This window comes from Taudactylus pleione, unplaced genomic scaffold (genome assembly GCF_031769625.1).
Source record: "Taudactylus pleione unplaced genomic scaffold, aTauple2 ptg001250l, whole genome shotgun sequence".
Taxonomy (NCBI): Eukaryota; Metazoa; Chordata; class Amphibia; order Anura; family Myobatrachidae; genus Taudactylus; species Taudactylus pleione.
This window is the reverse complement of record NW_028285650.1, coordinates 127,524-271,702: the sequence shown is the minus strand read 5'-3', so window position 1 is coordinate 271,702 and position 144,179 is coordinate 127,524. Positions and strand designations below refer to the sequence as shown.

The 144,179-nt window shown below is 44.0% G+C and overlaps 1 protein-coding gene across 1 annotated transcript; it reads right to left on the bottom strand.

Moving 5' to 3' along the window:
- Positions 1-65,726: 65,726 nt before the first annotated feature.
- Positions 65,727-135,060, bottom strand: LOC148450939 (alpha-tectorin-like). Its single transcript, XM_088462490.1, has 8 exons — positions 134,977-135,060; positions 133,245-133,309; positions 133,117-133,155; positions 127,733-127,863; positions 120,641-120,922; positions 118,025-118,162; positions 67,616-67,775; positions 65,727-66,427 (listed from the first exon to the last, which is right to left on the bottom strand). Exons 2-8 carry the CDS (start codon positions 133,285-133,287, stop codon positions 66,255-66,257), a joined length of 966 nt encoding a protein of 321 aa, XP_088318616.1. The 5' UTR covers positions 133,288-133,309; positions 134,977-135,060; the 3' UTR covers positions 65,727-66,254.
- Positions 135,061-144,179: the final 9,119 nt, after the last annotated feature.

The window sequence follows — 144,179 nt, the reverse complement described above, 5'->3', positions numbered from 1 at the left end:
TCCTCCCCTTACAGCACAGACCCCACTCCTCCCTCACAGCACAGACCCCCTCCTCCCCACACAGCACAGATCTCACTCCTCCCGTCACAGCACAGACCCCCTCCTCCCCTCACAGCACAGACCACCTAATTCCCTCACAGCACAGACTCCCCTCCACCCCTTACAGCATGGACCCCACTCCTCCCCTCACAGCACAGAACCTCTCCTCCCCTCACAGCACAGACCACACTCCTCCCCTCACAGCACAGACCCCCTCCTCCCCTTACAGCACAGACCCCACTCCTCCCCTCTCAGCACAGACCCCCTCCCCTCACAGCACAGACCCCCCTCCTCCCCTTACAGCACAGACCCCACTCCTCCCCTCACAGCACAGACCCCCTCCTCCCCTCATAGCACAGACCCCCTCCTCCCCTCACAACACAGACCCCACTCCTCCCCTCACAGCACAGACTCCCCTCCTCCCCTCACAGCACAGACCACCTAATTCCCTCACAGCACAGACCACCTCCTCCCCTTACAGCACAGTCCCGACTCCTCCCCTCACAGCACAGACCCCCTTCCTTCCCTCACAGCACAGACCCCATTCCTCCCCTCACAGCACAGACCCCCCTCGTCCCCTCACAGCACAGACCCCCCTCCTCCCCTTACAGCACAGACCACCTAATTCCGTCAGAGCACAGAACCCTCTCCTCCCCTTACAGCACAGACCACCTCCTCCCCTTACAGCACAGACCCCACTCCTCCCTCCCAGCACAGACCCCCTCCTCCCCACACAGCACAGACCTCACTCCTCCTGTCACAGCACAGACCCCCTCCTCCCCTCACAGCAAAGACCACCTAATTCCCTCACAGCACAGACTCCCCTCCACCCCTTACAGCACAGACCCCACTCCTCCCCTCACAGCACAGAACCTCTCCTCCCCTCACAGCACATACCTCACTCCTCCCCTCACAGCACAGAACCCCTCCTCTCCTCACAGCACAGACCACCTAATTCCCTCACAGCATAGACTCCCCTCCTCCCCTTACAGCACAGACCACCACCTCCCTTTACAGCACAGACCACACTCCTCCCTTCACAGCACAGACCCCCTCCTACCCTCACAGCACAGACCTCACTCCTCCCCTCACAGCACAGACCCATTCCTCCCCTCACAGCACAGACCCCCTCCTCCCCTTACAGCACAGACCCCCCTCCTCCCCTCACAGCACAGACCCCCCTCCTCCCCTCACAGCACAGAGCCCCTCCGCCCCTTACAGCACATACCCCACTCCTCCCCTCACAGCACAGACCCCCCTCCTCCCCTCACAGCACACACCCCCACCTCCCCTCACAGCAAAGACCCCCCTCCTCCCCTCACAGCACAGACCCCCCTCCTCCCCTCACAGCACAGACCCCCCTCCTCCCTTATAGCACAGACCCCCTCCTCCCCTCACAGCACAGACCACCTCCTTCCCTCACAGCACAGACCCCCTAATCCCCTCACAGCACAGACCCCCCTCCTCCCCTCACAGCACAGACTCCCCTCCTCCCCTCACAGCTCAGACCCCCCTCCTCCCCTTGCAGCACAGACCACCCACCTCCCCTCACAGCACAGAACCCCCTCCTCCCCTTACAGCACAGACTCCCCTCCTCCCCTCACAGCACAGACCACCTAATCCCCTCACAGCACAGACCCGCACAGACCCCCCTCCTCCCCTCACAGCACAGACCCCCCTCCTCCCCTCACAGCACAGACCCACCTCCCCTCACAGCACAGACCCCCCTCCTCCCTCCTCACAGCACAGACCCCCCTCCTTCCATCTCAGCACAGACTCCCCTCCTCACCTCACAGCACAGACTCCCCTCACAGCACAGACCCCCCCATTTCCCCTCACAGCACAAACACCCTCCTCCCCTCAAAGCACAGACCCGTTCTTTTCTTACATCACTGACCCCTTTCCTGTCTCAGCACAGACCCCATTCCCCTCATGCAATGCGCCCTGTAGCAGTGCCCCTTATGCAATGTTCCCTGTAGCAGTGCCCCTTATGCAATGCCCCCTATAGTTGTGCCCTTAGGCAATGCCGCCTGTAGCAGTGGCCCTTATGCAATGCCCCCTGTAGTTGTGCCCTTATGCAATGCCCCCTGTAGTATTGCCCATATGCAGTGCCCCCTGTAGTGGTGCCCATATGCAGTGCCCCCTGTAGTGGTGCCCATATGCAGTGCCCCATGTAGTGGTGCCCATATGCAGTGCCCCCTGTAGTTGTGCCCCTTAAAGTAGTGCCCCTGTAGTTGTACCCCTTAAAGTAGTTCCCCTGTAGTGGTGCCCCCCCAATCCCCTCCTCCCCCAGTACTTACCTGACTCCACGTGGCCGTTGTCCGGGCTGATCCAGCAGGCATAGCCACACAAGCTCCTCACGTCCAGTGCATCACTGGGAACGCTGGCCTCTGAAGTGATCGAAGGCTTCCTAATCCTTCAGAGGCCAGCGTTCACTTGCCGTGTCCTGAAACTCCACCTCCCCCCACCTGGACGTGCTGCTGCTGTTGGCACCGGCCGGCGAGAGGAGACACAGCAGCAGCACATCCAGAGTCCTGCTCCTACCAGGTGGTGGGAGGAGGAGGTGGAGTTAAAATGCAGGTCCTCTCTAGGGCAGGATTCTAGGTGGCCCAACCAAGGGCCCCTTGGGACACGCCGGGCTCTAGCATCCGCCTAGGTTGCATAGCGGTAAATCTGGCACTGCCACTCTCTATCCATCTTGTACAATACACCAGGGAACAAATGTTCTTTCCCTTTTGTTGAAGTGTAAGTGTACTCTCTATAAAAGGGTCACTAGGTTACTAACTACTTTTACTCCTAATGTACCCACCCTTAGCATTCCTCTAAGTCCTGTACATCCCCATGGTCAGTGCCTCCACCCAGGTTAATTATTTTAATGTCAAATGGGCTCACCTGGGAAAACCCAGTGATAGAATATATAGTGTGATGTATAGATAATGTGTAATCACATACAATACGGTATAATTTCACTTCACATTTACCACCAATGTCATCTCCTTCCACAGATTCTGCAGTAATGGATCTCCTACTGTAATCACTCCAGGTAAGTAACATACAGTAATGGATCTCCCACCGTAATCACTCCAGGTAAGTAACACACAGTAATGGATCTCCCACCGTAATCACTCCAGGTAAGTAACATACAGTAATGGATCTCCCACCGTAATCACTCCAGTTAAGTAACACACAGTAATGGATCTCCCACTGTAATCACTCCAGGTAAGTAACATACAGTAATGTATCTCCCACCGTAATCACTAGAGGGAATAAACACACAGTAATGGATCTCCCACCGTAATCACTCCAGGTAAGTAACATACAGTAATGGATCTCCCACCGTTATCACTCCAGGTAAGTAACATACAGTAATGGATCTCCCACCGTTATCACTCCAGGTAAGTAACACACAGTAATGGATCTCCCACCGTAATTACTCCAGGTAAGTAACATACAGTAATGGATCTCCCACTGTAATCACTCCAGGTAAGTAACATACAGTAATGGATCTCCCACCGTAATCACTCCAGGTAAGTAACATACAGTAATGGATCTCCCGCCGTAATCACTCCAGGTAAGTAACATACAGTAATGGATCTCACCCCCGTAATCACTCCAGGTAAGTAACATACAGTAATGGATCGCCCACCGTAATCACTCCAGGTAAGTAACATACAGTAATGGATCTCCCACTGTAATCACTCAAGGTAAGTAACACACAGTAATGGATCTCCCACCGTAATCACTACAGGTAAGTAACACACAGTAATGGATCTCCCACCGTAATCACTCAAGGTAAGTAACATACAGTAATGGATCTCCCACCGTAATCACTCCAGGTAAGTAACATACAGTAATGGATCTCCCACCGTAATCACTCCTGGTAAGTAACATACAGTAATGGATCTCCCACCGTAATCACTCCAGGTAAGTAACATACAGTAATGGATCTCCCACTGTAATCACTCCAGGTAAGTAACATACAGTAATGGATCTCCCACCGTAATCACTCCAGGTAAGTAACATACAGTAATGGATCTCCCACCATAATCACTCCAGGTAAGTAACACACAGTAATGGATCTCCCACTGTAATTACTCCAGGTAAGTAACATACAGTAATGGATCTCCCACTGTAATCACTCCAGGTAAGTTACACACTGTAATGGATCTCCCACTGTAATTACTCCAGGTAAGTAACATACAGTAATGGATCTCCCACTGTAATCACTCCAGGTAAGTAACACACAGTAATGGATCTCCCACTGTAATCACTCCAGGTAAGTAACATACAGTAATGGATCTCCCACTGTAATCACTCCAGGTAAGTAACACACAGTAATGGATCTCCCACTGTAATCACTCCAGGTAAGTAACACACAGTAATGGATCTCCCACTGTAATCACTCCAGGTAAGTAACATACAGTAATGGATCTCCCACTGTAATCACTCCAGGTAAGTAACATACAGTAATGGATCTCCCACTGTAATCACTCCAGGTAAGTAACACACAGTAATGGATCTCCCACCATAATCACTCCAAGTAAGTAAACACAGTAATGGATCTCCCACTGTAATCACTCCAACTAAGTAACATACAGTAATGGATCTCCCACCGTAATCACTCCAGGTAAGTAACATACAGTAATGGATCTCCCACCATAATCACTCCAAGTAAGTAAACACAGTAATGGATCTCCCACTGCAATCACTCCAGGTAAGTAACATACAGTAATGGATCTCCCACCATAATCACTCCAAGTAAGTAAACACAGTAATGGATCTCCCACCATAATCACTCCAAGTAAGTAAACACAGTAATGGATCTCCCACCGTAATCACTCCAGGTAAGTAACACACAGTAATGGATCTCCCACTGTAATCACTCCAGGTAAGTAACATACAGTAATGGATCTCCCACCGTAATCACTCCAGGTAAGTAACATACAGTAATGGATCTCCCACCATAATCACTCCAGGTAAGTAACACACAGTAATGGATCTCCCACTGTAATTACTCCAGGTAAGTAACATACAGTAATGGATCTCCCACTGTAATCACTCCAGGTAAGTAACACACTGTAATGGATCTCCCACTGTAATTACTCCAGGTAAGTAACATACAGTAATGGATCTCCCACTGTAATCACTCCAGGTAAGTAACACACAGTAATGGATCTCCCACTGTAATCACTCCAGGTAAGTAACATACAGTAATGGATCTCCCACTGTAATCACTCCAGGTAAGTAACACACAGTAATGGATCTCCCACTGTAATCACTCCAGGTAAGTAACACACAGTAATGGATCTCCCACTGTAATCACTCCAGGTAAGTAACATACAGTAATGGATCTCCCACTGTAATCACTCCAGGTAAGTAACATACAGTAATGGATCTCCCACTGTAATCACTCCAGGTAAGTAACACACAGTAATGGATCTCCCACCATAATCACTCCAAGTAAGTAAACACAGTAATGGATCTCCCACTGTAATCACTCCAACTAAGTAACATACAGTAATGGATCTCCCACCGTAATCACTCCAGGTAAGTAACATACAGTAATGGATCTCCCACCATAATCACTCCAAGTAAGTAAACACATTAATGGATCTCCCACTGTAATCACTCCAGGTAAGTAACATACAGTAATGGATCTCCCACCATAATCACTCCAAGTAAGTAAACACAGTAATGGATCTCCCACCATAATCACTCCAAGTAAGTAAACACAGTAATGGATCTCCCACCGTAATCACTCCAGGTAAGTAACACACAGTAATGGATCTCCCACTGTAATCACTCCAGGTAAGTAACATACAGTAATGGATCTCCCACCGTAATCACTCCAGGTAAGTAACATACAGTAATGGATCTCCCACCGTAATCACTCCAGGTAAGTAACATACAGTAATGGATCTCCCGCCGTAATCACTCCAGGTAAGTAACATACAGTAATGGATCTCACCCCCGTAATCACTCCAGGTAAGTAACATACAGTAATGGATCGCCCACCGTAATCACTCCAGGTAAGTAACATACAGTAATGGATCTCCCACTGTAATCACTCAAGGTAAGTAACACACAGTAATGGATCTCCCACCGTAATCACTACAGGTAAGTAACACACAGTAATGGATCTCCCACCGTAATCACTCAAGGTAAGTAACATACAGTAATGGATCTCCCACCGTAATCACTCCAGGTAAGTAACATACAGTAATGGATCTCCCACCGTAATCACTCCTGGTAAGTAACATACAGTAATGGATCTCCCACCGTAATCACTCCAGGTAAGTAACATACAGTAATGGATCTCCCACTGTAATCACTCCAGGTAAGTAACATACAGTAATGGATCTCCCACCGTAATCACTCCAGGTAAGTAACATACAGTAATGGATCTCCCACCATAATCACTCCAGGTAAGTAACACACAGTAATGGATCTCCCACTGTAATTACTCCAGGTAAGTAACATACAGTAATGGATCTCCCACTGTAATCACTCCAGGTAAGTAACACACTGTAATGGATCTCCCACTGTAATTACTCCAGGTAAGTAACATACAGTAATGGATCTCCCACTGTAATCACTCCAGGTAAGTAACACACAGTAATGGATCTCCCACTGTAATCACTCCAGGTAAGTAACATACAGTAATGGATCTCCCACTGTAATCACTCCAGGTAAGTAACACACAGTAATGGATCTCCCACCGTAATCACTCCAGGTAAGTAACACACAGTAATGGATCTCCCACTGTAATCACTCCAGGTAAGTAACATACAGTAATGGATCTCCCACTGTAATCACTCCAGGTAAGTAACATACAGTAATGGATCTCCCACTGTAATCACTCCAGGTAAGTAACACACAGTAATGGATCTCCCACCATAATCACTCCAAGTAAGTAAACACAGTAATGGATCTCCCACTGTAATCACTCCAACTAAGTAACATACAGTAATGGATCTCCCACCGTAATCACTCCAGGTAAGTAACATACAGTAATGGATCTCCCACCATAATCACTCCAAGTAAGTAAACACAGTAATGGATCTCCCACTGTAATCACTCCAGGTAAGTAACATACAGTAATGGATCTCCCACCATAATCACTCCAAGTAAGTAAACACAGTAATGGATCTCCCACCATAATCACTCCAAGTAAGTAAACACAGTAATGGATCTCCCACCGTAATCACTCCAGGTAAGTAACACACAGTAATGGATCTCCCACTGTAATCACTCCAGGTAAGTAACATACAGTAATGGATCTCCCACCGTAATCACTCCAGGTAAGTAACACACAGTAACGGATCTCCCACCATAATCACTCCAGGTAAGTAACACACAGTAATGGATCTCCCACTGTAATCACTCCAGGTAAGTAACACACAGTAATGGATCTCCCACTGTAATCACTCCAGGTAAGTAACACACAGTAATGGATCTCCCGCCGTAATCACTCCAGGTAAGTAACATACAGTAATGGATCTCACCCCCGTAATCACTCCAGGTAAGTAACATACAGTAATGGATCTCCCACCGTAATCACTCCTGGTAAGTAACATACAGTAATGGATCTCCCACCGTAATCACTCCAGGTAAGTAACATACAGTAATGGATCTCCCACTGTAATCACTCCAGGTAAGTAACACACAGTAATGGATCTCCCACCATAATCACTCCAAGTAAGTAAACACAGTAATGGATCTCCCACTGTAATCACTCCAACTAAGTAAACACAGTAATGGATCTCCCACTGTAATCACTCCAGGTAAGTAACACACAGTAATGGATCTCCCACCGTAATCACTCCAGGTAAGTAATACACAGTAATGGATCTCCCACCATAATCACTCCAGGTAAGTAATATACAGTAATGGATCTCCCACCGTAATCACTCCAAGTAAGTAAACACTCCGATTTGCTTGTACTATAGATTAACACTTTATATTGTAGGTATTATGAGTGTATTTAGAACATATTGAGATAACATTCAATACATATGTGACCTTTTGATCCTTCCATATGCAAATGAGGTAATAATTAGAGTAACATTACAGGAAACATATTACTATAAATGATTATGCCCAGTTCATTAATTTCTGCCCAGATTTTGTAGCAGAAGAATGTCCTTATAATATCCAGAACATCTGAGCAATAATTCTTGTGTCATCTAGTGGAGAATATATAGTTCAGACAACTTTAAACTCCAACTCCAACCTCCTTAGTAGTGTTGATATATATTACAATCAAATACACTGACATAAAATAGTCATTACATATAAGTCTAGAGAGGTGAAGCCAGTGCTATAATAGACCACTTATGGTAGGAAACCTAATCCAATCTCTCTAATCAATATTATCCAAGGCAATAGAAGGATCAGTGCCTGCTTCTATGTGTATCCTTTCTTCCTTTTAATAAAGGGCTTGATGAATCCTCTGTATTTACATTAACCCTTCAGGGTTTGGATTCTTAAATATACACTGCTTCCGCTCCCTATGCCAGCTGGCCCTAAGAGGCTGTTTATATACTTGGCTGCTGCTAGTTATGTGTCCTGGTGTAAGTAGTTATAAATATAAAGGTTTTACTCACTACCTTGTGATAACAGCTGCTGCAACTCACATAGGGGATTCCCGGCTCAGCTGAGTCCAACGCCTCCTCCCATCTCTGCTCTGGAAGGGGCTTCCCCTTTCTTTGCAGCACCATGCTGACGGAATCCTCCCCCAATGCCTGGCTTCAGCTATTGCCGGCTTATCATCACAGCCGCAGGGTCCTCTTCCGGCGCTGACGCCAGCGCCCAGTCCCCGCAGCCAGCTCCTCCTCTACTGATGATGCCGGTGCCTGGTCACAGCTGACCACTTCCTGCAGGGCACTGGAGACAACAGCGCCGATCAGCCCCCCGCATGCCCCTCTCTGGCCTTGGCTATGGCTATTCAGCGCTCTCGCTTCCTAGCGCTTGGTGAGTAGCACAGCAGGCACGGGAGGGTGGAACAGCATCAGCTACCTCTCCGGCTCTGCCCCCCTGCGCCCGGCCGCCCGGGTCACAGGAGGGAGGGATCAGCAGACTGGCCGGCAAAGCTGCCGGCCGTTCTATTTATACCTCAGGCTATAGAGGCACGCGACCCTTACTTAGGCAGTGTGAGCCTCTCTCCTTCCCACCTGCATTATGAGCCACTGATGCTCGCACTGCTTCTAGAACTCTCGCCCTTCTCCTGCTACAGCTCACGCTATCTACCTCAAACTGAACCCTACATACTCTGCCTATGTGAGCAGGGTTTCCTCAGGATGTGCTCGTGCCATATCCAAATGTGTACACCAACACTACTGTACATAACACAAAATTCAATGTCTGTATATATATCAATTGAACATACATTAATTGCAATAGAATTTTATATATATATACACAATTTATTAACTCTAAATAACATATTTCCGTAACCCTTAACCAGGGTTACATGAAGGGACACCATGCAATTACTCATATTACCTCTAAATGTCCACCCATCAGACTACCCCTTGGCCCCACGTCTGCCCTTGCACATGGCCTAAAGCCCTAAGCTCATTATACTCTTGAAGGTTTACATTGTAATACAATATTAGTAACACTCTATGAATACATTTAATATAAATAAACAAATATATTATTACTATTAATAAATGAGTATGGCCATGCAACATATGGTGCATTTATAATTATGGAATAAGGTCCTGGGTTCACCTCACTGGATCCCTTATTGGGAATATTAGCTATCGCTGTTAGTAGTTACTGGGCTGCAGTTGCAGATAAATGCAGGGAGTCAGGAGGAATATAATTGTCTCTGATGCTGCAGAAGAATTAGCTCTGTATTATATTAGTTGGTACCTACCTACAGTATACGCTGCTGCTGCTATCTGTATTTTTAGGGCTTTGATGGATTTGCAGCTAGTTTGGATTTAACTGATGCTTGATATGAACAACCAGTATAATTAGAGGCATTTTCTCAGCTCCAAGGGGATAGGAGAGAAGTCACAGGTATCATTCTACAGTGACAATGTATCAGTATGTTCCTCTTCCTGCACCCTTATGGAGATATGATGTATCAGTATGTTCCTCTTCCTGCACCCTTATGGAGCTATGATGTATCAGTATGTTCCTCTTCCTGCGCCCTTATGGAGATATGATGTAGCAGTATGTTCCTCTTCCTGCGCCCTTATGGAGCTATGATGTATCAGTATGTTCCTCTTCCTGCGCCCTTATGGAGATATGATGTAGCAGTATGTTCCTCTTCCTGCACCCTTATGGAGCTATGATGTATCAGTATGTTCCTCTTCCTGTGCCCTTATGGAGCTATGATGTATCAGTATGTTCCTCTTCCTGCGCCCTTATGGAGATATGATGTAGCAGTATGTTCCTCTTCCTGCACCCTTATGGAGCTATGATGTATCAGTATGTTCCTCTTCCTGTGCCCTTATGGAGCTATGATGTATCAGTATGTTCCTCTTCCTGCGCCCTTATGGAGATATGATGTAGCAGTATGTTCCTCTTCCTGCGCCCTTATGGAGCTATGATGTATCAGTATGTTCCTCTTCCTGCGCCCTTATGGAGCTATGATGTATCAGTATGTTCCTCTTCCTGCGCCCTTATGGAGCTATGATGTATCAGTATGTTCCTCTTCCTGCGCCCTTATGGAGATATGATGTAGCAGTATGTTCCTCTTCCTGCGCCCTTATGGAGCTATGATGTATCAGTATGTTCCTCTTCCTGCGCCCTTATGGAGCTATGATGTATCAGTATGTTCCTCTTCCTGCGCCCTTATGGAGCTATGATGTAGCTGTATGTTCCTCTTCCTGCGCCCTTATGGAGCTATGATGTAGCTGTATGTTCCTCTTCCTGCGCCCTTATGGAGCTATGATGTAGCTGTATGTTCCTCTTCCTGCGCCCTTATGGAGCTATGATGTAGCTGTATGTTCCTCTTCCTGTGCCCTTATGGAGCTATGATGTATCAGTATGATCCTCTTCCTGCGCCCTTATGGAGCTATGATGTATCAGTATGTTCCTCTTCCTGCGCCCTTATGGAGCTATGATGTATCAGTATGTTCCTCTTCCTGCGCCCTTATGGAGCTATGATGTATCAGTATGTTCCTCTTCCTGCGCCCTTATGGAGCTATGATGTATCAGTATGTTCCTCTTCCTGCGCCCTTATGGAGCTATGATGTAGCTGTATGTTCCTCTTCCTGCGCCCTTATGGAGCTATGATGTAGCTGTATGTTCCTCTTCCTGCGCCCTTATGGAGCTATGATGTATCAGTATGTTCCTCTTCCTGTGCCCTTATGGAGCTCTGATGTAGCTGTATGTTCCTCTTCCTGCGCCCTTATGGAGCTATGATGTAGCTGTATGTTCCTCTTCCTGCGCCCTTATGGAGCTATGATGTATCAGTATGTTCCTCTTCCTGCGCCCTTATGGAGATATGATGTAGCAGTATGTTCCTCTTCCTGCGCCCTTATGGAGCTATGATGTATCAGTATGTTCCTCTTCCTGCGCCCTTATGGAGCTATGATGTAGCTGTATGTTCCTCTTCCTGCGCCCTTATGGAGCTATGATGTAGCTGTATGTTCCTCTTCCTGCGCCCTTATGGAGCTATGATGTAGCTGTATGTTCCTCTTCCTGCGCCCTTATGGAGCTATGATGTAGCTGTATGTTCCTCTTCCTGCGCCCTTATGGAGCTTTGATGTAGCTGTATGTTCCTCTTCCTGCGCCCTTATGGAGCTATGATGTATCAGTATGATCCTCTTCCTGCGCCCTTATGGAGCTATGATGTATCAGTATGTTCCTCTTCCTGCGCCCTTATGGAGCTATGATGTATCAGTATGTTTCTCTTCCTGCGCCCTTATGGAGCTATGATGTATCAGTATGTTCCTCTTCCTGCGCCCTTATGGAGCTCTGATGTAGCTGTATGTTCCTCTTCCTGTGCCCTTATGTAGCTATTATGTATCAGTATGTTCCTCTTCCTGTGCCCTTATCTAGCTATGATGTATCAGAATGTTCCTCTTCCTGCGCTCTTATGTGACTATGATGTATCAGTATGTTCCTCTTCCTGCGCCCTTATGGAGCTATGATGTATCAGTATGTTCCTCTTCCTGTGCCCTTATGGAGCTCTGATGTAGCTGTATGTTCTTCTTCCTGCGCCCTTATGGAGCTATGATGTATCAGTATGTTCCTCTTCCTGTGCCCTTATGGAGCTCTGATGTAGCTGTATGTTCCTCTTCCTGCGCCCTTATGGAGCTATGATGTAGCTGTATGTTCCTCTTCCTGCGCTCTTATGGAGCTATGATGTAGCTGTATTTTCCTCTTCCTGCGCCCTTATGGAGCTATGATGTAGCTGTAGGTTCATCTTCCTGCGCCCTTATGGAGCTATGATGTAGCAGTATGTTCCTCTTCCTGCGCCCTTATGGAGCTATGATGTAGCTGTATGTTCCTCTTCCTGCGCCCTTATGGAGCTATGATGTAGCTGTATGTTCCTCTTCCTGCGCCCTTATGGAGCTATGATGTAGCTGTATTATCCTCTTCCTGCACCCTTATGGAGCTATGATGTAGCTGTATGTTCCTCTTCCTGCGCCCTTATGGAGCTATGATGTAGCAGTATGTTCCTCTTCCTGCGCCCTTATGGAGCTATGATGTAGCAGTATGTTCCTCTTCCTGCGCCCTTATGGAGCTATGATGTAGCAGTATGTTCCTCTTCCTGTGCCCTTATGGAGCTATGATGTAGCTTTATGTTCCTCTTCCTGCGCCCTTATGGAGCTATGATGTAGCTGTATGTTCCTCTTCCTGCGTCCTTATGGAACTATGATGTAGCTGTATGTTCCTCTTCCTGCGCCCTTATGGAGCTATGATGTAGCAGTATGCTCCTCTTCCTGAGCCCTTATGGAGCTATGATGTAGCAGTATGTTCCTCTTCCTGCGCCCTTATGGAGCTATGATGTAGCTGTATGTTCCTCTTCCTGCGCCCTTATGGAGCTATGATGTAGCTGTATGTTCCTCTTCCTGCGCCCTTATGGAGCTATGATGAAGCAGAATGTTCCTCTTCCTGCGCCCTTATGGAGCTATGATGTAGCAGTATGTTCTTCTTCCTGCGCACTTATGTAGCTATGATGTAGCAGTATGTTCCTCTTCCTGCACCCTTATGGAGCTATGATGTAGCTGTATGTTCCTCTTCCTGCGCCCTTATGGAGCTATGATGTAGCTGTATGTTCCTCTTCCTGCGCCCTTATGGAGCTATGATGTAGCTGTATGTTCCTCTTCCCGCGCCCTTATGGAGCTATGATGTAGCAGTATGCTTCTCTTCCTGAGCCCTTATGGAGCTATGATGTAGCAGTATGTTCCTCTTCCTGCGCCCTTATGGAGCTATGATGTTGCTGTATGTTCCTCTTCCTGCGCCCTAATGGAGCTATGATGTAGCTGTATGTTGCTCTTCCTGCGCCCTTATGGAGCTATGATGTAGCAGTATGTTCCTCTTCCTGCGCCCTTATGGAGCTATGATGTTGCTGTAATTTCCTCTTCCTGCGCCCTTATGGAGCTATGATTTATCAGCATGTTCCTCTTCCAACGCCCTTATGGAGCTATGATGTAGCAGTATGTTCCTCTTCCTGCGCTCTTATGTAGCTATGATGTATCAGTATGTTCCTCTTCCTGCGCCCTTATGGAGCTATGATTTATCAGCATGTTCCTCTTCCAACGCCCTTATGGAGCTATGATGTAGCAGTATGTTCCTCTTCCTGCGCTCTTATGTAGCTATGATGTATCAGTATGTTCCTCTTCCTGCGCCCTTATGGAGCTATGATGCATCAGTATGTTCCTCTTCCTGTGCCCTTATGTAGCTATGATGCATCAGTATGTTCCTCTTCCTGCGCCCTTATGGAGCTATGATGTATCAGTATGTTCCTCTTCCTGCGCCCTTATGGAGCTCTGATGTAGCTGTATGTTCCTCTTCCTGCGCCCTTATGGAACTATGATGTAGCAGTATGTTCCTCTTCCTGCGCCCTTATAGAGCTATGATGTAGCTGTATGTTCCTCTTCCTGCGCCCTTATGAAGCTATGATGTAGCTGTATGTTCCTCTTCCTGCACCCTTATGCAGCTATGATGTATCAGTATGTTCCTCTTCCTGCGCCCTTATGGAGCTATGATGTAGCTGTATGTTCCTCTTCCTGCGCCCTTATGGAGATATGATGTATCAGTATGTTCCTCTTCCTGCGCCCTTATGAAGCTATGATGTAGCTGTATGTTCCTCTTCCTGCGCCCTTATGGAGCTATGATGTAGCTGTATGTTCCTCTTCCTGCTCCCTTATGGAGCTATGATGTAGCTGAATTTTCCTCTTTCTGCGCCCTTATGGAGCTATGATGTAGCTGTATGTTCCTCTTCCTGCACCCTTATGGAGCTATGAAGTGGCTGTCTGTTCCTCTTCCTGCGCCCTTACGGAGCTATGATGTAGCTGTATGTTCCTCTTCCTGTGCCCTTACGGAGCTATGATGTAGCTGTATGTTCCACTTCCTGCACCCTTATGAAGCAATGATGTAGCAGTATGTTCCTCTTCCTGCGCCATTATGAAGCTATGATGTATCAGTATGTTCCTCTTCCTGCGCTCTTATGTAGCTATGAAGTATCAGTATGCTATTCTTCATGCGCCCTTATGGAGCTGTGATGTAGCTGTATGTTCCTCTTCCTGCGCCCTTATGGAGCTATGATGTAGCTGTATGTTCCTCTTCCTGCGCCCTTATGGAGCTATGATGTATCAGTATGTTCCTCTTCCTGCGCCCTTATGGAGCTATGATGTATCAGTATGTTCCTCTTCCTGCGCCCTTATGGAGCTATGATGTATCAGTATGTTCCTCTTCCTGCGCCCTTATGGAGCTATGATGTATCAGTATGTTCCTCTTCCTGCGCCCTTATGGAGCTATGATGTATCAGTATGTTCCTCTTCCTGCGCCCTTATGGAGCTATGATGTATCAGTATGTTCCTCTTCCTGCGCCCTTATGGAGCTCTGATGTAGCTGTATGTTCCTCTTCCTGTGCCCTTATGTAGCTATTATGTATCAGTATGTTCCTCTTCCTGTGCCCTTATGTAGCTATGATGTATCAGTATGTTCCTCTTCCTGTGCTCTTATGTAGCTATGATGTATCAGTATGTTCCTCTTCCTGCGCCCTTATGGAGCTATGATGTATCAGTATGTTCCTCTTCCTGTGGCCTTATGGAGCTTTGATGTAGCTGTATGTTCCTCTTCGGAGCTATGATGTATCAGTATATTCCTCTTCCTGTGCCCTTATGGAGCTCTGATGTAGCTGTATGTTCCTCTTCCTGCGCCCTTATGGAGTTATGATGTAGCAGTATGTTCCTCTTCCTGCGCTCTTATGGAGCTATGTTGTAGCAGTATGCTCCTCTTCCTGCGCCCTTATGGAGCTATGATGTAGCAGTATGTTCCTCTTCCTGCGCCCTTATGGAGCTATGATGTAGCAGTATGTTCCTCTTCCTGCGCCCTTATGGAGCTATGATGTAGCTGTATGTTCCTCTTCCTGCGCCTTTATGGAGCTATGATGTAGCTGTATGTTCCTCTTCCTGCGCCCTTATGGAGCTATGATGTAGCTGTATGTTCCTCTTCCTGCACCCTTATGGAGCTATCATGTAGCTGTATGTTCCTCTTCCTGCGCCCTTATGGAGCTATGATGTAGCAGTATGTTCCTCTTCCTGCGCCGCTATTGAGCAATGATGTAGCAGTATGTTCCTCTTCCTGCGCCCTTATGGAGCTATGATGTAGCAGTATGTTCCTCTTCCTGCGCCCTTATGGAGCTATGATGTATCAGTATGTTCCTCTTCCTGCGCCCTTATGGAGCTATGATGTAGCTGTATGTACCTCTTCCTGCGCCCGTATGGAGCTATGATGTAGCTGTATGTTCCTCTTCCTGTGCCCTTATGGAGCTATGATGTAGCAGTATGTTCCTCTTCCTGCGCCCTTATCGAGCTATGATGTAGCAGTATGTTCCTCTTCCTGCGCCCTTATGGAGCTATGATGTAGCTGTATGTTCCTCTTCCTGCGTCCTTATGGAGCAAATGATTTAGCTGTATGTTCCTCTTCCTGCGCCCTTATGGAGCTATGATGTAGCAGTATGCTCCTCTTCCTGAGCCCTTATGGAGCTATGATGTAGCAGTATGATCCTCTTCCTGCGCCCTTATGGAGCTATGATGTAGCTGTATGTTCCTCTTCCTGCGCCCTTATGGAGCTATGTTGTAGCTGTATGTTCCTCTTCCTGCGCCCTTATGGAGCTATGATGAAGCAGTATGTTCCACTTCCTGCGCCCTTATGGAGCTATGATGTAGCTGTATGTTCCTCTTCCTGCGCCCTTATGGAGCTATGATGTAGCTGTATGTTCCTCTTCCCGCGCCCTTATGGAGCTATGATGTAGCAGTATGCTCCTCTTCCTGAGCCCTTTTGGAGCTATGATGTAGCAGTATGTTCCTCTTCCTGCGCCCTTATGGAGCTATGATGTAGCTGTATGTTCCTCTTTCTGCGCCCTAATGGAGCTATGATGTAGCTGTATGTTCCTCTTCCTGCACCGTAATGGAGCTATGATGTAGCTGTATGTTCCTCTTCCTGCGCCCTTATGGAGCTATGATGTTGCTGCATTTTCCTCTTCCTGCGCCCTTATGGAGCTTAGATTTATCAGCATGTTACTCTTCCAACGCCCTTATGGAGCTATGATGTTGCTGTATGTTCCTCTTCCAGCGCCCTTATGGAGCTATGATGTATCAGCATGTTCCTCTTCCAAAGCCCTTATGGATCTATGATGTAGCAGTATGTTCCACTTCCTGCACCCTTATGGAGCTAAGATGTATCAGTATGGACCTCTTCCTGCGCCCTTATGGAGCTATGATTTAGCAGAATGTTCCTCTTCCTGCGCCCTTATGGAGCTATGATGTAGCTGTATGTTCCTCTTCCTGCGCCCTTATGGAGCAATGATGTAGCAGTATGTTCCTCTTCCTGCACCCTTATGGAGCTATGAAGTAGCAGTATGTTCCTCTTCCTGCGCCCTTATGGAGCTATGATGTAGCTGTATGTTCCTCTTCCTGCGCCCTTATGGAGCTATGATGTAGCTGTATGTTCCTCTTCCTGCACCCTTATGGAGCAATGATGTAGCAGTATGTTCCTCTTCCTGCACCCTTATGGAGCTATGAAGTAGCAGTATGTTCCTCTTCCTGCGCCCTTATGGAGCTATGATGTAGCTGTATGTTCCTCTTCCTGCGCCCTTATGGAGCTATGATGTAGCTGTATGTTCCTCTTCCTGCGCCCTTATGGAGATATGATGTAGCTGTATGTTCCTCTTCCTGTGCCCTTATGTAGCTATGATGTAGCTGTATGTTCCTCTTCCTGCGCCCTTATGGAGCTATGATGTAGCAGTATGCTCCTCTTCCTGAGCCCTTATGGAGCTATGATGTAGCAGTATGTTCCTATTCCTGCACCCTTATGGAGCTATGATGTAGCTGTATGTTCCTCATCCTGCGCCCTTTTGGAGCTATGATGTAGCTGTATGTTCATCTTCCTGCGCCCTTATGGAGCTATGATGTAGCTGTATGTTCCTCTTCCTGCGCCCTTATGGAGCTATGATGTTGCTGTTTGTTCCTCTTCCTGCGCCCTTATGGAGCTATGATGTAGCTGTATGTTCCTCTTCCTGCGCCCTTATGGAGCTATGATGTATCAGCATGTTCCTCTTCCAACGCCCTTATGGAGCTATGATGTAGCAGTATGTTCCTCTTCCTGCGCCCTTATGGAGCTATGATGTAGCAGTATGTTCCTCTTCCTGCGCCCTTATGGAGCTACGATGTAGCTGTATGTTCCTCTTCCTGCGCCCTTATGGAGCTATGATATAGCTTTATGTTCCTCTTCCTCCGCCCTTATGGAGCTATGATGTATCAGCATGTTCCTCTTCCTGCACCCTTATGGAGCTATGTGGTATCAGTATGTTCCTCTTCCTGCGCCCTTATGGAGCTATGACGTATCAGTATGTTCCTCTTCCTGCGCCCTTATGGAGCTATGATGTAGCAGTATGTTCCACTTCCTGCGCCCTTATGGAGCTATGATGTATCAGTATGTCCTCTTCCTGCGCCCTTATGGAGCTATGATGTAGCAGTATGTTCCTCTTCCTGCGCCCTTATGGAGCTATGATGTTGAAGTATGTTCATCTTCCTGCGCCCTTATGGAGCTATGATGTAGCTGTATGCTCCTCTTCCTGCACCCTTATGGAGCTATGATGTAGCTGTATGTTCTTTTTCCTGCCCCCTTATGGAGCTATGATGTAGCAGTATGTTCCTCTTCCTGCGCTCTTATGGAGCTATGATGTTGCAGTATGTTCCTCTTCCTGCGCCCTTATGGAGCTATGATGTAGCAGTATGTTCCTGTTCCTGCGCCCTTATGGAGCTATGATGTAGCAGTGTGTTCCTCTTCCTGCGCCCTTATGGAGCTATGATGTAGCAGTGTTTTCCTCTTCCTGCGCCCTTATGGAGCTATGATGTAGCAGTATGTTCCTCTTCCTGCGCCCTTATGAAGCTATGAAGTATCAGTATGTTCCTCTTCCTGTGCCCTTATGGACCTATGATGTATCATTATGTTCCTCTTCCTGCTCACTTATGGAGCTAAGATGTAGCAGTATGTTCCTCTTCAGGCACCCTTATGGAGCTATGATGTAGCTATATGTTCCTCTTACTGCGCCCTTATGGAGCTATGATGTTGAAGTATGTTCATCTTCCTGCGCCCTTATGGAGCTATAATGTAGCAGTATGTTCCTCTTCCTGCGCCCTTATGGAGCTATGATGTAGCAGTATGTTCCTCTTCCTGTGCCCTTATGGAGCTATGATGTAGCAGTATGTTCCTCTTCCTGCGCCCTTATGGAGCTATTTTGTAGTAGTATGTTCCGCTTCCTGCGCCCTTATGGAGCTATGATGTAGCAGTATGTTCCTCTTCCTGTGCCCTTATGGAGCAATGATGTAGCAGTATGTTCCTCTTCCTGCGCCCTTATGGAGCTATGATGTAGAAGTATGTTCCTCTTCCTGCGCCCTTATGGAGCTATAATGTAGAAGTATGTTCCTCTTCCTGCGCCCTTATGGAGCTATGATGTAGCAGTATGTTCCTCTTCCTGCGCCCTTATGGAGCTATGCTGTAGCAGTATATTCCTCTTCCTGCGCCCTTATGGAGCTATGATGTAGAAGTATGTTCCTCTTCCTGCGCCTTTATGGAGCTCTGATGTAGCAATATGCTCCTCTTCCTACGCCCTTACGGAGCTATGATGTAGCAGTATGTTCCTCTTCCTGCGCCCCTATGGAGCTATGATGAAGCAGTATGTTCCTCTTCCTGTGCATTTATGGAGCTATGATGTAGCAGTATGTTCCTCTTCCCGCGCCCTTACGGAGCTATGATGTAGCAGTATGTTCCTCTTCCTGCGCCCTTATGGAGCTATGATGAAGCAGTATGTTCCTCTTCCTGTGCATTTATGGAGCTATGATGTAGCAGTATGTTCCTCTTCCTGCGCCCTTATGGAGCTATGATGTAGCTGTATGTTCCTCTTCCTGCGCCCTTGTGGAGCTATGATGTAGAAGTATGTTCCTCTTCCTGCGCCCTTATGGAGCTATGATGTAGCAGTATGTTCCTCTTCCTGCGCCCTTATGGAGCAATGATGTAGCAGTATGTTCCTCTTCCTGCGCCCTTATGGAGCTATGATGTAGCAGTATGTTCCTCTTCCTGTGCCCTTATGAAGCTATGAAGTATCAGTATGTTCCTCTTCCTGTGCCCTTATGGACCTATGATGTATCATTATGTTCCTCTTCCTGCTCACTTATGGAGCTAAGATGTAGCAGTATGTTCCTCTTCAGGCACCCTTATGGAGTTATGATGTAGCTATATGTTCCTCTTACTGCGCCCTTATGGAGCTATGATGTAGCAGTATGTTTCTCTTCCTGCGCCCTTATGGAGCTATGATGTTGAAGTGTGTTCCTCTTCCTGCGCCCTTATGGAGCTATGATGTAGCAGTGTTTTCCTCTTCCTGCGCCCTTATGGAGCTATGATGTAGCAGTATGTTCCTCTTCCTGCGCCCTTATGAAGCTATGAAGTATCAGTATGTTCCTCTTCCTGCGCCCTTATGGAGCTATAATGTAGAAGTATGTTCCTCTTCCTGTGCCCTTATGGAGCTATGATGTAGCAGTATGTTCCTCTTCCTGCGCCCTTATGGAGCTATGATGTAGCAGTATATTCCTCTTCCTGCGCCCTTATGGAGCTATGATGTAGCTTTATGTCCCTCTTCCTCCGCCCTTATGGAGCTATGATGTATCAGCATGTTCCTCTTCCTGCGCCCTTATGGAGCTATGTGGTACCAGTATGTTCCTCTTCCTGCGCCCTTATGGAGCCATGACGTATCAGTATGTTCCTCTTCCTGCGCCATTATGGAGCTATGATGTAGCAGTATGTTCCACTTCCTGCGCCCTTATGGAGCTATGATGTATCAGTATGTCCTCTTCCTGCGCCCTTATGGAGCTACGATGTAGCAGTATGTTCCTCTTCCTGCGCCCTTATGGAGCTATGATGTAGCTGTATGCTCCTCTTCCTGCACCCTTATGGAGCTATGATGTAGCTGTATGTTCTTTTTCCTGCCCCCTTATGGAGCTATGATGTAGCAGTATGTTCCTCTTCCTGCGCTCTTATGGAGCTATGATGTAGCAGTATGTTCCTCTTCCTGCGCCCTTATGGAGCTATGATGTAGCAGTATGTTCCTGTTCCTGCGCCCTTATGGAGCTATGATGTAGCAGTGTGTTCCTCTTCCTGCGCCCTTATGGAGCTATGATGTAGCTGTGTTTTTCTCTTCCTGCGCCCTTATGGAGCTATGATGTAGCAGTATGTTCCTCTTCCTGCGCCCTTATGAAGCAATGAAGTATCAGTATGTTCCTCTTCCTGTGCCCTTATGGACCTATGATGTATCATTATGTTACTCTTCCTGCTCACTTATGGAGCTAAGATGTAGCAGTATGTTCCTCTTCAGGCACCCTTATGGAGCTATGATGTAGCTATATGTTCCTCTTACTGCGCCCTTATGGAGCTATGATGTAGCAGTATGTTCCTCTTCCTGCGCCCTTATGGAGCTATGATGTTGAAGTATGTTCATCTTCCTGCGCCCTTATGGAGCTATAATGTAGCAGTATGTTCCTCTTCCTGCGCCCTTATGGAGCTATGATGTAGCAGTATGTTTCTCTTCCTGCGCCCTTATGGAGCTATGATGTAGCAGTATGTTCATCTTCCTGCGCCCTTATGGAGCTATTTTGTAGTAGTATGTTCCGCTTCCTGCGCCCTTATGGAGCTATGATGTAGCAGTATGTTCCTCTTCCTGCGCCCTTATGGAGCAATGATGTAGCAGTATGTTCCTCTTCCTGCGCCCTTATGGAGCTATGATGTAGAAGTATGTTCCTCTTCCTGCGCCCTTATGGAGCTATAATGTAGAAGTATGTTCCTCTTCCTGCGCCCTTATGGAGCTATGATGTAGCAGTATGTTCCTCTTCCTGCGCCCTTATGGAGCTATGCTGTAGCAGTATATTCCTCTTCCTGCGCCCTTATGGAGCTATGATGTAGAAGTATGTTCCTCTTCCTGCGCCTTTATGGAGCTCTGATGTAGCAATATGCTCCTCTTCCTACGCCCTTACGGAGCTATGATGTAGCAGTATGTTCCTCTTCCTGCGCCCTTATGGAGCTATGATGAAGCAGTATGTTCCTCTTCCTGTGCATTTATGGAGCTATTATGTAGCAGTATGTTCCTCTTCCCGCGCCCTTATGGAGCTATGATGTAGTAGTATGTTCCTCTTCCTGCGCCCTTATGGAGCTATGATGAAGCAGTATGTTCCTCTTCCTGCGCCCTTATGGAGCTATAATGTAGCAGTATGTTCCTCTTCCTGCTCCCTTATGGAGCTATGATGTAGCTGTATGTTCCTCTTCCTGTGCCCTTATGGAGCTATGATGTAGCAGTATGTTCCTCTTCCTGCGCCCTTATGGAGCTAAGATGTAGCAGTATATTCCTCTTCCTACGCCCTTATGGAGCTATGATGTAGCTGTATGTTCCTCTTCCTGCACCCTTATGAAGCTATGATGTAGCTGTATGTTCCTCTTCCTGCGCCCTTATGGAGCTATGATGTAGAAGTATGTTCCTCTTCCTGCGCCCTTATGGAGCTATGATGTAGCAGTATGTTCCTCTTCCTGCGCCCTTATGGAGCTATGATGTAGCTGTATGTTCCTCTTACTGCGCCCTTATGGAGCTATGATGTAGCAGTATGTTCCTCTTCCTGCGCCCTTATGGAGCTATGATGTTGAAGTATGTTCATCTTCCTGCGCCCTTATGGAGCTATAATGTAGCAGTATGTTCCTCTTCCTGCGCCCTTATGGAGCTATGATGTAGCAGTATGTTCCTCTTCCTGCGCCCTTATGGAGCTATGATGTAGCAGTATGTTCCTCTTCCTGCGCCCTTATGGAGCTATTTTGTAGTAGTATGTTCCGCTTCCTGCGCCCTTATGGAGCTATGATGTAGCAGTATGTTCCTCTTCCTGCGCCCTTATGGAGCAATGATGTAGCAGTATGTTCCTCTTCCTGCGCCCTTATGGAGCTATGATGTAGAAGTATGTTCCTCTTCCTGCGCCCTTATGGAGCTATAATGTAGAAGTATGTTCCTCTTCCTGCGCCCTTATGGAGCTATGATGTAGCAGTATGTTCCTCTTCCTGCGCCCTTATGGAGCTATGCTGTAGCAGTATATTCCTCTTCCTGCGCCCTTATGGAGCTATGATGTAGAAGTATGTTCCTCTTCCTGCGCCTTTATGGATCTCTGATGTAGCAATATGCTCCTCTTCCTAAGCCCTTACGGAGCTATGATGTAGCAGTATGTTCCTCTTCCTGCGCCCTTATGGAGCTATGATGAAGCAGTATGTTCCTCTTCCTGTGCATTTATGGAGCTATGATGTAGCAGTATGTTCCTCTTCCCGTGCCCTTATGGAGCTATGATGTAGCAGTATGTTCCTCTTCCTGCGCCCTTATGGAGCTATGATGAAGCAGTATGTTCCTCTTCCTGCGCCCTTATGGAGTTATAATATAGCAGTATGTTTCTCTTCCTGCTCCCTTATGGAGCTATGATGTAGCTGTATGTTCCTCTTCCTGTGCCCTTATGGAGCTATGATGTAGCAGTATGTTCCTCTTCCTGCGCCCTTATGGAGCTAAGATGTAGCAGTATATTCCTCTTCCAACGCCCTTATGGAGCTATGATGTAGCTGTATGTTCCTCTTCCTGCACCCTTATGAAGCTATGATGTAGCTGTATGTTCCTCTTCCTGCGCCCTTATGGAGCTATGATGTAGAAGTATGTTCCTCTTCCTGCGCCCTTATGGAGCTATGATGTAGCAGTATGTTCCTCTTCCTGCGCCCTTATGGAGCTATGATGTAGCTGTATGTTCCTCTTCCTGCGCCTTTGTGGAGCTATGATGTAGAAGTATGTTCCTCTTCCTGCGCCCTTATGGAGCTATGATGTAGCAGTATGTTCCTCTTCCTGCGCCCTTATGGAGCTATGATGTAGCTGTATGTTCCTCTTCCTGCGCCCTTATGGAGCTATGATGTAGCAGTATGTTCCTCTTCCTGCGCCCTTATGGAGCTATGATGAAGCAGTATGTTCCTCTTCCTGTGCCCTTATGGAGCTATGATGTAGCTGTATGTTCCTCTTCCTGCGCCCTTATGGAGCTATGATGTAGCAGTATGTTCCTCTTCCTGCGCCCTTATGGAGCTATGATGTAGCAGTATGTTCCTCTTCCAGCGCCCTTATGGAGCTATGATGTAGCAGTATGTTCCTCTTCCTGCGCCCTAATGGAGCAATGATGTAGCAGTATGTTCCTCTTCCTGCGCCCTTATGGAGCTATGATGTAGAAGTATGTTCCTCTTCCTGCGCCCTTATGGAGCTATAATGTAGAAGTATGTTCCTCTTCCTATGCCCTTATGGAGCTATGATGTAGCAGTATGTTCCTCTTCCTGCGCCCTTATGGAGCTATGATGTAGCAGTATATTCCTCTTCCTGCGCCCTTATGAAGCTATGATGTAGAAGTATGTTCCTCTTCCTGCGCCTTTATGGAGCTCTGATGTAGCAATATGCTCCTCTTCCTACGCCCTTATGGAGCTGTGATGTAGCAGTATGTTCCTCTTCCTGCGCCCTTATGGAGCTATGATGTAGAAGTATGTTCCTCTTCCTGCGCCCTTATGGAGCTATGATGTAGCAGTATGTTCCTCTTCCTGCGCCCTTATGGAGCTATGATGTAGCTGTATGTTCCTCTTCCTGCGCCCTTGTGGAGCTATGATGTAGAAGTATGTTCCTCTTCCTGCGCCCTTATGGAGCTATGATGTAGCAGTATGTTCCTCTTCCTGAGCCCTTATGGAGCTATGATGTAGCTGTATGTTCCTCTTCCTGCGCCCTTATGGAGCTATGATGAAGCAGTATGTTCCTCTTCCTGCGCCCTTATGGAGCTATGATGAAGCAGTATGTTCCTCTTCCTGCGCCCTTATGGAGCTATGATGTAGCTGTATGTTCCTCTTCCTGCGCCCTTATGGAGCTATGATGTAGCAGTATGTTCCTCTTCCTGCGCCCTTATGGAGCTATGATGTAGCAGTATGTTCCTCTTCCAGCGCCCTTATGGAGCTATGATGTAGCAGTATGTTCCTCTTCCTGCGCCCTTATGGAGCAATGATGTAGCAGTATGTTCCTCTTCCTGCGCCCTTATGGAGCTATGATGTAGAAGTATGTTCCTCTTCCTGCGACCTTATGGAGCTATAATGTAGAAGTATGTTCCTCTTCCTGTGCCCTTATGGAGCTATGATGTAGCAGTATGTTCCTCTTCCTGCGCCCTTATGGAGCTCTGATGTAGCAGTATATTCCTCTTCCTGCGCCCTTATGAAGCTATGATGTAGAAGTATGTTCCTCTTCCTGCGCCTTTATGGAGCTCTGATGTAGCAATATGCTCCTCTTCCTACGCCCTTATGGAGCTGTGATGTAGCAGTATGTTCCTCTTCCTGCGCCCTTATGGAGCTATGATGTAGCAGTATGTTCCTCTTCCTGCGCCCTTATGGAGCTATGCTGTAGCAGTATATTCCTCTTCCTGCGCCCTTATGGAGCTATGATGTAGAAGTATGTTCCTCTTCCTGCGCCTTTATGGAGCTCTGATGTAGCAATATGCTCCTCTTCCTACGCCCTTACGGAGCTATGATGTAGCAGTATGTTCCTCTTCCTGCGCCCTTATGGAGCTATGATGAAGCAGTATGTTCCTCTTCCTGTGCATTTATGGAGCTATGATGTAGCAGTATGTTCCTCTTCCCGCGCCCTTATGGAGCTATGATGTAGCAGTATGTTCCTCTTCCTGCGCCCTTATGGAGCTATGATGAAGCAGTATGTTCCTCTTCCTGCGCCCTTATGGAGCTATGATGTAGCAGTATGTTCCCCTTCCTACGCCCTTATGGAGCTATGATGTATCAGTATGTCCTCTTCCTGCGCCCTTATGGAGCTATGATGTAGCAGTATGTTCCTCTTCCTGCGCCTTTATGGAGCTCTGATGTAGCAATATGCTCCTCTTCCTACGCCCTTACGGAGCTATGATGTAGCAGTATGTTCCTCTTCCTGCGCCCTTATGGAGCTATGATGAAGCAGTATGTTCCTCTTCCTGTGCATTTATGGAGCTATGATGTAGCAGTATGTTCCTCTTCCCGCGCCCTTATGGAGCTATGATGTAGCAGTATGTTCCTCTTCCTGTGCCCTTATGGAGCTATGATGAAGCAGTATGTTCCTCTTCCTGCGCCCTTATGGTGCTATGATGTAGCAGTATGTTCCACTTCCTACGCCCTTATGGAGCTATGATGTATCAGTATGTCCTCTTCCTGCGCCCTTATGGAGCTATGATGTAGCAGTATGTTCCTCTTCCTGCACCCTTATGGAGCTATGATGTAGCTGTATGCTCCTCTTCCTGCACCCTTATGGAGCTATGATGTAGCTGTATGTTCTTTTTCCTGCCCCCTTATGGAGCTATGATGTAGCAGTATGTTCCTCTTCCTGCGCCCTTATTGAGCTATGATGTAGCAGTATGTTCCTGTTCCTGCGCCTTTATGGAGCTATGATGTAGCAGTGTGTTCCTCTTCCTGCACCCTTATGGAGCTATGATGTAGCAGTGTTTTCCTCTTCCTGCGCCCTTATGGAGCTATGATGTAGCAGTATGTTCCTCTTCCTGCGCCCTTATGAAGCTATGAAGTATCAGTATGTTCCTCTTCCTGTGCCCTTATGGACCTATGATGTATCATTATGTTCCTCTTCCTGCTCACTTATGGAGCTAAGATGTAGCAGTATGTTCCTCTTCAGGCACCCTTATGGAGCTATGATGTAGCTATATGTTCCTCTTACTGCGCCCTTATGGAGCTATGATGTAGCAGTATGTTCCTCTTCCTGCGCCCTTATGGAGCTATGATGTTGAAGTATGTTCATCTTCCTGCGCCCTTATGGAGCTATAATGTAGCAGTATGTTCCTCTTCCTGCGCCCTTATGGAGCTATGATGTAGCAGTATGTTCCTCTTCCTGCGCCCTTATGGAGCTATGATGTAGCAGTATATTCCTCTTCCTGCGCCCTTATGGAGCTATTTTGTAGTAGTATGTTCCGCTTCCTGCGCCCTTATGGAGCTATGATGTAGCAGTATGTTCCTCTTCCTGCGCCCTTATGGAGCAATGATGTAGCAGTATGTTCCTCTTCCTGCGCCCTTATGGAGCTATGATGTAGAAGTATGTTCCTCTTCCTGCGCCCTTATGGAGCTATAATGTAGAAGTATGTTCCTCTTCCTGCGCCCTTATGGAGCTATGATGTAGCAGTATGTTCTTCTTCCTGCGCCCTTATGGAGCTATGCTGTAGCAGTATATTCCTCTTCCTGCGCCCTTATGGAGCTATGATGTAGAAGTATGTTCCTCTTCCTGCGCCTTTATGGAGCTCTGATGTAGCAGTATGTTCCTCTTCCTGCGCCCTTATGGAGCAATGATGTAGCAGTATGTTCCTCTTCCTGCGCCCTTATGGAGCTATGATGTAGAAGTATGTTCCTCTTCCTGCGCCCTTATGGAGCTGTAATGTAGAAGTATGTTCCTCTTCCTGTGCCCTTATGAAGCTATGAAGTATCAGTATGTTCCTCTTCCTGTGCCCTTATGGACCTATGATGTATCATTATGTTCCTCTTCCTGCTCCCTTATGGAGCTAAGATGTAGCAGTATGTTCCTCTTCAGGCACCCTTATGGAGCTATGATGTAGCTATATGTTCCTCTTACTGCGCCCTTATGGAGCTATGATGTAGCAGCATGTTCCTCTTCCTGCGCCCTTATGGAGCTATGATGTTGAAATGTGTTCCTCTTCCTGCGCCCTTATGGAGCTATGATGTAGCAGTGTTTTCCTCTTTCTGCGCCCTTATGGAGCTATGATGTAGCAGTATGTTCCTCTTCCTGCGCCCTTATGAAGCTATGAAGTATCAGTATGTTCCTCTTCCTGCGCCCTTATGGAGCTATAATGTAGAAGTATGTTCCTCTTCCTGCGCCTTTATGGAGCTCTGATGTAGCAATATGCTCCTCTTCCTACGCCCTTATGGAGCTGTGATGTAGCAGTATGTTCCTCTTCCTGCGCCCTTATGGAGCTATGATGTAGCAGTATGTTCCTCTTCCTGCGCCCTTATGGAGCTATGATGTAGCAGTATGTTCCTCTTCCTGTGCCCTTATGAAGCTATGAAGTATCAGTATGTTCCTCTTCCTGTGCCCTTATGGACCTATGATGTATCATTATGTTCCTCTTCCTGCTCACTTATGGAGCTAAGATGTAGCAGTATGTTCCTCTTCAGGCACCCTTATGGAGTTATGATGTAGCTATATGTTCCTCTTACTGCGCCCTTATGGAGCTATGATGTAGCAGTATGTTTCTCTTCCTGCGCCCTTATGGAGCTATGATGTTGAAGTGTGTTCCTCTTCCTGCGCCCTTATGGAGCTATGATGTAGCAGTGTTTTCCTCTTCCTGCGCCCTTATGGAGCTATGATGTAGCAGTATGTTCCTCTTCCTGCGCCCTTATGAAGCTATGAAGTATCAGTATGTTCCTCTTCCTGCGCCCTTATGGAGCTATAATGTAGAAGTATGTTCCTCTTCCTGTGCCCTTATGGAGCTATGATGTAGCAGTATGTTCCTCTTCCTGCGCCCTTATGGAGCTATGATGTAGCAGTATATTCCTCTTCCTGCGCCCTTATGGAGCTATGATGTAGCTTTATGTCCCTCTTCCTCCGCCCTTATGGAGCTATGATGTATCAGCATGTTCCTCTTCCTGCGCCCTTATGGAGCTATGTGGTACCAGTATGTTCCTCTTCCTGCGCCCTTATGGAGCCATGACGTATCAGTATGTTCCTCTTCCTGCGCCATTATGGAGCTATGATGTATCAGTATGTCCTCTTCCTGCGCCCTTATGGAGCTACGATGTAGCAGTATGTTCCTCTTCCTGCGCCCTTATGGAGCTATGATGTAGCTGTATGCTCCTCTTCCTGCACCCTTATGGAGCTATGATGTAGCTGTATGTTCTTTTTCCTGCCCCCTTATGGAGCTATGATGTAGCAGTATGTTCCTCTTCCTGCGCTCTTATGGAGCTATGATGTAGCAGTATGTTCCTCTTCCTGCACCCTTATGGAGCTATGATGTAGCAGTATGTTCCTGTTCCTGCGCCCTTATGGAGCTATGATGTAGCAGTGTGTTCCTCTTCCTGCGCCCTTATGGAGCTATGATGTAGCTGTGTTTTTCTCTTCCTGCGCCCTTATGGAGCTATGATGTAGCAGTATGTTCCTCTTCCTGCGCCCTTATGAAGCTATGAAGTATCAGTATGTTCCTCTTCCTGTGCCCTTATGGACCTATGATGTATCATTATGTTACTCTTCCTGCTCACTTATGGAGCTAAGATGTAGCAGTATGTTCCTCTTCAGGCACCCTTATGGAGCTATGATGTAGCAGTATGTTACTCTTCCTGCGCCCTTATGGAGCTATGATGTAGAAGTATGTTCCTCTTCCTGCGCCCTTATGGAGCTATGATGTAGCAGTATGTTTCTCTTCCTGCGCCCTTATGGAGCTATGATGTAGCAGTATGTTCATCTTCCTGCGTCCTTATGGAGCTATTTTGTAGTAGTATGTTCCGCTTCCTGCGCCCTTATGGAGCTATGATGTAGCAGTATGTTCCTCTTCCTGCGCCCTTATGGAGCAATGATGTAGCAGTATGTTCCTCTTCCTGCGCCCTTATGGAGCTATGATGTAGAAGTATGTTCCTCTTCCTGCGCCCTTATGGAGCTATAATGTAGAAGTATGTTCCTCTTCCTGCGCCCTTATGGAGCTATGATGTAGCAGTATGTTCCTCTTCCTGCGCCCTTATGGAGCTATGCTGTAGCAGTATATTCCTCTTCCTGCGCCCTTATGGAGCTATGATGTAGAAGTATGTTCCTCTTCCTGCGCCTTTATGGAGCTCTGATGTAGCAATATGCTCCTCTTCCTACGCCCTTATGGAGCTATGATGAAGCAGTATGTTCCTCTTCCTGTGCATTTATGGAGCTATGATGTAGCAGTATGTTCCTCTTCCCGCGCCCTTATGGAGCTATGATGTAGCAGTATGTTCCTCTTCCTGCGCCCTTATGGAGCTATGATGAAGCAGTATGTTCCTCTTCCTGAGCCCTTATGGAGCTATAATGTAGCAGTATGTTCCTCTTCCTGCTCCCTTATGGAGCTATGATGTAGCTGTATGTTCCTCTTCCTGCGCCTTTATGGAGCTATGATGTAGCAGTGTGTTCCTCTTCCTGCACCCTTATGGAGCTATGATGTAGCAGTGTTTTCCTCTTCCTGCGCCCTTATGGAGCTATGATGTAGCAGTATGTTCCTCTTCCTGCGCCCTTATGAAGCTATGAAGTATCAGTATGTTCCTCTTCCTGTGCCCTTATGGACCTATGATGTATCATTATGTTCCTCTTCCTGCTCACTTATGGAGCTAAGATGTAGCAGTATGTTCCTCTTCAGGCACCCTTATGGAGCTATGATGTAGCTATATGTTCCTCTTACTGCGCCCTTATGGAGCTATGATGTAGCAGTATGTTCCTCTTCCTGCGCCCTTATGGAGCTATGATGTTGAAGTATGTTCATCTTCCTGCGCCCTTATGGAGCTATAATGTAGCAGTATGTTCCTCTTCCTGCGCCCTTATGGAGCTATGATGTAGCAGTATGTTCCTCTTCCTGCGCCCTTATGGAGCTATGATGTAGCAGTATATTCCTCTTCCTGCGCCCTTATGGAGCTATTTTGTAGTAGTATGTTCCGCTTCCTGCGCCCTTATGGAGCTATGATGTAGCAGTATGTTCCTCTTCCTGCGCCCTTATGGAGCAATGATGTAGCAGTATGTTCCTCTTCCTGCGCCCTTATGGAGCTATGATGTAGAAGTATGTTCCTCTTCCTGCGCCCTTATGGAGCTATAATGTAGAAGTATGTTCCTCTTCCTGCGCCCTTATGGAGCTATGATGTAGCAGTATGTTCTTCTTCCTGCGCCCTTATGGAGCTATGCTGTAGCAGTATATTCCTCTTCCTGCGCCCTTATGGAGCTATGATGTAGAAGTATGTTCCTCTTCCTGCGCCTTTATGGAGCTCTGATGTAGCAGTATGTTCCTCTTCCTGCGCCCTTATGGAGCAATGATGTAGCAGTATGTTCCTCTTCCTGCGCCCTTATGGAGCTATGATGTAGAAGTATGTTCCTCTTCCTGCGCCCTTATGGAGCTGTAATGTAGAAGTATGTTCCTCTTCCTGTGCCCTTATGAAGCTATGAAGTATCAGTATGTTCCTCTTCCTGTGCCCTTATGGACCTATGATGTATCATTATGTTCCTCTTCCTGCTCCCTTATGGAGCTAAGATGTAGCAGTATGTTCCTCTTCAGGCACCCTTATGGAGCTATGATGTAGCTATATGTTCCTCTTACTGCGCCCTTATGGAGCTATGATGTAGCAGCATGTTCCTCTTCCTGCGCCCTTATGGAGCTATGATGTTGAAGTGTGTTCCTCTTCCTGCGCCCTTATGGAGCTATGATGTAGCAGTGTTTTCCTCTTTCTGCGCCCTTATGGAGCTATGATGTAGCAGTATGTTCCTCTTCCTGCGCCCTTATGAAGCTATGAAGTATCAGTATGTTCGTCTTCCTGCGCCCTTATGGAGCTATAATGTAGAAGTATGTTCCTCTTCCTGCGCCTTTATGGAGCTCTGATGTAGCAATATGCTCCTCTTCCTACGCCCTTATGGAGCTGTGATGTAGCAGTATGTTCCTCTTCCTGCGCCCTTATGGAGCTATGATGTAGCAGTATGTTCCTCTTCCTGCGCCCTTATGGAGCTATGATGTAGCAGTATGTTCCTCTTCCTGTGCCCTTATGAAGCTATGAAGTATCAGTATGTTCCTCTTCCTGTGCCCTTATGGACCTATGATGTATCATTATGTTCCTCTTCCTGCTCACTTATGGAGCTAAGATGTAGCAGTATGTTCCTCTTCAGGCACCCTTATGGAGTTATGATGTAGCTATATGTTCCTCTTACTGCGCCCTTATGGAGCTATGATGTAGCAGTATGTTTCTCTTCCTGCGCCCTTATGGAGCTATGATGTTGAAGTGTGTTCCTCTTCCTGCGCCCTTATGGAGCTATGATGTAGCAGTGTTTTCCTCTTCCTGCGCCCTTATGGAGCTATGATGTAGCAGTATGTTCCTCTTCCTGCGCCCTTATGAAGCTATGAAGTATCAGTATGTTCCTCTTCCTGCGCCCTTATGGAGCTATAATGTAGAAGTATGTTCCTCTTCCTGTGCCCTTATGGAGCTATGATGTAGCAGTATGTTCCTCTTCCTGCGCCCTTATGGAGCTATGATGTAGCAGTATATTCCTCTTCCTGCGCCCTTATGGAGCTATGATGTAGCTTTATGTCCCTCTTCCTCCGCCCTTATGGAGCTATGATGTATCAGCATGTTCCTCTTCCTGCGCCCTTATGGAGCTATGTGGTACCAGTATGTTCCTCTTCCTGCGCCCTTATGGAGCCATGACGTATCAGTATGTTCCTCTTCCTGCGCCATTATGGAGCTATGATGTAGCAGTATGTTCCACTTCCTGCGCCCTTATGGAGCTATGATGTATCAGTATGTCCTCTTCCTGCGCCCTTATGGAGCTACGATGTAGCAGTATGTTCCTCTTCCTGCGCCCTTATGGAGCTATGATGTAGCTGTATGCTCCTCTTCCTGCACCCTTATGGAGCTATGATGTAGCTGTATGTTCTTTTTCCTGCCCCCTTATGGAGCTATGATGTAGCAGTATGTTCCTCTTCCTGCGCTCTTATGGAGCTATGATGTAGCAGTATGTTCCTCTTCCTGCGCCCTTATGGAGCTATGATGTAGCAGTATGTTCCTGTTCCTGCGCCCTTATGGAGCTATGATGTAGCAGTGTGTTCCTCTTCCTGCGCCCTTATGGAGCTATGATGTAGCTGTGTTTTTCTCTTCCTGCGCCCTTATGGAGCTATGATGTAGCAGTATGTTCCTCTTCCTGCGCCCTTATGAAGCTATGAAGTATCAGTATGTTCCTCTTCCTGTGCCCTTATGGACCTATGATGTATCATTATGTTACTCTTCCTGCTCACTTATGGAGCTAAGATGTAGCAGTATGTTCCTCTTCAGGCACCCTTATGGAGCTATGATGTAGCTATATGTTCCTCTTACTGCGCCCTTATGGAGCTATGATGTAGCAGTATGTTCCTCTTCCTGCGCCCTTATGGAGCTATGATGTTGAAGTATGTTCATCTTCCTGCGCCCTTATGGAGCTATAATGTAGCAGTATGTTCCTCTTCCTGCGCCCTTATGGAGCTATGATGTAGCAGTATGTTTCTCTTCCTGCGCCCTTATGGAGCTATGATGTAGCAGTATGTTCATCTTCCTGCGTCCTTATGGAGCTATTTTGTAGTAGTATGTTCCGCTTCCTGCGCCCTTATGGAGCTATGATGTAGCAGTATGTTCCTCTTCCTGCGCCCTTATGGAGCAATGATGTAGCAGTATGTTCCTCTTCCTGCGCCCTTATGGAGCTATGATGTAGAAGTATGTTCCTCTTCCTGCGCCCTTATGGAGCTATAATGTAGAAGTATGTTCCTCTTCCTGCGCCCTTATGGAGCTATGATGTAGCAGTATGTTCCTCTTCCTGCGCCCTTATGGAGCTATGCTGTAGCAGTATATTCCTCTTCCTGCGCCCTTATGGAGCTATGATGTAGAAGTATGTTCCTCTTCCTGCGCCTTTATGGAGCTCTGATGTAGCAATATGCTCCTCTTCCTACGCCCTTATGGAGCTATGATGAAGCAGTATGTTCCTCTTCCTGTGCATTTATGGAGCTATGATGTAGCAGTATGTTCCTCTTCCCGCGCCCTTATGGAGCTATGATGTAGCAGTATGTTCCTCTTCCTGCGCCCTTATGGAGCTATGATGAAGCAGTATGTTCCTCTTCCTGAGCCCTTATGGAGCTATAATGTAGCAGTATGTTCCTCTTCCTGCTCCCTTATGGAGCTATGATGTAGCTGTATGTTCCTCTTCCTGTGCCCTTATGGAGCTATGATGTAGCAGTATGTTCCTCTTCCTGCGCCCTTATGGAGCTAAGATGTAGCAGTATATTCCTCTTCCTACGCCCTTATGGAGCTATGATGTAGCTGTATGTTCCTCTTCCTGCACCCTTATGAAGCTATGATGTAGCTGTATGTTCCTCTTCCTGCGCCCTTATGGAGCTATGATGTAGAAGTATGTTCCTCTTCCTGCGCCCTTATGGAGCTATGATGTAGCAGTATGTTCCTCTTCCTGCGCCCTTATGGAGCTATGATGTAGCTGTATGTTCCTCTTACTGCGCCCTTATGGAGCTATGATGTAGCAGTATGTTCCTCTTCCTGCGCCCTTATGGAGCTATGATGTTGAAGTATGTTCATCTTCCTGCGCCCTTATGGAGCTATAATGTAGCAGTATGTTCCTCTTCCTGCGCCCTTATGGAGCTATGATGTAGCAGTATGTTCCTCTTCCTGCGCCCTTATGGAGCTATGATGTAGCAGTATGTTCCTCTTCCTGCGCCCTTATGGAGCTATTTTGTAGTAGTATGTTCCGCTTCCTGCGCCCTTATGGAGCTATGATGTAGCAGTATGTTCCTCTTCCTGCGCCCTTATGGAGCAATGATGTAGCAGTATGTTACTCTTCCTGCGCCCTTATGGAGCTATGATGTAGAAGTATGTTCCTCTTCCTGCGCCCTTATGGAGCTATAATGTAGAAGTATGTTCCTCTTCCTGCGCCCTTATGGAGCTATGATGTAGCAGTATGTTCCTCTTCCTGCGCCCTTATGGAGCTATGCTGTAGCAGTATATTCCTCTTCCTGCGCCCTTATGGAGCTATGATGTAGAAGTATGTTCCTCTTCCTGCGCCTTTATGGATCTCTAATGTAGCAATATGCTCCTCTTCCTACGCCCTTACGGAGCTATGATGTAGCAGTATGTTCCTCTTCCTGCGCCCTTATGGAGCTATGATGAAGCAGTATGTTCCTCTTCCTGTGCATTTATGGAGCTATGATGTAGCAGTATGTTCCTCTTCCCGTGCCCTTATGGAGCTATGATGTAGCAGTATGTTCCTCTTCCTGCGCCCTTATGGAGCTATGATGAAGCAGTATGTTCCTCTTCCTGCGCCCTTATGGTGTTATAATATAGCAGTATGTTTCTCTTCCTGCTCCCTTATGGAGCTATGATGTAGCTGTATGTTCCTCTTCCTGTGCCCTTATGGAGCTATGATGTAGCAGTATGTTCCTCTTCCTGCGCCCTTATGGAGCTAAGATGTAGCAGTATATTCCTCTTCCTACGCCCTTATGGAGCTATGATGTAGCTGTATGTTCCTCTTCCTGCACCCTTATGAAGCTATGATGTAGCTGTATGTTCCTCTTCCTGCGCCCTTATGGAGCTATGATGTAGAAGTATGTTCCTCTTCCTGCGCCCTTATGGAGCTATGATGTAGCAGTATGTTCCTCTTCCTGCGCCCTTATGGAGCTATGATGTAGCAGTATGTTCCTCTTCCTGCGCCCTTATGGAGCTATTTTGTAGTAGTATGTTCCGCTTCCTGCGCCCTTATGGAGCTATGATGTAGCAGTATGTTCCTCTTCCTGCGCCCTTATGGAGCAATGATGTAGCAGTATGTTCCTCTTCCTGCGCCCTTATGGAGCTATGATGTAGAAGTATGTTCCTCTTTCTGCGCCCTTATGGAGCTATAATGTAGAAGTATGTTCCTCTTCCTGCGCCCTTATGGAGCTATGATGTAGCAGTATGTTCCTCTTCCTGCGCCCTTATGGAGCTATGCTGTAGCAGTATATTCCTCTTCCTGCGCCCTTATGGAGCTATGATGTAGAAGTATGTTCCTCTTCCTGCGCCTTTATGGATCTCTGATGTAGCAATATGCTCCTCTTCCTACGCCCTTACGGAGCTATGATGTAGCAGTATGTTCCTCTTCCTGCGCCCTTATGGAGCTATGATGAAGCAGTATGTTCCTCTTCCTGTGCATTTATGGAGCTATGATGTAGCAGTATGTTCCTCTTCCCGTGCCCTTATGGAGCTATGATGTAGCAGTATGTTCCTCTTCCTGCGCCCTTATGGAGCTATGATGAAGCAGTATGTTCCTCTTCCTGCGCCCTTATGGAGTTATAATATAGCAGTATGTTTCTCTTCCTGCTCCCTTATGGAGCTATGATGTAGCTGTATGTTCCTCTTCCTGTGCCCTTATGGAGCTATGATGTAGCAGTATGTTCCTCTTCATGCGCCCTTATGGAGCTAAGATGTAGCAGTATATTCCTCTTCCTACGCCCTTATGGAGCTATGATGTAGCTGTATGTTCCTCTTCCTGCACCCTTATGAAGCTATGATGTAGCTGTATGTTCCTCTTCCTGCGCCCTTATGGAGCTATGATGTAGAAGTATGTTCCTCTTCCTGCGCCCTTATGGAGCTATGATGTAGCAGTATGTTCCTCTTCCTGCGCCCTTATGGAGCTATGATGTAGCTGTATGTTCCTCTTCCTGCGCCTTTGTGGAGCTATGATGTAGAAGTATGTTCCTCTTCCTGCGCCCTTATGGAGCTATGATGTAGCAGTATGTTCCTCTTCCTGCGCCCTTATGGAGCTATGATGTAGCTGTATGTTCCTCTTCCTGCGCCCTTATGGAGCTATGATGAAGCAGTATGTTCCTCTTCCTGCGCCCTTATGGAGCTATGATGAAGCAGTATGTTCCTCTTCCTGTGCCCTTATGGAGCTATGATGTAGCTGTATGTTCCTCTTCCTGCGCCCTTATGGAGCTATGATGTAGCAGTATGTTCCTCTTCCTGCGCCCTTATGGAGCTATGATGTAGCAGTATGTTCCTCTTCCAGCGCCCTTATGGAGCTATGATGTAGCAGTATGTTCCTCTTCCTGCGCCCTTATGGAGCAATGATGTAGCAGTATGTTCCTCTTCCTGCGCCCTTATGGAGCTATGATGTAGAAGTATGTTCCTCTTCCTGCGCCCTTATGGAGCTATAATGTAGAAGTATGTTCCTCTTCCTGTGCCCTTATGGAGCTATGATGTAGCAGTATGTTCCTCTTCCTGCGCCCTTATGGAGCTATGATGTAGCAGTATATTCCTCTTCCTGCGCCCTTATGAAGCTATGATGTAGAAGTATGTTCCTCTTCCTGCGCCTTTATGGAGCTCTGATGTAGCAATATGCTCCTCTTCCTACGCCCTTATGGAGCTGTGATGTAGCAGTATGTTCCTCTTCCTGCGCCCTTATGGAGCTATGATGTAGAAGTATGTTCCTCTTCCTGCGCCCTTATGGAGCTATGATGTAGCAGTATGTTCCTCTTCCTGCGCCCTTATGGAGCTATGATGTAGCTGTATGTTCCTCTTCCTGCGCCCTTGTGGAGCTATGATGTAGAAGTATGTTCCTCTTCCTGCGCCCTTATGGAGCTATGATGTAGCAGTATGTTCCTCTTCCTGAGCCCTTATGGAGCTATGATGTAGCTGTATGTTCCTCTTCCTGCGCCCTTATGGAGCTATGATGAAGCAGTATGTTCCTCTTCCTGCGCCCTTATGGAGCTATGATGAAGCAGTATGTTCCTCTTCCTGCGCCCTTATGGAGCTATGATGTAGCTGTATGTTCCTCTTCCTGCGCCCTTATGGAGCTATGATGTAGCAGTATGTTCCTCTTCCTGCGCCCTTATGGAGCTATGATGTAGCAGTATGTTCCTCTTCCAGCGCCCTTATGGAGCTATGATGTAGCAGTATGTTCCTCTTCCTGCGCCCTTATGGAGCAATGATGTAGCAGTATGTTCCTCTTCCTGCGCCGTTATGGAGCTATGATGTAGAAGTATGTTCCTCTTCCTGCGACCTTATGGAGCTATAATGTAGAAGTATGTTCCTCTTCCTGTGCCCTTATGGAGCTATGATGTAGCAGTATGTTCCTCTTCCTGCGCCCTTATGGAGCTCTGATGTAGCAGTATATTCCTCTTCCTGCGCCCTTATGAAGCTATGATGTAGAAGTATGTTCCTCTTCCTGCGCCTTTATGGAGCTCTGATGTAGCAATATGCTCCTCTTCCTACGCCCTTATGGAGCTGTGATGTATCAGTATGTTCCTCTTCCTGCGCCCTTATGGAGCTATGATGTAGCAGTATGTTCCTCTTCCTGCGCCCTTATGGAGCTATGCTGTAGCAGTATATTCCTCTTCCTGCGCCCTTATGGAGCTATGATGTAGAAGTATGTTCCTCTTCCTGCGCCTTTATGGAGCTCTGATGTAGCAATATGCTCCTCTTCCTACGCCCTTACGGAGCTATGATGTAGCAGTATGTTCCTCTTCCTGCGCCCTTATGGAGCTATGATGAAGCAGTATGTTCCTCTTCCTGTGCATTTATGGAGCTATGATGTAGCAGTATGTTCCTCTTCCCGCGCCCTTATGGAGCTATGATGTAGCAGTATGTTCCTCTTCCTGCGCCCTTATGGAGCTATGATGAAGCAGTATGTTCCTCTTCCTGCGCCCTTATGGAGCTATGATGTAGCAGTATGTTCCACTTCCTACGCCCTTATGGAGCTATGATGTATCAGTATGTCCTCTTCCTGCGCCCTTATGGAGCTATGATGTAGCAGTATGTTCCTCTTCCTGCGCCTTTATGGAGCTCTGATGTAGCAATATGCTCCTCTTCCTACGCCCTTACGGAGCTATGATGTAGCAGTATGTTCCTCTTCCTGCGCCCTTATGGAGCTATGATGAAGCAGTATGTTCCTCTTCCTGTGCATTTATGGAGCTATGATGTAGCAGTATGTTCCTCTTCCCGCGCCCTTATGGAGCTATGATGTAGCAGTATGTTCCTCTTCCTGTGCCCTTATGGAGCTATGATGAAGCAGTATGTTCCTCTTCCTGCGCCCTTATGGTGCTATGATGTAGCAGTATGTTCCACTTCCTACGCCCTTATGGAGCTATGATGTATCAGTATGTCCTCTTCCTGCGCCCTTATGGAGCTATGATGTAGCAGTATGTTCCTCTTCCTGCGCCCTTATGGAGCTATGATGTAGCTGTATGCTCCTCTTCCTGCACCCTTATGGAGCTATGATGTAGCTGTATGTTCTTTTTCCTGCCCCCTTATGGAGCTATGATGTAGCAGTATGTTCCTCTTCCTGCGCCCTTATTGAGCTATGATGTAGCAGTATGTTCCTGTTCCTGCGCCCTTATGGAGCTATGATGTAGCAGTGTGTTCCTCTTCCTGCACCCTTATGGAGCTATGATGTAGCAGTGTTTTCCTCTTCCTGCGCCCTTATGGAGCTATGATGTAGCAGTATGTTCCTCTTCCTGCGCCCTTATGAAGCTATGAAGTATCAGTATGTTCCTCTTCCTGTGCCCTTATGGACCTATGATGTATCATTATGTTCCTCTTCAGGCACCCTTATGGAGCTATGATGTAGCTATATGTTCCTCTTACTGCGCCCTTATGGAGCTATGATGTAGCAGTATGTTCCTCTTCCTGCGCCCTTATGGAGCTATGATGTTGAAGTATGTTCATCTTCCTGCGCCCTTATGGAGCTATAATGTAGCAGTATGTTCCTCTTCCTGCGCCCTTATGGAGCTATGATGTAGCAGTATGTTCCTCTTCCTGCGCCCTTATGGAGCTATGATGTAGCAGTATGTTCCTCTTCCTGCGCCCTTATGGAGCTATTTTGTAGTAGTATGTTCCGCTTCCTGCGCCCTTATGGAGCTATGATGTAGTAGTATGTTCCTCTTCCTGCGCCCTTATGGAGCAATGATGTAGCAGTATGTTCCTCTTCCTGCGCCCTTATGGAGCTATGATGTAGAAGTATGTTCCTCTTCCTGCGCCCTTATGGAGCTATAATGTAGAAGTATGTTCCTCTTCCTGCGCCCTTATGGAGCTATGATGTAGCAGTATGTTCTTCTTCCTGCGCCCTTATGGAGCTATGCTGTAGCAGTATATTCCTCTTCCTGCGCCCTTATGGAGCTATGATGTAGAAGTATGATCCTCTTCCTGCGCCTTTATGGAGCTCTGATGTAGCAGTATGTTCCTCTTCCTGCGCCCTTATGGAGCAATGATGTAGCAGTATGTTCCTCTTCCTGCGCCCTTATGGAGCTATGATGTAGAAGTATGTTCCTCTTCCTGCGCCCTTATGGAGCTATAATGTTGAAGTATGTTCCTCTTCCTGTGCCCTTATGAAGCTATGAAGTATCAGTATGTTCCTCTTCCTGTGCCCTTATGGACCTATGATGTATCATTATGTTCCTCTTCCTGCTCCCTTATGGAACTAAGATGTAGCAGTATGTTCCTCTTCAGGCACCCTTATGGAGCTATGATGTAGCTATATGTTCCTCTTACTGCGCCCTTATGGAGCTATGATGTAGCAGCATGTTCCTCTTCCTGCGCCCTTATGGAGCTATGATGTTGAAGTGTGTTCCTCTTCCTGCGCCCTTATGGAGCTATGATGTAGCAGTGTTTTCCTCTTTCTGCGCCCTTATGGAGCTATGATGTAGCAGTATGTTCCTCTTCCTGCGCCCTTATGAAGCTATGAAGTATCAGTATGTTCCTCTTCCTGCGCCCTTATGGAGCTATAATGTAGAAGTATGTTCCTCTTCCTGCGCCTTTATGGAGCTCTGATGTAGCAATATGCTCCTCTTCCTACGCCCTTATGGAGCTGTGATGTAGCAGTATGTTCCTCTTCCTGCGCCCTTATGGAGCTATGATGTAGCTGTATGTTCCTCTTCCTGCGCCCTTATGGAGCTATGATGTTGCTGTTTGTTCCTCTTCCTGCGCCCTTATGGAGCTATGATGTAGCTGTATGTTCCTCTTCCTGCGCCCTTATGGAGCTATGATGTATCAGCATGTTCCTCTTCCAACGCCCTTATGGAGCTATGATGTTGCAGTATGTTCCTCTTCCTGCGCCCTTATGGAGCTATGATGTAGCAGTATGTTCATCTTCCTGCGCCCTTATGGAGCTACGATGTAGCTGTATGTTCCTCTTCCTGCGCCCTTATGGAGCTATGATATAGCTTTATGTTCCTCTTCCTCCGCCCATATGGAGCTATGATGTATCAGCATGTTCCTCTTCCTGCGCCCTTATGGAGCTATGTGGTATCAGTATGTTCCTCTTCCTGCGCCCTTATGGAGCTATGACGTAGCAGTATGTTCCTCTTCCTGCGCCCTTATGGAGCTATGATGTTGAAGTATGTTCAACATCCTGCGCCCTTATGGAGCTATAATGTAGCAGTATGTTCCTCTTCCTGCGCCCTTATGGAGCTATGATGTAGCAGTATGTTCCTCTTCCTGCGCCCTTATGGAGCTATGATGTAGCAGTATGTTCCTCTTCCTGCACCCTTATGGAGCTATTTTGTAGTAGTATGTTCCGCTTCCTGCGCCCTTATGGAGCTATGATGTAGCAGTATGTTCCTCTTCCTGCGCCCTTATGGAGCTATGATGTAGAAGTATGTTCCTCTTCCTGCGCCCTTATGGAGCTATAATGTAGAAGTATGTTCCTCTTCCTGCGCCCTTATGGAGCTATGATGTAGCAGTATGTTCCTCTTCCTGCGCCCTTATGGAGCTATGCTGTAGCAGTATATTCCTCTTCCTGCGCCCTTATGGAGCTATGATGTAGAAGTATGTTCCTCTTCCTGCGCCTTTATGAAGCTCTGATGTAACAATATGCTCCTCTTCCTACGCCCTTACGGAGCTATGATGTAGCAGTATGTTCCTCTTCCTGCGCCCTTATGGAGCTATGATGAAGCAGTATGTTCCTCTTCCTGTGCATTTATGGAGCTATGATGTAGCAGTATGTTCCTCTTCCCGCGCCCTTATGGAGCTATGATGTAGCAGTATGTTCCTCTTCCTGCGCCCTTATGGAGCTATGATGAAGCAGTATGTTCCTCTTCCTGCGCCCTTATGGAGCTATAATGTAGCAGTATGTTCCTCTTCCTGCTCCCTTATGGAGCTATGATGTAGCTGTATGTTCCTCTTCCTGTGCCCTTATGGAGCTATGATGTAGCAGTATGTTCCTCTTCCTGCGCCCTTATGGAGCTAAGATGTAGCAGTATATTCCTCTTCCTACGCCCTTATGGAGCTATGATGTAGCTGTATGTTCCTCTTCCTGCACCCTTATGAAGCTATGATGTAGCTGTATGTTCCTCTTCCTGCGCCCTTATGGAGCTATGATGTAGAAGTATGTTCCTCTTCCTGCGCCCTTATGGAGCTATGATGTAGCAGTATGTTCCTCTTCCTGCGCCCTTATGGAGCTATGATGTAGCTGTATGTTCCTCTTCCTGCGCCTTTGTGGAGCTATGATGTAGAAGTATGTTCCTCTTCCTGCGCCCTTATGGAGCTATGATGTAGCAGTATGTTCCTCTTCCTGCGCCCTTATGGAGCTATGATGTAGCTGTATGTTCCTCTTCCTGCGCCCTTATGGAGCTATGATGAAGCAGTATGTTCCTCTTCCTGCGCTCTTATGGAGCTATGATGAAGCAGTATCTTCCTCTTCCTGCGCCCTTATGGAGCTATGATGTAGCTGTATGTTCCTCTTCCTGTGCCCTTATGGAGCTATGATGTAGCAGTATGTTCCTCTTCCTGCGCCCTTATGGAGCTATGATGTAGCAGTATGTTCCTCTTCCAGCGCCCTTATGGAGCTATGATGTAGCAGTATGTTCCTCTTCCTGCGCCCTTATGGAGCAATGATGTAGCAGTATGTTCCTCTTCCTGCGCCCTTATGGAGCTATGATGTAGAAGTATGTTCCTCTTCCTGCGCCCTTATGGAGCTATAATGTAGAAGTATGTTCCTCTTCCTGTGCCCTTATGGAGCTATGATGTAGCAGTATGTTCCTCTTCCTGCGCCCTTATGGAGCTATGATGTAGCAGTATATTCCTCTTCCTGCGCCCTTATGAAGCTATGATGTAGAAGTATGTTCCTCTTCCTGCGCCTTTATGGAGCTCTGATGTAGCAGTATGCTCCTCTTCCTACGCCCTTATGGAGCTGTGATGTAGCAGTATGTTCCTCTTCCTGCGCCCTTATGGAGCTATGATGTAGAAGTATGTTCCTCTTCCTGCACCCTTATGGAGCTAAGATGTAGCAGTATGTTCCTCTTCCTGCTCCCTTATGGAGCTATGATGTAGCTGTATGTTCCTCTTCCTGCGCCCTTGTGGAGCTATGATGTAGAAGTATGTTCCTCTTCCTGCGCCCTTATGGAGCTATGATGTAGCAGTATGTTCCTCTTCCTGCGCCCTTATGGAGCTATGATGTAGCTGTATGTTCCTCTTCCTGCGCCCTTATGGAGCTATGATGAAGCAGTATGTTCCACTTCCTGCGCCCTTATGGAGCTATGATGAAGCAGTATGTTCCTCTTCCTGCGCCCTTATGGAGCTATGATGAAGCAGTATGTTCCTCTTCCTGCGCCCTTATGGAGCTATGATGTAGCTGTATGTTCCTCTTCCTGCGCCCTTATAGAACTATGATGTAGCAGTATGTTCCTCTTCCTGCGCCCTTATGGAGCTATGATGTAGCAGTATGTTCCTCTTCCAGCGCCCTTATGGAGCTATGATGTAGCAGTATGTTCCTCTTCCTGCGCCTTTATGGAACAATGATCTAGCAGTATGTTCCTCTTCCTGCGCCCTTATGGAGCTATGATGTAGAAGTACGTTCCTCTTCCTGCGCCCTTATGGAGCTATAATGTAGAAGTATGTTCCTCTTCCTGTGCCCTTATGGAGCTATGATGTAGCAGTATGTTCCTCTTCCTGCGCCCTTATGGAGCTCTGATGTAGCAGTATATTTCTCTTCCTGCGCCCTTATGAAGCTATGATGTAGAAGTATGTTCCTTTTCCTGCGCCTTTATGGAGCTCTGATGTAGCAATATGCTCCTCTTCCTACGCCCTTACGGAGCTATGATGTAGCAGTATGTTCCTCTTCCTGCACCCTTATGGAGCTATGATGAAGCAGTATGTTCCTCTTCCTGTGCATTTATGGAGCTATGATGTAGCAGTATGTTCCTCTTCCCGCGCCCTTATGGAGCTATGATGTAGCAGTATGTTCCTCTTCCTGCGCCCTTATGGAGCTATGATGAAGCAGTATGTTCCTCTTCCTGCGCCCTTATGGAGCTATAATTTAGCAGTATGTTCCTCCTCCTGCTCCCTTATGGAGCTATGATGTAGCTGTATGTTCCTCTTCCTGCGCCCTTATAGAACTATGATGTAGCAGTATGTTCCTCTTCCTGCGCCCTTATGGAGCTATGATGTAGCAGTATGTTCCTCTTCCAGCGCCCTTATGGAGCTATGATGTAGCAGTATGTTCCTCTTCCTGCGCCTTTATGGAACAATGATCTAGCAGTATGTTCCTCTTCCTGCGCCCTTATGGAGCTATGATGTAGAAGTACGTTCCTCTTCCTGCGCCCTTATGGAGCTATAATGTAGAAGTATGTTCCTCTTCCTGTGCCCTTATGGAGCTATGATGTAGCAGTATGTTCCTCTTCCTGCGCCCTTATGGAGCTCTGATGTAGCAGTATATTCCTCTTCCTGCGCCCTTATGAAGCTATGATGTAGAAGTATGTTCCTTTTCCTGCGCCTTTATGGAGCTCTGATGTAGCAATATGCTCCTCTTCCTACGCCCTTACGGAGCTATGATGTAGCAGTATGTTCCTCTTCCTGCGCCCTTATGGAGCTATGATGAAGCAGTATGTTCCTCTTCCTGTGCATTTATGGAGCTATGATGTAGCAGTATGTTCCTCTTCCTGCGCCCTTATGGAGCTATGATGTAGCAGTATGTTCCTCTTCCTGCGCCCTTATGGAGCTATGATGAAGCAGTATGTTCCTCTTCCTGCGCCCTTATGGAGCTATAATGTAGCAGTATGTTCCTCCTCCTGCTCCCTTATGGAGCTATGATGTAGCTGTATGTTCCTCTTCCTGTGCCCTTATGGAGCTATGATGCAGCAGTATGTTCCTCTTCCTGCGCCCTTATGGAGCTAAGATGTAGCAGTATATTCGTCTTCCTACGCCCTTATGGAGCTATGATGTAGCTGTATGTTCCTCTTCCTGCACCCTTATGAAGCTATGATGTAGCTGTATGTTCCTCTTCCTGCGCCCTTATGGAGCTATGATGTAGAAGTATGTTCCTCTTCCTGCGCCCTTATGGAGCTATGATGTAGCAGTATGTTCCTCTTCCTGTGCCCTTATGGAGCTATGATGTAGCAGTATGTTCCTCTTCCTGCGCCCTTATGGAGCTATGATGTAGCTGTATGTTCCTCTTACTGCGCCCTTATGGAGCTATGATGTAGCAGTATGTTCCTCTTCCTGCGCCCTTATCGAGCTATGATGTTGAAGTATGTTCATCTTCCTGCGCCCTTATGGAGCTATAATGTAGCAGTATGTTCCTCTTCCTGCGCCCTTATGGAGCTATGATGTAGCAGTATGTTCCTCTTCCTGCGCCCTTATCGAGCTATGATGTAGCAGTATGTTCCTCTTCCTGCGCCCTTATGGAGCTATTTTGTAGTAGTATGTTCCGCTTCCTGCGCCCTTATGGAGCTATGATGTAGCAGTATGTTCCTCTTCCTGCGCCCTTATGGAGCAATGATGTAGCAATATGTTCCTCTTCCTGCGCCCTTATGGAGCTTTGATGTAGAAGTATGTTCCTCTTCCTGCGCCCTTATGGAGCTATAATGTAGAAGTATGTTCCTCTTCCTGCGCCCTTATGGAGCTATGATGTAGCAGTATGTTCCTCTTGCTGCGCCCTTATGCAGCTATGCTGTAGCAGTATATTCCTCTTCCTGCGCCCTTATGGAGCTATGATGTAGAAGTATGTTCCTCTTCCTGCGCCTTTATGGAGCTCTGATGTAGCAATATGCTCCTCTTCCTACGCCCTTACGGAGCTATGATGTAGCAGTATGTTCCTCTTCCTGCGCCCTTATGGAGCTATGATGAAGCAGTATGTTCCTCTTCCTGTGCATTTATGGAGCTATGATGTAGCAGTATGTTCCTCTTCCCGCGCCCTTATGGAGCTATGATGTAGCAGTATGTTCCTCTTCCTGCGCCCTTATGGAGCTATGATGAAGCAGTATGTTCCTCTTCCTGCGCCCTTATGGAGCTATAATGTAGCAGTATGTTCCTCTTCCTGCGCCCTTATGGAGCTATGATGAAGCAGTATGTTCCTCTTCCTGCTCCCTTATGGAGCTATGATGTAGCTGTATGTTCCTCTTCCTGTGCCCTTATGGAGCTATGATGTAGCAGTATGTTCCTCTTCCTGCGCCCTTATGGAGCTAAGATGTAGCAGTATATTCCTCTTCCTACGCCCTTATGGAGCTATGATGTAGCTGTATGTTCCTCTTCCTGCACCCTTATGAAGCTATGATGTAGCTGTATGTTCCTCTTTCTGCGCCCTTAAGGAGCTATGATGTAGCAGTATGTTCCTCTTCCTGCGCCCTTATGGAGCTATGATGTAGCTGTATGTTCCTCTTCCTGCGCCCTTATGGAGCTATGATGAGGCAGTATGTTCCTCTTCCTGCGCCCTTATGGAGCTATGATGTAGCTGTATGTTCCTCTTCCTGCGCCCTTATGGAGCTATGATGTATCAGTAAATTCCTCTTCCTGCGCCCTTATGGAGCTATGATGTAGCAGTATGTTCCTCTTCCTGCGCCCTTATGGAGCTATGATGTAGCAGTATGTTCCTCTTCCTGCATCCTTATGGAGCTATGATGTAGCAGTGTGCTCCTCTTCCTGCGCCCTTATGGAGTTCTGATGTAGCAGTATGTTCCTCTTCCTGCGCCCTTATGGAGCTATGATGTAGCTGTATGTTCCTCTTCCTGCATCCTTATGGAGCTATGATGTAGCAGTGTGCTCCTCTTCCTGCGCCCTTATGGAGCTATGATGTAGCAGTATGTTCCTCTTCCTGCGCCCTTATGGAGCTATGATGTAGCAGTATGTTCCTCCTCCTGCGCCCTTATGGAGCTATGATGTAGCTGTATGTTGCTCTTCCTGTGTCCTTATGGAGCTCTGATGTAGCTGTATGTTCCTCTTCCTGTGCCCTTATGGAGCTATGATGTAGCTGTATGTTCCTCTTCCTGCGCCCTTATGGAGCTATGATGTAGCTGTATGTTCCTCCTCCTGCGCCCTTATGGAGCTATGATGTAGCAGTATGTTCCTCTTCCTGCGCCCTTATGGAGCTAAGATGTAGCAGTATATTCCTCTTCCTACGCCCTTATGGAGCTATGATGTAGCTGTATGTTCCTCTTCCTGCACCCTTATGAAGCTATGATGTAGCTGTATGTTCCTCTTCCTGCGCCCTTAAGGAGCTATGATGTAGCAGTATGTTCCTCTTCCTGCATCCTTATGGAGCTATGATGTAGCAGTGTGCTCCTCTTCCTGCGCCCTTATGGAGTTCTGATGTAGCAGTATGTTCCTCTTCCTGCGCCCTTATGGAGCTATGATGTAGCTGTATGTTCCTCTTCCTGCATCCTTATGGAGCTATGATGTAGCAGTGTGCTCCTCTTCCTGCGCCCTTATGGAGCTATGATGTAGCAGTATGTTCCTCTTCCTGCGCCCTTATGGAGCTATGATGTAGCAGTATGTTCCTCCTCCTGCGCCCTTATGGAGCTATGATGTAGCTGTATGTTGCTCTTCCTGTGTCCTTATGGAGCTCTGATGTAGCTGTATGTTCCTCTTCCTGCGCCCTTATGGAGCTATGATGTAGCTGTATGTTCCTCTTCCTGCAGCCTTATGGAGCTATGATGTAGCTGTGTCATTAGTGAATAGCTGCACAGCTGACTTTGTTTTTATCTGCGACAGTAACAGTTCCTGCTCATAGAATGATAATACGTACTGATAGGGGATTAGTGGCTATTGGTAGTAGTACAGCCCTGCCTCCGGCTGTCATGGGCTGAATAGATCTGCCTGTCCAAGAAGTCTCTACCGCTGCCCCACAGTGGAGTCCTAATCTGTCACTTCCATGAGTCCTCTATGCGCTCTGCCCCTGAACACCACGCAGCGCCTCAGCTTTAGGTACCAGGCGCCTGGTCAGCCATACTCCTCTGTTAGCAGATCTCACTCCAACTGCTGGTCACCGACTCTGCTCAGAAAAACTCTCTCAGCTGCGCTGGTCCATTCTCCATAACCGTTACCTCAGACTTTCTCTGACCAACTGCTACTCGCTTCCCACTGTCTCTTCCCCAACACCCGACACAGATCATGTGATCCGAGGCTGCTGGGAATTATCTTCCTGTGTAAGCACATGCGCTGTAGCATGATGTACAGTATCAAATGTAATAACTTGTGCTGGGCCCAGTCACCATGGAGATGAGCCCCATCCTCAGGTGCCCACAGATCCTCTTTGACTGCAGTGGTGGGTTGGGGGAAAGCTGAGGCCAACTGCATGATACCTCATGATGGTGGTATATAACAATAATGACCTAATTGGTTATTACTGACTTCCCTCTTTCTAACAAGAGTGTTCGTAAGTACAATGACCAACTGTGACACTGAGGAAGGTCGAGTCAGCCTAGAACGCACCCAGCGCTCCAATTACTCCCAGAGGTTCTCATTGGGGTTAAGACTCTGAGCTGGCCAGTCCTACTGGGTTACCAAATGTACTGTATACAGATCCAGCGTCACCCTGGAAACATTCAAGTTTCCTTAGAACTGCCACAATGTAGGGAGCACAGAGTTATCAAGAACCTCTCTATACTTCTCATTTTATACCTTCACAAACACGTGTCTGCTGCAGATGCACACCATTTCACTTGGGGGTTTCCAATCACTTTTGTCTACATAGTGTATATCATTATAATATAAAATACAGACGATCTCCAAATTAGGTCTTATGGCCTAATAATGCAATTAACAAAATTGGGGTGAGAGGGGTGCAATGTTGTGCCTAGGGTTGACCTGACTCCTCAATCTCTCCCTGGTCATCACAGCACCCGTACTTGCCCCTTGCATCTCCACTCCAGGATGTCCCACAGAGTAGACATGAAAAGTATCTAAGTTGGGAATAATAAGTGCACAGTGGCAGAGAACTGTACTTTTAATGGGACACCGCATTTGTGCAGATTTTTCAGTGGTCCTCATGGGCCGTTTACAGTGGTCCTGGTATATACACATGGGGAAGGCAGACGGTCTGTATCAGTACTCATCAGATTGCAGTACAGTGCTGTATATCAATCATCAGCATCTAGTGACATAACCAGGGTCACAGAGAGATGTGGGGAGTGGGCACTAATTACCCCGACACGGCATTGTCTGAGGTGACCAGCGAGCTATAGTATGGAGGAGGAGAAATATCTCCCTACGCATTGTAGCACCACACATACTCATGCACTGAAACTCATACACTCCCATAAGAGCTATAAACAATATTTATTTACAAATCAACAATTGTCCAAACCATCTGCACTCAAGGACTTCCGCCCATTCCACACTCAGCAGCACCACCCCTTTATACACTGAAAATACAAAGAATGCGTGGTCCCATAGGTGCTGTCCCTTGAAGGGAATATATCGATCTCCTCTAGACCCAGGCACTGGAGATCTACCTCCTCGGGGGAAGAAAGAAGCAGAGATACAATTTTGCTAACTAGTTCTCAATATCTGCATTCTCAACATTCATCAACCTGGAGTAACCTCGAACTCACCTAATAAAGGTGAAATTCACTCACTGAAAGGAATCATTTGTATTTTCACACCTCCATATTCTTATATGCAATGATGGACATGGCGATGCAATGATATATCTCCCCCTTGGGCATAGACTCACCTGGGTACAGATATAGACGTTCCTCAAAAGGTATATTTTTGTATCGATAAATTCATGCACCGATTAGGATGCCATCATGAGTAGAAACATCGAAAGGTCCAGATGATTTTCATAAAAGAGTATTTATTCCAAGCGTATTTACAAACAGTCATTTAAAACATACAGTAGTCCCAAAAAAGACGGGTCCTCAAAACACAGAATGGTCTCACAAGACTAACTTATCCTCCTCACCTGGAATGAGAAGGATTTGGATAGTCTTAGCTGATGGAAAAGCAGCTAAAATGAGTCCATACGGATTGAGGATCCCCCTTCACCATCAACGCATTTCTGACCAATAAGGTCCTTCCTCAGGGTGTACAGGGACCTTCCAACCATGGATATTTATACCCACTATTGCATCATCATGCAAAACAGAAAAAAAGAGTACATAATAAAACCTGGAACTGAATCCTTAAAAACATTCAGCTGTAATTTACATATCATCAACACCACAACCCTTAAATAAGATATAAATATAAGCGCATATATGAATCCATAAAATGATGTCCCAAAGCATAAGACATTTGTATCTTAAAATACCAACCCTAATTCTGTTCCAGGCCATATTCTTATCATCGCTGGTAATCCATTCCTGCAGCACATGTGTAACTCATTCTGAGATAAACACAACGTGGTACAGCCACCCGGATATCCTCAGACATCATTTCCAGTCCATGGGTTCTACAGGCTAAACCAATCCCCCGGTCTGTATGCTTGATTAATGGTTCCCCTGGGGTATTGTCCGGAGGTTGCGCGATGACCACTTCCGTTATCTGCGGCATCAGCGTCTCCAGTTGTCATAGTAGCAGAAGTCGAGAGGAATAGGAGGACAACTTCCAGCTTGTAGGAAACAAGCGTCTCTGGGTGTCATGGTAATAGCCATGGGACCTCTAGTGTCGAGAAGCCGCAATTTTATGTTGGTCTACATCTTAGTAGAGATCTTCATTACTTAATGTCCTAATTATGATTTACTCCAGAATCGTTGGTATATAGAAAAAAACACAATAGCGGAAATGAGTGGAACATACTCCACTCAGGTGCATAAATATTGGGACATTGACAGAATTTTCATATTTTGGCCTCTATTCACCACCACAATGGCTTTGAAATGAAACAAACAAGATGTGATTTACCTGCAGACTTTCAGTTTTGATGAAGACAAAACTGAAGGGAAAATGCCCCAAGAACAAGCAGGAACTGAAGACATTTGTAGTAGAGGCCTGGCAGAGCATCACCAGGGATGAAACCCAGCGTCTGGTGATGTCTATGCGTTCCAGACTTCAGGCTGTAATTGCCTGCAAAGGATTTGCAACAAAGTATTAAAAAGTGAAAGTTAGATTTAGGATTGTTTAGTTTGTCCCATTACTTTTGGCCCCTTAAAAAGTGGGAGGCACATATAGAAACCGTTGTAATTCTTACACCGTTCACCTGATTTGGATGTAATTACCCTCAAATTAAATCTGAAAGTCTGCAGGTAAATCACATCTTGTTTGTTTCATTTCAAAGCCAATGTGGTGGTGACTAGAGGCCAAAATATGAAAATTCTGTCAATGTCCCAATATTTATGCACCTGACTGTATATAAAATGGATAAAATTAATTTATAAATAAAGAGAAACTAAAAAAATATGATAATATAAAAATCATAAAAACCATTTTATCTCAAAGTCCACATTAAGACCTGTAGGTACCAGAGTTTTCAATAAATATATCATTTTCATTTAGTTTTTGCCAATCTATTTTCCCTATCATTAACTCTCCACCCAGTGTCAATAGCTTTGATACCACAAAGTGATACTGAATGCTTGGTGTCGCATTGGTAGTTTTGCTTAAAATGTAAAGAAACATTATGTGATTCAAAACCTTTCTTGATATTTCTTACATGCTCCCCAAGTCTTTCCTTTAAGCCCTTGTGGTTTTGCCTACATACAGGCTCCCACAAAGGTTTTCCCTGTTTGAGTGGATGTGAAGTGTGTTATTTTACTTTCTTACACCTTACATGTCATACACATACTGCACATCCCGCAGCATTAGAAGCCTTCTAATTGTATGTTACCCTTTTGTATGGGTGTATCTATAGCACTCCTACCCACATTGTCCTTAATGTTACGTGCCTTATGGTACACAAAATAGGGAGGAGTATCTATATGCTCTGATAGGAGGGAATCGCTGGTCAGTATAGCCCAGTGTTTTTTGTTCATTTTCTCTAGCTGTTTATGCTGACTATTAAACTGAGTGACAAATGGAATTTTACAGTAGTTAGTTTTCTCTCTTTTTGATTTTGATAGGGCCCCTAACCTATCCATATGTATGCCCTTATTTGTTGCTACCTCAACCTTTCTACTCTCATAGCCCTTAATTAGGAACTGATTCTGGAGTTGCTTTGCCTGTTCCTCAAACATACCAACATCTGTAGAATTGGATCTAATATGCTGAAACTGGCAACTTGGGATGCTCCTAAGCCAGTCGTGGTGATGGTTACTATTAAATTCAATAAAAGAGTTGCAGTCTGTAGCTTTAACAAAGTTTTTGGTTTTGATCTTGTTCTCTTCAATATAAATAGTTAAATATAAAAACGCCACGATAGTGGTACTGCTAATAAAAGACAGGGCAATAGTAAAACTGTTATTATTAAGGTGCTAACAGAAGAGGTCCAATGAAGCTTGGTCTCCATTCCTAATAAAGATTATATCATCAATGTAATGCTGCCATAGCACCAGGCTGGCTCCAAAAGGGTGGCCATCCCAAACAGAATGTGCCTCCCACCACACCATAAATAAATTGGTGTAGCTTGGAGCCAACCTGGTGCCCATGGCAGTTCCAGTTAAATCTAAGAAGAATGTATCGTTAAACCAGAAGAAATTATTCTGCAAGATCATCATAATACCATCTGTAATAAAATTCCTTTCATCTTTCAAAAGATAAATAATTTAACGGCATCAACACCCACTTGATAATTGATTATAGTATACAAGGAAGTACCGTCCGCAGTTACTAACTTAAAACCTTCCCTCCATTCAACTCCAGAAAGAACCTGTATGCTGCAATAGTATATTTAAGATATGAAGCGGTCTCCTGTACTAATGGCTGTAACTTATGATCAATGTAATGAGACAAATTAGACAATACCGAATTTGTTCCCCCGCCACTATGGGACAACCTGGGGTTTTTTCTTTATTGTTGCGTATCTTTGGCAATACGTATATTACTGGAATGGAGGGCTGATCTATTTTAATATAATTATGAACGATATTAGTAATGACCTTTTTTGATGTATACAATGCCAAAAATGACTCGAGTTTGCTGTGAGCATATCTGTAGGGTTACCTCTTAACTTCTTATGTGTCGATTTTATCTGATAACTTGCATTTGATTTCCATATTGTTTTATTCTTTGTCCAATATAACAACACTTCCCCCCTTATCTGCGACTTTTATTACAATTAGTTTATTGTCCCTCAACGTTTTACTGCCCTTCTCTTCTCTGTGGACATATTCATGTTCCTAACTGTTTTAAACTCATTTTTTCTCCAACCTTTCAAAGATTTCTATGAAACACCCCATTTTATGTGTGGGATAAACGGTGGATTTTTTCTCAGACCCTGAATATGTTCTCTATTTGGATTGTTATCCGAGGTTTCGGACTGATCACTAAAAAACTTATAAGGGTTAATCTCCTTACAAATATTTGCAGATCTATAAAAACTTCAAAGTCATTAATGCAGCTTGATGGGGCAAACTTGAGTCCCCTTTCTAAAATATTTTGTTCATGTTTAGTAAAAAATCCCCTTCATGTTCTAAGATGTTAAATCTGTTGTTCCCTCTCCAATTGTTATCATTGGCTTCCACCCTTCTCCAATTTCTTGCTGTTTTACCTGGATAGTTATGAATATAATTATTGGGATCTTCTCTGGGCACCCTCCATCTATCCCTTTCACTATGGGGAGTTCTTATGTCTATTGGGGCTCTATTCCGTCTAAAACGTTTTTTAATCCAATCACCACAGGTCCTTCTATCATCCCTAATCCTGGGTACGATTGGCTCACTATTCTTATTTCCCGTATATGCCATGTCTGCTGTTTCTATCTTTTCTAACTCGCCTGAGAAACGTTTTTCTTTATTAATAATCATTTGCTGTTTCCCAGATTTATAATCTCTCCAAAATGTCTTCTTTTTCTTATTTCTTATTTCTCTTTAGTTTTTCTCTACTCTCCATATAATCCTCTCCTCTAGTTCCTTATAGTCTTTTAATTCCGAAAAGGGATTAACCAGGGTTTTGTACTTTTTTCAATTTCTTCTTCTAATTTTTGGAGTTACTTCCTCTTTTCTCTAGTTATTAAGTTTATAAGGGAAAATGAGCAAGTATCAAGAATGCAAAACCACTCCTGGGATTCACTCTCAAATGACGGAACTTTATCTATCCTCAATCCTCTGGGTATCAATTTTTCTGAACAATACTTTTCTAGAGTGATTAACTCCCACCAAATTTTTCCCTCTTTCACAAGGGATTTTTCTAGTTTGGGGCAGCACAGATGGTGTTTGTATATTCTCCCTATGATTGCGTGGGTTTCCTCCGGGTACTCCGGTTCCTCCCATACTCCAAAAATATACTAGTAGGTTAATTGGCTCCCCACAAAAAATTGACCATGGCGTGTATGTGCTTGTACATGTCATAGGGAATATAGAGTGTAAGCTCCACTGGGGCAGGGACTGATGTGAATGGTACAGCCACCTGGATATTATTATTACCAGTACTTTATATAGTGCACACAAATTCTGCAGCGCTTCACAGAGAATATCAATTCTCTGTGAAGCGCTGCAGAATTTGTGTGCACTATATGAAGAACTGGTAATAATAATAATATTTGGACATGGTGCTCTCAAGGTCGTCATCTATCGTATTTTCTTCATTATTATCCTTCATTGATAAGAGACATTCTATGTCCTCTATGTGAAAACATTCTCTTAGAGCTGCTGGCAGCTTCCTACAAGCCGGAAGCTGTCTTCCTGTAGCTCCCGACTTCTGCTACTATGACAACTGGAGACGCTGATGCCGCAGATACCGGAAGCGGTCATCGCGCAACCTCTGGACAATACCCCAGGGGAACCATTAATCAAGCATGCAGACCGTGGGATTGGTTTAGCCAGCGGAACCCATGGACCAGAAATTATGTCTGAGGATATCCAGGTGGCTGTACCAGAATGAGTTACACATGTGCTGCAGGGATGGATTCTGGGAAAGCTTCTGCACTAGTAGGTATATATATATATATATATATATATATATATATATATATATATATGTGTTCTATGTCAATTAAACCCCAAACGGAGAATTCTCAAAATATATTATCTATACAGCAACTGGGGGTGCTGCCACGGAGAATATAGATTCACTGTTATAACAAAAGAAAAGAAAAAGAAATCTCTTTGTTGGCGCAATTTTGATATAAATAAAAGTTATTTTTTACATTTTACTTAAAATTTTTGTGTTTTTGAAGTGAAATATTGAAGATAAAATTAATTAAAACAATTTACAATAAATAGTATCTGTGTCTTGTGTCTCAATTTCTGTTAATTGGTTAATAATCCTAAATCCACGTTGCTACTGTACATCTGCTGGAAACTAAAATCCTGGCAAAGATTGAACTAATAAATGAACCAGTATGATTTTGTGTGCCAGGGACACTAGTTACAGTTGCCGTGATACAGTAGTATCTGTTTAGGTTACACTTCCCTGAATTGAAACAGTGTAACAAGTCTAATCACAGCAAATGCATCAGTGCAAGCATAATAACCACCACTAGGTGTCACTATTGCTTTATATTTCTGATTTTACAGTTTGACACATGAAACTTCCAGAGGTACAGTATAGATATAGGTATATGTATATAGGTATAGATATAGGTATATAGGTATAGATATACTTAGGTAACGGACTACAAGTCTCAGACTTTTGCTATACTGAATATACTGAATATATATTGGCCAGGCTGTGAACTTAGGTAACGGACTACAAGTCTCAGACTTTTGCTGATAAGCAATGTTATTTAGCATATCACTGCATAGTATATTAGTTTGATGTCTTTAGTTTCTTTGTTAGTTAGCTCATTGAGCCTGTTATTAGCCTAGTGGTATGTGCTGTGTGTTTGATGTTTATTGCTAGCCATATTAGTGGGAGGGTGCTGGGCTTGTAAGCAATCAGTAATGTGACATGCCAGGTGTCCTACATATTGGTCATTAGTAGGCTGGAATAGCCTGGCTGGAATAGCCCCATTCAAAAGTGCATTTTAAGATTAATACTAGCGTTACACCAGCGTTGAACCGAAGTGGAACAGAAGGGAAACAAACGATCTGCACTTCTAAAAACCGAATCTAGATTTGGAGAAAAACCATCAACAAAGGTGATTTTAAAATCTCACTGCTACAAACTCCTGCTGACTGCACAACCTGGACATTCTACACTGAACTCTGGTCGCTACAAAAACTCTGCCCTTCACCTGCTACTATTTGTGCTGCCTCTGTGCTTAACAGATAATCTTACTGAATACTGTTAATATCAGCTTAACTCTGTAATAATGTCTTTTTACATTAGCACTTTGGTCTAGTCTTACATGATCTAGCTACTACTACTCTCTACTCTAATATTCAAATTCTGCTCCCATCTTATCTCCACTTTTTCTAAACTCTATAAAATAATTTTGTTGTGCTGACACTGTACCTCATCCTTACCATGACCATGTTGTCTCCTCCCTTCACTCAGTTTCTAACTAATCTTTTGTTCTGCCCTCTGACTCCACCTCTATCCTTTCCCCCTGGTCTCCTCCACCTCCTCCTATCTCCCCTTCTCTCTCTACCTTCCTCCCCCTCTTCTCCCATTACTCCATTTTCTTTCTCTTATACCCCCCAAGGATCCTACTACCCCACTGGTAATCTCTCCTCCCTTACTTATCTCCCTGTCACTTCGCCCCACTTTCATTCACGTCTCCTTAACTTCCCTCCCTGCCCACTTCCTACAGGGTCCCCTCCTAGCACAGGAGCATGCATGATCCCTACACTCTATTCATCTCGGTCTCCCAAAGTATTCTCACCTCCACGCTATTGCAACCCTGATAATCTCATTCACATCTCTCCTATCAACTCTGTCACTCTATCCTGTGCCCTCTGGAATGCCAGATCGGTCTGTAACAAACTGGCCCCCACCCATGACCTTTTCATCTCCAACTCCCTGAATATCCTGGCCATTACTGAAACCTGGATTTTACCCTCTGACACCACTTCTCCTGCAGCTCTCTCTTATGGGGGCCTCACCTTCTCCCACACCCCCAGGCCTGGGGGTCACCATGGTGGTGGTGTTGGGGTCCTTCTATCCCCTGGTTACTCATACCAACATATACCATCAGAACTATCCCTTACATTCTCCACATTTGAAGTTCATGCTATACGCCTCTTCCAACCAGTACACCTCAGAGTAGCTGTCATTTACCGTCCCCCTGGCCCTCCCTCCAAGTTCCTTGACAACTTTGCTTCCTGGCTCACTCACTTTCTCTCCTCAGACCTTCCCTCTATTATTCTCGGTGACTTCAATATTCCTATTGATATCCCCACAGAATCTGCTGCCTCCAAACTACTCACCCTCACTTCCTCATTTGGACTCTCCCAATGGACCTCCTCACCCTCCCATGCGAGTGGGCATTTGCTTGATCTGGTATTCACTCACCGTTGTGATATTTCTGCTTACTCCAATTCCCCATTCCCCCTCTCTGACCATCACCTCCTCTCTTTTAACCTATCCCTCTCTCCTTCCCCTCCACTACCTCCGAAAGCCACCATCATTAAGCGTAACATTGAAGGCACCGATACTGCTTTCTTTTCTTCCCTACTTGACTCACTTCTCTCCCCTATCCTCTCTTTCTCCTGCGCTGAACAAGCTGCTTCCCTATACAATGCCTCCCTTACTTCTGCTCTTGACTCTGTTGCTCCGGCGATCACTACTCACCCTCGCAAATTCACACCTCAACCCTGGCATTCCAAATGCACCAGATACCTGCAAAAATGTTCATGAACCGCCGAGCGACAGTGGAGAAGATCACGCTCTCAGGCAGATTTTCTCCATTTCAAATTCATGCTGTCATCCTACAGTGCTGCCCTTTCCCTCTCTAAACAGTCATATTTCAAGAATCTCATCTCCTCCCTGTCCTCAAATCCCCAGCGTCTCTTTTCCACCTTCAACTCCCTCCTCTGTTCATCCCCTCCTCGTCTCCCCTCCTTGCTCTCTGCCACTGACTTTGCTACCTATTTCACATCTAAAATTGATTCCATACGTCAGGACATCATATCCAACCAGTCCCCCAGCTCTCCACCTCCTCCTTTCCTGGATCACCCCTCCCCATCCATTTACAGACTCTGACATCCTTCTCCCCTGTGACTGGAGAGGAAGTTAAGGCCCTTATCCAGTCACCCCCCCTTCCACCTCTCCCCTCGACCCTATCCCCTCCCACCTCCTCCGCTACCTCTCTCCTTCTGCCTGCTCCCATCTTGCCCACCTCCTTAATCTCTCCCTCTCATCTGGCACTGTTCCTTTTGCATTCAAGCATGCCCGTGATTCCCCCATTCTTAAAAAAACTAACCTTGATCCTAACATTCTCTCTAACTACCGTCCAATCTCTCTCCTCCCTTTTGCCTCCAAACTCCTTGAGCGTATTGTTTACAACCGCCTCACCACATTTCTTTCCTCCCACTCCCTCCTTGACCCTTTTCAGTCTGGCTTCCGTTCTCTCCACTCCACTGAAACTGCTCTCACAAAAGTCAGCAACGACCTCCTTGCTGCCAAATCCAAGGGCCACTACTCACTGCTCATTCTCCTTGATCTCTCTGCTGCTTTTGACACTGTGGACCACCCTCTACTGCTGCATATACTTCACTCCCTTGGTCTACGTGACACTGCTCTCTCCTGGCTGTCCTCCTACCTCTCTGACCATTCCTTCTCTGTTTCCTCTCATGGCGACTCCTCCCCCTCACAGCCTCTTACAGTAGGTGTTCCCCAAGGTTCTGTTCTTGGACCTCTCCTATTCTCTCTCTATATGTCTTCTCTAGGTAAACTCATCAGCTCTTTTGACCTCCATTATCATCTCTATGCTGATGATACTCAGATCTACCTTTCCTCACCTGATCTTTCCCCCTCTCTACTGACTAGTATCTCCAACTGTCTCTCTGCTATCTCTTCCTGGATGTCCCAGCAATTTGTCAAACTTAATATGTCTAAGACTGAGCTGATAGTCTTCCCACCCTCCCACATAACATCATGTCCCACTATTTCTTTATTAATAGATGGCATTACTATCTCATCTAGCCCCAAAGTGCATTGTCTTGGAGTCATTCTGGACTCTTCCCTCTCCTTTAAACCACACATTCAGAACCTCTCACAGTCCTGTCGTTTCCATCTCAAGAATATTTCCAAGATCAGACCCTTTCTCACCCAGGATGCTACCAAAACCCTTGTACATTCACTGGTCATGTCCAGACTGGACTACTGTAACCTTCTCCTAGCTGGCCTCCCCAAATTCCATCTCTCTCCTCTCCAGTCTGTGCTCAATGCTGCTGCTCGGCTCATCTTCCTCTCCAAATGCTCTACATCTGCCTCCCCTCTTTTGCAAGCCCTCCACTGGCTCCCATTCCCTTTCAGAACCCAATTCAAGACTCTCACACTCACTTACAAAGCCCTCACCCATTCCTCTCCCATTTACATCTCTGATCTCATCTCCCTTCACTCTTCTGTCCGCCCTCTTCGTTCACTTAATACACGCTGCCTTTCATGCCAATTGATTACTTCCACCCACTCCCGCCTCCAAGACTTTGCCCGTGCTGCTCCTCACCTTTGGAACTCCCTCCCTCTCCCTATCAGACTCTGCACCTCTCTACCATCTTTCAAACGAGCTCTCAAGACCCACTACTTCATTAAAGCCTTCCAGCTCTCATCCTAACTTGCTGCTACATCTTCCTTTCTCCCGGCCCACCCCATTCTGTGTCACTCCTGTTTGTCTTCCCCTCCCTTAAAGAATGTAAGCTCTTTCGAGCAGGGCCCTCTACCCTCTTGTGCTTCTCCCTACTGTAATTTAATTTATCTCTTACCAGCCACTAGGGCAACTAACACTTGGCTGCTTATGCCTGGCGTTAATGTCACTAATATAGCAATGTTTATCCATGTCCTGTATTGTATTATATTGTATTGTAAGTCAATGGTTACTTTTTTGTCTATGTACTATGTAAGGCGCTGCGGAACACTTGTGGCGCCATATAAATAAATGATAAGAATAATAATAATAGATATAGGTATAGGTATATATATATATATATATATATGTATATAGGTATAGGTATAGATATAGGTATATAGGTATAGGTATAGGTATATTTATATAGGTATAGGTATAGGTATATGTATATAGGTATAGGTATAGATATAGATATAGGTATAGATATATGTATATAGGTACAGGTATAGATATAGGTATAGATATATGTATATAGGTATAGGTATAGATATAGGTATATAGGTATAGGTATAGACATAGGTTTAGATATAGGTATATAGGTATAGATATAGGTATAGGTTTAGATATATGTATATAGGTATAGATATAGGTATATGTATTGGTATAAGTATAGGTATAAATATAGGTATAGGTATATGTATATAGGTATAGGTATAGATATAGGTATATATATATATATATATATATGTATATAGGTATAGGTATAGATATATGTATATAGGTATAGATATAGGTATAGATATAGGTATTAGGTATAGGTATATAGGTATAGGTATAGGTATATGTATATAGGTATAGAAATAGTTATAGGTATAGGTATAGATATAGGTATAGGTATATGTATATAGGTATAGGTATAGATATAGGTATATGTATTGGTATAAGTATAGGTATAGGTATATGTATATAGGTATAGGTATAGATATAGGTATAGGTATATGTATATAGGTATAGGTATAGATATAAGTATAGATATATGTATAGGTATAGATATATGTATATAGGTATAGGTATAGATATAGGTATAGATATATGTATATAGGTATAGGTATATATATAGGTATAGATATATGTATATAGGTATAGATATAAGTATATGTATTGGTATAAGTATAGGTATCGATATATGTATATAGGTATAGATATATGTATATAGGTATAGATATAGGTATATGTATTGGTATAAGTATTGGTATAGGTATAGATATATGTATATAGGTATAGATATAGGTATAGATATATGTATATAGGTATAGATATAGGTATATGTATTGGTATAAGTATTGGTATAGGTATAGGTATAGCTATATGTATATAGGTATAGGTATAGATATATGTATATAGGTATAGGTATAGATATAGGTATAGATATATGTATATAGGTATAGATATAGGTATATGTATTGGTATAAGTATAGGTATAGGTATAGGTATAGATATATGTATATAGGTATAGGTATAGATATATGTATATAGGTATAGGTATAGATATAGGTATAGATATATGTATATAGGTATAGGTATAGATATAGGTATAGATATATGTATATAGGTATAGATATAGGTATATGTATTGGTATAAGTATTGGTATAGGTATAGGTATAGATATATGTATATAGGTATAGGTATAGATATATGTATATAGGTATAGATATAGGTATATGTATTGGTATAAATATAGGTATAGGTATAGGTCTAGGTATAGGTATTGGTATAAGTATAGGGATAGGTCTAGGTCTGCGCAATCACTGCAATCTGTACATTTTACTTTTGTTGAAATCTGTCATACAGAAAAATGTGTCAAAATTATATCACATTAATATTTTATTTTTATATATTAACATCCAGACACAATGTGGTATATATCGCACTCCACTCTATCACCAAGGGGGAGCTATATCATTGCATATAAGAATAGGAAGGTGTGATAATACAAAGGATACCATTCAGTGAGTGCATTTCCCCTTTATTAGGGGAGTCTGAGGTTATGCCAGGTTGACGAATGTTGAGAACTAATTAGCAATATTGTGTCTGTGCTTCTTTCTTCCCCCGAGGAGGTAGCTCTCCAGTGCCTGGGTCTAGAGGAGATCGATATATTCCATTGAAGGGACAGAGCCTATTGTACCAATCATTCTTTCTATAAACAATATTTATTGTCTCAGGACATTTGTTATATATGTGACTTTTCTACATATGTGTTTTATTTATTTTTTATCTTTTTCTAACAAATGTTCTGTATGTTGCCACATGAAAGCGCTTTCTCAATATCCCCATTTATTATCATATTTACTCTGTGAACCAAGAAAGCAGCTTTTTTAGGAAAGGGAGCGCCAGTGCTGCGGTCTGTTTTTTATCACACATACTAATGTATTTTTTATTTTTATTGTTTTTTTATGTTGAAGGGGTCTTGGCCGTACCTCCAGGAATTTGGTGCTCGCAGTTTGTCTCGGTGGTCTGAACATCACTTAGGAATACTTATATATAATTTATAATATATAACATATTAAATCATGTTTCCAGACTAAGGGCCTGATTCCACTAGTGACGTTCGGTGAAGTAAATGGCTGGGGAGGCACACATGAAGATGGAAAAACACACAATCAGGGCGCTATACTGACAAGGAAGGAATAAATAATGGTGATATTACTAATCAGTAAACAGGACCTGCTTAATTTAAGAGACAATACAATGTCCAATTAGCGGGTTCCACAGCCTCTGGCCGTCCGGGATGTGTCCTTACCGAGTGCACTCGTGGCCGCCTAGTAGTGGTCTGTCAGCGCTCTTGAGTTGATTAGCGGGACAGCAGTAACTGCAGCGTGTGGCCCGGAGCTCCTAGTCCAGCTCCCGTCAGGCTGTGTTGCAGATGAAATTACCCCACATGGGGTTCAGCTATGGAGCAACTACAACGTTTGTCTGGAAACTCCTAGTTCGGCTCCAGTCGGGCTGCGGTGTGTATGCATACACACCGCAGCCTGACGGGAGCCGAACTAGGAACCCGCTAATTGGACACTGAGGTACCATTATTATTATTTCCACGGTGGCCGTATTTATCACTGGCTCCAGAGTGTCCGTTTGCCAGGACACTACATATGTACCGTCCTTGCACTCCAATCGGGTCTCCCATACAGGCTGAATCGGGACTATACTAGCGGTGTCACAGGGACATAACCCCGGTGCCAATTCATGTGCATTAGGTGTACACCTGTTTTTTACTAACCCTTTCATGACTGGTGGCTACTATTACAACTTCCAGCATTTATTGACATCAATTGGCAACACTGCTGCAGCCTATTGAAAGTGTTAGGCAATTTAGTTGCCACCAAAGGCATCTGTCCAATCTTGGGTTACAGGTTGATTTCACAAGTTAAATTTAGCAAGCTATTACATTACCAAATAGATGGTTTCAAGCTAATAGATGTTTATTATTATATCACTGCAATCTATGTGTATTTAGTTTCATTTGGTTTTTATTTTTTATTTTTAATTCTATATGTTTATTCCATTGTCTGTGTTTTTTAAATCTGTATTTTTTATTTTGGTTTTAATATTTCTCTTCATATAAAGTTTCTTTTATAGATCTGCCCATGGTATTGTCCATCAATTACCAGCTCAATTTATGTTTATTGTGCTAGGTCAACACTGATAGTTGACACCATTACACTTATTATTGAGGTTCTCAGGGACAGCGCTTCCATTTGTGTTTTTTTACACATGAAGATAGGTCTGAGTGCTGGGAGCCTGTCTCACCCCCTACTTACTGTCCATTGAGTCTCCTTCCTACATCACTGTGTCTTCTCTTGCTTCTTCTGACTGAGCTCCAATCACTATACACTGCAGTGCACTTCCTGGTCACATGACACATCCAAGGTCTAAATCAGTGCTCAAGGCACATTCAGCGGCATGTCTCTATTAGCTCTCTTTCTGTGCAGCTTACTGCCCATGGTGTAGCCCTGCTCCAGCTCTGCTAGCAGTGTCTGACTATACAGAAGCGAGGCTGAGCTGTTGCTGCCTCATTCTTGTCTCCCTACTGTCCCAGGGAGCTCCAAAAAGCTGGTGGGTGTTAACTATAAAAATGATTACAATAAACAAAAAAGATGTTTATAAGTTATAAATAACTTCCTTGTACTAATCATTTTTATATCAAATCTCAGAAGTATGAGAGGGGAGGCTCTGCCTCACATGCCTACCCTGACAGCAGATCCCTGGATTCAGCTTAGGATGGAAGCAGCTTTACAATACTGTCCTTGCAAATATGGTAATGCAGCCAGAGGCATCACGCTCCCTGCATGCATTACTTATCTGAGCTGCGTTGTGCAACACAGCATCGGATAATCTGCGGGAACATCGGCCCATGGGGTCATGCAGGCCGGCCGTGCAGATGAGAGAGAAAGGCTAGGAAATCTCCATTAGCCAACGGAGATCCTGGCCTCTTCCCTTCCCCCCCAATGGTGGCAACACACCTCCATTTCGGGAAACAGAGGCTGTTGCTGCCCCCTCCCCCCCCACAATCTGCAGCAGAGTATTTATTACTGACAGTCTTCTGGCGCTCTGCGTGCGAACACGTGCGCAGTACATATCAGGCACCTGTGCAGATTCCTGACCACTATGCTGCACTGCTGAATCAAGCCCGAAGTTTAATAAAATGGAACACTACTACATTACATTTGTAATACACTATATAGTATATATTAGGGATGTGTGCTGACCCCAGTGTTTTGATTTAGGTTTTGTATCTGTATCTCCTTCGTGATTTGGATCTGGATTTGGTTTTGTCAAAACCGCGATTGCGTGTTTTGGTTTTGGATCTGTATTTTTACAAAAAAAATCATAAAAACAGCTAAAATCACATAATTTGTTTTTATTCCTAGAGCATTATTAACCTCAATAACATTTATTTCCAGTCATTTCCAGTCAATTTTGACCACCTCACAGCTCACAATATTGATTTCAACTAGTTCAGGCCAAAAGGTTGCATCCAGCTAGCTGGCTGACTAAGCTAAGCGACAGCAGTGGGAGGCACTATCATGTGGCAGTTCAGCTTCCAACATGGCACAGAGTGGCACTGCAGTGGTAGACAGGATGGCAGTTTAATAAACTATATGACCTCATAGGAAGTTTAATAACCAAGAATGTTTTCATTAATCAAGAACAAGGTCAGAGGCCCGAGGGAGTTGGATAATGTTTATGGACTGAAGACAGGGAAAGGATGAAAGGATTGATTAGTTTGTAAATGTATTTATTTTAATGTTTTGATTCTTAAGAAAATTTATGAGGGAGGCTCAATATAGGATCAAGTTCTCCAGTTCCTGAAAATATCTTTGATCTGTAGGAAGTTTTTTTTTACATCTAATCGAAATGTGGCACCCTTGCTTGTGGAGGTGCTACTAAACAGAACACACTGTAAACAGGTAAAGAGGTATAACAGTTTACCTTGATAATATGTGATAGCAAAAAATATATTTTTTAATATGGCTATTCATTTTTTTCCTTCTTTTCTAGTTGTTCTGCAAAATATTCACAACATTTTGCATTTGGTTGAGAAATTGAGCATTTCACTGGTTCTGCCCTAATCATCCCATGCGGCAGAATGATTTCACATCATCCCAGCTCAATTCATCGTAGAGATGTTCAGATCCAGTTCTCAAAGAACTGACAACAACCAAAATTAGGGGTTTCGAGTCGAACCGAGTCCAAGTTCAGAATTACTTTGGGGTACTGAGTCCTGGTCCAGATCTTCCTGCAGTTAGGAAATCCAGATTTAAAATCTGAAATTTTTGGATTGCATGCTAACAGGTCTAAATACACGTTATTTTAGCTGTTTTTTAAATTCGTTTTTTTTAAATAAAGATCCAAAACCAAAACACATGAGGGTAGTTTAACAAAACCAAAATCAAGACCAAAACACAAAGGTGAATCCAGATCCTAAACTAAAACACGGGGGTCGGCTCACATCTCTAATTAATAGATTAGAACAGAGAAAAGCAACCTGTAACACTCTAGCTGCTGTTGAACTACAGATACCAGCATGATCTTACAGCAAACTGGTGAAGCACATTCTGGAATTGATGATTATAGCTGAGGAAATTTGTCAAACAAATTCTCTACAATTTGTACTAAACTCTGTGGTGGGTCCATGCAAATTTAGCATCCAAAGAAAATCTACTAACAACACCCGATAATCAGCATTTTATTTCATTTTTGTTTTGCATTAATTTGCAACTAAAAAGAGCATATGTGTAATAAGAGGAGTAATGTTCTATAAAGACTATATCACATCTCTTATCTAGTGCACATCTACAGTAATTAAGTATTTTACTATGATTAACACGTCACAGATATTTAGGGCTAGTTTAATAACGTGACCTGCACGGACGTGCTGTAACCTACGGCAGCCAGGTGTCAGATTTTATTAGTATAGCGCAAGTGTATCAATGAAAACTGACACTGAATCAGCTGCTATGGGGTAATGTACATTATATGTATAATAAGGGCCGGCTCCATGCATGCTATAATTTTATGCTCTGGGGGAGGGTATTGTGAGGGAAGGGCCGGGGGAGCACGGGATGGCGCTGGGTGCCGAGACACCTAGCACCGGCCCTGTGTATAATACATGTGCTACTTTATTAAATAAGCCTTTTGTCTATTTTTTAGATTGTAACTGGACATGGGAAACATTAAAGTACATTCCAGGAAATATTGTAGATCTCAGAAGCAGATTTTTTCGTTGATTTTGCACGTGAAGAATGATCCTGAGGCTTTACAGGTGCTGGATGTATCACACGCCTCTTCCACGCAGGAAACCTCATCATTCTGACACGTACACTTCGTGTCACAGGTGGATTCTGTCCAAAACTCTTCACCTTCTCCGGCAAAATTTGCTGGGAGAAAAATGTGAAATTTGAGGAAGAGAAAGAATGAAACATAGATATTAAGCTGGCGAGCAGGGCGCTGTTACCTTTGTGTCTGTCTGTTACTACCCAGTTTTGTTCTATTAATGTTGTTTCCAATTGTAAAGTGCAACAGAATATGCTGCACTATGTAAGAAACTGATAATAAATAAAATAAATACATTTGTGGTACTTCCCTAGGCAGGGCAATCCCATATCACCACAGATAGAACCTGGTGAGGTTATGGTAGGCAGGGGGCATGTCTGGGTGGTTACCTTGTAAATTGGAGGAATGGCCGGTACTAATGGCTGCCCTCAGGCGATATCTACACAGCCAGAAATTCTGACAACATTTGGTTCCAAGTTCACTCTGTTATTTTTCATTTTTACTCTTTGCTTAATTTGTGCAGATTTATTAGCAGTTACTGTATATAATAATAATCTATCGCTTTTTCTAATTAAGTCATTCCAATAAAGTAGTTAATATTATTAGTAATACATTTTAATCAAATATATTTAAAATTAAAACAAGTTAAAAAATAAAAAATAAAATGATTATACCTTCATTAACTGTGTGAAACCTATTTTCAAATTCAAATTTGATCCGTATATATTTGCGAGAATTAGCCAGTACAATTTGGGTGTCAGGTTTTGTGTTTTCACTAATTGTGTAAAATAATGTATGCATAGGGGCATATTCAATAGGCTGCGAGAATAGCAAAAATCCTGCACCTGCGAGGTTTTTCCTGCAGGTGTAGTTTATTTGCTATTCTAGAACTGAAAACCATGCGACCGGTATTTTTGGAATTGAATACCGTGGGTATCGGGAGCACGCATACACGTGGTATTTCTAAATTGTTAACCCTCGCGCCCAATTGTATATGCCCCTTAGAATCATAAAACACAAAATGTAAAATGCCCTAAAAATAAGGAAACATGCATTATGCGTAAAATGTATTAGAAAGGAGGCATTAAACATAATGGGTTAATTATTAATTTCCTTGCCTGTTTTAGAGCAATTTATTTTTCAATGCTGTTTCTCAAGAAAGTACCGTATGTACTGATAAATTGTGTCGCTCCTTTAACACAATGTGCGACTTACTGTAGAGAACATTTGACCTTAATAGAGAGATGGGCCTCATTCTATCTTCCAGTAACTGCTGTAAAAGTTATGAATACCTTGAAAAATGCAGCCTCCGGGAACCTTAAAATCAGCAACTTCGAAAACCCATCGTCCAGGGTAGTCGACGTTGGATGTAGATTTAATTTTCAGCACCTCATCAGTTCTGGATCCAGGAATATTGAAGTAGTGACTGTCATCTCCGCTGTTAAATCCAGCCTGCCAACGTGACAACATCATATTTATTCACTCATTTACGGCTGTCCAGATTCAAAGTGAAATATTAAATGTGAGACTGTGTAACAGTATATACCCAGGGCTGGCGCTACCATTAGGCAGCTTTACACCCATTATATGTACTTTATTTCTAACATATTTCTAACATATACTTTGATATTATATTAGCATAAAACTATGTATTATACTATTCTTTAGTGTGTTATTGTATTGTTTTATATCTGTATGTTCAGTGTTTGGTGTTTTGTATGCTGTGACAACTTCTTCTTGATAGTTGAATTATAGATGTTCTGCCTCTACACATATGACTTCCACATGGGCAACTACTAGCAGCATGGACGTTTTAGTATGTAAGAGCGGAAGTGACATCCGCCAGCCGGAAATGACGCGCCGCTGCTATGAGGATAAAGGAGAAGGAAGATCATGTATTCTGCATCCTGACGAAGCCTGTTTACAGGCGAAATGCGTCGATTGCAGAGAACACTGATGGGACGCTGATTCAGACCTGAACGGTCACACCACGCATCCCTGTCTGCCGGCAGACCTTCCTATATATACCTCCCATGGATTGGATTACACGCACCGGAGCCTACATCTGTTTTGGTCTCCTCAGAGCTCAGTCTGCCCTAATACCAGGACAGCTTTGTGTTCTCCTATATGGACTAGATCATCAGCAGGTAAATCCTCGCTGCTCACTTTTATTCCAGCTGGACACTGATTTTTTATTTTTCACCATTTCTCTTACATGAGTGATTTTTATGTACTAACCAGTATAGTAAGACGTTGAATTGCGCTTTACTGGTAGACACATCATTACAGATATTTTATTATAGATACTCTATTTATGTTGTATTGTTTGTATGTGGTCTTATTTGTGTTGTATATGTACCAGTTATAGCCTTTATTCTTAGTGTGCACACACTATTTATATTTTATTATATTATATATGCTAGGAGAGACTCTTGTCCGATTTGATTTCATTGAATATGAAATATACTATGAAGTGTTTCTATGTTAGTGATTCTCTGTGTAGCATAGCGCCATTCTACAATTGGTGAGCGCTGGGAATTTCTCTTATATTTTGCACTTTGCTTCAGACATGGGGCACAGTACAGTAGGTGTTTCCCTGTCTATTTTCCCTAGTGGCTGCCACAAATATTTTATTGCGCAGCCTCACATACGCTTCTCTTTCTAGGTTTACACAGCTGCCTATGGGCGCCGGCCACTAGAGGGCGCCACTGAATCAGCCTACCACAAGTATGAAGAATGTATCTGATCGAGACATCCTCCATCTATGTACAGTACAACATGCTGCTAGAAACTGCTCGGCTTAGGAGGAACAGTCACTGCTCTCCCCTGCTCTCTGTCTCACTAGGCACGGGCTGGGCTGCCTGTCACTACTCACACAGACAGTAGCAGCCAGCCATCATAAAGCACAGCTCCACCCCCTACAGTCTCTTCCCCTCCCCTTCCCTCACTAACAGGCAGCCAGGCACAGAGTAGCTCCGCCCCCTACAGTTTCCTCCCCTCCCCTTCCCTTACTAACAGGCAGCCAGGCACAGAGTAGCTCCGCCCCCTACAGTTTCCTCCCCTCCCCTTCCCTTACTAACAGGCAGCCAGGCACAGAGTAGCTCTGCCCCCTACAGTTTCCTCCCCTTCCCTTACTAACAGGCAGCCAGACACAGAGTAGCTCCGCCCCATACAGTTTCCTCCCCTCCCCTTCCCTCACTAACAGGCAGCCAGGCACAGAGTAGCTCCGTCCCCTACAGTATCCTCCCCTCCCCTTCCCTCACTAACAGGCAGCCAGGCACAGAGTAGCTCCACCCCCTACTGTCTCCTCCCCTTCCCTCACTAACAGGCAGCCAGGCACAGAGTAGCTCCACCCCCTACAGTTTCCTCCCCTCCCCTTACTAACAGGCAGCCAGGCATAGAGTAGCTCCTCCCCCTACAGTTTCCTCCCCTTCCCTCACTAACAGGCAGCCAGGCACAGACTAGCTCCGCCCCCTGCAGTTTCCTCCCCTTCCTTCACTTACAGGCAGCCGGGCACTGAGTAACTCCACCCCGTACAGTTTCCTCCCCTCCCCTTACTAACAGGCAGCCAGGCACAGAGTAGCTCTTGCCCCTGCAATTTTCTCCCCTTCCCTCACTAACAGGCAAACAGACACAAAGTTGCACCGCCCCTACAGTTCCCACCCTCACTAACAGGCAGCCAGGCACAAAGTAGCTCCGCCCCCTACAGTTCCCACCCTCACTAACAGGCAGCCAGGCACAAAGTAGCTCCACCCCCTGCAGTTTCCTCCCCTTCCCTCACTAGCAGGCAGCCAGGCAAAGAGTAGCTCCATCCACTACAGTCTCCTCCCCTCCCCTTCCCTCACTAGCAGGCAGCCAGGCACAGAGTAGCTCCACCCCCTACAGTCTCCTCCCCTCTCCTTCCCTCACTAGCAGGCAGCCAGGCAAAGAGTAGCTCCATCCACTACAGTCTCCTCCCCTCCCCTTCCCTCACTAGCAGGCAGCCAGGCAAAGAGTAGCTCCATCTACTACAGTCTCCTCCCCTCCCCTTCCCTCACTAGCAGGCAGCCAGGCACAGAGTAGCTCCATCCACTACAGTCTCCTCCCCTCTCCTTCCCTCACTAACAGGCATCCAGGCACAGAGTAGCTCCAACCCCTACAGTTTCCTCCCCTTCCCTCACTAACAGGCAGCCAGGCACGGAGTAGCTCCGCCCCCTGCAGTTTCCTCCCCTTCCCTTACAAACAGGCAGCCAGGCACAGAGTAGCTCTTGCCCCTGCAATTTTCTCCCCTTCCCTCACTAGCAGGCAGCCAGGCACAGAGTAGCTCTGGCCCCTGCAGTTTTCTCCCCTTCGCTCACTAACAGGCAACCAGACACAGATTAGCTCCGCCCCCTACAATTTCCTTCCCTTCCCTCACTAACAGGCAGCCAGGCACGGAGTAGCTCCGCCCCCTGCAGTTTCCTCCCCTTCCCTCACTAACAGGCAGCCAGGTACAGAGTAGCTCCGCTCCTTGCAGTTTCCTCCCCTCCCCTTCCCTCACTAACAGGCAACCAGGCACAGAGTAACTCCACCCCCTGCAGTTTCCTCCCCTTCCCTCACTAACAAGCAGCCAGGCATAGAGTAACTCCAGCCCCTACAGTTTCCTCCCCTCCCCTTCCCTTACTAACAGGCAACCAGACACAGAGTAGCTCCGGCCCCTGCAGTTTTCTCCCCTCCCCTTCCCTCACTAACAGGCAGCCAGGCACAGAGAAGCTCCGCCCCCTGCAGTTTTCTCCCCTTCCCTCACTAACATGCAGCCAGGCACAGAGTAGCTCCGCCCCCTGCAGTTTTCTCCCCTCCCCTTCCCTCACTAACAGGCAGCCAGGCACAGAGTAGCTGCGGCCCCCTGCAGTTTTCTCCCCTCCCCTTCCCTCACTAACAGGCAGCCAGGCATAGAGTAGCTGCGGCCCCCTGCAGTTTTTACCCCTCCCCTTCCCTCACTAAAAGGTAGCCAGGCACAGAGTAGCTCTGCCCCCTGCAGTTTTCTCCCCTCCCCTTACTAACAGGCAGCCAGGCGCAGAGTAGCTCCGCCCCCTGCAGTTTTCTCCCCTCCCCTTCCCTCACTAACAGGCAGCCAGGCACAGAGAAGCTCCGCCCCCTGCAGTTTTCTCCCCTCCCCTTCCCTCACTAACAGGCAGCAAGGCACAGAGTAGCTCCATCCCCTGCAGTTTTCTCCCCTCCCCTTCCCTCACTAACAGGTAGCCAAGCACAGAGTAGCTCCGCCCCCTGCAGTTTTCTCCCCTCCCCTTCCCTCACTAACAGGCAGCCAGGCACAGAGTAGCTCCGCCCCCTGCAGTTTTTACCCCTCCCCTTCCCTCACTAACAGGTAGCCAGGCACAGAGTAGCTCTGTCACTGAAGTTTTCTCTCCTCCCTTCCCTCACAAACAGGCAGCCAGGCACAGAGTAGCTCCGCCCCCTGCAGTTTTCTCCCCTCCCCTCAATAACAGGCAGCCAGGCACAGAGTATCTCCACCCCCTGCAGTTTTTTTCTCTCCCCTTCCCTCACTAACAGGCAGCCAGGTACAGAGTAGCTCCGTCCCCTGCAGTTTTCTGCCCTCCCCTTCCCTCAATAACAGGCAGCCAGGCACAGAGTATCTCCACCCCCTGCAGTTTTTTTCTCTCCCCTTCCCTCACTAACAGGCAGCCAGGCACAGAGTAGCTCCGCCCCCTACAGTTTCCTCCCCTCCCCTTCCCTTACTAACAGGCAGCCAGGCACAGAGTAGCTCCGCCCCCTACAGTTTCCTCCCCTCCCCTTCCCTTACTAACAGGCAGCCAGGCACAGAGTAGCTCTGCCCCCTACAGTTTCCTCCCCTTCCCTTACTAACAGGCAGCCAGACACAGAGTAGCTCCGCCCCATACAGTTTCCTCCCCTCCCCTTCCCTCACTAACAGGCAACCAGGCACAGAGTAGCTCCGTCCCCTACAGTATCCTCCCCTCCCCTTCCCTCACTAACAGGCAGCCAGGCACAGAGTAGCTCCACCCCCTACTGTCTCCTCCCCTCCCCTTCCCTCACTAACAGGCAGCCAGGCACAGAGTAGCTCCACCCCCTACAGTTTCCTCCCCTCCCCTTACTAACAGGCAGCCAGGCATAGAGTAGCTCCTCCCCCTACAGTTTCCTCCCCTTCCCTCACTAACAGGCAGCCAGGCACAGACTAGCTCCGCCCCCTGCAGTTTCCTCCCCTTCCTTCACTTACAGGCAGCCAGGCACCGAGTAACTCCACCCCCTACAGTTTCCTCCCCTCCCCTTACTAACAGGCAGCCAGGCACAGAGTAGCTCTTGCCCCTGCAATTTTCTCCCCTTCCCTCACTAACAGGCAAACAGACACAAAGTTGCACCGCCCCTACAGTTCCCACCCTCACTAACAGGCAGCCAGGCACAAAGTAGCTCCGCCCCCTACAGTTCCCACCCTCACTAACAGGCAGCCAGGCACAAAGTAGCTCCACCCCCTGCAGTTTCCTCCCCTTCCCTCACTAGCAGGCAGCCAGGCAAAGAGTAGCTCCATCCACTACAGTCTCCTCCCCTCCCCTTCCCTCACTAGCAGGCAGCCAGGCACAGAGTAGCTCCACCCCCTACAGTCTCCTCCCCTCTCCTTCTCTCACTAACAGGCATCCAGCCACAGAGTAGCTCCAACCCCTACAGTTTCCTCCCCTTCCCTCACTAACAGGCAGCCAGGCACGGAGTAGCTCCGCCCCCTGCAGTTTCCTCCCCTTCCCTCACAAACAGGCAGCCAGGCACAGAGTAGCTCTTGCCCCTGCAATTTTCTCCCCTTCCCTCACTAGCAGGCAGCCAGGCACAGAGTAGCTCCAACCCCTACAGTTTCCTCCCCTCCCCTTACCAACAGGCAGCCAGGCACAGAGTAGCTCTGGCCCCTGCAGTTTTCTCCCCTTCGCTCACTAACAGGCAACCAGACACAGATTAGCTCCGCCCCCTACAATTTCCTTCCCTTCCCTCACTAACAGGCAGCCAGGCACAGAGTAGCTCCACCCCCTACTGTCTCCTCCCCTCCCCTTCCCTCACTAACAGGCAGCCAGGCACAGAGTAGCTCCACCCCCTACAGTTTCCTCCCCTTCCCTCACTAACAGGCAGCCAGGCACAGACTAGCTCCGCCCCCTGCAGTTTCCTCCCCTTCCTTCACTTACAGGCAGCCGGGCACTGAGTAACTCCACCCCCTACAGTTTCCTCCCCTCCCCTTACTAACAGGCAGCCAGGCACAGAGTAGCTCTTGCCCCTGCAATTTTCTCCCCTTCCCTCACTAACAGGCAAACAGACACAAAGTTGCACCGCCCCTACAGTTCCCACCCTCACTAACAGGCAGCCAGGCACAAAGTAGCTCCGCCCCCTACAGTTCCCACCCTCACTAACAGGCAGCCAGGCACAAAGTAGCTCCACCCCCTACAGTTTCCGCCCCTTCCCTCACTAGCAGGCAGCCAGGCAAAGAGTAGCTCCATCCACTACAGTCTCCTCCCCTCCCCTTCCCTCACTAGCAGGCAGTCAGGCACAGAGTAGCTCCACCCCCTACAGTCTCCTCCCCTCTCCTTCCCTCACTAACAGGCATCCAGGCACAGAGTAGCTCCATCCACTACAGTCTCCTCCCCTCTCCTTCCCTCACTAACAGGCATCCAGGCACAGAGTAGCTCCAACCCCTACAGTTTCCTCCCCTTCCCTCACTAACAGGCAGCCAGGCACGGAGTAGCTCCGCCCCCTGCAGTTTCCTCCCCTTCCCTCACAAACAGGCAGCCAGGCACAGAGTAGCTCTTGCCCCTGCAATTTTCTCCCCTTCCCTCACTAGCAGGCAGCCAGGCACAGAGTAGCTCCAACCCCTACAGTTTCCTCCCCTCCCCTTACCAACAGGCAGCCAGGCACAGAGTAGCTCTGGCCCCTGCAGTTTTCTCCCCTTCGCTCACTAACAGGCAACCAGACACAGATTAGCTACGCCCCCTACAATTTCCTTCCCTTCCCTCACTAACAGGCAGCCAGGCACGGAGTAGCTCCGCCCCCTGCAGTTTCCTCCCCTTCCCTCACTAACAGGCAGCCAGGCACAGAGTAGCTCCGCTCCTTGCAGTTTCCTCCCCTCCCCTTCCCTCACTAACAGGCAACCAGGCACAGAGTAACTCCACCCCCTGCAGTTTCCTCCCCTTCCCTCACTAACAAGCAGCCAGGCATAGAGTAACTCCAGCCCCTACAGTTTCCTCCCCTCGCTTTCCCTTACTAACAGGCAACCAGACACAGAGTAGCTCCGGCCCCTGCAGTTTTCTCCCCTCCCCTTCCCTCACTAACAGGCAGCCAGGCACAGAGAATCTCCGCCCCCTGCAGTTTTCTCCCCTCCCCTTCCCTCACTAACAGGCAGCCAGGCACAGAGTAGCTCCGCCCCCTGCAGTTTTCTCCCCTCCCCTTCCCTCACTAACAGGCAGCCAGGCACAGAGTAGCAGCCGCCCCCTGCAGTTTTCTCCCCTCCCCTTCCCTCACTAACAGGCAGCCAGGCATAGAGTAGCTGCGGCCCCCTGCAGTTTTTACCCCTCCCCTTCCCTCACTAACAGGTAGCCAGGCACAGAGTAGCTCTGCCCCCTGCAGTTTTCTCCCCTCCCCTTACTAACAGGCAGCCAGGCGCAGAGTAGCTCCGCCCCCTGCAGTTTTCTCCCCTCCCCTTCCCTCACTAACAGGCAGCCAGGCACAGAGAAGCTCCGCCCCCTGCAGTTTTCTCCCCTCCCCTTCCCTCACTAACAGGCAGCAAGGCACAGAGTAGCTCCATCCCCTGCAGTTTTCTCCCCTCCCCTTCCCTCACTAACAGGTAGCCAGGCACAGAGTAGCTCCGCCCCCTGCAGTTTTCTCCCCTCCCCTTCCCTCACTAACAGGCAGCCAGGCACAGAGTAGCTCTGCCCCCTGCAGTTTTTACCCCTCCCCTTCCCTCACTAACAGGTAGCCAGGCACAGAGTAGCTCTGTCACTGAAGTTTTCTCTCCTCCCTTCCCTCACAAACAGGCAGCCAGGCACAGAGTAGCTCCACCCCCTGCAGTTTTCTCCCCTCCCCTCAATAACAGGCAGCCAGGCACAGAGTATCTCCACCCCCTGCAGTTTTTTTCTCTCCCCTTCCCTCACTAACAGGCAGCCAGGTACAGAGTAGCTCCGTCCCCTGCAGTTTTCTGCCCTCCCCTTCCCTCAATAACAGGCAGCCAGGCACAGAGTATCTCCACCCCCTGCAGTTTTTTTCTCTCCCCTTCCCTCACTAACAGGCAGCCAGGCACAGAGTAGCTCCGCCCCCTACAGTTTCCTCCCCTCCCCTTCCCTTACTAACAGGCAGCCAGGCACAGAGTAGCTCCGCCCCCTACAGTTTCCTCCCCTCCCCTTCCCTTACTAACAGGCAGCCAGGCACAGAGTAGCTCTGCCCCCTACAGTTTCCTCCCCTTCCCTTACTAACAGGCAGCCAGACACAGAGTAGCTCCGCCCCATACAGTTTCCTCCCCTCCCCTTCCCTCACTAACAGGCAACCAGGCACAGAGTAGCTCCGTCCCCTACAGTATCCTCCCCTCCCCTTCCCTCACTAACAGGCAGCCAGGCACAGAGTAGCTCCACCCCCTACTGTCTCCTCCCCTCCCCTTCCCTCACTAACAGGCAGCCAGGCACAGAGTAGCTCCACCCCCTACAGTTTCCTCCCCTCCCCTTACTAACAGGCAGCCAGGCATAGACTAGCTCCGCCCCCTGCAGTTTCCTCCCCTTCCTTCACTTACAGGCAGCCAGGCACCGAGTAACTCCACCCCCTACAGTTTCCTCCCCTCCCCTTACTAACAGGCAGCCAGGCACAGAGTAGCTCTTGCCCCTGCAATTTTCTCCCCTTCCCTCACTAACAGGCAAACAGACACAAAGTTGCACCGCCCCTACAGTTCCCACCCTCACTAACAGGCAGCCAGGCACAAAGTAGCTCCGCCCCCTACAGTTCCCACCCTCACTAACAGGCAGCCAGGCACAAAGTAGCTCCACCCCCTGCAGTTTCCTCCCCTTCCCTCACTAGCAGGCAGCCAGGCAAAGAGTAGCTCCATCCACTACAGTCTCCTCCCCTCCCCTTCCCTCACTAGCAGGCAGCCAGGCACAGAGTAGCTCCACCCCCTACAGTCTCCTCCCCTCTCCTTCCCTCACTAACAGGCATCCAGGCACAGAGTAGCTCCAACCCCTACAGTTTCCTCCCCTTCCCTCACTAAAAGGCAGCCAGGCACGGAGTAGCTCCGCCCCCTGCAGTTTCCTCCCCTTCCCTCACAAACAGGCAGCCAGGCACAGAGTAGCTCTTGCCCCTGCAATTTTGTCCCCTTCCCTCACTAACAGGCAGCCAGGCACAGAGTAGCTCCAACCCCTACAGTTTCCTCCCCTCCCCTTACCAACAGGCAGCCAGGCACAGAGTAGCTCTGGCCCCTGCAGTTTTCTCCCCTTCGCTCACTAACAGGCAACCAGACACAGATTAGCTCCGCCCCCTACAATTTCCTTCCCTTCCCTCACTAACAGGCAGCCAGGCACGGAGTAGCTCCGCCCCCTGCAGTTTCCTCCCCTTCCCTCACTAACAGGCAGCCAGGCACAGAGTAGCTCCGCTCCTTGCAGTTTCCTCCCCTCCCCTTCCCTCACTAACAGGCAACCAGGCACAGAGTAACTCCACCCCCTGCAGTTTCCTCCCCTTCCCTCACTAACAAGCAGCCAGGCATAGAGTAACTCCAGCCCCTACAGTTTCCTCCCCTCCCCTTCCCTTACTAACAGGCAACCAGACACAGAGTAGCTCCGGCCCCTGCAGTTTTCTCCCCTCCCCTTCCCTCACTAACAGGCAGCCAGGCACAGAGAAGCTCCGCCCCCTGCAGTTTTCTCCCCTCCCCTTCCCTCACTAACAGGCAGCCAGGCACAGAGTAGCTCCGCCCCCTGCAGTATCCTCCCCTCCCCTTCCCTCACTAACAGGCAGCCAGGCACAGAGTAGCTGCGGCCCCCTGCAGTTTTCTCCCCTCCCCTTCCCTCACTAACAGGCAGCCAGGCATAGAGTAGCTGCGGCCCCCTGCAGTTTTTACCCCTCCCCTTCCCTCACTAACAGGTAGCCAGGCACAGAGTATCTCTGCCCCCTGCAGTTCTCTCCCCTCCCCTTACTAACAGGCAGCCAGGCGCAGAGTAGCTCCGCCCCCTGCAGTTTTCTCCCCTCCCCTTCCCTCACTAACAGGCAGCCAGGCACAGAGAAGCTCCGCCCCCTGCAGTTTTCTCCCCTCCCCTTCCCTTCCCTCACTAACAGGCAGCAAGGCACAGAGTAGCTCCATCCCCAGCAGTTTTCTCCCCTCCCCTTCCCTCACTAACAGGTAGCCAGGCACAGAGTAGCTCCGCCCCCTGCAGTTTTCTCCCCTCCCCTTCCCTCACTAACAGGCAGCCAGGCACAGAGTAGCTCCGCCCCCTGCAGTTTTTACCCCTCCCCTTCCCTCACTAACAGGTAGCCAGGCACAGAGTAGCTCTGTCACTGAAGTTTTCTCTCCTCCCTTCCCTCACTAACAGGCAGCCATGCACAGAGTAGCTCCGCCCCCTGCAGTTTTCTCCCCTCCCCTCAATAACAGGCAGCCAGGCACAGAGTATCTCCACCCCCTGCAGTTTTTTTCTCTCCCCTTCCCTCACTAACAGGCAGCCAGGTACAGAGTAGCTCCGTCCCCTGCAGTTTTCTCCCCTCCCCTTCCCTCAATAACAGGCAGCCAGGCACAGAGTATCTCCACCCCCTGCAGTTTTTTTCTCTCCCCTTCCCTCACTAACAGGCAGCCAGGTACAGAGTAGCTCCGACCCCTGCAGTTTTCTCCCCACCCCTTCCCTCAATAACAGGCAGCCAGGCACAGAGTATCTCCACCCCCTGCAGTTTTTTTCTCTCCCCTTCCCTCACTAACAGGCAGCCAGGTACAGAGTAGCTCCGTCCCCTGCAGTTTTCTCCCCTCCCCTTCCCTCAATAACAGGCAGCCAGGCACAGAGTAGCTCCACCCCCTGCAGTTTTTTCCCCTCCCCTTCCCTCACTAACAGGCAGCCAGCCACAGAGTAGCTCCACCCCCTGCAGTTTTCTCCACTCCCATTCCTCACTAACAGGCAGCCAGGCACAGAGTAGCTCCACCGCCTACAGTCTCCTCCCCTCCCCTCATTAACAGGCAGCCAGGCACAGAGTAGCTCCACCCCCTACAGATTCCTCCCCTCCCCTTACTAACAGGCAACCAGACACAGAGTAGCTCCACCCCCTGCAGTTTCCTCCCCTCACTAACAGGCAGCCAGGCACAGAGTAGCTCCACCCCCTGCAGTTTCCTCCCCTCCCCTTCCCTCAATAACAGGCAGCCAGGCACAGAGTATCTCCACCCCCTGCAGTTTTTTTGTCTCCCCTTCCCTCACTAACAGGCAGCCAGGCACAGAGTAGCTCCACCCCCTGCAGTTTTCTCCCCTCCCCTTCCCTCAATTACAGGCAGCCAGGCACAGAGTATCTCCACCCCCTGCAGTTTTTTTCTCTCCCCTTCCCTCACTAACAGGCAGCCAGGCACAGAGTAGCTCCGCCCCCTAGAAGAGACAGACTGAGAGGACGAGGAGCCTGTGCTGGGATGAGAGCTGCAGCTAGTGACCCCCTGGTGGTAAGTGACATGTTCGTGTATCAGAATTGTAAACTGACATCTGCAATTTACTTTTATTTGTACTGTGCCAAGTCCCTCCCTGCAGCTGCTAATCTGTCTGTCTATCCCCTGTCTGTCTATCCCCTGTCTGTCTGTCCCCTGTCTGTCTGTCCCCTGTCTGTCTATCTGTAGTCTCTCTCATGTGTATATATCCCATGTCTATCTGTAGTCTCTCTCATGTGTATATATCCCATGTCTATCTATCCCCTGTCTGTCTGTCTCATGTCTCTCTCGTGTATATATCCCCTGTCTGTCTATCCCCTGTCTGTCTATCCCCTGTCTGTCTATCCCCTGTCTGTCCCCTGTCTGTCTGTCCTATGTCTCTCTCATGTCTATCTATATTACGTCTGTTTGTCCCATCTCTGATGTCTATCTCATGTCTGTCTGTCCTATGTCTCTCTCATGTTTATCTATCCCCTGTCTGTCTATCCCCTGTCTGTCTGTCTCATGTCTCTCTCATGTGTATATATCCCTTATCTATCTATCTATCTATCCCCTGTCTGTCTGTCTCATGTCTCTATCATGTCTGTTTGTGTCATGTCTGTCTGTCCCATGTCTGTCTGTCGTCTGTCTGTCATGTCTATCTATCTCATATCTATCTATCTATCTATCCAATATCTATCTGTCTAATATATATCTATCTCATATCTATCTATCTATCTATCTATCTATCTCATATCTATTTATCCATCTCATATCTATTTATCTATCTATCTCATATTTATCTATCCTATCTGTCTCATATCTATCTCATATCTATCTATCCCATATTTTTCCATCCATCCATCTATCCATCTATCCATCCATCCATCCGCTTTGCAATGTGGCTGCAATTTAAGTTTTTTGACTCTACATATTTTCTCGCTAATGCAGACTTGCGATAGTGTAGTGGAGCTGGTGTAGATATGTTTGTGAGGGGCTGGGCGGAGAGTTTGGGGGAAGCAGGGACAACATAGTGAAACTTTGCCTAGGGCGCCTTAAAACCATGCACCAGCCCTGGGCATACGCTCTCTCCATCAGACTCTGCACCTCTCTACAATCATCCAAACAGGCTCTCAAGACTCACTACATCATCATAGCCTTCCACCTCTCATCGTACGTTGCACGTAATTGACGGTAAAGGTCTTTCTTGTAGTATTTGTAGTTCATTTTGATGGACATGATCTTTTCCACATTTTGGGGAAGTAGCCTCATACGCCGATCGCTGACAAGGTTCCCATCTGTGCTGAAAACTCTGAGTATACACTGGAGGGTTGGACAGCTCAAGTAAAGCAAAGCCAGTTTGTGCAAGGGTCTCCAAATTACCTTTTTTTTTCTCTGCCAGTAGTCAAATGGACTGTCTGACATGACTATTTGGATGCTATCATTAATATTTTTTAAATAGTCCTCAACCATTCTTTGAATGGTGACCATATCAGATGGAGTCATGGTAGAGGTGTCATTAATTTTAGGCAATTCTCTGACCCGACTAGAAGTCAAAACCTAGTTGTGTTGACTCATCTGCATCACCAGTGTTTGTTTTGAAAGTTTAGTTTTATTCTCGGCAGATGCACTTGCTGGAGAAACTGAAGGAGAAGCCATCGCTGCATCATGTGCCACTTGAGCTGACAATTTGCTTATCAGCAGCTCTTTACATCTCTTCAGATCTGTGTCCACTCCCAGTAGCACGTAAGACTTAAACCTTAAATCTTGCATTTGCTCTGTTCCGCTTGTTCACATATCTGTGCTGGTTAAGTGGACAGTGGGTACAAGGGCATTTTGGAAGCCACTGTTTAACTATGTTTTTTTTAATGTCCCTGTACTGGTTGGGAAATGCTTTTCAAGTGGAATATTTGCATAGGAATATGTAACAGTCAATTGTTTTGGAAAGCATTGTTAGAAGTCTTCCTGGACCCCTTCTGGGCTGAAAATCAACTCCCAGGATCAGCAGGCATGGCACTCAAGGATTTTTCTGGGGCAAGGATTGATGGGAATGAGTAAATTTTTTTTGTAAATACATCCCCTCCTCCCTCATAAATTTACTTTGGAATCAAAAAATTTAATTAAATTCACTACCAATCAACCCTTCCTGTCCCTGCCTTCAACTACAAACATACTCCAACTCCCTCAGGCCTCTTGAATAATAAAAACATTTGTTTACTGATGTGCCATGTTGGAAGTTGAACTGCCATGTGTTTGTGCCGCCCACTGCTGCCGCCTAGCTTAGTCAGCCAGCTAGCTTGGTGCAAATTTTGGGCCGAAAAATAATGAAAACAATATTGTGAGCTGTGAGGTGGTCAAAATTGACTGCAAATGACTGGAAATGATTGTTATTGAGGTTAATAATGCTGTAGGAACAAAAAAAACAAACAAATTATGTGATTTTATCAGATTTTTATCAATTTTAAAAAAAATACAGATCCAAAAAACAAAACACACAAGGGCTGTCTTGGCAAAATCAATCCAGATCCAAAACACAAGGAGATACAGATCCAAAACCAAAACACGGGGTTCGGCCAAATCCTCCCTTCCAAGTTTTGTTTATTGGTTTTGGTTTTGGATCTGGATTTTTTCTTTAAAAAAAAAAATCATAAAAACAGCTAAAATCACATAAAATGGGCCTGTATTTGTTCCTACTGTAATATTAACCTCAATAACATTTTTTTCCACTCGTTTCCAGTCAATTTTGACCACTTCACAGCTCAAATGATACTTGATAATTGGTGAGGCCACTGGCTGAAGTAACAAGAGTTGATACTTGATAATTGGTGCAGCCACTGGCTGAAGAAATTATAGTTGGCACAGCCAGTGACTGAAGTAAGAAGAGTTGATACTTGGTAATTGGTGCAGCCACTGGCTGAAGAACTGATAGTTGGCACAGCCACTGGCTGAAGTACGAAGAGTTGATACTTGATAATTGGTGCAGCCACTGGGTGAAGTAAGAAGAGTTGATACTTGATAATTGGTGCAGCCACTGGCAGAAGTAAGAATTAATAGTTGATTAGTTGATAGTTGGTGCAGCCACTGGCTGAAGTAAGAATAGTTGATACTTGATAATTGGCGCAGCCACCTGCTGAAGTACGAAGAGTTGATACTTGATAATTGGTGCAGCCACTGGTGAAGTAAGAAGAGTTGATACTTGGTAATTGGTGCAGCCACTGGCTAAAGTAAGAATTAATAGTTGATTAGTTGATAGTTGGTGCAGCCACTGGCTGAAGTATGAAGAGTTGATTCTTAGTAATTGGTGCAGCCACTGGCTGAAGAATTGATAGTTGGCGCAGCCACTGGCTGAAGTAAGGAGAGTTGATACTTGATAATTTGTGCAGCCACTGGCTGAAGTAAGAAGAGTTGATACTTGATAATTGGTGCAGCCACTGGCTGAAGTAAGAAGAGTTGATACTTGGTAATTGGTGCAGCCACTGGCTGAAGTAAGAAGAGTTGATACTTGATAATTGGTGCAGCCACTGGCTGAAGTAAGAATTAATAGTTGATTAGTTGATAGTTGGTGCATCCACTGGCTGAAGTAAGAAGAGTTGATTCTTGGTAATTGGTGCAGTGTCACAATCCTGGCTAGTTTTTACCCTTGCTTTGAGACTTACCTCTGCCAGCTGCTCCATGGATCTGTGTTTGTAATTCTCCTGGGAGATCTGCTCTGGCTGAATCATGCTGGCTGTGACAACTCTGTGTGTGCAGACTGCTCTACTCCCCATACTGATTAATCACCTGGACTCTGCTCTGTCTGTGAGCATTGCTAGTCTTAATTGGAATCACAGGTGTGGTCCTGATTCTCAAGGGCTGCAGAGATCATTACTCCCTCTGCATGTTGTGCCTTGCTCCACTCAGAATGCCACTGCCAGACCACCTGTCTGTATCCACCAATCACTGCCAGACTCTAGGCATATAGATCCTCCTCTAATAGCACTCAGTGCTTGAACATCTCGTTACGTCCCATGGTGTCCAACTTGTGCTATAGCTGTATCTCTGAATATCAGTGTGTCCCAGGCTCCTGCTGGTTCCTAGACCAATGCTATCCATAAGCCTGCTGCGTTCAGCTATCCATGCTACCAGCCTCTCACCTACGGCTCCCAGGCCGCTCCAAGTAGCTTCCATGCTACCAGCTTCTCCACACGGCTCCCAGGCCACTCCAAGTAGCTTCCACACTACCAGCTTCTCCACACGGCTCCCAGGCCGCACCAAGTAGCTTCCATTCTACCACCTCTCACCCACGGCTCCCAGGCCGCACCAAGTAGCTTCCACGCTAACATCTCTCACCTACGGCTCCCAAGCCGCTCCAAGTAGCCACCCAGCTACCAGCGTCTACCCATGGCTATCCAGCCACTCCACGTAGCCACCCAGCTACCAGCATCTACCCATGGCTATCCAGCCGCTCCACATAGCCACCCAGCTACCAACGTCTACCCACGGCTTCCCAAGCCACAACAAGTAGCTTCCATGCTACCATCCATCTGCAAGACCATCTACTAGTAACCCGACCAGCTCAGTCAGTCTTCCTGCTGGTCCCAGTCCGGTCCCTCCAAGTTCCTTCTGGTCTCATTCCAACATCACTCATCACCAAAGGCAGTTCTCACTGCTACCCACTTCTTATATTAAAAGAGCTATTCATGTTACCCATGGTTCCAGTCCAGCCGGCCTCCAGTGATTCCAGTTCATCACCTGATACAGGTAACTCACTAGCACCAACTGTGACATGCAGCCACTGGCTGAAGAATTGATAGTTGGCGCAGCCACTGGCTGAAGTAAGGAGAGTTGATACTTGATAATTGGTGCAGCCACTGGCTGAAGTAAGAATTAATAGTTGATTAGTTGATAGTTGGTGCAGCCACTGGCTGAAGAATTGATAGTTGGCGCAGCCACTGGCTGAACTAAGGAGAGTTGATATTTCATAATTGGTGCAGCCACTATCTGAAGTAAGAATTAATAGTTGATTAGTTGATAGTTGGTGCAGCCACTGGCTGAAGTAAGAATAGTAGATACTTGATTATTGGTGCAGCCACTGGCTGAAGTTAGGAGAGTTGATATTTCATAATTGGTGCAGCCACTGGCTAAAGTAAGAATTAATAGTTGATTAGTTGATAGTTGGTGCAGCCACTGGCTGAAGTAAGAAGAGTTGATTCTTGGTAATTGGTGCAGCCACTGGCTGAAGAATTGATAGTTGGCTCAGCCACTGGCTGAAGTAAGGAGTGTTGATACTTGATAATTTGTGCAGCCACTGCCTGAAGTAGGAAGAGTTGATTCTTGGTAATTGGTGCAGCCACTGGCTGAAGAATTGATAGTTGGCGCAGCCACTGGCTGAAGTAAGGAGTGTTGATACTTGATAATTTGTGCAGCCACTGCCTGAAGTAGGAAGAGTTGATTCTTGGTAATTGGTGCAGCCACTGGCTGAAGAATTGATAGTTGGCGCAGCCACTGGCTGAAGTAAGAAGAGTTGATACTTGATAATTGGCGCAGCCACTGGCTGAAGTAAGGAGAGTTGATACTTGATAATTGGTGCAGCCACTGGCTGAAGTAAGAAGAGTCGATACTTGATAATTGGCGCAGCCACTGGCTGAAGTAAGGAGAGTTGATACTTGATAATTGGTGCAGCCACTGGCTGAAGTAAGAAGAGTCGATACTTGATAATTGGCGCAGCCACTGGCTGAAGTAAGGAGAGTTGATACTTGATAATTGGTGCAGCCACTGGCTGAAGTAGGAAGAGTAGATACTTGATAATTGGTGCAGTCACTGGCTGAAGAATTGATAGTTGGTACAGCCACCCGCTGATGTAAGAAGAGTTGTTACTTGATAATTGGTGCAGCCACTGGCTGAAGTTGAGTTGATACTTGATAATTGGTGCAGCCACTGGCTGAAGTAGGAAGAGTAGATACTTGATAATTGGTGCAGTCACTGGCTGAAGAATTGATAGTTGGTGCAGCCAGCCGCTGATGTAAGAAGAGTTGTTACTTGATAATTGGTGCAGCCACTGGCTGAAGTTGAGTTGATACTTGATAATTGGTGCAGCCACTGGCTGAAGTAAATTGATAGTTGATACATAACTGTTGATGCAGCCTCCAGGCTGAGTAGTAGTGGAATACAGAGCTATGATAAGGAGCCAGTCCTGCAACAGCCTTGGGGGCTGTAACTCTTGGAAAGTTGCGGCCTTTACAGCCTTGAGGGCTGGTGAAGAATGGCAACAGGTGGCCTTTGGGCCATGAAGCAGGATGCGGCCTTTGGGCTATGTAGCAGCCTTAATGGCTTAGAATGCTTGGCAGGATGTGGCATTTGGGCTGTTCAGCAGGATACAGCCTTTGGGCCATGTAGCAGCCTTGAGGGCTGAGAACCCTTGGCTGAATGTCACTGTTGTGCGACTTGTGCCGCCGGGTTGACACAAGTAGCAGTTGGTTCAGAATTTCTTTAAAAAAACTGAAAGGGGCATGCAGGAGATGCTGTCTGTGGTCATTACAATTTCTGGACATTCATAAACCATAACATTAAAAATGTCAGTCAGCAGTGCACCAAACAGCACATAATGGATAGGAAAAAGGTGCAAGATGGAATTGTCCTTGAACCCTCCCGCCCACCCTAATGTTTTATATATAAAACAGGACACTCACAGTTTAACAAACCAATCACTTCAGCGACAGGGACTGCCACTTGTGGCTGAAATGATTGGTTAGTTTGGACCCCCCACAAAACAAGCTGCCAATGTGCAGTGGACATTGGTGGCAATGATCCCATACACAAACTGGCTTTACAACATTGGTAAGATCAGATGTTGTCATTGTCATCCCAATCAGTGTGTACATCCTCTTCTTCACACAATATTAATTAGTCCCCAATGGAATCCAACATTACAGATGCTTCTGCACTTTTTTTTACGTACTTTTACGTAAAGGTCTTACTCATGGAATTTGTAATTCATTTTGATGAACATCATCTTTTCCACATTCTGGGGAAGTAACCTCCTATGCCGATCACTGACAAGGTTCCCGACTGCGCTGAAAACTCTTTCAGAGTATATGCTGGAGGGTGGGCAACTTAAGTACAGCAACGCCAGTTTGCATAAGGGACTCCAAATTGCCTCTTTTTGCTGCCAGTAGTGAAACGGACTGTCTGACATGCCTATTTGGATGCTATCCCTAAAATAATCATCCACCATTCTCTGAATGGTGACCATATCAGACAAAGTCACGGTAGACAGGTCATTCATTGTAGGCAGTTATTTCAGACCCAACCAGATGTCATTAGTTTTTGCTGACTGATCTGCATAACCACCAGCAGTGGGTTTCTTAGCAATTTTTTTTCCTGGCAGCTGCAGAAACTGAAAGAGGAGATGATGCCATGTCACGTGCCGCTTGAGATGACATTTTTTTCACAAAGAGCTCTTTTAATTTTTGGCAGATTTATATCTGTCAGAAAGACACAAGGTATGACTTAAACCTAGGATCAAGTATGGTCGCCAAAATATAGTGATCTGATTTCAAGAGATTGACAACCCTTGGATCCTGGCAAAGCGAATAAAGGGCTTTATCTACAAGTCCAACATACTTAGCAGAATCACTCAGTTTCAGCTCCTCCTTCAGTTTCTCCAGCTGCTTTTGCAAAAGTCTGATTAGGGGAATGACCTGACTCAAACTGGCAGTGTCTGAACTAACTTCACATGTGGCAAGTTCAAAGGGTTTGAGAACCTTGCACAACATGGAAATTATTCCCTCTGGGCTTGACTAAGGTGCATTCCCGCACCTCTCCCTATGTTGGCCGTAGGCCGTAGTGTAGCCATGGATGGCCTTTTGCTTCTCCTCCATCTGCTGAAGCATATAGAATTCCACCTAGTTACTACCTCTTGCTTCAGCTGATGGCAGGGCAAATTCAACAGTAGTTGCTGGTGTTGCAATTTTCGACCCGCATTTGCTGAATGTTGAAAATGTCCATAAATCTTTTGGGACATGGAGAGCATCTCCTGCACGCCATTGTCATTTTTTTTTTTAAATGTTGCACCACCAAAGTAATTGTGTGAGCAAAACATGGGATGTGTTCGAATTCGCCCAGATGTAATGCTTGCACAATATTGGTGGCATTGTCAGAAATCACAAATTCTGAGAAAAGTCCAAGTGGTGTAAGCCATTTTGCAATGATTTCCCTGAGTTTTACTAAGAGGTTTTCAGCAGTATGCCTCTTAGTGAATCCGGTGATACACAGAGTAGCTGCCTCTTAGTGAAACCGGTGATACACAGAGTAGCCTGCCTCTGAATGAGCTGGCATTTGTTACATGCTGCTGCTACTGTTTGCACTGTTGGAGGCAATACACCTACCCAGTGGACTGTCACAGTCATGTAATCTATAGTTTGCCCTGTCCCACTTGTCCACATATCTGTGGTTAATTGGACAGTAGATACAACGGCATTACGGAGGACATTAATAAGAGTTTTTTTAATGTCCATGTACAGATTGGGAATTACTATTCTAGAGAATTGGAATCTAGAAGGGACATGGTAGCAGGGACACAGTACCTCCATTAACTGTGTGAAACCCACTGCATTAATGGCGGATACTGGATACACATCTAATACCAGCATTGCTGTTATGGCGTCATTAATCTGCTGTGCAACTTGTTGTCTGCTGTCATACTTGTTCAGCATTGCAAAGGATTGTTTGACAGTAAATTGTTTTGTTACCCTTAAAGTAGTCTTCTTCCTGGTACCCTTCTGGGATGAAGATCCACTGAAAGCAACAGCAGCAGCTGCAGGTGTAGCACTCAAGGATCCTTCTGAGGAACCACGGATAGGAGAGGAGTCAGTCAGTCTTATGATATTGGATGCGGGACTACTTCCGATCATGAATGAAGGTGTTGGTGGTGGTGATTGCAGGTGCTTGGATCCAGATAGAAGGGAGCAGCTAAGTGACACTGGACTGATTGTTGTTCGGTTTTGTGTCCCCAATGTTTCAGAATTTGATATACCCTTTCCAATTTGATGAATGCGCTGCAAGTCATGTAAAAGGGAGGAGGTTCCTAGATGGTTAAGGTCTTTACCTTTACTCACTGTTACATGGCAATGGTTACAAATGGCTTAGCAAAGGTTGTCCGGATTTGGGTGGAAATAATTCCACACATGAGAAGTGTTTTTTTTGGTCCTTTGCAACAATGGGATTTTTCCCACAATGGTCAACATATGTTGCCTGATTTACAGTTTTTACACAAACATCCTCGGCATCAACATCCTCATCATAATCATCATCAACATCCTCATTATCCTAATTGTTGTCGCCAACTATGTAAATATCCTCTTCATCCTCCTGGTGCAATTCCACAGAAGCATCCTCGATTTCAATGTCAGGATGTTGACTTGTGCTGCTCATCCCCACATTTGCAGAGGGCACACAAATGGTGGAAGGAGGATCCTCTTCAAGTACAGTATTAGAAAGGTCAGGCTCACACATGGCAACCACGGACACACTTGGGCTCTCCTCGGGGATTTGTGACTTTTTGGAGACAATTTAATTTTTTTTGTACCTCTTCTACAAGCAGAAGGGCTTAAATCATCACTACTAGAACCCCCAGTCATAAATAATGGCCAAGGCCTTATCCTGACTTAGCTTTAGATTTTTTTTTCTTTAACAGGGTAAAAGTTGATATTTTTACATGGCCTGACTTAAGCCCTGGTGCATCGGCCTTCATAGATGACGTTGACGGCCTTGCATCGTCATCATGAATGCTCTGGCAGCTACAAGCCTGGTATGTGGATCCTGCTCTCCAGTCATGTGACTTTCCTCCATACTCTCTGCGGTCTTACAGCAGTGTCACCAAGTAATTTTAGCGCAGCTAAGTTGCAGCTAACACACACAACCACACAAAAATATGTATATATTTTTAAAACTGGGGAAGAGCACCCCTGAACGAGGCAGCAGGCCTTGATAAACGACAGATGCAGCAATCCTGCACAACTACATTGCTGATAAGTGTGGCTAACGGGCACACAGAGAAAAAAAATAGATTTTTATTTCTTGCACTTGGGAAATCAGCCCTGAATGAGGCAGCAGCCCCTTGATAAATGACAGATGCAGCAATTCTGCATAGCTACGTTGCTGATAAGTGTGGCTAATGTGCACACACAGGAAAAAAAATGTTTAATTTTTTTGCACTTGGGGGAGAGAGCACCCCTGAATGAGGCAACAGCCCCTTGATAAACAACAGATGCAGCAATCCTGCGCAACTACATTGCTGATAAGTGTGGCTAACACGCACAAACAAACCAAATTATTTTTTTATTTTTTTGCACTTGGGGGAGAGCACCTGTGAACAAGGCATCAGCCCCTTGATAAATGCCACAGGCAGCACCCCTGCACAGCTATGCTGCTGATAAGTGTGGCTAATGCCACACACACACACAAAAAAATTTTTTTTCACACTGGAGGTGAAGAGCGCCCCTGTTGGGCAACACAGCAGCACAGCCAGCCCCTATGGACAACAGCCAGCCAGCCCCTATGAACAACAGCCAGCCAGCCCCTATGGACAGGACAACAGCCAGCCAGCCCCTATGGACAGGACAACAGCCAGCCGCTATGAACAACAGCCAGCCAGCCCCTATGGAGAGGACAACAGCCAGCCCCTATGAACAACAGCCAGCAAGCCCCTATGGACAGGACAACAGCCAGCCAGCCCCTATGGACAGGACAACAGCCAGCCAGCCCCTATGGACAGGACAACAGCCAGCCCCTATGAACAACAGCCAGCCCCTATGGACAGGACAACAGCCAGCCAGCCCATATGAACAACAGCCAGCCTCTATGGACAGGACAACAGCCAGCCCCTAGTGTTCAATACTTATTTTACCAGCGGGATATATTTTTGAGTTATTTGATTGAGTGAGTTCTACAATTTATTTATATTGGGACACTCCTACCTGTGAATGGTTTCAAGCATCTCAAATTAAGGGGTAACTGTCCGCCACTACCCAGAAGGGTATTAATACAGTAACTTATTGTTGTTAGCTGGTGATTGCCTTACATCCAGTGGCATCCCTCCCTGCAGTGTCACCTGGTGCGGGGAGGGATGCTAAAAGGGGCATGGCCTAGTGGGATGGGGGCGTGGCCTCGTGGCCTGAACTCCGGTGGTCCCATTCTTGCTACTGGAGGGCAGGTGCTGTAGGTGCCTTGTTGCAGTGCCAGCTCCCATACAATGTCTGGAGCCGAGTGCTGCACTTAATGCTACAGTGCAGCACTCAGCTCCTGTCACTGAGGGGAACTCTGCACCTTGGTGTCACCCCTCGTCGGGTGACACCTGGGCACGGGCCACACCCCCCGCACCCCTTTGTGATGCCATTACTTACATCACGCCTGCTCACCTGCTTTAATTAATCCTCAGATCTTCCAGTTCCTATATGTATCTCTAATGACAGAAATGAGTGATGTCAGTGGGGCCTCCCCCAAACGGTAGGCGTTCCCATGGGAACGCCTCCGTTTGGGCTGCCAGCCCCCCGGCCCGCCTTCCAAACGGGGCGAGCTGTCAATCATCATCGACAGCTCGCCCCCTTTGGAAAGAGACCCGCTACAACCGGCACTGTCGGTCGTAGCGGGTCTCACGCACGCGCACGAAGGAGCCGGCTCCCTCGTGCACATGCGCACTGGACAAACATCGAGGCGGCCATGCGGTCGTAGACCGTACGGCCGCCTCTGAATGAAGGCCTAAGTATTAGGTCGCATACTGTATATAGTGGAAAGGTACATTTTATTGTATAAGTTGCAAAAGACTCAGTATGTAAGAATCTATATGTATGGGAGCTGGTATTATTTTATATACAGTACAAGACTCAGTATGTAAGAATTTATACGTATGGGAGCTGGTATTATTTTATATACAATACAGGGCTCAGTATGTAAGAAACTATATGTATGGGAGCTGGTATTATTTTATATACGGCACAAGGCTCAGTAGGAAAGTATGTATTTAGTATGAGAGCTGGTATTATTTTATATACGGTACAAGACTCAGTAGGAAAGTATGTATTTACTATGGGAGCTGGTATTATTTTATATACGGTACAAGACTCAGTAGGAAAGTATGTATTTAGTATGGGAGCTGGTATTATTTTATATACAGTACAAGACTCAGTATGTAAGAATTTATACGTATGGGAGCTGGTATTATTTTATATACAATACAGGGCTCAGTATGTAAGAAACTATATGTATGGGAGCTGGTATTATTTTATATACGGCACAAGGCTCAGTAGGAAAGTATGTATTTAGTATGAGAGCTGGTATTATTTTATATACGGTACAAGACTCAGTAGGAAAGTATGTATTTACTATGGGAGCTGGTATTATTTTATATACGGCACAAGACTCAGTAGGAAAGTATGTATTTAGTATGAGAGCTGGTATTATTTTATATGCGGTACAAGACTCAGTAGGAAAGTATGTATTTACTATGGGAGCTGGTATTATTTTATATACGGTACAAGACTCAGTAGGAAAGTATGTATTTAGTATGGGAGCTGGTATTATTTTATATACTGTACAAGACTCAGTAGGAAAGTATGTATTTACTATGGGAGCTGGTATTATTTTATATACGGCACAAGACTCAGTAGGAAAGTATGTATTTAGTATGGGAGCTGGTATTATTTTATATACGGTACAAGACTCAGTAGGAAAGTATGTATTTAGTATGAGAGCTGGTATTATTTTATATACGGTACAAGACTCAGTAGGAAAGTATGTATTTAGTATGGGAGCTGGTATTATTTTATATACGGCACAAGACTCAGTAGGAAAGTATGTATTTAGTATGAGAGCTGGTATTATTTTATATGCGGCACAAGACTCAGTAGGAAAGTATGTATTTAGTATGAGAGCTGGTATTATTTTATATACGGCACAAGACTCAGTAGGAAAGTATGTATTTACTATGAGAGCTGGTATTATTTTATATACGGCACAAGACTCAGTAGGAAAGTATATATTTACTATGGGAGCTGGTATTATTTTATATACAGTACAATACTCAGTAGGAAAGTATGTATTTAGTATGAGAGCTGGTATTATTTTATATACGGCACAAGACTCAGTAGGAAAGTATGTATTTAGTATGGGAGCTGGTATTATTTTATATACGGTACAAGACTCAGTAGGAAAGTATGTATTTAGTATGGGAGCTGGTATTATTTTATATACGGCACAAGGCTCAGTAGGAAAGTATGTATTTAGTATGAGAGCTGGTATTATTTTATATACGGCACAAGACTCAGTAGGAAAGTATGTATTTAGTATGAGAGCTGGTATTATTTTATATACTGTACAAGACTCAGTAGGAAAGTATGTATTTAGTATGAGAGCTGGTATTATTTTATATACAGTACAATACTCAGTAGGAAAGTATGTATTTAGTATGAGAGCTGGTATTATTTTATATATGGCACAAGACTCAGTAGGAAAGTATGTATTTAGTATGAGAGCTGGTATTATTTTATATACGGTACAATACTCAGTAGGAAAGTATGTATTTAGTATGGGAGCTGGTATTATTTTATATACGGTACAAGACTCAGTAGGAAAGTATGTATTTAGTATGAGAGCTGGTATTATTTTATATATGGCACAAGACTCAGTAGGAAAGTATGTATTTAGTATGAGAGCTGGTATTATTTTATATACGGTACAATACTCAGTAGGAAAGTATGTATTTAGTATGGGAGCTGGTATTATTTTATATACGGTACAAGACTCAGTAGGAAAGTATGTATTTAGTATGAGAGCTGGTATTATTTTATATACGGCACAAGACTCAGTAGGAAAGTATGTATTTAGTATGGGAGCTGGTATTATTTTATATACGGTACAAGACTCAGTAGGAAAGTATGTATTTAGTATGAGAGCTGGTATTATTTTATATACGGTACAATACTCAGTAGGAAAGTATGTATTTAGTATGAGAGCTGGTATTATTTTATATACGGCACAAGACTCAGTAGGAAAGTATGTATTTAGTATGGGAGCTGGTATTATTTTATATACTGTACAAGACTCAGTAGGAAAGTATGTATTTAGTATGAGAGCTGGTATTATTTTATATACGGTACAATACTCAGTAGGAAAGTATGTATTTAGTATGAGAGCTGGTATTATTTTATATACGGCACAAGACTCAGTAGGAAAGTATGTATTTAGTATGGGAGCTGGTATTATTTTATATACGGTACAAGACTCAGTAGGAAAGTATGTATTTAGTATGAGAGCTGGTATTATTTTATATACGGTACAATACTCAGTAGGAAAGTATGTATTTAGTATGGGAGCTGGTATTATTTTATATACGGTACAAGACTCAGTAGGAAAGTATGTATTTAGTATGAGAGCTGGTATTATTTTATATACGGTACAATACTCAGTAGGAAAGTATGTATTTAGTATGAGAGCTGGTATTATTTTATATACGGCACAAGACTCAGTAGGAAAGTATATATTTAGTATGGGAGCTGGTATTATTTTATATACGGCACAAGACTCAGTAGGAAAGTATATATTTAGTATGGGAGCTGGTATTATTTTATATACGGCACAAGACTCAGTAGGAAAGTATGTATTTAGTATGGGAGCTGGTATTATTTTATATACTGTACAAGACTCAGTAGGAAAGTATGTATTTAGTATGAGAGCTGGTATTATTTTATATACGGTACAAGACTCAGTAGGAAAGTATATATTTAGTATGAGAGCTGGTATTATTTTATATACGGTACAAGACTCAGTAGGAAAGTATGTATTTAGTATGGGAGCTGGTATTATTATATATACGGTACAAGACTCAGTAGGAAAGTATGTATTTAGTATGGGAGCTGGTATTATTTTATATACGGTACAAGACTCAGTAGGAAAGTATATATTTAGTATGAGAGCTGGTATTATTTTATATACGGTACAAGGCTCAGTAGGAAAGTATGTATTTAGTATGAGAGCTGGTATTATTTTATATATGGTACAAGACTCAGTAGGAAAGTATGTATTTAGTATGAGAGCTGGTATTATTTTATATACGGTACAAGACTCAGTAGGAAAGTATGTATTTAGTATGAGAGCTGGTATTATTTTATATATGGTACAAGACTCAGTAGGAAAGTATATATTTAGTATGGGAGCTGGTATTATTTTATATGCGGTACAAGACTCAGTAGGAAAGTATATATTTAGTATGAGAGCTGGTATTATTTTATATGCGGTACAAGACTCAGTAGGAAAGTATGTATTTAGTATGAGAGCTGGTATTATTTTATATACGGTACAAGACTCAGTAGGAAAGTATATATTTAGTATGAGAGCTGGTATTATTTTATATATGGTACAAGACTCAGTAGGAAAGTATATATTTAGTATGGGAGCTGGTATTATTTTATATACGGCACAAGACTCAGTAGGAAAGTATATATTTAGTATGGGAGCTGGTATTATTTTATATACAGTACAATACTCAGTAGGAAAGTATGTATTTAGTATGGGAGCTGGTATTATTTTATATACGGCACAAGACTCAGTAGGAAAGTATGTATTTAGTATGGGAGCTGGTATTATTTTATATGCGGCACAAGACTCAGTAGGAAAGTATATTTTTAGTATGAGAGCTGGTATTATTTTATATACGGCAGAAGACTCAGTAGGAAAGTATGTATTTAGTATGGGAGCTGGTATTATTTTATATGCGGCACAAGACTCAGTAGGAAAGTATATTTTTAGTATGGGAGCTGGTATTATTTTATATGCGGTACAAGACTCAGTAGGAAAGTATGTATTTAGTATGGGAGCTGGTATTATTTTATATACGGCACAAGACTCAGTAGGAAAGTATGTATTTACTTTGGGAGCGGGTATTATTTTATATACGGCACAAGACTCAGTAGGAAAGTATGTATTTAGTATGGGAGCTGGTATTATTTTATATACGGTACAAGACTCAGCAGGAAAGTATGTATTTAGTATGGGAGCTGGTATTATTTTATATACGGTACAAGACTCAGTAGGAAAGTATGTATTTACTATGGGAGCTGGTATTATTTTATATGCGGCACAAGACTCAGTAGGAAAGTATATATTTAGTATGGGAGCTGGTATTATTTTATATACGGCACAAGACTCAGTAGGAAAGTATGTATTTACTTTGGGAGCGGGTATTATTTTATATACGGCACAAGACTCAGTAGGAAAGTATGTATTTAGTATGGGAGCTGGTATTATTTTATATACGGCACAAGACTCAGTAGGAAAGTATGTATTTAGTATGGGAGCTGGTATTATTTTATATACGGCACAAGACTCAGTAGGAAAGTATATATTTAGTATGGGAGCTGGTATTATTTTATATGCGGCACAAGGCTCAGTAGGAAAGTATGTATTTAGTATGAGAGCTGGTATTATTTTATATACGGCACAAGACTCAGTAGGAAAGTATGTATTTAGTATGAGAGCTGGTATTATTTTATATACGGCACAAGACTCAGTAGGAAAGTATATATTTAGTATGAGAGCTGGTATTATTTTATATACGGCACAAGACTCAGTAGGAAAGTATGTATTTAGTATGAAAGCTGGTATTATTATATATGCGGCACAAGACTCAGTAGGAAAGTATGTATTTAGTATGGGAGCTGGTATTATTTTATATGCGGTACAAGACTCAGTAGGAAAGTATGTATTTAGTATGGGAGCTGGTATTATTTTATATGCGGTACAAGACTCAGTAGGAAAGTATGTATTTAGTATGGGAGCGGGTATTATTTTATATACGGTACAAGACTCAGTAGGAAAGTATGTATTTAGTATGGGAGCTGGTATTATTTTATATGCGGTACAAGACTCAGTAGGAAAGTATGTATTTAGTATGAGAGATGGTATTATTTTATATACGGTACAATACTCAGTAGGAAAGTATGTATTTAGTATGGGAGCTGGTATTATTTTATATACGGTACAAGACTCAGTAGGAAAGTATGTATTTAGTATGAGAGCTGGTATTATTTTATATGCGGTACAAGACTCAGTAGGAAAGTATATATTTAGTATGAGAGCTGGTATTATTTTATATACGGTACAAGGCTCAGTAGGAAAGTATGTATTTAGTATGGGAGCTGGTATTATTTTATATACAGTACAATACTCAGTAGGAAAGTATGTATTTAGTATGAGAGCTGGTATTATTTTATATGCGGCACAAGACTCAGTAGGAAAGTATGTATTTAGTATGAGAGCTGGTATTATTTTATATACGGTACAAGACTCAGTAGGAAAGTATGTATTTAGTATGAGAGCTGGTATTATTTTATATACGGTACAAGACTCAGTAGGAAAGTATGTATTTAGTATGAGAGCTGGTATTATTTTATATACGGTACAAGACTCAGTAGGAAAGTATATATTTAGTATGGGAGCTGGTATTATTTTATATGCGGTACAAGACTCAGTAGGAAAGTATATATTTAGTATGAGAGCTGGTATTATTTTATATACGGCACAAGACTCAGTAGGAAAGTATGTATTTAGTATGGGAGCTGGTATTATTTTATATACGGCACAAGACTCAGTAGGAAAGTATATATTTAGTATGAGAGCTGGTATTATTTTATATACGGTACAAGACTCAGTAGGAAAGTATGTATTTAGTATGGGAGCTGGTATTATTTTATATACAGTACAATACTCAGTAGGAAAGTATGTATTTAGTATGAGAGCTGGTATTATTTTATATACGGCAGAAGACTCAGTAGGAAAGTATGTATTTAGTATGGGAGCTGGTATTATTTTATATGCGGCACAAGACTCAGTAGGAAAGTATATTTTTAGTATGGGAGCTGGTATTATTTTATATACGGCACAAGACTCAGTAGGAAAGTATGTATTTAGTATGAGAGCTGGTATTATTTTATATGCGGTACAAGACTCAGTAGGAAAGTATATATTTAGTATGGGAGCTGGTATTATTTTATATACGGCACAAGACTCAGTAGGAAAGTATGTATTTACTTTGGGAGCGGGTATTATTTTATATACGGCACAAGACTCAGTAGGAAAGTATGTATTTAGTATGGGAGCTGGTATTATTTTATATACGGCACAAGACTCAGTAGGAAAGTATGTATTTACTTTGGGAGCGGGTATTATTTTATATACGGCACAAGACTCAGTAGGAAAGTATGTATTTAGTATGGGAGCTGGTATTATTTTATATACGGCACAAGACTCAGTAGGAAAGTATGTATTTAGTATGAGAGCTGGTATTATTTTATATACAGTACAATACTCAGTAGGAAAGTATGTATTTAGTATGAGAGCTGGTATTATTTTATATATGGTACAAGACTCAGTAGGAAAGTATGTATTTAGTATGAGAGCTGGTATTATTTTATATACGGCACAAGACTCAGTAGGAAAGTATATATTTAGTATGAGAGCTGGTATTATTTTATATACGGCACAAGACTCAGTAGGAAAGTATGTATTTAGTATGAGAGCTGGTATTATTTTATATGCGGCACAAGACTCAGTAGTGAAAGTATGTATTTAGTATGGGAGCTGGTATTATTTTATATACAGTACAAGACTCAGTAGGAAAGTATGTATTTAGTATGGGAGCTGGTATTATTTTATATACAGTACAAGACTCAGTAGGAAAGTATGTATTTAGTATGGGAGCTGGTATTATTTTATATGCGGTACAAGACTCAGTAGGAAAGTATGTATTTAGTATGGGAGCTGGTATTATTTTATATACGGCACAAGACTCAGTAGGAAAGTATGTATTTAGTATGAGAGCTGGTATTATTTTATATACGGCACAAGGCTCAGTAGGAAAGTATGTATTTAGTATGAGAGCTGGTATTATTTTATATACGGCACAAGACTCAGTAGGAAAGTATGTATTTAGTATGAGAGCTGGTATTATTTTATATACGGTACAAGACTCAGTAGGAAAGTATATATTTAGTATGAGAGCTGGTATTATTTTATATGCGGTACAAGACTCAGTAGGAAAGTATATATTTAGTATGAGAGCTGGTATTATTTTATATACGGCACAAGACTCAGTAGGAAAGTATGTATTTAGTATGAGAGCTGGTATTATTTTATATACGGCACAAGGCTCAGTAGGAAAGTATGTATTTAGTATGGGAGCTGGTATTATTTTATATACGGTACAAGGCTCAGTAGGAAAGTATGTATTTACTATGGGAGCTGGTATTATTTTATATACGGCACAAGACTCAGTAGGAAAGTATATATTTAGTATGGGAGCTGGTATTATTTTATATGCGGTACAAGACTCAGTAGGAAAGTATATATTTAGTATGGGAGCTGTTATTATTTTATATGCGGTACAAGACTCAGTAGGAAAGTATGTATTTACTATGGGAGCTGGTATTATTTTATATACGGCACAAGACTCAGTAGGAAAGTATATATTTAGTATGGGAGCTGGTATTATTTTATATACGGTACAAGACTCAGTAGGAAAGTATGTATTTACTATGGGAGCTGGTATTATTTTATATGCGGTACAAGACTCAGTAGGAAAGTATGTATTTAGTATGGGAGCTGGTATTATTTTATATGCGGTACAAGACTCAGTAGGAAAGTATATATTTAGTATGAGAGCTGGTATTATTTTATATATGGCACAAGACTCAGTAGGAAAGTATGTATTTAGTATGAGAGCTGGTATTATTTTATATACGGCACAAGGCTCAGTAGGAAAGTATGTATTTAGTATGGGAGCTGTTATTATTTTATATGCGGTACAAGACTCAGTAGGAAAGTATGTATTTACTATGGGAGCTGGTATTATTTTATATACGGCACAAGACTCAGTAGGAAAGTATATATTTAGTATGGGAGCTGGTATTATTTTATATGCGGTACAAGACTCAGTAGGAAAGTATGTATTTACTATGGGATCTGGTATTATTTTATATACGGCACAAGACTCAGTAGGAAAGTATATATTTAGTATGGGAGCTGGTATTATTTTATATACGGTACAAGACTCAGTAGGAAAGTATGTATTTACTATGGGAGCTGGTATTATTTTATATGCGGTACAAGACTCAGTAGGAAAGTATATATTTAGTATGGGAGCTGGTATTATTTTATATACGGTACAAGACTCAGTAGGAAAGTATGTATTTAGTATGGGAGCTGGTATTTTTTTATATGCGGCACAAGACTCAGTAGGAAAGTATGTATTTACTATGGGAGCTGGTATTATTTTATATACGGTACAAGACTCAGTAGGAAAGTATGTATTTACTATGAGAGCTGGTATTATTTTATATACTGTACAAGACTCAGTAGGAAAGTATGTATTTAGTATGAGAGCTGGTATTATTTTATATACTGTACAAGACTCAGTAGGAAAGTATGTATTTAGTATGAGAGCTGGTATTATTTTATATACGGTACAAGACTCAGTAGGAAAGTATGTATTTACTATGGGAGCTGGTATTATTTTATATGCGGCACAAGACTCAGTAGGAAAGTATGTATTTAGTATGGGAGCTGGTATTATTTTATATACGGCACAAGGCTCAGTAGGAAAGTATGTATTTAGTATGAGAGCTGGTATTATTTTATATACGGTACAAGACTCAGTAGGAAAGTATGTATTTACTATGAGAGCTGGTATTATTTTATATACTGTACAAGACTCAGTAGGAAAGTATATATTTAGTATGGGAGCTGGTATTATTTTATATACGGTACAAGACTCAGTAGGAAAGTATGTATTTAGTATGAGAGCTGGTATTATTTTATATGCGGCACAAGGCTCAGTAGGAAAGTATGTATTTAGTATGAGAGCTGGTATTATTTTATATGCGGCACAAGACTCAGTAGGAAAGTATGTATTTAGTATGGGAGCTGGTATTATTTTATATACGGTACAAGACTCAGTAGGAAAGTATGTATTTACTATGAGAGCTGGTATTATTTTATATACGGCACAAGACTCAGTAGGAAAGTATGTATTTAGTATGGGAGCTGGTATTATTTTATATACGGCACAAGACTCAGTAGGAAAGTATGTATTTAGTATGGGAGCTGGTATTATTTTATATACGGCACAAGACTCAGTAGGAAAGTATGTATTTAGTATGGGAGCTGGTATTATTTTATATACAGTACAATACTCAGTAGGAAAGTATGTATTTAGTATGAGAGCTGGTATTATTTTATATACGGCACAAGACTCAGTAGGAAAGTATGTATTTAGTATGAGAGCTGGTATTATTTTATATACGGTACAAGACTCAGTAGGAAAGTATGTATTTACTATGAGAGCTGGTATTATTTTATATACGGTACAAGACTCAGTAGGAAAGTATGTATTTAGTATGGGAGCTGGTATTATTTTATATACGGTACAAGGCTCAGTAGGAAAGTATGTATTTAGTATGGGAGCTGGTATTATTTTATATACGGCACAAGACTCAGTAGGAAAGTATGTATTTAGTATGGGAGCTGGTATTATTTTATATACGGCACAAGACTCAGTAGGAAAGTATGTATTTAGTATGGGAGCTGGTATTATTTTATATACGGCACAAGACTCAGTAGGAAAGTATGTATTTAGTATGAAAGCTGGTATTATTTTATATACAGTACAATACTCAGTAGGAAAGTATGTATTTACTATGGGAGCTGGTATTATTTTATATACGGCACAAGACTCAGTAGGAAAGTATGTATTTAGTATGAGAGCTGGTATTATTTTATATACGGTACAAGACTCAGTAGGAAAGTATGTATTTAGTATGGGAGCTGGTATTATTTTATATACGGCACAAGACTCAGTAGGAAAGTATGTATTTAGTATGAGAGCTGGTATTATTTTATATACGGTACAAGACTCAGTAGGAAAGTATGTATTTAGTATGAGAGCTGGTATTATTTTATATACGGTACAAGACTCAGTAGGAAAGTATGTATTTAGTATGGGAGCTGGTATTATTTTATATACGGCACAAGACTCAGTAGGAAAGTATGTATTTAGTATGAGAGCTGGTATTATTTTATATACGGCACAAGACTCAGTAGGAAAGTATGTATTTAGTATGAGAGCTGGTATTATTTTATATACGGCACAAGGCTCAGTAGGAAAGTATGTATTTAGTATGAGAGCTGGTATTATTTTATATACGGCACAAGACTCAGTAGGAAAGTATATATTTAGTATGGGAGCTGGTATTATTTTATATGCGGTACAAGACTCAGTAGGAAAGTATATTTTTAGTATGGGAGCTGTTATTATTTTATATGCGGTACAAGACTCAGTAGGAAAGTATGTATTTACTATGGGAGCTGGTATTATTTTATATACGGCACAAGACTCAGTAGGAAAGTATATATTTAGTATGGGAGCTGGTATTATTTTATATACGGTACAAGACTCAGTAGGAAAGTATGTATTTACTATGGGAGCTGGTATTATTTTATATGCGGTACAAGACTCAGTAGGAAAGTATGTATTTACTATGGGAGCTGGTATTATTTTATATGCGGTACAAGACTCAGTAGGAAAGTATATATTTAGTATGAGAGCTGGTATTATTTTATATATGGCACAAGACTCAGTAGGAAAGTATGTATTTAGTATGAGAGCTGGTATTATTTTATATACGGCACAAGGCTCAGTAGGAAAGTATGTATTTAGTATGGGAGCTGGTATTATTTTATATACAGTACAATACTCAGTAGGAAAGTATGTATTTAGTATGAGAGCTGGTATTATTTTATATGCGGCACAAGACTCAGTAGGAAAGTATGTATTTAGTATGAGAGCTGGTATTATTTTATATACGGTACAAGACTCAGTAGGAAAGTATGTATTTAGTATGAGAGCTGGTATTATTTTATATACGGTACAAGACTCAGTAGGAAAGTATGTATTTAGTATGAGAGCTGGTATTATTTTATATACGGTACAAGACTCAGTAGGAAAGTATATATTTAGTATGGGAGCTGGTATTATTTTATATGCGGTACAAGACTCAGTAGGAAAGTATATATTTAGTATGAGAGCTGGTATTATTTTATATACGGCACAAGACTCAGTAGGAAAGTATGTATTTAGTATGGGAGCTGGTATTATTTTATATACAGTACAATACTCAGTAGGAAAGTATGTATTTAGTATGAGAGCTGGTATTATTTTATATACGGCAGAAGACTCAGTAGGAAAGTATGTATTTAGTATGGGAGCTGGTATTATTTTATATGCGGCACAAGACTCAGTAGGAAAGTATATTTTTAGTATGGGAGCTGGTATTATTTTATATACGGCACAAGACTCAGTAGGAAAGTATGTATTTAGTATGAGAGCTGGTATTATTTTATATGCGGTACAAGACTCAGTAGGAAAGTATATATTTAGTATGGGAGCTGGTATTATTTTATATACGGCACAAGACTCAGTAGGAAAGTATGTATTTACTTTGGGAGCGGGTATTATTTTATATACGGCACAAGACTCAGTAGGAAAGTATGTATTTAGTATGGGAGCTGGTATTATTTTATATACGGCACAAGACTCAGTAGGAAAGTATGTATTTACTTTGGGAGCGGGTATTATTTTATATACGGCACAAGACTCAGTAGGAAAGTATGTATTTAGTATGGGAGCTGGTATTATTTTATATACGGCACAAGACTCAGTAGGAAAGTATGTATTTAGTATGAGAGCTGGTATTATTTTATATACAGTACAATACTCAGTAGGAAAGTATGTATTTAGTATGAGAGCTGGTATTATTTTATATACGGCACAAGACTCAGTAGGAAAGTATATATTTAGTATGAGAGCTGGTATTATTTTATATACGGCACAAGACTCAGTAGGAAAGTATGTATTTAGTATGAAAGCTGGTATTATTTTATATGCGGCACAAGACTCAGTAGTGAAAGTATGTATTTAGTATGGGAGCTGGTATTATTTTATATACAGTACAAGACTCAGTAGGAAAGTATATATTTAGTATGGGAGCTGGTATTATTTTATATACGGCACAAGACTCAGTAGGAAAGTATGTATTTAGTATGAGAGCTGGTATTATTTTATATACGGCACAAGGCTCAGTAGGAAAGTATGTATTTAGTATGAGAGCTGGTATTATTTTATATACAGTACAAGACTCAGTAGGAAAGTATATATTTAGTATGGGAGCTGGTATTATTTTATATACGGCACAAGACTCAGTAGGAAAGTATGTATTTAGTATGAGAGCTGGTATTATTTTATATACGGCACAAGGCTCAGTAGGAAAGTATGTATTTAGTATGGGAGCTGGTATTATTTTATATACAGTACAAGACTCAGTAGGAAAGTATGTATTTAGTATGGGAGCTGGTATTATTTTATATGCGGTACAAGACTCAGTAGGAAAGTATGTATTTAGTATGGGAGCTGGTATTATTTTATATACGGCACAAGACTCAGTAGGAAAGTATGTATTTAGTATGAGAGCTGGTATTATTTTATATACGGCACAAGGCTCAGTAGGAAAGTATGTATTTAGTATGAGAGCTGGTATTATTTTATATACGGCACAAGACTCAGTAGGAAAGTATGTATTTAGTATGAGAGCTGGTATTATTTTATATACGGTACAAGACTCAGTAGGAAAGTATATATTTAGTATGAGAGCTGGTATTATTTTATATACGGCACAAGACTCAGTAGGAAAGTATGTATTTAGTATGGGAGCTGGTATTATTTTATATACTGTACAAGACTCAGTAGGAAAGTATATATTTAGTATGAGAGCTGGTATTATTTTATATACGGCACAAGACTCAGTAGGAAAGTATATATTTAGTATGGGAGCTGGTATTATTTTATATACGGCACAAGACTCAGTAGGAAAGTATGTATTTAGTATGAGAGCTGGTATTATTTTATATACGGCAGAAGACTCAGTAGGAAAGTATGTATTTAGTATGAGAGCTGGTATTATTATATATACGGTACAAGACTCAGTAGGAAAGTATGTATTTAGTATGAGAGCTGGTATTATTTTATATACGGCACAAGGCTCAGTAGGAAAGTATGTATTTAGTATGGGAGCTGTTATTATTTTATATGCGGTACAAGACTCAGTAGGAAAGTATGTATTTAGTATGAGAGCTGGTATTATTTTATATACGGCACAAGACTCAGTAGGAAAGTATGTATTTAGTATGAGAGCTGGTATTATTTTATATACGGTACAAGACTCAGTAGGAAAGTATATATTTAGTATGAGAGCTGGTATTATTTTATATGCGGTACAAGACTCAGTAGGAAAGTATGTATTTAGTATGAGAGCTGGTATTATTTTATATACGGCACAAGGCTCAGTAGGAAAGTATGTATTTAGTATGGGAGCTGTTATTATTTTATATGCGGTACAAGACTCAGTAGGAAAGTATATATTTAGTATGAGAGCTGGTATTATTTTATATACAGTACAATACTCAGTAGGAAAGTATGTATTTACTATGGGAGCTGGTATTATTTTATATACGGTACAAGACTCAGTAGGAAAGTATATATTTAGTATGGGAGCTGTTATTATTTTATATGCGGTACAAGACTCAGTAGGAAAGTATATATTTAGTATGGGAGCTGGTATTATTTTATATACGGTACAAGACTCAGTAGGAAAGTATGTATTTACTATGGGAGCTGGTATTATTTTATATGCGGTACAAGACTCAGTAGGAAAGTATGTATTTACTATGGGAGCTGGTATTATTTTATATGCGGTACAAGACTCAGTAGGAAAGTATATATTTAGTATGAGAGCTGGTATTATTTTATATATGGCACAAGACTCAGTAGGAAAGTATGTATTTAGTATGAGAGCTGGTATTATTTTATATACGGCACAAGGCTCAGTAGGAAAGTATGTATTTAGTATGGGAGCTGTTATTATTTTATATGCGGTACAAGACTCAGTAGGAAAGTATGTATTTACTATGGGAGCTGGTATTATTTTATATACGGCACAAGACTCAGTAGGAAAGTATATATTTAGTATGGGAGCTGGTATTATTTTATATGCGGTACAAGACTCAGTAGGAAAGTATGTATTTACTATGGGAGCTGGTATTATTTTATATACGGCACAAGACTCAGTAGGAAAGTATATATTTAGTATGGGAGCTGGTATTATTTTATATACGGTACAAGACTCAGTAGGAAAGTATGTATTTACTATGGGAGCTGGTATTATTTTATATGCGGTACAAGACTCAGTAGGAAAGTATGTATTTACTATGGGAGCTGGTATTATTTTATATACGGTACAAGACTCAGTAGGAAAGTATGTATTTACTATGAGAGCTGGTATTATTTTATATACTGTACAAGACTCAGTAGGAAAGTATGTATTTAGTATGAGAGCTGGTATTATTTTATATACGGCACAAGGCTCAGTAGGAAAGTATGTATTTAGTATGAGAGCTGGTATTATTTTATATACGGTACAAGACTCAGTAGGAAAGTATGTATTTACTATGAGAGCTGGTATTATTTTATATACTGTACAAGACTCAGTAGGAAAGTATGTATTTAGTATGAGAGCTGGTATTATTTTATATGCGGCACAAGGCTCAGTAGGAAAGTATGTATTTAGTATGAGAGCTGGTATTATTTTATATGCGGCACAAGACTCAGTAGGAAAGTATGTATTTACTATGAGAGCTGGTATTATTTTATATACGGTACAAGACTCAGTAGGAAAGTATGTATTTAGTATGAGAGCTGGTATTATTTTATATACGGCACAAGACTCAGTAGGAAAGTATGTATTTAGTATGAGAGCTGGTATTATTTTATATACGGCACAAGGCTCAGTAGGAAAGTATGTATTTAGTATGAAAGCTGGTATTATTTTATATACAGTACAATACTCAGTAGGAAAGTATGTATTTAGTATGAGAGCTGGTATTATTTTATATACGGTACAAGACTCAGTAGGAAAGTATGTATTTAGTATGGGAGCTGGTATTATTTTATATACGGCACAAGACTCAGTAGGAAAGTATGTATTTAGTATGAGAGCTGGTATTATTTTATATACGGCACAAGACTCAGTAGGAAAGTATGTATTTAGTATGAGAGCTGGTATTATTTTATATACGGCACAAGGCTCAGTAGGAAAGTATGTATTTAGTATGAGAGCTGGTATTATTTTATATGCGGCACAAGACTCAGTAGGAAAGTATGTATTTACTATGAGAGCTGGTATTATTTTATATACGGCACAAGACTCAGTAGGAAAGTATATATTTAGTATGAGAGCTGGTATTATTTTATATACAGTACAATACTCAGTAGGAAAGTATATATTTAGTATGGGAGCTGGTATTATTTTATATGCGGTACAAGACTCAGTAGGAAAGTATATATTTAGTATGGGAGCTGTTATTATTTTATATGCGGTACAAGACTCAGTAGGAAAGTATATATTTAGTATGGGAGCTGGTATTATTTTATATGCGGTACAAGACTCAGTAGGAAAGTATATATTTAGTATGGGAGCTGTTATTATTTTATATGCGGTACAAGACTCAGTAGGAAAGTATGTATTTACTATGGGAGCTGGTATTATTTTATATACGGCACAAGACTCAGTAGGAAAGTATATATTTAGTATGGGAGCTGGTATTATTTTATATACGGTACAAGACTCAGTAGGAAAGTATGTATTTACTATGGGAGCTGGTATTATTTTATATGCGGTACAAGACTCAGTAGGAAAGTATGTATTTACTATGGGAGCTGGTATTATTTTATATGCGGTACAAGACTCAGTAGGAAAGTATATATTTAGTATGAGAGCTGGTATTATTTTATATATGGCACAAGACTCAGTAGGAAAGTATGTATTTAGTATGGGAGCTGGTATTATTTTATATACGGCACAAGACTCAGTAGGAAAGTATGTATTTAGTATGGGAGCTGGTATTATTTTATATACGGCACAAGACTCAGTAGGAAAGTATGTATTTAGTATGAGAGCTGGTATTATTTTATATACGGTACAAGACTCAGTAGGAAAGTATGTATTTACTATGAGAGCTGGTATTATTTTATATACGGTACAAGACTCAGTAGGAAAGTATGTATTTAGTATGAGAGCTGGTATTATTTTATATACGGCACAAGACTCAGTAGGAAAGTATGTATTTAGTATGAGAGCTGGTATTATTTTATATACGGCACAAGGCTCAGTAGGAAAGTATGTATTTAGTATGAAAGCTGGTATTATTTTATATACAGTACAATACTCAGTAGGAAAGTATGTATTTAGTATGAGAGCTGGTATTATTTTATATACGGTACAAGACTCAGTAGGAAAGTATGTATTTAGTATGGGAGCTGGTATTATTTTATATACGGCACAAGACTCAGTAGGAAAGTATGTATTTAGTATGAGAGCTGGTATTATTTTATATACGGCACAAGACTCAGTAGGAAAGTATGTATTTAGTATGAGAGCTGGTATTATTTTATATACGGCACAAGGCTCAGTAGGAAAGTATGTATTTAGTATGAGAGCTGGTATTATTTTATATACAGTACAATACTCAGTAGGAAAGTATATATTTAGTATGGGAGCTGGTATTATTTTATATGCGGTACAAGACTCAGTAGGAAAGTATATATTTAGTATGGGAGCTGTTATTATTTTATATGCGGTACAAGACTCAGTAGGAAAGTATGTATTTAGTATGAGAGCTGGTATTATTTTATATACGGCACAAGACTCAGTAGGAAAGTATGTATTTACTATGGGAGCTGGTATTATTTTATATACGGCACAAGACTCAGTAGGAAAGTATATATTTAGTATGGGAGCTGGTATTATTTTATATACGGTACAAGACTCAGTAGGAAAGTATGTATTTACTATGGGAGCTGGTATTATTTTATATGCGGTACAAGACTCAGTAGGAAAGTATGTATTTACTATGGGAGCTGGTATTATTTTATATGCGGTACAAGACTCAGTAGGAAAGTATATATTTAGTATGAGAGCTGGTATTATTTTATATATGGCACAAGACTCAGTAGGAAAGTATGTATTTAGTATGAGAGCTGGTATTATTTTATATACGGCACAAGGCTCAGTAGGAAAGTATGTATTTAGTATGGGAGCTGGTATTATTTTATATGCGGTACAAGACTCAGTAGGAAAGTATGTATTTACTATGGGAGCTGGTATTATTTTATATACGGCACAAGACTCAGTAGGAAAGTATATATTTAGTATGGGAGCTGGTATTATTTTATATGCGGTACAAGACTCAGTAGGAAAGTATATATTTAGTATGAGAGCTGGTATTATTTTATATACAGTACAATACTCAGTAGGAAAGTATGTATTTAGTATGAGAGCTGGTATTATTTTATATACGGTACAATACTCAGTAGGAAAGTATATATTTAGTATGAGAGCTGGTATTATTTTATATACAGTACAAGACTCAGTAGGAAAGTATGTATTTAGTATGAGAGCTGGTATTATTTTATATGCGGTACAAGACTCAGTAGGAAAGTATATATTTAGTATGAGAGCTGGTATTATTTTATATACTGTACAAGACTCAGTAGGAAAGTATGTATTTAGTATGAGAGCTGGTATTATTTTATATGCGGCACAAGGCTCAGTAGGAAAGTATATATTTAGTATGAGAGCTGGTATTATTTTATATACAGTACAAGACTCAGTAGGAAAGTATGTATTTAGTATGAGAGCTGGTATTATTTTATATGTGGTACAAGACTCAGTAGGAAAGTATATATTTAGTATGAGAGCTGGTATTATTTTATATACTGTACAAGACTCAGTAGGAAAGTATGTATTTAGTATGAGAGCTGGTATTATTTTATATGCGGTACAAGACTCAGTAGGAAAGTATATATTTAGTATGAGAGCTGGTATTATTTTATATACTGTACAAGACTCAGTAGGAAATTATGTATTTAGTATGAGAGCTGGTATTATTTTATATGCGGCACAAGGCTCAGTAGGAAAGTATGTATTTAGTATGAGAGCTGGTATTATTTTATATACTGTACAAGACTCAGTAGGAAAGTATGTATTTAGTATGAGAGCTGGTATTATTTTATATGCGGCACAAGACTCAGTAGGAAAGTATGTATTTAGTATGAGAGCTGGTATTATTTTATATACGGCACAAGACTCAGTAGGAAAGTATGTATTTAGTATGAGAGCTGGTATTATTTTATATACGGCACAAGACTCAGTAGGAAAGTATGTATTTAGTATGAGAGCTGGTATTATTTTATATACGGCACAAGACTCAGTAGGAAAGTATGTATTTAGTATGAGAGCTGGTATTATTTTATATACGGCACAAGACTCAGTAGGAAAGTATGTATTTAGTATGAGAGCTGGTATTATTTTATATACGGTACAAGACTCAGTAGGAAAGTATGTATTTAGTATGGGAGCTGGTATTATTTTATATACGGCACAAGACTCAGTAGGAAAGTATGTATTTAGTATGAGAGCTGGTATTATTTTATATACGGTACAAGACTCAGTAGGAAAGTATGTATTTACTATGAGAGCTGGTATTATTTTATATACGGCACAAGACTCAGTAGGAAAGTATGTATTTAGTATGGGAGCTGGTATTATTTTATATATGGTACAAGACTCAGTAGGAAAGTATGTATTTACTATGGGAGCTGGTATTATTTTATATACGGTACAAGACTCAGTAGGAAAGTATGTATTTAGTATGGGAGCTGGTATTATTTTATATATGGTACAAGACTCAGTAGGAAAGTATGTATTTACTATGAGAGCTGGTATTATTTTATATACGGCACAAGACTCAGTAGGAAAGTATGTATTTACTATGAGAGCTGGTATTATTTTATATACGGCACAAGACTCAGTAGGAAAGTATGTATTTACTATGAGAGCTGGTATTATTTTATATACGGCACAAGACTCAGTAGGAAAGTATGTATTTAGTATGGGAGCTGGTATTATTTTATATATGGTACAAGACTCAGTAGGAAAGTATGTATTTACTATGGGAGCTGGTATTATTTTATATACGGTACAAGACTCAGTAGGAAAGTATGTATTTAGTATGGGAGCTGGTATTATTTTATATATGGTACAAGACTCAGTAGGAAAGTATGTATTTACTATGAGAGCTGGTATTATTTTATATACGGCACAAGACTCAGTAGGAAAGTATGTATTTACTATGAGAGCTGGTATTATTTTATATACGGCACAAGATTCAGTAGGAAAGTATGTATTTAGTATGGGAGCTGGTATTATTTTATATACGGCACAAGACTCAGTAGGAAAGTATGTATTTAGTATGAAAGCTGGTATTATTTTATATACGGTACAAGACTCAGTAGGAAAGTATGTATTTAGTATGAAAGCTGGTATTATTTTATATACAGTACAATACTCAGTAGGAAAGTATGTATTTAGTATGAGAGCTGGTATTATTTTATATACGGTACAAGACTCAGTAGGAAAGTATGTATTTAGTATGGGAGCTGGTATTATTTTATATACGGCACAAGACTCAGTAGGAAAGTATGTATTTAGTATGAGAGCTGGTATTATTTTATATACGGCACAAGACTCAGTAGGAAAGTATGTATTTAGTATGAGAGCTGGTATTATTTTATATACGGCACAAGGCTCAGTAGGAAAGTATGTATTTAGTATGAGAGCTGGTATTATTTTATATACGGCACAAGACTCAGTAGGAAAGTATATATTTAGTATGGGAGCTGGTATTATTTTATATGCGGTACAAGACTCAGTAGGAAAGTATATATTTAGTATGGGAGCTGTTATTATTTTATATGCGGTACAAGACTCAGTAGGAAAGTATGTATTTACTATGGGAGCTGGTATTATTTTATATACGGCACAAGACTCAGTAGGAAAGTATATATTTAGTATGGGAGCTGGTATTATTTTATATACGGTACAAGACTCAGTAGGAAAGTATGTATTTACTATGGGAGCTGGTATTATTTTATATGCGGTACAAGACTCAGTAGGAAAGTATGTATTTACTATGGGAGCTGGTATTATTTTATATGCGGTACAAGACTCAGTAGGAAAGTATATATTTAGTATGAGAGCTGGTATTATTTTATATATGGCACAAGACTCAGTAGGAAAGTATGTATTTAGTATGAGAGCTGGTATTATTTTATATACGGCACAAGACTCAGTAGGAAAGTATATATTTAGTATGGGAGCTGGTATTATTTTATATACGGCACAAGACTCAGTAGGAAAGTATATATTTAGTATGGGAGCTGGTATTATTTTATATACGGCACAAGACTCAGTAGGAAAGTATGTATTTAGTATGGGAGCTGGTATTATTTTATATGCGGTACAAGACTCAGTAGGAAAGTATGTATTTACTATGGGAGCTGGTATTATTTTATATACTGTACAAGACTCAGTAGGAAAGTATATATTTAGTATGGGAGCTGGTATTATTTTATATGCGGCACAAGACTCAGTAGGAAAGTATGTATTTACTATGGGAGCTGGTATTATTTTATATACGGCACAAGACTCAGTAGGAAAGTATATATTTAGTATGGGAGCTGGTATTATTTTATATACGGTACAAGACTCAGTAGGAAAGTATATATTTAGTATGGGAGCTGGTATTATTTTATATGCGGTACAAGACTCAGTAGGAAAGTATGTATTTACTATGGGAGCTGGTATTATTTTATATACGGCACAAGACTCAGTAGGAAAGTATATATTTAGTATGGGAGCTGGTATTATTTTATATACGGTACAAGACTCAGTAGGAAAGTATGTATTTACTATGGGAGCTGGTATTATTTTATATGCGGTACAAGACTCAGTAGGAAAGTATGTATTTACTATGGGAGCTGGTATTATTTTATATACGGTACAAGACTCAGTAGGAAAGTATGTATTTACTATGAGAGCTGGTATTATTTTATATACTGTACAAGACTCAGTAGGAAAGTATGTATTTAGTATGAGAGCTGGTATTATTTTATATACGGCACAAGGCTCAGTAGGAAAGTATGTATTTAGTATGAGAGCTGGTATTATTTTATATACGGTACAAGACTCAGTAGGAAAGTATGTATTTAGTATGAGAGCTGGTATTATTTTATATACGGCACAAGGCTCAGTAGGAAAGTATGTATTTACTATGAGAGCTGGTATTATTTTATATACTGTACAAGACTCAGTAGGAAAGTATGTATTTAGTATGAGAGCTGGTATTATTTTATATGCGGCACAAGGCTCAGTAGGAAAGTATGTATTTAGTATGAGAGCTGGTATTATTTTATATACTGTACAAGACTCAGTAGGAAAGTATGTATTTAGTATGAGAGCTGGTATTATTTTATATGCGGCACAAGGCTCAGTAGGAAAGTATGTATTTAGTATGAGAGCTGGTATTATTTTATATGCGGCACAAGACTCAGTAGGAAAGTATGTATTTAGTATGGGAGCTGGTATTATTTTATATACGGTACAAGACTCAGTATGAAAGTATGTATTTACTATGAGAGCTGGTATTATTTTATATACGGCACAAGACTCAGTAGGAAAGTATGTATTTAGTATGGGAGCTGGTATTATTTTATATACGGCACAAGACTCAGTAGGAAAGTATGTATTTAGTATGAGAGCTGGTATTATTTTATATACGGTACAAGACTCAGTAGGAAAGTATGTATTTAGTATGGGAGCTGGTATTATTTTATATACGGCACAGGACTCAGTAGGAAAGTATATATTTAGTATGGGAGCTGGTATTATTTTATATGCGGTACAAGACTCAGTAGGAAAGTATATATTTAGTATGAGAGCTGGTATTATTTTATATACAGTACAATACTCAGTAGGAAAGTATGTATTTAATATGAGAGCTGGTATTATTTTATATACGGCACAAGACTCAGTAGGAAAGTATATATTTAGTATGAGAGCTGGTATTATTTTATATACAGTACAATACTCAGTAGGAAAGTATGTATTTACTATGAGAGCTGGTATTATTTTATATACGGTACAAGACTCAGTAGGAAAGTATGTATTTAGTATGGGAGCTGGTATTATTTTATATACGGTACAAGACTCAGTAGGAAAGTATGTATTTACTATGGGAGCTGGTATTATTTTATATACGGTACAAGACTCAGTAGGAAAGTATGTATTTAGTATGGGAGCTGGTATTATTTTATATACGGTACAAGACTCAGTAGGAAAGTATGTATTTACTATGGGAGCTGGTATTATTTTATATACAGTACAAGACTCAGTAGGAAAGTATGTATTTAGTATGGGAGCTGGTATTATTTTATATACGGCACAAGACTCAGTAGGAAAGTATGTATTTACTATGGGAGCTGGTATTATTTTATATACGGCACAAGACTCAGTAGGAAAGTATATATTTAGTATGGGAGCTGGTATTATTTTATATACGGTACAAGACTCAGTAGGAAAGTATGTATTTAGTGTGGGAGCTGGTATTATTTTATATACAGTACAATACTCAGTAGGAAAGTATGTATTTACTATGAGAGCTGGTATTATTTTATATACTGTACAAGACTCAGTAGGAAAGTATGTATTTACTATGAGAGCTGGTATTATTTTATATACTGTACAAGACTCAGTAGGAAAGTATGTATTTAGTATGGGAGCTGGTATTATTTTATATACGGCACAAGACTCAGTAGGAAAGTATGTATTTAGTATGGGAGCTGGTATTATTTTATATACTGTACAAGACTCAGTAGGAAAGTATGTATTTAGTATGAGAGCTGGTATTATTTTATATGCGGCACAAGGCTCAGTAGGAAAGTATGTATTTAGTATGAGAGCTGGTATTATTTTATATACTGTACAAGACTCAGTAGGAAAGTATGTATTTAGTATGGGAGCTGGTATTATTTTATATGCGGTACAAGACTCAGTAGGAAAGTATGTATTTACTATGAGAGCTGGTATTATTTTATATACGGCACAAGACTCAGTAGGAAAGTATGTATTTACTATGAGAGCTGGTATTATTTTATATACGGCACAAGACTCAGTAGGAAAGTATGTATTTAGTATGGGAGCTGGTATTATTTTATATACGGCACAAGACTCAGTAGGAAAGTATGTATTTAGTATGGGAGCTGGTATTATTTTATATACGGTACAAGACTCAGTAGGAAAGTATGTATTTAGTATGAAAGCTGGTATTATTTTATATACGGCACAAGACTCAGTAGGAAAGTATGTATTTAGTATGAAAGCTGGTATTATTTTATATACGGTACAAGACTCAGTAGGAAAGTATGTATTTACTATGAGAGCTGGTATTATTTTATATACGGCACAAGACTCAGTAGGAAAGTATGTATTTAGTATGGGAGCTGGTATTATTTTATATACGGCACAAGACTCAGTAGGAAAGTATGTATTTAGTATGAAAGCTGGTATTATTTTATATACAGTACAATACTCAGTAGGAAAGTATGTATTTAGTATGAGAGCTGGTATTATTTTATATACGGTACAAGGCTCAGTAGGAAAGTATGTATTTAGTATGAGAGCTGGTATTATTTTATATACGGTACAATACTCAGTAGGAAAGTATGTATTTAGTATGAGAGCTGGTATTATTTTATATACAGTACAAGACTCAGTAGGAAAGTATGTATTTAGTATGGGAGCTGGTATTATTTTATATACAGTACAAGACTCAGTAGGAAAGTATGTATTTAGTATGAGAGCTGGTATTATTTTATATACGGCACAAGACTCAGTAGGAAAGTATGTATTTAGTATGGGAGCTGGTATTATTTTATATACGGCACAAGGCTCAGTAGGAAAGTATGTATTTAGTATGGGAGCTGGTATTATTTTATATACGGCACAAGACTCAGTAGGAAAGTATGTATTTAGTATGGGAGCTGGTATTATTTTATATACGGCACAAGACTCAGTAGGAAAGTATGTATTTAGTATGAGAGCTGGTATTATTTTATATACGGCACAAGACTCAGTAGGAAAGTATATATTTAGTATGGGAGCTGGTATTATTTTATATGCGGTACAAGACTCAGTAGGAAAGTATGTATTTAGTATGGGAGCTGGTATTATTTTATATACGGTACAAGACTCAGTAGGAAAGTATGTATTTAGTATGAGAGCTGGTATTATTTTATATACGGTACAAGACTCAGTAGGAAAGTATGTATTTAGTATGAGAGCTGGTATTATTTTATATACGGCACAAGACTCAGTAGGAAAGTATGTATTTAGTATGAGAGCTGGTATTATTTTATATACAGTACAATACTCAGTAGGAAAGTATGTATTTAGTATGGGAGCTGGTATTATTATATATGCGGCACAAGACTCAGTAGGAAAGTATGTATTTAGTATGAGAGCTAGTATTATTTTATATACAGTACAAGACTCAGTAGGAAAGTATATATTTAGTATGAAAGCTGGTATTATTTTATATACGGCACAAGACTCAGTAGGAAAGTATGTATTTAGTATGGGAGCTGGTATTATTTTATATACAGTACAATACTCAGTAGGAAAGTATGTATTTAGTATGAGAGCTGGTATTATTTTATATACGGCACAAGACTCAGTAGGAAAGTATGTATTTAGTATGGGAGCTGGTATTATTTTATATACAGTACAATACTCAGTAGGAAAGTATGTATTTAGTATGAGAGCTGGTATTATTTTATATACGGCACAAGACTCAGTAGGAAAGTATGTATTTAGTATGAGAGCTGGTATTATTTTATATACGGTACAAGACTCAGTAGGAAAGTATGTATTTAGTATGAGAGCTGGTATTATTTTATATACGGTACAAGACTCAGTAGGAAAGTATGTATTTAGTATGAGAGCTGGTATTATTTTATATACGGCACAAGACTCAGTAGGAAAGTATGTATTTAGTATGGGAGCTGGTATTATTTTATATACGGCACAAGACTCAGTAGGAAAGTATGTATTTACTATGGGAGCTGGTATTATTTTATATACGGCACAAGACTCAGTAGGAAAGTATGTATTTAGTATGAGAGCTGGTATTATTTTATATACGGTACAAGACTCAGTAGGAAAGTATGTATTTAGTATGAGAGCTGGTATTATTTTATATACAGTACAATACTCAGTAGGAAAGTATGTATTTAGTATGGGAGCTGGTATTATTTTATATACAGTACAAGACTCAGTAGGAAAGTATGTATTTAGTATGGGAGCTGGTATTATTTTATATACGGCACAAGACTCAGTAGGAAAGTATGTATTTAGTATGAGAGCTGGTATTATTTTATATACTGTACAATACTCAGTAGGAAAGTATGTATTTAGTATGAGAGCTGGTATTATTTTATATGCGGTACAAGACTCAGTAGGAAAGTATGTATTTAGTATGAGAGCTGGTATTATTTTATATACGGCACAAGGCTCAGTAGGAAAGTATGTATTTAGTATGAGAGCTGGTATTATTTTATATACGGTACAAGACTCAGTAGGAAAGTATGTATTTAGTATGGGAGCTGGTATTATTTTATATACGGTACAAGACTCAGTAGGAAAGTATGTATTTAGTATGGGAGCTGGTATTATTTTATATACGGTACAAGACTCAGTAGGAAAGTATGTATTTAGTATGAGAGCTGGTATTATTTTATATACTGTACAATACTCAGTAGGAAAGTATGTATTTAGTATGAGAGCTGGTATTATTTTATATGCGGTACAAGACTCAGTAGGAAAGTATGTATTTAGTATGAGAGCTGGTATTATTTTATATACGGCACAAGGCTCAGTAGGAAAGTATGTATTTAGTATGAGAGCTGGTATTATTTTATATACGGTACAAGACTCAGTAGGAAAGTATGTATTTACTATGAGAGCTGGTATTATTTTATATACGGCACAAGGCTCAGTAGGAAAGTATGTATTTAGTATGGGAGCTGGTATTATTTTATATACGGCACAAGACTCAGTAGGAAAGTATATATTTACTATGAGAGCTGGTATTATTTTATATACGGTACAACACTCAGTAGGAAAGTATGTATTTAGTATGAGAGCTGGTATTATTTTATATACGGTACAAGACTCAGTAGGAAAGTATATATTTAGTATGGGAGCTGGTATTATTTTATATACGGCAGAAGACTCAGTAGGAAAGTATGTATTTACTATGGGAGCTGGTATTATTTTATATACGGCACAAGACTCAGTAGGAAAGTATATATTTAGTATGGGAGCTGGTATTATTTTATATACGGCACAAGACTCAGTAGGAAAGTATGTATTTAGTATGGGAGCTGGTATTATTTTATATGCGGCACAAGACTCAGTAGGAAAGTATATTTTTAGTATGGGAGCTGGTATTATTTTATATGCGGCACAAGACTCAGTAGGAAAGTATGTATTTAGTATGAGAGCTGGTATTATTTTATATACGGTACAAGACTCAGTAGGAAAGTATGTATTTACTATGGGAGCTGGTATTATTTTATATGCGGTACAAGACTCAGTAGGAAAGTATGTATTTAGTATGAGAGCTGGTATTATTTTATATACGGTACAAGACTCAGTAGGAAAGTATGTATTTAGTATGAGAGCTGGTATTATTTTATATACGGCACAAGGCTCAGTAGGAAAGTATATATTTAGTATGGGAGCTGGTATTATTTTATATACGGTACAAGACTCAGTAGGAAAGTATGTATTTAGTATGAGAGCTGGTATTATTTTATATACGGTACAAGACTCAGTAGGAAAGTATGTATTTAGTATGGGAGCTGGTATTATTTTATATACGGTACAAGACTCAGTAGGAAAGTATGTATTTAGTATGGGAGCTGGTATTATTTTATATGCGGTACAAGACTCAGTAGGAAAGTACTGTATGTATTTAGTATGGGAGCTGGTAATATTATATTTAGCATATGAGAAAGTATTTTTGATGATACCTGAGCAGGAATGCCGCCCAAACCAGTCATAGGATCTCCATCGCTGGCGGTTCCAGTTGTCCACTGGATATCACCATAATTAAAGATGGTGAAGTAATGGTACCCGTCAGTAGTGAGGACAGCCTGGAAAGTGTTCACCTTCAAAAGCAACCAAAATAAATTTCTTTTTAAGGATAAAGTGACAAAAATATATCTTAGTATTTGCTCTCTTATCATTATATAACATATTATTAGGGTAATATTGGTATTATAGGGGCCTTTTCTTGATAGAGGGCCGATTTCCCCCTGATAATTAAGTATCTAACCTGCCGTGAGTTGTGGCATTGGATACTAAAATACTGATTCAATATTACTGTGGTGCGGGACGGTTGCTCCCTGTGATACCTACCACTGAGGATGGCAGCAATCCGGCAGCTTTAGTGCGCATGCGTCAGCTGACTTCCCACATGCGCACTGGCAGCGGGTACACAGGGGCCATAGGAAGGAGCTGGGCTCCAGGAACCAACATGACCTGATGATTGTGTAGGTTCCCCCTGTAGGAGTTTGCTGAATACGGGACGGCTACATCGGGCGCCTAATAAATAACAGACCAATTACTTAGTGTTTCCACATGTGTATTGAGCCTGAAGTGATCATGAATAGGCCCCATATACTCATAGAAATTTTGTATCATCTTAGACTTTTTACATTAAACTTATATAGACCAAAACAAACTTTCAGCTTATAATGATTATCTTCCTGCAATCGCTTTCAACATACCCAACTAATGACTTGAGAGAGATAAAGTGGAGAGATAAAGGCCCTGATTCAGAGCCGCTCACTGTTGGCGGGTGCTCGCTCTGAATGTGGGCGTTTTATATTTTTTTTTACTCCGGCCGCTCGTAAAGCTATGAGAGACCACCCACAGCTTGTGTGAGCGGCCAAGAGACCGTTGCGATAATCGCGACCATCGGGCATGCAACTAGATCCTAGGGTAGGGTCTAGCCGCCGTAAGCCTGAGTGGACTTCCTGCACTAGTGATGTCAGTCAGCCCTCCTACAAACGCCAGTCGTTCCTAAGGGAACGCCTGCATTTGTCCGGCCACCCCCTTAGCCACCCACAAAATGGGGCGAGCTGTCAATCAACATCGAAAGCTGCCTCATCTTGATAGAATGGGGGCGTCACCTCATGCCCATAAGGCCACTCCCCCTGGTTTGTCACGTTTAGGGGGCATGACTGCTTGCCAAGCCCCCTAAACGCCCTTGTTGCCTGAACCCCCCTAGTAATGTCACTAACGTAATCTACCTCCTAGGATTACTACATTTACTCCTATCTCAGATATAGGGTTCTACTCACTAAGCCTTGGAGAGAGATAAACTACCAATCAATCAGCTCCTGACTGTCATTTTTCAGGAGATAAAGTGGATGGAGATAATTTACCAACCAATCAGCTCCTGTGACTTTACAAAGCCGTGTAAAGTTAGGAACTGATTGGTTGGTACTTTATATCTTTATCTCCTGAAAAATGACAGTTAGGAGCGGATTGGTTGGTACTTTATCTCTCTCCAAGGCTTAGTGATTAGACCCCATAGATTCAGATATAAATGTATTATATAGTTTTAGTAAGTTATATTCTCCTTAATACATAACAGAGAGCTGCAGGTGTATTATTTAGCACAGTAACACACAGCCTTTAATATATCACATAATAACTGTATTGGTGCATTCAGACATTACACATCATATACAGCTGTTACATCCTCATTAGGTCTCATAAACTGGACAAATACAGAACAGATTCATTTAGTTGTGACCTGTCACCAGCTTATCATCCCATAACGGTATGTGATTTGTGCCCGCACCTCCCGTATACCGTGAAGCCTCTTGTGGCTAAATGAGTCAGGCCCTGATTCAGAGCCAGACACAGTGACAGAGCGATCGCTCTGAATCAGGGCCCTCCTTCCTGATTTTTAGAGCGGCCTCCTGGCTGCTCATATAGCTGTAGGTGACCACCCACAGCTTTAGCGAGCGGCCAGGAAGATGGTCGCGATAGTCAAGACCATCGCGACCATCGGGCTTGCAACCAGACCCTTGTGATCTCGTTGCCGCAAGCCCTAGTGCTTTCGGCTCAAACAGAGCTGAGAGCACTCCCACTGACATCACTTGGGAACGCCTCCATCTGGGCAGCCATGCCTCCAGCACGCCCACCAAAGGGGTCGTGTTGTCACTCAACTTCGACAGCACGCCCCCTTTGGTACGAGACCCGGAGTGACGGTTTGCCCGTCGCTATCCGGGTCTCGCGCATGCGCACGACAGAGCCGGCTCAGTCGTGCGCATGCGCACTGGGCCAACATCGACCAGATTGTGAGCGGGTCTGAATCAGGCCCTCAGCCCCATAGATACTACACTAGCAGATTACAGAATTTATAATAGATATAATATTCCTGCACCTGAAGTTGTGGCTGGATATCTGCAATTGATCACCTTCCCTTGTGTCCTACGTGCTTTATTCGGATACTACATTATATAATCATTATTTATTTTATAATATTCCATGGAAATAACAGACAGATGTTTATGCTTTATTACAGTATATTGCAGATAACATTGATGGTGATGAGATCGGACATTACTGACCTTTGTAGATGCTGAACCATAATAGGCCACTTTGTCCCAAGTGGCGATAAACGCCCATGTCGCTACGTAATGTTTGTGTGGCAGGTGCCTCGCCATATCCCGTGTTATCTTCTGCAGTATAGCGGGGTCTGTTGTCTCCTTATAGTACACAAAACCACCCAAGTCATTATCCACGTCTCCCCAGAAAGGGGTGATGAAGGTCTCCCCATTTGTAAGAGGGAACGCATCCGGGGTATACTTTGTCACAGCACTTTTGAACGAAATCACCCCATTGTTGTTCACCTAGAGACAGAGAGAAGGTGACACATTTTACCAGTTTATGCCGATGCCTAGAAAACAGAAAGAAAGATTCATTCTCTCCTACAACACATCCTTGTTTCAGGTTAAGGATACAGATGGTTCCAGACTAAGGGCCTGATTCAGACCCACTCGCGAGCGACTGTCCGCTCGCAAGTGGGTCGATGTTATGGACTGAGCATGCGCACGACGGAGGGAGCATGCTCCGGCTCGCAAATTCGATGGTCGCGATGGTCTCGACCATCGCGACCATCACAATGCACGCTCGTATAGCCTGTGGGTGGTGACCCACAGCTATACGAGCGTCCAGGAGGACGCTCCATGAAAATGGAGCCCAGCCCTCATTCAGAGTGTGCGCTCTGCTCAGAGCGTATGGCTCTGAATGAGGGCCTAAGTACACTTCTGTTTAATCCAGTCCCCCCATTATTTGTCAGGTCTTGTAAATGATTAATCTGGTAATCTCTGTAATACACTCTATGTCGGATGTAGTAGAGGATATTTTTGCTACTGCACTTGTATCCAAGTCGCATGGCGCATGTATGTTGATTGCGTCCATGCAGAGTCGCAGTTATTATTTCAGACGCACACAGGGAGACATGTAGTTAAAATTTAGTGGGCATTTCTGGTCATTTACCGTGTGATACTCGGATGTATAGGGTGAGGCGCAGTATGGGGTCTCCAAATCTTACCCAATCTGGATAGGTCTCTCAGTTCTGGCTCTGAGAGGTGAGGAGGGGGACACTATGTAGGCAGTTACCATTATATTCCTGCAATAAATATGTTAATGTAATAGGGAAATTGAGTTTTACATAGTTGCAGGGTAAATTGTAGAGTGACAAGGTGATGGATAAAATTGTATTTTATGTGAACAAGTTGCATTTCATCTACATGTACATGTACAAAGTACCAATTAATATCCTCATTTTCCATGATTGCTGTTCACTTGGATGCGACGAGCACACAGCCTGTTCCAGTAAAATAAAACTAAATGTTCATTTCTTTCAAAATGTGGTTTTCTGGGGTGGGTTTAACTGGTAACATTATTGCATGTGGTTAATCTGTATACATTCTCTGAAATAAATTGTAACTTATACTGGAAACCTGTAATGGTAACTGCCTACATAGTGTCCCCCTCCTCACCTCCTTGAGCCAGAACTGAGAGACATATCCAGTTTGGGTAAGATTGGGAGACCCCATACTCTCAACCTAATACATCCGAGTATCACAACTGCGACTCTGCATATCTCGTAATTAAGATACATGCGCCATGCGACTTGGATACAAGTGCAGTAGCAAATATATAATCTGCTACATCTGACAGAGGGCATAATTCAGACCCGCTCGCAAGCGCTGAGCACTCGCAAGCGGGTCGATGTTGCCCAAGTGCGCAAGCGAACTATGGAGGCGGCTCCGTCGTGCGCATGCGCGAGACCCAAATAATGATGGCCAAGCCATCGTTATGGGTCTCGCACCAAAGGGGGCGTGCTGTCGATGGTGATTGACAGCACACCCCCTTTGGTGGGCGTGCCGGGGGTGTGGCAGCCCAAAAGGAGGCTTTCCCATGGGAACGCCTACCATCTGGGGCCGGCCCCACTGACTAGTGATGTCAGTCGGAGTGCTTTTGGCTCTGATAGAGCCAAAAGCACTCCAGGGCTTGTGGCAGCAAGACCCTACCGCAAGGGTCTCATTGCAAGCCTGATGGTCGCGATGGTCTTGACCATCACGACCATCATTTTGGCTGCACGCTATAGTGGTGGGTGGTCACCCACAGCTATGCGAGCGGCCAAGAGGCCGCTCAAAAAGTAAGAGGGCTGGCCCTGATTCAGAGCGAGTGCTCTGTCAGAGCGTCCGGCTCTGAATCAGAGCCATAGAGTGTATTACAGAGATTACCAGATTAATCATTTACAAGACCTGCCAAATAATGGGGGACTGGATTCAACAGAAGTATATTTAGTCCGGAACCATCTGTATCCTTAACCTGAAACAAGGATGTGTTGAAAATCGGCCTTTCTACCTATATATCTGTCTGTTATTAACCAATGTTGTTCTATTAATGTTCCAATTGTAAAGCACAATGGAATATGCTGCGCTATATAAGAAACTGTTAATAAAATAAATGAAATAAATAGTTGACAACAATAAAGTCCAGTGCTTTCTGTAGAGGTGGTGCACTTTAAGGGATTGCCCTGTATTATTTCCACAACAATAAAGTCCAGCACTTTCTGTAGAGGTGGTGCACTTTAAGGGATTGCCCTGTGTTATTTCCACAACAATAAAGTCCCTCACTTTCTGTAGAGGTGGTGCACTTTAAGGGATTGCCCTGTGTTATTTCCACAACAATAAAGTCCAGCACTTTCTGTAGAGGTGGTGCACTTTAAGGGATTTCCCTGTGTTATTTCCACAACAATAAAGTCCCTCACTTTCTGTAGAGGTGGTGCACTTTAAGGGATTGCTCTGTGTTATTTCCACAACAATAAAGTCCAGCACTTTCTGTACAGATGGTGCACTTTAAGGAATTGCCCTGTTTTGTTTCAACTAGTGGAGAATGTTATAACAGATGCTGATGGGGAGCAAGCTGCAAACCGCTGCTCAGGTTAGTTTGCATAGAAACATCCGATTGTCCATTTATTATACAATGGTTTCAATAAATGCAATGTGACAAATTAGTTGAGTCTCCTGAATTTTTATAAACTGTCTTATTAAACTCTGTTTGTTGACCTGCAAACTGATTTTATAGCTCAAGTAGGGATTGTAGTTTAAAACACTGAAATTCCTTACTATGCAATGATGGCTGGCTAAATTCCTGTAGAATACTATGTTACTTATCTCCTGACTTTATCAAGCTGAGAGGTAATAGCATGTACTGTAGGTGTCTATATTTGTGACAGTGAAAAGGGATTTTGCAAGCATTTATAGAGGGTAGCATCTCTCTCTACTCTTCCTGTCTGTAGTTATGTATGGACTGTGTAATAGCTGTTGTACCATCACAAGGTATTCAGGTCCCCTCCCTCTCTGTTAATAGCAGCATGTTGAGGAGAAACATAAAGTACACAGATCAGTTATATCCATTTATGCTTCTGCTATTAAAAAATTAATCAAAGGGTTAAATTAAAAATAGAATTCACATGGGGTACACCCCCCCACCCAAGCATAACCAGCCCTGTACTTTTTGAGCTGGTAATGGTTTAAAATCTGGGGGAAAAAACATAGGGGTCCCCATATTTTTAGAACGATCACTGGGCTTCACTAGCAGGAGGTAGAGGAGACAATGACTTGATTAGTTCCCCGGCCAAAGCATTCTCCCCCCTAACTAGTCAGCCCAGGCTGGGATTCCTTGGGGTGGAGGGGTGAGTGCATGTGTAATAAACTATTACAACCTACGATGAACGTGTCATGTCATTATTTTAATGTTTATTTTACAGGGGGACTAGAGGTACCATTGGGCCCTTAACGCCCAACATGCTGGTACCTGTGGTTCTCCAAGTAAGGGCACTTTATTGTTTTTTTTTTAATTTAACACTTTAAATACACTTTTCACAGAAAACCCTGCACAGATCTCACTAATCCATGCAGGATTCATATGAATATGATCCTCTATTCATTTTGTGCATTGATTAGTAATTTGGGTTCAAGTTTCAATATGAATTAGTAGAGCAAAGTTGTGATTTGCAGTGATGTCGATGTTATTCCAAGGATGTTTGCTCTGATGGTGAGATGAAGTGATTTGGTTTGTGAATTAGGGCTTGACATACAATATCTATGCACATTGGGCCTGATTCAGACCCACTCGCGAGCGGCTGTCCGCTCGCAAGTGGGTCGATGTTCTGCACTGAGCATGCGCATGACGGTGGGAGCTCCGTCGTGCGCATGCGCCAGACGCGACGAGCGAAGGAAAGTCCTTCGCTCATTGTGTCTGATCAAAGGGGGCGTGCTGTCGATGTTGATTGACAGCATGCCCCCTTTGGTGGGCGTGCCGGGGGCGTGCCTCCCTGACGGGGGCGTTCCCAAGGGAATGCCTACCGTCAGAAGCCGGCCCACTGACATCACTAGTGATGTCAGTGGGAGTGATTTTGGCTCTGATAGAGCCAAAATCACTCCGGGCCTTGCGGTTGAAAACCTCAACCACAGGCTCCGGCTCGCAGTTTCGATGGTCGCGATGGTCACGACCATCGCGGCCATCAAACTGCACGCTCGTATAGGCTGTGGGTGGTGACCCACAGCTATACAAGCGTCCAGGAGGATGCTCCATTTTTATGGAGGGCGGCCCTCATTCAGAGCGTGCGCTCTGCTCAGAGCGTACGGCTCTGAATGAGGGCCTTTGCTCCTTAATAAATATCTGATTTGCTAAATCGGGGCTTTATAACTGAAAAACAGCAAATCTTTAGACTTTTAGTATGAATAACAGCAATTCCTATGCTGGATAAATATACTGCTTGCTACTCTCTACAGCTAATTATCTGCTAGTGCTGCAACTGGAAGGTAACTGTGGTGCAGGGCTGTGATGGGTAATTTTCTACAGACCCCTCTCTTGTCGACTGCTCTGGACTTTCAGACGGGGATTGTCGTGTCACTGTCTCTCCACCCCAATAACTGCTTCCCTGGGAAGGACCCGATTCCTCAGCCTGTTGAGGGGTGAATGAAGATCCTCCTTACTGGTGGCCTCCAGTGGTATGAGGTCCACCTTGAGGTGAGTGAAAGGAAGGCTAGCTCCGGTCTCCTCTGCCCACCTCTGGTTCCACCTTCTCCAGCTGCTATAGTTGAAACTCTGGAGGGCAGTATGTCTCACTGTGTTGTAGCCCAGCAGTTGCTGCCTGGAACACGTCACTGTCAGCTGCCGATAAGTTTCCTTAGGTAGCTTCATTGTTGTTAACCTCATCATGGCTGGTACAAGACAGGGTAACCTCCAAAAATATTTTTAACATATATGAATGACACACCATATGAAAGGTAACCAATCACCGGGGGTAACAGTGTGAGACTACTTCCAGCTCGTTTTAACATATCAAAATATACATCATGCGATATAATCATATTTTAAACAGAGATACTAATTCAGAGATGTCTGACTCCTCCTCCTCCTGTCTGACTCCTCCTCCTTCTGTCTCACACCTCCTCCTTCTGTCTCACACCAACCTCCTGTTTGACACCTCCTCCTCCTGTCTGACACCTCCTCCCCCTGTCTGATGTCTCCTCTTGTCTGATGTCTCCTCCTGTCTGACACCTCCTTCTGTCTGACACCTCCTCCTCCTGTCTGATGTCTCCTCCTGTCTGATGTCTCCTCCTGTCTGACTCCTCCTCCTGTCTGACTCCTCCTCCTCCTGTCTGACTCCTCCTCCTCCTGTCTGACACCTCCTTCTGTCTCACACCTCCTCCTTCTGTCTCACGCCTCCTCCTTCTGTCTCACGCCTCCTCCTCCTTCTGTCTGACTCCTCCTCCTCCTGTCTGACACCTCCTCCTCCTGTCTGACACCTCCTCCTCCTGTCTGACACTTCCTTCTGTCTCACACCTCCTCCTTCTGTCTCTGTCTTTAGAATATTGCCCCATAAGACAGCTATACATTGTATGTAATACAACTGGGGAACACTGAGAAGGACGAGGAACCAGGAACATTAGTCATCAGTAAGTAGCACAGTGCCAGGCAGGAAGACTGGCATATATTCCCACAGCGTCGCCAGCTCACACTCTATTACATTTAGCCCATTGTATCTGATCAGTGTAATAATTATAATTGTCACTAGAGGAGGAGATTATTGTGGTCATTGATCCAGACAATTTTTCAAATTGTAATTTTTTGGGGTCAGAAATGACACTAAACTTTGTCTTTTCTTCTTAAGTTTAGATGAACTTTTACATTGATGTTATATTGCTGTCACCCCTGTATTATTGCTGTCACCCCTGTATTATTGTTGTCACCCCTGTATTATTGCTGTCACCCCTGTATTAATACGGACATGTTTCCTCTGTATTCAGCCTTTTACTTTTCCCACCTGGATGTTATACTTCTACAGACTACACATCCTGCCATATGTAACCTACGCAGTGCGCCCAAGATGGCTGCCTCGGATGGTGCTGCCATGGGCAGGATGAGAAACCTTCGGATCTATACGAGCAGTGCCTATCACACCACACATGTGTCAGTGACCTGTATTTGTTCCTTGTACGATATCTCACACACTGTCACCATCGTAGTGCGCCCAGGTTGGCTGCCTCACCTGGTGCACCCGTGGGCGGGATGAATAGTACTTGGATTTGTTGGCTATGTAAGGTCCCTGCTCTTAGATTTAGCATGCTGTCATTTCTCCATTTTGTGTTATCTTTCCTAAGTGTTACCTATTCCACCCAGGGTAACCTATGTAGCTTGCCGAAAATGGCTGCCTCGCCTGGTACCCTCCATGAGTGGTATATATAACCCTGTTATTACCCAAAATGGCTCCACCAACCCTACATTATGTTTTTGGGACCCATTAAGTTGACTGTTTTTAGTTTGTTTTCTTCTTTCTGTAATACTAAACCCCTGTGTTAGGTTTCTGATGTTATAAAGCGGCTCTGAGTCCTGATGGGGAAAAGCGCTATATAATGAAATGTATTATTATTATTATTATTATTATTATTATTATTATTATAATATCGGTAACTGCCAGGTCCAGGTCTTTCCCTGGATTTCCGCAGCTGGAATACCTGGATGTTACATCTGTGTCTTTTCCAGCAGCTTTAACCCTCAATTATATTACAGAAGATGAAAAAACAAACAGCTGAAGTGACTGGGTGAAGGAGATGGTGATGGGTCCTACTTACATAGAGAATTTTATATTCCTTCCCAAAGAATTTAAAGGTAATAGAGAGGGGGACTTCACCGGATGTGCCGTCATCTTCTACTGGGGTCATTTTGTCACCCTGAGCTGGTCCATACGGATAGAGAAGGTTATCTAGAGGGTGGGAAAGAGGAAATAACTCAGCAGGAGGAGATCTGTGAGCGAGATGCCATATACTCATATACTCATATATACTCATGTACTCATATACTCATGTACTCATATATACTCATATATACTCATGTACTCATATATACTCATGTACTCATATATACTCATGTACTCATGTACTCATATACTCATATATACTCATGTACTCATATATACTCATGTACTCATATATACTCATGTACTCATATATACTCATGTACTCATATATACTCATGTACTCATATATACTCATGTACTCATGTACTCATATATACTCATGTATGTCCACCTACTGGTACTGTCACCTGCTGGACGAGTTCTATTTAAGAAGTTAAACAGTTTTTGTTTCATTTGTTAGCAAATATAAAATGTTAGATTGCAACAGGGCATACATCAATATATACAGGATAACACACTATTAGGACAGAAAAGCACTTTGTCACAGTAATATACTTTTATTCACAATATAACACTGGGCAGCACACACCTTATAACACTACGGCTAAAGAGTAACTAAAGGTGCCATATGCTGGTGGATACAGTCGCTCAGTCTGACCAGTGTGTGGCCTTGTCTATGACTAATCTGGCCGCATGGAGATCTGACTGATCTGTGTCTTCAGAACCAGCCTTAGGAGGACACAACTAGCGCAGACAGACAATGACTGCACTCAGGGCCTGATTCAGAGACAGACGCTCTGAACGAGTGCTCGCTCTGAATCAGGGCGTTTTTTTTTGGTCGGCCTCCTGTGGGTGACCACCCACAGCTATTGAGAGAGGCCAGGTAGATGGTCGTGATGGTCAAGACCATTGCGACCATCGGGCTTGCGACAAGACCCTTGTGGTAGAGTCTCGTAGCCACAAGCCCCAGAGAGCTTCTGGCTCTAATAGAGCCGGGAGCTATCCCACTGACATCACTGGTGATGTCAGTAGGGCCGCCCACAAACGGCAGGCATTCCTTCGGGAACGCCTCCGTTTGGCCAGCCATCCCCTCTACCCGCCTACTAAACAGGGCGAGCTGTCAATCACCATCGACAGCTCGCCCCCTTTGGTGCGAGACCCGATGCAACGGAGCACCCGTCGCTAGCCAGGTCTCGTGCATTCGTATGACGGAGCCGGCTCCGTCGTGCGCATGCCCAGTGGGCAAACATCGACCCGTTGCGAGCACTCACCACTTGCGACCGGGTCTGAATCAGACCCTCAGCTCACACGATGTGACCACAGGGCCTGATTCAGAGCCGCTCGTAAGCGGCCGCTCGTTCGCTCCGAGCGATGTTCGCACATCTGCGCATGCGTATGGGTCGTAATGCACATGCGCCAACCAGTCATTGGCATTTTCTCAACAATATATACAGAAGGCCATCACAGATGCATGTAAAGGAGGGGTTAAACCAAATTCCTATATCATGTAGGGTGTATGGCTCCTTTGCTGGTCCATTAGAGAGTGCTGGGGAAATCTGTTTGTTTTTTGTAGTCATCTGTGATGGGCCTATATATTGATTGACCATCTGCCATTCTGTGTATAATATCACTGGTGAAGAAAAAACACAATATATATAATATTTATTATTAAAGTGGATACATAGAACTGTGGCCCAGATTTATTAACGAGTGATATTGTTATCACTCTTTACTAATCCTAAATGATGAACCAACCAACCAGCTCCTCTCATGTGTTTTATAACTGACAGGTAGGAGCAAAATGTAAGATTAATAACAAGAATATTACCCGTTATTAAATCTGTGCCTGTATAGTATCTGAAAAGGATTGGCCCATAAAACATTTAGATTGTGTCTGTTTATGATTGTGTGTGTATGTCTATTTAAGGGGCATATTTAATTGGGTGCGAGAAAATCACAAAACCAGCACCTGCAAGGTTTTTACTGCACGTGCAATGAGGTGCGAGGTTTTCCTGCAGGTGCAATGAGGTGCGAGGTGTTTCCTGCAGGTGCGATTAGGTGCAAGGTTTTCCTGCAGGTGCGATTAGGTGCAAGGTTTTCCTGCAGGTGCAATGAGGTGCGAGGTTTTCCTGCAGGTGCGATCAGGTGCGTGGTTTTCCTGCAGGTGAGATTAGGTGCGAGGTTTTCCTGCAGGTGCGATTAGGTGAGAGGTGTTTCCTGCAGGTGAGATTAGGTGCGAGGTTTTCCTGCAGGTGAGATTAGGTGCAAGGTTTTCCTGCAGGTGAGATTAGGTGCGAGGTTTTCCTGAAGGTGAGATTAGGTGCGAGGTTTTCCTGCAGGTGAGATTAGGTGAGAGGTGTTTCCTGCAGGTGCGATTAGGTGAGAGGTGTTTCCTGCAGGTGCGATTAGGTGCGAGGTGTTTCCTGCAGGTGAGATTAGGTGCGAGGTTTTCCTGCAGGTGAGATTAGGTGCGAGGTTTTCCTGCAGGTGCGATTAGGTGCAAGGTTTTCCTGCAGGTGAGATTAGGTGCGAGGTTTTCCTGCGGGTGTGATTAGGTGCGAGGTTTTCCTGCAGGTGCAATTAGGTGCGAGGTTTTCCTGCAGGTGCGATTAGGTGAGAGGTGTTTCCTGCAGGTGCGATTAGGTGAGAGGTGTTTCCTGCAGGTGAGATTAGGTGCAAGGTTTTCCTGCAGGTGAGATTAGGTGCGAGGTTTTCCTGAAGGTGAGATTAGGTGAGAGGTGTTTCCTGCAGGTGAGATTAGGTGCGAGGTTTTCCTGTAGGTGCGATTAGGTGAGAGGTGTTTCCTGCAGGTGAGATTAGGTGCGAGGTTTTCCTGCAGGTGAGATTAGGTGCAAGGTTTTCCTGCAGGTGAGATTAGGTGCGAGGTTTTCCTGAAGGTGAGATTAGGTGCGAGGTTTTCCTGCAGGTGAGATTAGGTGCGAGGTTTTCCTGCAGGTGCGATTAGGTGAGAGGTGTTTCCTGCAGGTGAGATTAGGTGCGAGGTGTTTCCTGCAGGTGAGATTAGGTGCAAGGTTTTCCTGCAGGTGAGATTAGGTGCGAGGTTTTCCTGAAGGTGAGATTAGGTGAGAGGTGTTTCCTGCAGGTGAGATTAGGTGCGAGGTTTTCCTGCAGGTGCGATTAGGTGAGAGGTGTTTCCTGCAGGTGAGATTAGGTGCGAGGTTTTCCTGCAGGTGAGATTAGGTGCAAGGTTTTCCTGCAGGTGAGATTAGGTGCGAGGTTTTCCTGAAGGTGAGATTAGGTGCGAGGTGTTTCCTGCAGGTGAGATTAGGTGCGAGGTTTTCCTGCAGGTGCGATTAGGTGAGAGGTGTTTCCTGCAGGTGAGATTAGGTGCGAGGTGTTTCCTGCAGGTGAGATTAGGTGCGAGGTTTTCCTGCAGGTGCGATTAGGTGCGAGGTTTTCCTGCAGGTGTGATTAGGTGCGAGGTTTTCCTGCAGGTGAGATTAGGTGCGAGGTTTTCCTGCAGGTGCGATTAGGTGCGAGGTTTTCCTGCAGGTGCGATTAGGTGCGAGGTTTTCCTGCAGGTGCGATTAGGTGCCAGGTTTTCCAGCAGGTGAGATTAGGTGCGAGGTTTTACTGCAGGTGCAATTAGGTGCGAGGTGTTTCCTGCAGGTGAGATTAGGTGCGAGGTATCACCCTGTACACTCCATAAAGATGCAGAAACATTGGGGAGCAATGTAGTTGTGCCCGATTAGTCCTAATAAAACTGTTTGGGGTAATGAAGTTGGTGCAATTGCCTCTAATTAGCATCTTTGCACAAGTGGTGAAGAATGGCATAAAGCAGGATTTTTGGGGTGACAATAAGTAATCCTGGCACATTTGGGGTACCTGAGGTGCGAGCATCTTGTAATGTCTGTAAAGTGAAGTTTTAAAAAAAGTGAAAGTCCTCCCCCAAAAAACCACCTGCAATACAAACACACTTGACCCCTTCTTAGTGAACCCCCAGAACCTTATTTCGCTAGTTTGTGAACTTGTCCCCCCACTTTGTGCTTTTTCGCACCCAAATTCAAAGTACTTTTTTGGGGTGTTCTTAAGTTTTTTCAGGATTTTTTTGACAGTTTTCCTTTTGGGGGGCTGTCCTAAGGGTTCTGAGTGGTTCCCCACCTTTGCACCCCAAAACACATTTTTTGCACTTTTTTTTTGTACTTTTCTCCTGCTATTCAGAGGCAAATTTTATTCGCCTATTACATTGCATTGACTTTCTGCGTGCGCGAAAAGCGGATGGAATTGAATACAGACATAGGTTTCCGACAGGCGAAAAGTCGCAATCGGTGATACTTTTTCGTGGATCTTGGCTTTTCGCGTCTAATTGAATATTGGCCTATGTGTGACAGAGTGGGTCTCTCTCACATTCTGAGGAAAGGGTTAACCTCCCTGTAGCCAGGGATTAACCACACCCTTACCTCAATGAAGGTATAAAAACCTGGTAAGTTTAGTTAGTCAGTGGAAATGTGAGGGAGAGGTTGCATCTTCAGCAGCTCTCCTTATGCTGGACAAGCTGAACCATGACTGTGCTGTGAATACTCTGCTGGGTTGAACTGCTGTCTCATGTAAGTTGATTTATTGTTCTGGAACGATGTTTGCCTTATGTAAGAAACCATTACACTTTGACTATGTCTTTGCAACTCTGGAACATACCTGCCTACTCTCCCGGAATGACCAGGAGTCTCCCGAGTATTGGGTGGCACTCCCAGCTCCCTGGAAAAGTAGGCAAATCTCCTGGCCGCCATTACCTCCCTGCTTCACCCCGGACACCCCCCCTTGCTTCACACTGCTGTTAAACCCAGCACTGTGAAGAGGGGGCGTGGCCACAATGATGCAATCCTGTGGTCATGCCCCTGGCCCCACCCCCAATACGTCCTCATCGCCTGGCCATACCGGAAGGAGGGAGCTTAATGTCGGCAAGTATGGCCTGGAATAAAAAGCCTCCTTGTTTACAATACCTCAGTCTCCCATTGGTCGTCTGGACTCACCTGCTGCACTAATACACTGTTTCTTTTATCATACACATATGTCCTCTTTCTCCTGCCCTATAATTAGGCGCGGTCATACATTGTCCGTCCTCCGCTGCCAGAATGGCCATTACATTACAGAATAACATTTTATTCCAATCCTTGTGTCCATAGTCAATGTAAGGATAATTTGGTTGCGCTCATGTCATGTGACTCTATGTACTCACTCAGCGAGCTCCTCCCTGACTCACATCACCTGTATGAGGGCGCTACAGCCGGTTATATAGCAATAAAGAGCGAGTACAACTTACATTCACCTTAATAACATTTGTCTGCCAAATAGCTTTACCTGATTCCGCAGATCCCTGATCAAATGCTGAAATCAAAGCTGGGAAAAGATAAGGTTTATATTAAAGTTTGGCTGAGGCTTATAAACATTGTCACTTTCTGCGCAGTGAGGAACGATACCGCACTTACCCAGCACCAGCAGTAGCGGCGTAAAGCTCCCGATCACCTGCATGACGCCTCAGATCTCTAAGATACTGAGAAAATGATAAAACATAATCTTTACACTATTTATATTGATGTAAATTAGATGTCTCAGGATCTGCTTATTCAAAATCAAATATCACATCTCCTCACCTATTATAATGTACAGAGGTACTCACCCCGAGATCTATGGATTCCTGACATAACTTCACACCCAGCATCACTAATCTGTATGTGCTCTATTCTCTATTATACCAGGATATCTGTATGTGCTCTATTCTCTATTATCCCATATTATCTGTATGTGCTCTATTCTCTATTATCCCATATTATCTGTATGTGCTCTATTCTCTATTATCCCATATTATCTGTATGTGCTCTATTCTCTATTATCCCATATTATCTGTATGTGCTCTATTCTCTATTATCCCATATTATCTGTATGTGCTCTATTCTCTATTATCCCATATTATCTGTATGTGCTCTATTCTCTATTATCCCATATTATCTGTATGTGCTCTATTCTCTATTATCCCATATTATCTGTATGTGCTCTATTCTCTATTATCCCATATTATCTGTATGTGCTCTATTCTCTATTATCCCATATTATCTGTATGTGCTCTATTCTCTATTATCCCATATTATCTGTATGTGCTCTATTCTCTATTATCCCATATTATCTGTATGTGCTCTATTCTCTATTATCCCATATTATCTGTATGTGCTCTATTCTCTATTATCCCATATTATCTGTATGTGCTCTATTCTCTATTATCCCATATTATCTGTATGTGCTCTATTCTCTATTATCCCATATTATCTGTATGTGCTCTATTCTCTATTATCCCATATTATCTGTATGTGCTCTATTCTCTATTATCCCATATTATCTGTATGTGCTCTATTCTCTATTATACCATATTATCTGTATGTGCTCTATTCTCTATTATACCAGGATATCTTTATGATTGATAAAAGGCATTTACAGATTGTTTTGAATATTTATGGTGTCTTGTAACAAAATTCAGAATTCAATAAGTTCTGTAACACAATAATTGTACTGTGTGATACAAATGTTGCAGTTCCCCCGTTACTACAGCAGGGAACCTGTTACATTTACATGCTGATAAGATACAAGGTTTTTGTTATTACACAAACTGTATCAAACTACACAAACTTTATCCTTATACTGTAATGTAGCTCTGAGCTAGGACACGTCCCTCCCACATCTTACTCTCTGAACATTGTACATCTGCCCCCTGCAGTGCAGCACGATGTTACCCAGGGGCACAGTTACTGGCTCTATCAGAGTCAGGGTATCGCAAATGCAGGGCAGCTTTATCCTTATACTGTAATGTAGCTCTGAGCTAGGACATGTCCCTCCTACATCTAACTTTCTGCACATTATACATCTGCCCCCTGCAGTGCAGCACGGTGTTACCCAGGGGCACAGTTACTGGCACTACCAGAGTCAGGGTATCACACATGCTGGGCAGCTTTATCCTTACACTGTAATGTAGCTCTGAGCTAGGACACGTCCCTCCCACATCTATCTCTCTGCACATTGTACATCTGCCCCCTGCAGTGCAGCACGGTGTTACCCAGGGGCACAGTTACTGGCACTACCAGAGTCAGGGTATCACACATGCTGGGCAGCTTTATCCTTATACTGTAATGTAGCTCTGAGCTAGGACTTTTTTTGCCATAATCCACTTACACTGTATCAGACCCTCCAACATGACCCCTCTCATGCGGTACACAATGCTCTGCTCCAGGACTTCCACCTAATGTATGATTGCAGCCACCTGTGGTGAAACATCCTTCTCATCATATAACTAGCTCAGTACAGGTGTCTGCAATCATACATTAGGTGGAAGTCCTGGAGCAGAGCATTGTGTACCGCATGAGAGGGGTCATGTTGGAGGGTAGGCTGTGTATACTGTCATAGTACTACAGAATACTTCAATTCAATATATATATATATTATTGTACAGTGTTATTTGTAGACTAATGGTGCATACACACTGTCAGATCTGTCAGATGAACGATTTTACCAAAGATTTGAACTATGAACGATTTTTGACTGCATTAAAATGAATGGAATCGTCCAAAGTCTGACTGCAAACACGTCAGATGTCAGATATCGTTATCGGACCATCGGGAATGCGCATCGTTCATCGGTCAGGCATGTCACATATCTCAGATTTTCCTTCAGATATGAACAATTTTTTAAATCTTTATCGTTCAGATCTGAAGAAAAATCTGACCGTGTGTATGCACCACTAGGGGGGACTCAATTACCTGCGTTACCCTGTATACCGGGCTTAATGCAGCTAAATGCAATGTAACGCTGACAGCTGCAGGTTTTTACTTTCCAATTAGCAGCACAAATTGAGCCACATTAATTTTCCGTGGGATTTAATGCAGCTTTTTTCTCATTCCCTGAGCAGGTCAGAGGTTTGGGAAAATTCCTATTTTAAAGGTAAAAATGTCAGACCTTTGTTCAGAACTTCTGGGACCCCTCCCCCCTAATAATTAATTAGGCATTTAGTGTTTACATTTTTAATTTGCTTCATTTGGTCAATGACATGCTACGGTAATTTTGGGCTGATTCTGTAGTAGTGGGTTAAAGGTTGCAGGACTGGTATATGGGGGTGCTGTATGGATGGGACTGGTGTATGGGGGTGCTGTATGGATGGGACTGGTGCAGGGCCGTCGCTATAGGGTAGTGTGACCTGTGCCGTGGCACAGAGCACCGCAGGGCAGGGGGCGCTGTTTGGGTCTGTGAATGTCCTGTATATGCTCATTCTCACTTGCAGCTTCCTCTTATTTTATCCCCAGAATCTCCTGTCCTCCCCTATCTCTTCCCTGGCTCTTCCCCACGAGGCCCTGGCACTTTTTTGGGTGTATTATCTCCCTATTTAAAAAAATAGGGGGTGTCAAAGCTCATTTTGGCGCAGGGCACCAAAACGTCTAGTTACGGCCCTGGACAGGTGTATGAGGTGCTGTATGGATGGGACAGGTGTATGAGGTGCTGTATGGATGGGACAGGTGTATGGGGTGCTGTATGGTATGGATGGGACAGGTGTATGGGGTGCTGTATGGTATGGATGGGACAGGTGTATGAGGTGCTGTATGGATGGGACAGGTGTATGAGGTGCTGTATGGATGGGACAGGTGTGTAGGGTACTGTATGGTATGGATGGGACAGGTGTATGAGGTGCTGTATGGATGGGACAGGTGTATGGGGTGCTGCATGGATGGGACAGGTGTATGGGGTGCTGCATGGATGGGACAGGTGTATGGGGTGCTGTATGGATGGGACAGGTGTATGGGGTGCTGCATGGATGGGACAGGTGTATGGGGTGCGGTATGGTATGGATGGGACAGGTGTATGGGGTGCTGCATGGATGGGACAGGTGTATGGGGTGCGGTATGGTATGGATGGGACAGGTGTATGGGGTGCTGTATTGAAAGCTAACAGTAAGCACTTTAAAATATGCTTGCTCCCATTTTCATGTACCCCAAATTTGATGGGACTACTCATTTTTTTTTTTTTAAAAACATGCACCCAAAATCTCTGATGGCAAAGTCCGGCAACTGACTTTTCGCTCCTGTTATATTCAATTAGAGGCGAAATCTGCTGTTTTTGCCATCGTTCCTGCGATCAGCCAATTTCGCCAACGTCGGCGAAAAATTGCTGTTTTTTGCCTAAGAACTGGAGAACTTTTCTAGGGCAGGCGAAAAAATATTAGCAAAATCCCTATTTTTGGGTAAAAATGTGGGGATTTCTTACAGAACCCTTTGGACAGCCCCCCTAATGATTTAGCGAGAAAATAAAATTGCAAGTGGCGTACTTTGGCAAGAAACGGCCGCTGAAATTTCTGTCATTTTTTTTTCCCATGAAAAAATGCGTTTAACGTATCTGGTCTGGTATATCGGAGGGCGCATCTTTATGTCCCTCCGAAATGGCAACAACAATACATTAAGTGCATTTTTAATTTAAAAAAAAATCGCGAAAGAACTCCGAATTTTTTTTTTCCGGCTAAGTCATCATTATTTGGGGCTGTCCAAAGGGTTCTGTAAGAAGTCCCCACACTTACACAAAAATGGTGATTTTGCACATTTTCCCCCTTTTTTAAAATGGTGAAAAGTTTTCTCCATTTTTTTTTTTCCTGAAAAATTGGCGATTAAATTATCGCCGGTGCGATACTATCGCCGCTAATTGAATACAGCCCTTAGAACCTGATTCAGCAGTGTACGCAATAGCGATTATGGATGAAGTCGAGCGATTGCTTGCTATTGTGCATCCATACAACCCACACTGTGCATGCGCAGCAATCGCATTGCGATTACGGACGCACAAAGGAATCACTTGGTGGTGGTAACTGGGTAGTGGTCAGAAAATCGCGGGCGTGACTGTCTGTTTGAAAGCAGTTTCATGGGTGTCCATAAATGAGCTACTGTGATGGCATTCGCTGTTTGAGTATGCCCTGCGTGTGACGAGTCTTGCAGTTTCTGCGGCTGGTCAGATCTGCTGTAATTGTGCGTGACGGGCTGATGTGCGTTGATGGTACGGATGTATATGTATAAAAGGTTGGACAGATATGAGAACGCAGCAGTGGGCGTCCCTGTGCCGGCTGTGCTGTGGTAAGCATTGGCTAATTTTAGCAGTTGCGTTCTGTGCTAATTCGCAGCTGCGATTGCGATCTATACTGAATCAGGCCCTTATTTTATGAGGTTACATTTTAAGGAAAATGGGAGCAATGTGGCTGTAAGAGTCGACATCCATCTTGTTCAAAATATATAAAAAAAATAAAACCCGATGAGTAGGGACATTGTGTACCCTTCTAGAGCCCCCTCCTATTTATTTTATTTTTATTTCCTGCTTATCAAAAATAACCAGCAGGCGATAATTAAAGGGGGGCATCCTCATTTGAAAGTAGGGACTTGAAATGATGGTATCCCCATATTTTTAGTGAATCCTGGATGTGAATCAGCCTCCCCATATTCCTGTCCTTTTCACCGCTGACTGCCTCGTGCGTTTGTGCACGCTGTAATGGCGCCCGTGCATGTGTCCTGACGATGCTGTAGCCGCTCTCCCAGCGTTACAAAGAGAAGAAAAGAGGAAATTCTTGTGGGTGGGGCGAACTTTGTAACAAACTATTATAAATTAACCTTATATGTAAAAAAAAATTCAAATGAAGAGGGGCAAGGAAATATATATGTATGTATGTGTGTGTATATATATATATATATATATATATATATATATATATATATATATATATGTGTATTCAAAATATTACTCAAAGATAAATTAAAATACAATTTCATGGTGTAAATCTCATTGAAAATAAAGAAGTCCTATATAACAGATTGACAAGATTTGACGATAATAATAATTGTATCAGTATATATGTATAGAGATTCTACTAGTGTGTATTGAAACAATCTCTGGATTCCTATAATGCATATAACGGATACCCGGAAACTATTGTGTTCTGATATAAATAATTAGCAGCAGATATAAAGGTGCCTGTGCAAATTATGACACTTAGTGACTATATACAAAATCATAAAGTTCATAAATAATTGATGTAACCGAAAAGAGTTCACAGCGCTGATGCCAGGAAACCTATAAATTAGGAGAAATAATACATATAAATGCAGACTTATTGTGACATCAAGAATAACACTGGGGATAAATCTTCAGGTAAATCTTGTAGCCTAGTCTGTCCTACCAATACAAAAATCAAGGCGAAATCAATTTTGTCAATGTTACTTTTTTGCCTTGATTTACATTTGTGTTTTGTATTAGTATAATAGACTAGGCTACAAGATTTACCTTAAGATTTATCCCCAGTGTTATTCTTTTCAAGGAGATTTACACCATGAAATTGTAGTTTAATACACTTTGTGTGTGTGTGTGTGTGTGTGTGTGTGTATATATTTCCTTGCCCCTCTTCATTTGAATTTGTTTACATATTTATCAATAAATGTTAATTTTTAATAGTTTTAGTGACCGTGTGCCCCATCCACGGGAATTTCTTTTCTTCATCTCTTTTTGTACCTCTGGATACTTGACTCTCTGGGAGCACCTGTGTCACTATCCATGACGATGGGGCCTTTCATATAAAACACTACATGTACTATTATCATTTCTGAATTCCTCTATTTTCTGAGACCACTAATTTTGTCCCTATGATGTGTTTTTCCTATTTCCCCCATTCCCAGCCTGCCTCTCCTTGCCCCTGACGTGCCAGCCTGCCTCTCCTTGCCCCTGACGTGCCAGCCTGCCTCTCCTTGCCCCTGACGTGCCAGCCTGCCTCTCCTTGCCCCTGACGTGCCAGCCTGCCTCTCCTTGCCCCTGACGTGCCAGCCTGCCTCTCCTTGCCCCTGACGTGCCAGCCTGCCTCTCCTTGCCCCTGACGTGCCAGCCTGCCTCTCCTTGCCCCTGACGTGCCAGCCTGCCTCTCCTTGCCCCTGACGTGCCAGCCTGCCTCTCCTTGCCCCTGACGTGCCAGCCTGCCTCTCCTTGCCCCTGACGTGCCAGCCTGCCTCTCCTTGCCCCTGACGTGCCAGCCTGCCTCTCCTTGCCCCTGACGTGCCAGCCTGCCTCTCCTTGCCCCTGACGTGCCAGCCTGCCTCTCCTTGCCCCTGACGTGCCAGCCTGCCTCTCCTTGCCCCTGACGTGCCAGCCTGCCTCTCCTTGCCCCTGACGTGCCAGCCTGCCTCTCCTTGCCCCTGACGTGCCAGCCTGCCTCTCCTTGCCCCTGACGTGCCAGCCTGCCTCTCCTTGCCCCTGACGTGCCAGCCTGCCTCTCCTTGCCCCTGACGTGCCAGCCTGCCTCTCCTTGCCCCTGACGTGCCAGCCTGCCTCTCCTTGCCCCTGACGTGCCAGCCTGCCTCTCCTTGCCCCTGACGTGCCAGCCTGCCTCTCCTTGCCCCTGACGTGCCAGCCTGCCTCTCCTTGCCCCTGACGTGCCAGCCTGCCTCTCCTTGCCCCTGACGTGCCAGCCTGCCTCTCCTTGCCCCTGACGTGCCAGCCTGCCTCTCCTTGCCCCTGACGTGCCAGCCTGCCTCTCCTTGCCCCTGACGTGCCAGCCTGCCTCTCCTTGCCCCTGACGTGCCAGCCTGCCTCTCCTTGCCCCTGACGTGCCAGCCTGCCTCTCCTTGCCCCTGACGTGCCAGCCTGCCTCTCCTTGCCCCTGACGTGCCAGCCTGCCTCTCCTTGCCCCTGACGTGCCAGCCTGCCTCTCCTTGCCCCTGACGTGCCAGCCTGCCTCTCCTTGCCCCTGACGTGCCAGCCTGCCTCTCCTTGCCCCTGACGTGCCAGCCTGCCTCTCCTTGCCCCTGACGTGCCAGCCTGCCTCTCCTTGCCCCTGACGTGCCAGCCTGCCTCTCCTTGCCCCTGACGTGCCAGCCTGCCTCTCCTTGCCCCTGACGTGCCAGCCTGCCTCTCCTTGCCCCTGACGTGCCAGCCTGCCTCTCCTTGCCCCTGACGTGCCAGCCTGCCTCTCCTTGCCCCTGACGTGCCAGCCTGCCTCTCCTTGCCCCTGACGTGCCAGCCTGCCTCTCCTTGCCCCTGACGTGCCAGCCTGCCTCTCCTTGCCCCTGACGTGCCAGCCTGCCTCTCCTTGCCCCTGACGTGCCAGCCTGCCTCTCCTTGCCCCTGACGTGCCAGCCTGCCTCTCCTTGCCCCTGACGTGCCAGCCTGCCTCTCCTTGCCCCTGACGTGCCAGCCTGCCTCTCCTTGCCCCTGACGTGCCAGCCTGCCTCTCCTTGCCCCTGACGTGCCAGCCTGCCTCTCCTTGCCCCTGACGTGCCAGCCTGCCTCTCCTTGCCCCTGACGTGCCAGCCTGCCTCTCCTTGCCCCTGACGTGCCAGCCTGCCTCTCCTTGCCCCTGACGTGCCAGCCTGCCTCTCCTTGCCCCTGACGTGCCAGCCTGCCTCTCCTTGCCCCTGACGTGCCAGCCTGCCTCTCCTTGCCCCTGACGTGCCAGCCTGCCTCTCCTTGCCCCTGACGTGCCAGCCTGCCTCTCCTTGCCCCTGACGTGCCAGCCTGCCTCTCCTTGCCCCTGACGTGCCAGCCTGCCTCTCCTTGCCCCTGACGTGCCAGCCTGCCTCTCCTTGCCCCTGACGTGCCAGCCTGCCTCTCCTTGCCCCTGACGTGCCAGCCTGCCTCTCCTTGCCCCTGACGTGCCAGCCTGCCTCTCCTTGCCCCTGACGTGCCAGCCTGCCTCTCCTTGCCCCTGACGTGCCAGCCTGCCTCTCCTTGCCCCTGACGTGCCAGCCTGCCTCTCCTTGCCCCTGACGTGCCAGCCTGCCTCTCCTTGCCCCTGACGTGCCAGCCTGCCTCTCCTTGCCCCTGACGTGCCAGCCTGCCTCTCCTTGCCCCTGACGTGCCAGCCTGCCTCTCCTTGCCCCTGACGTGCCAGCCTGCCTCTCCTTGCCCCTGACGTGCCAGCCTGCCTCTCCTTGCCCCTGACGTGCCAGCCTGCCTCTCCTTGCCCCTGACGTGCCAGCCTGCCTCTCCTTGCCCCTGACGTGCCAGCCTGCCTCTCCTTGCCCCTGACGTGCCAGCCTGCCTCTCCTTGCCCCTGACGTGCCAGCCTGCCTCTCCTTGCCCCTGACGTGCCAGCCTGCCTCTCCTTGCCCCTGACGTGCCAGCCTGCCTCTCCTTGCCCCTGACGTGCCAGCCTGCCTCTCCTTGCCCCTGACGTGCCAGCCTGCCTCTCCTTGCCCCTGACGTGCCAGCCTGCCTCTCCTTGCCCCTGACGTGCCAGCCTGCCTCTCCTTGCCCCTGACGTGCCAGCCTGCCTCTCCTTGCCCCTGACGTGCCAGCCTGCCTCTCCTTGCCCCTGACGTGCCAGCCTGCCTCTCCTTGCCCCTGACGTGCCAGCCTGCCTCTCCTTGCCCCTGACGTGCCAGCCTGCCTCTCCTTGCCCCTGACGTGCCAGCCTGCCTCTCCTTGCCCCTGACGTGCCAGCCTGCCTCTGAATGCGCAGGGACTGGGCTGCCCACTTTAAAGGCTCACTAATCAGTATTACAGCATCTAGAGTCAATCATTGGTCGCACCACGAAATTTGCCCCAGAATCTGTCAGAGTACGGTCTCTAATGTGAGCTATGAAGCATCTGCGTTTGCATCCAGTTATGTAACACGCCCACGACTCTCCCATAACTCTGCCATAAGACGGACCATCTCTGTGCGCCGGAACAGCCACCTCCCAGCGTGTTTCCAGTACATTTTTGATTTGTGTATCTCAATTGCATCTGCACCACTTTGCGCACACTCTATGGGACACACTCTATGGGACACACGCATGTACAGGTTTTTATTGGTAATCACACATGTGCTGTAGCCACAAATCGCTGAAGTGTGCAATGTGTTACTCAGGCAGGCGCGGGTCCACATGCACCCTACCCTCAGCAGCCGGGGGCTAGACGGTAAATACACTACTGAAGGGTGAACTTTTATCTTCTGGTTTATGGGACTGATGCAGGTTCCCAAATCTTTACCCTCTGCCAAAACGTAACTTTTCTATACAGCATTTCCCAATCACACGATTAGGGCCAGATCCTCACCTCCTGGTCCTGTGATCACAGGGGAACCAGAGCAAAGTATACAATCATTGCATGAAATCTTAGGGGTGATGGGTATTACTCCTTACCTCTGTTCCTTCTGACACCCAGCAGCCTGCGGGCACTCAAGCCGGATACCCTCTTATACTGTCTGCGCTGAATGAAGGGGTGGAGCCAGTAATGCTTACACCAATAGTATTACAGCTTTATGCCACCAGTCAGAGCCAGGACATTATATGCACAAATACCACTTACACCAATATTTAAGCAAGTTTACAGTAACACAATGGTGTTTATTTTTCGTCACCGTTCCTCACTGAATCGCCCTATACAAACAATGATTCAGGTTATTGTTTTTCAAGTGAAGTTTGTTCTATATGTAAATACTGAAGTGATTGTTTTGTGGCTGCCAATATAACGTCTTCCCAATTACAGTCCCATGTTTTGCAGATTTATCCCTGGAATGGGGCCTATTCACCAATTGTACATTATACATTGTCTTTTTCTGTATATAACATGCAGTTACCACTGTGTATTCTTTTATTTGCTATAAATTTAAGGCAGCCGGTAGACTGGAGCTAACCTGACAATTACACCGGGGAACGCAGGCAAAAACAGCACAATTTAATTTCGTATTGTGGTGTGAGATTATAGGGCCAAATGTAATGGGGTCCGAGTTTTGCAAATGTGCGATGTATTCGGGTGTGAGAACATACAAACTCGCACTCCTGCAACTCATAATGGCAAAACACTCATCCAGATGTTTTGCCATATTGAGGATATAATTCGGCCAATGTAATAAAGTTTTTAACTCGCACAAGATTTCTGACCTTTAAACTTGTAAAATAACAGACCTGCCTCAGGCAACGAGTATAGCCTGAGCAGGTGCGACTTACACATAGGCATGCACAGATCAGTGAGATCTGTGCATGCTTCTGTATGTAAAACTAGAAACCTATAGAAGCAGGGGCCTTTCAAGGGAGGAGGGGGCCCACGTGCAGTCTCCGTCATGGGCCCCCTCCTCTTAGGCCGGCAGTGCATTGAGCGCAGCGCCGCACTGATAGGCTCTGGGCACTAGAGTGTGCCTAGAGTCTATAATGCATGTGCTGGTCACCAGGAAAATGGCCACGGATGTCCATTTTCCAGGCGTTTTTACAGTGCTGACACTGGTGCCGATATCTGACTCTGGAGAGGTAAGTATAATATGGCAGCAAGGTGTGCACACCCTGCACCCATTATAAATATGCCCCTGTATAGAAGTGTAAAAATGATCTCAGTAGGTCCTGTTTGTGAATAAACAGAAGACGTAGGGGTTCCCTGTATTTTCATCAACC

What these genes read in the sequence shown, in the direction of transcription:
- LOC148450939 (XM_088462490.1), bottom strand. Translation starts at nt 133,287, where the DNA reads ATGCAGGTGATCGGGAGCTTTACGCCGCTACTGCTGGTGCTGG. An exon ending in GCCGCTACTGCTGGTGCTGG is followed by an intron (nt 133,156 to 133,244) that starts GTAAGTGCGGTA and finishes ATCTTTTCCCAG; the next exon opens with CTTTGATTTCAGCATTTGAT. An exon ending in TCAGGGATCTGCGGAATCAG is followed by an intron (nt 127,864 to 133,116) that starts GTAAAGCTATTT and finishes CCCACCCTCTAG; the next exon opens with ATAACCTTCTCTATCCGTAT.